The 132268-nt window shown below is 40.9% G+C and overlaps 3 protein-coding genes across 4 annotated transcripts; 1 reads left to right on the top strand and 2 right to left on the bottom strand.

Moving 5' to 3' along the window:
- Positions 1-4271: 4271 nt before the first annotated feature.
- On the bottom strand, positions 4272-10589 carry LOC117525291 (ankyrin repeat and SOCS box protein 9-like). Its single transcript, XM_034187128.1, has 7 exons — positions 10403-10589; positions 10201-10280; positions 9293-9400; positions 8807-8957; positions 7978-8112; positions 5810-6001; positions 4272-5707 (listed from the first exon to the last, which is right to left on the bottom strand). The coding sequence occupies exons 1-7, from the start codon at positions 10485-10487 to the stop codon at positions 5535-5537; spliced, it is 924 nt and encodes a 307-aa protein (XP_034043019.1). The 5' UTR covers positions 10488-10589; the 3' UTR covers positions 4272-5534.
- Positions 10590-28995: 18406 nt separating this feature from the next.
- On the top strand, positions 28996-57996 carry gpr143 (G protein-coupled receptor 143). Its single transcript, XM_034186147.1, has 9 exons — positions 28996-29384; positions 36216-36325; positions 37342-37436; positions 37628-37720; positions 50382-50491; positions 50570-50678; positions 54355-54472; positions 54560-54815; positions 56929-57996. The coding sequence occupies exons 1-9, from the start codon at positions 29129-29131 to the stop codon at positions 57030-57032; spliced, it is 1251 nt and encodes a 416-aa protein (XP_034042038.1). The 5' UTR covers positions 28996-29128; the 3' UTR covers positions 57033-57996.
- A 512-nt stretch (positions 57997-58508) lies between these two features.
- tbl1x (transducin beta like 1 X-linked) lies at positions 58509-131067 on the bottom strand. Of its 2 annotated transcripts, none has more exons than XM_034186144.1 (15): positions 130713-131067; positions 78894-78998; positions 72251-72396; positions 71904-72123; positions 69859-69991; positions 69598-69739; positions 69434-69497; positions 69217-69314; positions 68718-68778; positions 68506-68627; positions 68323-68397; positions 64581-64708; positions 63681-63846; positions 63475-63576; positions 58509-60996 (listed from the first exon to the last, which is right to left on the bottom strand). In XM_034186144.1, exons 2-15 carry the CDS (start codon positions 78949-78951, stop codon positions 60970-60972), a joined length of 1542 nt encoding a protein of 513 aa, XP_034042035.1. In that variant the 5' UTR covers positions 78952-78998; positions 130713-131067; the 3' UTR covers positions 58509-60969. The 2 variants fall into 2 exon arrangements, with proteins under 2 accessions (XP_034042035.1, XP_034042037.1); XM_034186146.1 differs by lacking the exon at positions 130713-131067 and adding an exon at positions 93967-94082.
- Between the last annotated feature and the right edge of the window lie 1201 nt (positions 131068-132268).

Here is a 132268-nt window from a genome sequence, read left to right as displayed (position 1 = left end):
CACAAGAAAGTGAGCTTATTTCCATTGTGGACCATTTAAAAAACAAATGACAAAAGAGAAGTAATAATTGTGTGTATATAATAACAACCTAGACAGTTTACAAATACATTAAAACAGTAAATTAACAAAAAATTATGTAATTAACAGGAAATAAAAGGGTGGAGTTATTCTTATACAAACTTTAGGTCTAAGGTTCTATAAACATTCTGGACTCACACACCATTCCAAGTTACTATAGAAACTTTGCACAATTTATTACCACCCTTGAAAAATGTCAGCTACCTATTTTATAAACACTACCCAATCTAGAGCCCGTGGATCCCCACAGAACTACATGCTAGTTACACCTTAACAACGTGCACTGCGTGGTGTTACACAGAGATGTTAATACAAGCAGAAAGACGCAGACAGATGTGCACGTGCATATATTTGCACCCAAGCCAAACATAAGGCACTCACTTGTAGACAAAGTCAACCGGACATTCAAAAAGACTTTATGTGAGGATGAAACACATGGGTGTGTTGCTGAAACCCAAAATGAGAGCAACTGAGAGAATGTTTACAAAAAACAAGTGCATAGTCTGCACTAACCCGCGGCGCCCTGGGCAGATTACCACGTTAAGATTACCACTGACAAGTGACGTGTTTCTGCAGAAGGTTTTTACAAAGTACAGTTTAGTGAATTTGACCTTTTAAGAATAATAAAGAAATGTTAATCCAGAACAAAACTGTTTTACCAAAGTGCTGAAACAGTAAATATTGCTTTTGTTCTTTTTTTTCTTTTTTTTTTTTTACAGCGAGAACAAGGAGCACAAGATGTTTATGCAAAATGACTGAAAGACACTTGCACAAGATATTTGACAGTTTTGACCCCAATATCAATAGGCTTCTTGGGGTCAATATTCCGGACACACATACTACGTTTGGTGACAATCCAGCAGTAAAAACGTTATCACGCCCACAAGACTTTTACACAGTGCATTCCAGTGACCTTGACCTTTGACTTTTTGACCACAGAATCAATAGACTTCTTGGGGTCATGTTGCATAATGCATTTAACAAGTCTGGTGACAATCAGGCAGTTATTGCTCTCACAACATTTGGACAAAGTACGTTCCAGTGACCTTTTGACCACTAAATCAATAGAGTTCTTGGGTTCACTATGTGTAATGTATTTAACCAGTTTGGTTACAATCGAGCCACTATAACGGAAGTAATCTTGCACGTAGTGACGTGTAGCTCGCTGCGTGCTCTGTGGAAAATAAGCTGCACACCTTTGAAAGAGCCGACTTCCAAGAGGAGCAGCTGTACAGGCGGCCAAAATCAGTTATTTGCGTGCACAAAGTAAAGACTTTAATCATTTTGGGTGCATATGTGTCTGCTGGAAACATGAGGTGGCTCACGTGATCATGTGCACATAAACTAATCAAACATGATAATTGTTTTGTGTGCATAATCTGCAAATATTTTTCTCTTTATCAGCCACAGACGGGCCAATCTGCAGCGCTGCATGCAGTACGTAGTTTGCACTGCGCTATGCAGATACAGGGCACGTCGTGCTCTGTGTTAATATTTGTGCTGTCCTTTTGATTCTGAATAATTTTTGTAAATTATTGCACCTGGAAAGAAAAAAAAATAGCCGCTCCATTCCCAGCAAGGATCAAAGGTGCTGTTCACCTGGAGGCAGAATGTAGGAAGTGTTAGAGAGTTTCATCACAAAGGCAGGCTCATCTGCATCATGTTCAAAGGAGAAAAAAAAATAAGGTTCAGCAGCAGAAACTGGATTAAAGCATACATCATTTGTGTTCACTGTTATGTGCACTATTTGCTAAATGTGCTTGTTTTAAGGACGCACTGATCTGATAGCTTGGCTCTTTATCAGAACTGATCTGTTTGGACCAGATGGGACAGAGACACATTAATGACAACCTGTTGTCTTTTAGAATTCAGGGTTTCTGCTGCCGGTGTGATCTTCAGTGCTGCATGTTCGCATTTACTTAAATGGAGAAAAAAGTGTTGCAAGTTTAAAAATCAAACATTTATGTGAAAATGTCATCCATCCTGGTGGGGGGGGAATCATTTCACATCAGCCCATGTTTGCATTTTTCAAAGTCGGGTCATAAACTGTCCTTGTCATGCTGCTGCCTTTCTGTTGATCTGTTACTGTTCCTGCCATCAGGATGTAACAGATCAATGGTTTCCCATCCTGTTACATCCCATCACATGATCCTGATCAACATTCAGTTCAACAAAGACCATTATTATATTTTTGCCTGTTTGTGAACAGCGTGGAGCCCACATTTTTTTTATAATATATTGTTAAGAATTTTTTACTTAAGATTTATATCCTGATGGGCAAAAACTGGTTCAATTTTCTACATCAGAGGGCAGAGTCAGGAAAAATCTGGGAAAATGGAAAAAATCCCTATCTTTAACACTGAGTGAATTTTCAAAAATTCATAACTCTGTCAAAGAAGATGAAATTTCTTTCATATTTGAGAGTGTTATGTAGGATGGTAATCTACATCGACTGACAAAGTCGAGAAAGTTGATCCGGATCTGATCCAGATTACAGATTTTAGGGCCATTTAAATTTAACATTGAAAACCCCATTTAATGTATATTTTACATTTTATTTTACTCAAACATGCCCTGATCACTCGCAAATTTGAAAGTGAGGTGCAGACTGGCACTCACTATCACCTGACAAAGTTTGATCCGGATCTGATCCGTATTGCGGATTTAGCGCATATTTCATTGTAACATTGAAAAGCCCATTTGATCTATATTTTGTGTTATACAACCCCTGGCAAAAATTATGGAATCACCGGCCTCAGAGGATGTTCATTCAGCTGTTTAATTTTGTAGAAAAAAAGCAGATCACAGACATGACACAAAACTAAAGTCATTTCAAATGGCAACTTTCTGACTTTAAGAAACACTATAAGAAATCAAGAAAAAAAGATTGTGGCAGTCAGTAACGGTTACTTTTTTAGACCAAGCAGAGGAAAAAAATATGGAATCACTCAATTCTGAGGAAAAAAATATGGAATCAAGCTGTAAATTTTTGTCCCCCACATTAACACCTGCATCAAATCAGATCTGCTCATTGACATTGACCCTATGCCATGACATTGACCCTATGTGTCTTTTTGCAAGGAATGTTTTTGCAGTTTTTGCTCTATGGCAAGATGCATTATCATCTTGAAAAATGATTTCATCATCCCCAAACATCCTTTCAATTGTCCAAAATATCAACATAACTTGTGCATTTATTGATGATGTAATGACAGCCGTCTCCCCAGTGCCTTTACCTGACATGCAGCCCCATATCATCAATGACTGTGGAAATTTACGTTCTCTTCAGGCAGTCATCTTTATAAATCTCATTGGAAAGGCACCAAACAAAAGTTCCAGTATCATCACCTTGCCCAATGCAGATTCGAGATTCATCACTGAATATGACTTTCATCCAGTCATCCACAGTCCACAATTGCTTTTCCTTAGCCCATTGTAACCTTGTTTTTTTCTGTTTAGGTGTTAATGATACCTTTCGTTTAGCTTTTCTGTATGTAAATCCCATTTCCTTTAGGCGGTTTCTTACAGTTCGGTCATAGACGTTGACTCCAGTTTCCTCCCATTCGTTCCTCATTTGTTTTGTTGTATATTTTTCGATTTTTGAGACATATTGCTTTAAGTTTTCTGTCTTAACGCTTTGATGTCTTCCTTGGTCTACCAGTATGTTTGCCTTTAACAACCTTCCCATGTTGTTTGTATTTGGTCCAGAGTTTAGACACAGCTGACTGTGAACAACCAACATCTTTTGCAACATTGCGTGATGATTTACTCTTTTAAGAGTTTGATAATCCTCTCCTTTGTTTCAATTGACATCTCTCGTGTTGGAGCCATGATTCATGTCAGTCCACTTGGTGCAACACCTCTCCAAGGTGTGATCACTCCTTTTTAGATGCAGAGTAACGAGCAGATCTGATATGATGCAGGTGTTAGTTTTGGGGATGAAAATTTACAGGGTGATTCCATAATTTTTTCCTCAGAATTGAGTGATTCCATATTTTTTTCCTCTGCTTGGTCTAAAAAAGTAACCGTTACTGACTGCCACAATCTTTTTTTTCTTGATTTCTTATAGTGTTTCTTAAAGCCAGAAAGTTGCCATTTGAAATGACTTTAGTTTTGTGTCATGTCTGTGATCTGCTTTTTTTCTACAAAATTAAACAACTGAATGAACATCCGCCGAGGCCGGTGATTGCATAATTTTTGCCAGGGGTTGTATTTAACTTCTAACAGGACTTTGACCTTGAAAATTTTTTCCAAGTGTTTTCCATTTTTATTTCCATTTCCATTATTATTTTTTATTATTATTGTTATTGTGAAATACAACCCATGCCATATTGTAGACTGTTAGGGTTAGTTTTGTGTCAATAAGGATGCGGTTGCTTTGTTAGGATATAATTTCCTGTAAACAACACACTTATTTGCCTGGTGGAACTCTGACCTTTGACCAAATGACCTTCCCCTAACTGAATGACCTTTGGCTGATCTTGCCAGAGGAATTCTAGAGTCCACTTACATATTATTCTGTCATGTTTAGCCCAAATCAAGATGAAAAATCTAATGTATTGATCTTGACATAAATGACCTTGACCTTTGAGAAAATGAACCCTGTAAGGGCGATTCCAGGCTGGACTTTCATCCACACGTAAAGTTTGGTAGAGACGAGACAAATGATATCTGTGGAGTAGAGGAGCAGACAGACAGACAGACACCTCGATGACCCCGATCACTGACCTTTGCCAAGTTTGACCTCTGCTGAGTAATTCTGGAACCCATCTATAGATTGTGTATCCTTTGACTCCAGTTACCTTGACCCCATTGATTGACCTTTAGCAACTTTGCCCTCATCTGGGTAATTTAGGAATCCACCTGCACCTGTGCACTATGTTTGGAAATAAATAAAAAAATCAAATTTGACCTTGGACCTGAATAACCTTGACCTTTGTCAAGGTTCATCCACATACCAAGTTTAATGGAAATTAATGGAAAGGAGTACAGAAACAAACACACAAACATTGCTAAAATTACAACATGAGTCCTATTATTGTTGTTGTCATTATTTATTATCTTTGTTTTATCTTTTATTGCTTTCCCTTCTGCAGTTCCTGTCTGTCTGCCCCCCCCCACCATTCCAGCAGATGGCCCCTCCATAGTGTCTGGCTCTGCTTGGAGTTTCTTCTTTTTAAAAGGGAGATTTGTTGTTGCCACGTCCACCTTGCATTTGCTTTTTGGGGAAACGTGTGTAAGAAAATAGATACAAGTAAAGTGTCTCGAGGTGACTCACTGTGCGATTTGGCACAATATAAATAAAACTGGTTTTATGTTTTCCCACATAACACCAGGATTTGCATGATTTGTTTCCAGAGGTGTGTCACAAAGAGAGAGCCCCACAAACAAGTCGTCCTCTCACTGCACCATTATGCAATTGCGCCCCTCGCTGACATGAAAGGGAAATGTAAGCGTTACGACTGAGTGGGATCAGTGCACGGGTTCACCGTCCGGACAGGATGTGATTGGTACAGCAGGTGTTGCTTCAGTTGTGTGGGGAGGTGAAGCTCATGAATTCGTCTGAGTCTGTCCTTGCCCAAAGTGTTCCTGATGCACAGCCGACACATCTGAATCAGAGGAGTCGCTCCTGGTCAGGAGTGACAGAAAGATGCCTCATTAACCACCGACCCAGTGAGAAGACCACAACAGGCTTCACCGTCAGCCTACATGGTTAGTTTGGAGTGAGTACCTCCTGACTGTCTCAACAGACGCTCCGCCAGGCTGTTAGGAGACGCCAGGTCCTGAGGCTGTTTGTCCTCAGAGTTCCTAAGGGAGCAATCGGCCCCGTGTTCGAGCAGGATGGACACCAAGTCCGGGTTGGACAGACGAGCAGCGATGTGGAGGGCCGAGTTGCCAGATACTCTGCTGTTCACACAAGCACCTGAAGGAGAGCACAACAACCTGTTCATTAGCATATGGAGAAAAATTTCATTAAAGCTACAGTGTGTAGGATTTAGTGCCATCTAGTGGTGAGGTTGCAGACTGCATTATGCAAGTAACCAAGTAACTGCAAGCTGGCCATGTTTAGGGAATACCCACGTCGACTGCTTGTCGCCCTTTGCCTTGGTCGCTTGCTGTAGCTAATGTGACCGTAGGGTAATCTAAAAGAGAAGTCGGTCTGATATCATTTACTCTGATTAAAGGGATCCTGGATACACACATTGTTAGTTGTGAGTGACCTGCAGGCTCGAGTTAACCACAAGTTGTCACAAACATGTCGGTGCCTGACAGTTGGAAATTTAAGCAACCAGTTTGCTGAAAATGTGTCCTTGTGCACCACCCACTCCACAAAACCAACCTCTAAGGTATGATGATGTAAGTTGTTTTATAATTATTTAAATTATTGTAAATGTCATTTTTCTTTTGACAACTTAGCAGATAAATACATGAACATGTCCAAGTCACTGATCATGTCTTGCAGTTCATTTTCATCAATCATTAAAACTGGACAAAGTGCAACTTTTGTCCTTTTGCAGCAGTTGTTGCAGAGCTTCATGGTGAAACAAAGGAGGAATTTGTTGAAAGAAAACTGATCAGACACAGGCTCCGGTCTCCCCGTGTGAAATTTCATGTTGCACTTTTTAAAGAAAAATTCTTCTCTGATCCACTCCTCTGTGACGCAGTGACGGTGTTCAGTCACGGTGAACTCATGTGGTGAACTCAGATCTGCAGCATTTTTTTTATATTTCAGACTCTTGTCCTACCTCACTGTTAGTATTTTATCTGCTCTGTAGTAGTACCTGTGAGTATTTAAACAGCAAGGCCTATGACAATCTGACATTTGACCCCAATGACCTTGACCTTCACCCAAATGACTGAACTCTGGCTGACTTTGCCAGAGCATAGAACGCACCTTAGTGTGCGTGCATCTGTCCATCTGTCCGTCTGTGCTCAACATAAGTCCAGTCCTTTTACTGCCAACATCTTCAAATTCACAGGGAACATTCCAGGGGAACAGGGGACATAGACCTTGATCAAGTTCAAAGATGGCTAACCTTCACCTATTTTAAGAAGTTAAAAAGTCACATTCTGTTTCATTCTGTTGCATTTGTGTTGAGGGGCGGGAGTGACAGCCAACTGTAGTAGAATGGCCCCGTGACGTCAGTGGTTGGTAGCTAGCTGCAAACTCCGTTTCGTTTGTATGTAAATATAACCTCTTTGTCATATGTTATGTAAACGCTAGCAAGAAAAAAAAAAACACTCCTAAAACTTAAAACGCTCTTTTTGGAACCTAGAACACTTCTGAAGTGATTTACAAGACATTTTGTGGACGCTGTTAAAATGTTAAAAAAAAAATAATGTTTATAATTGATTGATTGATAAATGGACATTATTGAACATGGACAAATTGTATGCAAGACAATAGGATCTTAATAATTAATGTAAATAACAAATTTGTGTGTGTGTGTGTGTGTGTGTGTGTGTGTATATATATATATATATATATATATATATATATATATATATATATACATATACACACACACACTTTGTACTGGGATACCAATTAAACAACTGCAAATTGTGAAACCATGCTCATGCGAGGGTACTTTAGCCTTGCTTTATTTTTATTCATGTTGTTTCCTTTTTAATAGTGATGAACAGTCGTAGCTATTCAAAGACGTACACATTCTTTAAATAAACTTAAACTTGAATAAATGTAACAAGAAAACTCAACATGAACTCACTTCAGCATTCAATATTTTGACTTTGGTAACGTATCAGATTCAGCACCAACACACTCTTGGATCAGCTCAGAGCCTGAGCCCGAATCTCCTGATGTGCACGTGGGGGTCTTCAACGCGCTGCAGTCTTTTTGAGATTGTTGGGTAAAAATAAGATGAGAAGTCATCTTACCGAGCTGCAGCAGTTTCCTCGCCGTGTCCACGTGTTGATTGGAGCATGCAATGTGCAGAGGCGAGCCCGACTGGTCGCTGTGCTGATCCACATCGGCACCGTGCTGAACAAGAAGCTCGATGCATTCTGGATGACCTGGACAGAGCGACCACAGGCAGCAGGAGAGGAAATGAAACCCCTTGTTTGAGCATATTTGGAAAAATGAAGATTCCGCTGCGGGTGCAGCTCACGCCGCTGTTTATGGCCCACATCTGTGCAAATACAGAGTTTTACAATATTTAGAGGTCAAGGGGCCTCAGAGAGCGCCGGCGGCCACCACTAGAGTGGAACTCATTATGGGAGTATTCCCATTAACTTCAAAATCAACTCTTCCTTGAACCAAAACCGATGTCTGGAACACATCCCACCAACAACCGTTTGTGTGTTTCTTTGTTATTTTAGCATTGCGTTTTGTGTGTGTGTGTGGGGGGGGGGGGGGGGGGGGTGTTTGTTTTACTGTAACATATTGCAAAAATATCCACCACAATTGTGCATCAGATTTATTATATTATTCACAAAATGTATGAAATCTGAAATAACCCCTCCCCCCACCAACCACCACACACACACCCAAGACTGAAGATGACAGTTGTTTTTTGTTGTTGTTTTTTGTTTTGTTTTGTTTTTGTTTGTTTGTTTTTTTTGTCAAATATAATTCTATTAATTAATATGCTTATACAGAAAAAAATTCTACCATTTGGATATTTTGCAATTTGACAGTGTTGTTTTGCAGTGACTTAGTAAAATGGATCAGTATGGATTATATACACTGCAGAATGTGACCTTTAACCTTCGCCTGCAGCCTGGTAGATTGGAGAACTGGACTGGCCGGTTCCCACAGGACAAGCTCCTTGCTGAAGGAGCATCGATGCACATGTCACATGACCCTGAGAGCAAGAGAGTGACAGTGGCGTCTTTCCATCCACAGTGGAACAGTTTACCTGGAAAAAAAAAAAATCAATCAATCCTGCAGAGATCACAGCCACTGCACCAGATATTCTACCAAACAATGTAGGAACCACAAACAGTTTAATGTGCACTATGTGTTATGCGCAGACTGCAGGATGAGCACATTACACCTGCAGACTTGTTAATGTGTCATAGTGTGTGAACAGGACTACGTGTGCATGCATGATCATTTTGTTTGTGCATTTCAGGTAATCTCTCACTAGCAGTTGCAAAATCCAATAATAACTGATAGGTTTCCATCTACAAGTACTACTTCAAAGTAGTGGACACCCTGTCCTAAACCAGATATTCGTTTACTCTCACTGACATTTGCCCCGTGTTCCACAAGAATCTTGGCACAGTCCACGTGGCCTTTCATGCACGCCGCGTGGAGGGGTGAGACCCAGTCCAGAGTGGCCAAATTCACACAGGTACCCTGTGAGCAGCAAACACAGAGTGTAGTTCTTAAGACACATTAAACATTGGCTTCTAACAAAGGGGAGACTGGGTACAGTTGTAACACATTCTGCTTCAGTGTGTTTAATTCAGTTTTTGTGTTACGCTTTAAAATCTGTTTATGAAGCAATTAGCAAACATTTGTTCACCACCATAATCCAAATTATGTCCCAAAAAGACACACACAGTTGATTATCAAAATTTGTGTATTTCTAATATCCAGAATGTTAACTTCTTAATCCTTTCTTATCCTGAATCTGTGCTATATGGTGTAGACCACTGGAGGTAGCAGACATAAACCGTTTTTTGTTCCAGGCTGTAAACATGATTATTTCTTCTCAAACTTTGGACAGTTTAACATGGGCTTCTATGGCAATCTGCTCAATTTTGGAGCCAGCCTTAAGTGGTCATTCAAGGAAGTGCAATTTTTTCTTATTCCGAGTGTGCCTCTGTTTTTGAAGGGTAAGGATGGGGCATGAAAATGCATCACCTTTAGCTCAAGACACTGTTGTTCAATGTCATACAAGTTTATTAATTTATACGCAAAATGTATCAGATTTATTTGATTAAAATGACATTTATAAACTGCTTATAAAGCCATGATAGCTGCACATAACCAATCAGGAAGCGGGTGGATGTTTACAAATAGGAGTCACATGACTCATCCTTGTCTCCGATTGGTGGAAAACGTGTGCGTGTGGTTAAAACTACCCCGGTCTCCCCCACAGTAGAGAAAATATTTAACTCTAAAATGCCAGGAGTTTTTTTTTTTTTTTTTACCTGAGCGATGAGTCGCTGCAAGGTGAGAACACGTCCGTTAAAAGCTGCATCGTGAATGGGAGACCAGTCCGACTCAACATCTTGAAGCAGATCCACAATTTAATCAGGATCACAAGTTAAAGCAGCATAAACGGTATCATGCGTTCCAGTGACAGGGTGAAGCTTTGTGTGTAAAAGCAGCACAAAGTTTGTTCCTACTCACCGCTCATCAGAGGGTTGGAGAAAAAAACAACATCCCCACTTTGACACGCACCATCTCGTGCAGCATGTTGTTGTTCCGCTGACATGGTTCACAGAGGAAGTTTAAAATCTGCTGACTGTCAACATGGGTTTCTGAAAAGGCACCGTGCCCTCATCTGTGGTCACAGCATATGAGGCAGGTTGGCCTGCAGCGCTTGTGATGTCACTTCCTTTCAGACATGGTGTGTGTGTGTGTGTGTGTGTGTGTGTGTGTGTGTGTGTGTGTGTGTGTGTGTGTGTGTGTGTGTGTGTGTGTGTGTGTGTGTGTGTGTGTGTGTGTGTGTGTGTGTGTGCAGCCGGATGCAGGCAGGGCCCGGGTCTCCACCAATGAAAGTGCAGAATGACAGAAAGAAGCCTGTGGAGCAGGTTTTTTGTAACCTGATTCTGTCTGTCCACACCCAAAAGTGGAAGAAGAAGAAGAAGAAGGAGCAGAATGAAGAGAACGTGAGATCAACCATCTGAACATCATTACTGCACGAGCCACAAAGCGGGAACGCTAAATGAACGCCACTAATTCTACTGGAAATAGGATGCTACTCAGTGGACTTTTGTTCTGTCTGTTTGTCCATGCATGTTGCTCCACTGGTCATACGGTCTTAAATAGGAGCTGAAATTGTGTGCATTGTACATATTTCTGTCTGCCTCTAATACAACCATTCCCAAACTTGCAGTGTATCCGGAAAGTATTCACAGCACTTCACTTTTTTCCCACATTTTATGTTGCAGCCTTATTCAAAAATTGATGAAATTCTTCCCCCCCCCCCCAAACTTCTACACACAATACCCCATAATGACAATGTGATTTTTTAAAGATTTTTGCAAATTTATTAAAAATAAAAAAAACTAAGATATCACATGTACATGTAGCGCTGTGAATACCTCCAGATGCACTGTACGAACACCGGGACCCACGTTTGCCCACCAGGGGGCCACAGCCCACACTTTGGAAATCACTGGTTAATTAAAACTGTCAAAACTGAAAAGTTATCATTGCGACACTCAAAAAACAACAACAACAAATGACCTTGCCACTCCTCAGATCTCAGTAACCACTCAATTAAGCAAATTTTTGATATTAATATGCAAATGTATGCACCGAAAATCCTAACATGAAAACAACACATCCTCCACATGGGATACCTATGGTGTCAGTATCAAGTGTGTATCAAATGTTGTTGATCAAAACACTACAATTTAAAAAGCACATCTACTCCCCAAAATGTATATACGCCCATCCCCCCGCCCCTTACCACCCAAACATTCAGAGCCCATCTACTCCGCACAACCTGATCTCATGCCAGTTTGTGGTACCATCACAAAAAGTGATTTAATATATTTGATTGTGATACCATCACAGAATGCATTACATTTCTGTGATGGTATCATGAAATTTGGGTTGACATGGGGGTGATGGTTAGGGTTACAAATAGTGAACTAAAGTTCAGCATGAGACTGGACTGTTCTGCAGGGAGTACACCTATGATGTCAGCATCAAGTAACTCCATTTATTAATAGTGATACTCCTTTTAGTTCACATTACTTTATGATTTGGATGATTTCATAATTCAGGTCGAAATAACTGTTGTTTGGGGGTGGCAAAAAATGCATGTACTTCACAAAAAACTGTTGAAATAACGAGTGCGAAAGCAACATGTAAGAACTAATTTGTCCTGATTAGTCCCGACCAGCAGATGGCAGCAGAGAGCAGACAGAAAGCCTGTGTTCCTGTGGCAGATCTTCATCCCTACTGTCATCAGAGTGTGAGGAGATTCCAGCACCACTGTGCATATCAGCTAATGTCCTCTCTGTGCTGCAGAATAAAGCTTTAGATGTTTTGTTTCCCACATAAATCTGATTTAAATGTGCACAGGTTTTCTCGGATCTCAGTCCAGAAAGCCGATGTGACCTCTCTCAAGCATTTACAGCTCCTACAAACACATTATCAGCATTGGAGTTATCGATTCATCTTTTATGTGAAAATCAATATAAACACTTTTTTTAAAATTGTGGCAGAAACACAGACAGAGACCCCCCCCCCCCCCCCCCCCCCCAAATAAAGGAGGCGTGACCAGCAGCAGCTCCTTTCCATTTAAAGTGACAGATACTGAAAGAGGTCACTCAATGAAGAGCTGAAAATCATTTGTTTTTAGATTTATGTGGTATGTGCAGTTATTTAAAGCACTCCTGGATGCTGCAATTCAGCAAATTCTGGCTTTTTAAAGGAGAACTCCAACATTTTTTAACAAAGGCTCTGTTTTAGATGCTTTGGGTGTCGTCTTTTCACTCAGGACAAAAATTAATGTGTCACATTATTGTCTTAAAACACCAAACACCATCACAAGCTAAATGGTGAATTAATGTTACTGGATGGGGCAATCAGAAACACTCAGCATCACCACTCACCAGGCAAAAAAAAAAAAGGTCATTAGAAGTGTCCGCTTGCACGGAGAGTTTCCTGTAGAGGAAAACATGGGCATGTTTATCTTTCAAACATTTTAAGATGACCAATTATAGAGTTAGCTGCTTACCTTAGCATCTCAGCCACCAACTGGTGCCTCTGTCTACTGAAGAGTTACAAACCAGTCACAGAGGAAGGACTTGTTCTGTAAGACCAGTCTCCACAGGCATCCTACGGGACACTTGTAGTGAGTGATGTTCTGGCCTATTTGTGCAGCAGATAACAGAATATTTACAGAGGAATCCTTCAAATCTAGAAAGAAGCACCAAAGTTGGCACAAATACTCCTTAGACATTAATCTTTTGAAAAAACTGAGTAGCCACTTGAATTTTCAGTAGGCGGCCAGGTAGGGGTCAATTAAAGAATTACACAGGGGTCAAAATTTAAAAATGTTTCAATCATATTGAAAGCTATACCACATTATTTGTTTGATCACAATGATACCAAAACTATCTGTGACTGAATGTTATGGAGTTATGGGGTATAAACAGCAAGAATGGTAACAAAGGTCAGCATTAGTTTGTACAGGGGTCAGATGTTAAAGTTGCTCTAAATATTGTAAAATGTGATGCAAATTATTGGTTGAGTTAATAGGGTTTTTGAAAGGAATATTTTGCACTATGTGGCATGCTTAGTTATCATAACATGTCACATGCCATAGAATCCAATGGACGTCGACATTGCTCTACCTTTACCTTGCAGACCAAGCATTCAACACAGTCAAAAGCATTTCATTTATTAATCCTATTAGTTCAACCAATACTTTGTACCACTTTTTACCAAAATTAGAGCAACTTTAACTTCTAACCCCTGTACAAACTGAAATTGACCTTTGTCACCATTCTTGTTGTTTTTAGCCCATAACTCCATAACATTCAGTCATAGATAGTCCAAACTATACCTTTTTGGTATCATTGAGAATTCTGGCTCACGCAAACCTGTTAGTTCTTCTTTAAGAAGCCCTCTTATTCTGCACTCTTTACCTGTATTAATTGCACCTGTTTGAACTTGTTACCTGTATAAAAGACACCTGTTCACACACTCAATCACACTCCAACCTGTCCACCATAGCCCAGACCAAAGAGCTGTCTAAGGACACCAGGGACAAAACTGTAGACCTGCACAAGGCTGTGATGGACTACAGGACAACAGGCAAGCAGCTTGGTAGAAGACAACAACTGTTATGATTATTTATTAGAAAATGGAAGAACACGAGATGACTGTCAATCTCCCTCAGTCTGGGATTCCATGCAAGATCTCACTTTGTGGGGTAAGGATGATTCTGAGAAAGCTCAGAACTACACAGGAGGACCTGGTCAATGACCTGAAGAGAGCTGGGACCACAGTCACAAAGATTACATTAGTAACACATGATGCTGTCATGGTTTAAAATCCTGCAGGGCAGCAAGGTCCCCCTGCTCAAGCCAGCACATGTCCAGGCCCGTTTGAAGTTCACCAGTGGCCATCTGGATGATCCAGAGGAGGCATGGGAGAAGGTCATGTGGTCAGATGAGACCAGAATAGAACTTTTTGGAATCAACTCCACTTACCATGTTTAGAGGATGAGAACAACCCCAAGAAAACCATCCCAACCGTGAAGCATGGGGGTGGAAACATCATACTCTGGGGGTGCTCTTCTGCAAAGGGGACAGGACGACTGCACCGTATTGAAGGGAGGATGGATGGGGTCATGCATTGTGAGATTTTGGCAAACAACCTCCTTCCCTCAGTAAGAGCATTGAAGATGGGTCATGGCTGGGTCTTCCAGCATGACAATGACCCCAAACACACAGCCAGGACAACTAGGGAGGGGCTCTGTAAGAAGCATTTCAAGGTCCTGGAGTGTCCTGGCCAGTCTCCAGACCTGAACTCAATAGAAAATCTTTGGAGGGAGCTGAAACTCCAAACCTGAAAGATCTAGAGAAGATCTGTATGGAGGAGTGGACCAAAATCCCTGCTGCAGTGTGTGAAAACCTGGTAAAAAAAACTACAGGAAACGTTTGACCTCTGTAATTGCAAACAAAGGCTACAGTACCAAATATTAACATTGATTTTCACAGGTGTTCAAATACTTATTTGCAGCAGCAACATACAAATACATTATTAAAAAAAAAATCATACATTGTGATTTCCAGATTTTTATTTTTTTTTATTTTTTTTTTAGATTATGTCTCTCACAGTGGACATGCACCTAAGATGAAATTTTCAGACCCCTCCATGATTTCTAAGAGGGAGAACTTGCAAAATTGCAGGGTGTTCAAATACTATTTTCCTCACTGTATATATATATATATATATATATATATATATATATATATATATATATATATATATATATATATATATATATATATATATATATATATACGAGGGCTGTCAATAAAGTAACGGTCCTTTTTATTTTTTTCAAAAACTATATGGATTTCATTCATATGTTTTTACGTCAGACATGCTTGAACCCTCGTGCGCATGCGTGAGTTTTTCCACGCCTGTCGGTGACGTCATTCGCCTGTGAGCACTCCTTGTGGGAGGAGTCGTCCAGCCCCTTGTCGGAATTCCTTTGTCTGAGAAGTTGCTGAGAGACTGGCGCTTTGTTTGATCAAAATTTTTTCTAAACCTGTGAGACACATCGAAGTGGACACGGTTCGAAAAATTCAGCTGGTTTTCAGTGAAAATTTTAACGGCTGATGAGAGATTTTGAGGTGATTCTGTCGCTTTAAGGACTTTTCACGGTGCGAGACGTCGTGCAGCGCTCTCAGGCGGCGTCATCAGCCTGTTTCAAGCTGAAAACCTCCACATTTCAGGCTCTATTGATCCAGGACGTCGTGAGAGAACAGAGAAGTTTCAGAAGAAGTCGGTTTCAGCATTTTATCCGGATATTCCACTGTTAAAGGAGATTTTTTTTAATGAAAGACGTGCGGACGGGTCCGCGCGTCGGGACGCAGCCGACGCTGTGCGGCGGCACAGGAAAAACACCTCCGTGTTGATAACCATTTGTAAAATCCAGGCGGCTTTTGATGGCTTTCAGTGGAGTGAGTATATGAGAAATTGTTTAACAGGCAGGACATGTTCCAACTTGTCCTTAAGGCTTTCAACAGAGGTGTTTTTCCTGTGGCGGAGCGTCACGGCGGCTGCATCCCGACGCGCGGACCCGTCCGCACGTCTTTCATTAAAAAAATCTCCTTTAACAGTGGAATATCCGGATAAAATGCTGAAACCGACTTCTTCTGAAACTTCTCTGTTCTCTCACGACGTCCTGGATCAATAGAGCCTGAAATGTGGAGGTTTTCAGCTTGAACAGGCTGATGACGCTGCCTGAGAGCGCTGCACGACGTCTCGCACCGTGGGAAGTCCTTAAAGCGACAGAATCACCTCAAAATCTCTCATCAGCCGTTAAAATTTTCACTGAAAACCAGCTTAATTTTTCGAACCGTGTCCACTTCGATGTGTCTCACAGGTTTAGAAAAAAATTTGATCAAACAACGCGCCAGTCTCTCAGCAACTTCTCAGACAAAGGAATTCCGACGAGGGGCTGGATGACTCCTCCCACAAGGAGTGCTCACAGGCGAATGACGTTACCGACAGGCGTGGAAAAACTCACGCATGCGCACGAGGGTTCAAGCATGTCTGACGTAAAAACATATGAATGAAATCCATATAGTTTTTGAAAAAAATAAAAAGGACCGTTACTTTATTGACAGACCTCGTATATATATATATATATATATATATATATATATATATATATATATATATATATATATATATATATATACACACATACATAAAGGGCTATGTCTGTCTCTCCGGGATAAATTCCCAATTTATAGCTTTTTTGAAACATGTTGCAGGCATCCATTTCAAATGAGCAAATATTTGCACAAAAACAATAAAGTTTATTAGTTTGAACATTATATATCTTGTCTTTGTGGTGTATTCAATTGAATATAGGTTGAAAAGGATTTTCAAATCATTGTATTCTGTTTTTAATTTACATTTTACACAACGTCCCAACTTCATTGGAATTGGGGTTGTACCTTCAACCAGAATCCAGACTCTCACTGGAAGCTATAGGAAGCGTTTAGAGGCTGTTATTTCTGCAAAAGGAGGATCTACTAAATATTGATGTATTTTTTTCTGTTGGGGTGCAGAAATTTATGCACCTGCCTAATTTTGTTTAAATAATTATTGCACACTTTCTGTAAATACTATAAACTTCATTTCTGATCCGAACAACTAATGATTTATAAAGGAAAATTTTGGCCCAAATTTTAACATGCAACTGTATGTAGAGTTACACACACATACACACACATTTTGTTAATTTTTTTTTTTCTGTGTGCAAAGTAAAATAATATAAACATCTAAAATAAAATTAGGATGTTTAGAAATGTGTCAAAAAATTTCTTGCTGTTTAAAAAGTACTTGGGAAAATTTTTGAAGGAAACATTAAATTTCATAGGGGCCTAATAATTTTGTTCTAATCTGTAAGTGATTAATGTGTGATTAATGTGGCTGATGGACAGATAGACACCAGACTGACATTTGAACAAATGTCCTCAAATGTAGATTACAGAAAAAGTGTGTTCCAGCAGTTTTCCAATTCTGTGTTAGTCTTTGAAAGTGGATTCTGATCATGTGTCTTAGTGTCTGTGTACGTGCTGTACAACTTGTTTCTTATTGTGTTGCAGACTTTTACACACATGACCATTTTTAAAACAATGAAAGCCGCACAAGTCCCAAGAACAGTGGTGCCAAAACTGCACATTTACAAGGACGTCAGATAAAAATGTAGAAACATCAAAACAAAAGCAGTCCCTTTTTACACAGCGGTACTTAAACCTGAGTCTGAAATATCCAAAAACAACAAAACATCACCCCCCCTTAAAAAAAAAACTAATTTAATAAAATCAAACACTTCAATTTCTTAAATGCCTTTACAGTCACACAACACACACTGGACTAAATAGCTCTACACAACAAGAACCAGTGAGGTCACAAGTCACTAGAGGCAGAAAGAAAATTAAAAAAAATAAACTGTAAAGCATTTAGACAGCAGTAACACTTGTTTTGATGTCGTCTTCCATTTAATTAGAGACACTGACGTCTTCATTACTTGTCAGATAAACTATCACAAAAACAACCTGCTTCAGCGAGTTTCAAAATACCAAAATCACTATTTATTTTTTGTGCAAAAGTGTAATTAATAATCTCAACATTATTTACCATCTACTTAAAGGCAAAAACACACAGAAAACATTTTTTTATATACAGCTATATAAATTCAGGCATTAAGGGGTTAAACTGTAAAAAATTAAGCCTCAATTACAGTTCTTTATCATAAGGGTTTGATAATGAAATGTTAGACATCATTGCATTATTTTATGCATGTACCAGCAGATATATCAGTATCGTAAATTTTTACTCCCCAATATCTGTATCCCCCCCCCCCCAAAAAAAATCTATATCAATCAGGCTCTACTAGAAACAATCCACGGTGTCAATGACCTGTGGGCTCTGTAATGTTGTCTTCAAAAAATTAGATAATAAAAAAAAAAAAACTGTCACAGACAGCTACGGTCCTGCCCATAAGTATTTAGACTGTGACAATTTTTGTAAATGTAACTCTATACGTCACCATAAAGTATTCAAAACAAAACAAGATGTTTAACAAAGATACAGTAGGGGGTCGCTGAGGGCCAAGGCTGGGAACTACAGTATGGTGGTGGAGACAGTGCTGGTCACGTACAGGGTGGCTGCCAGTGGAACCGGGTCACCAGGGGCTCCGAAGGATAACGACCCAAAATGTACTGCAAAAGCAGCCGAAGGGCTTCTTAAAAGCAAAGAAATCCAATATTCTCCATTGGCCAAGTCAGTCACCTGACCTCAAGAAGACCTTGTGTGTTTCACTCACTGAAGACAAAACTAAAGGCAGAAAGACCCACAAACAAAGAGCCACTGAAGGAGGCTGCAGTAAAGGCCCGGCAAAGCATCTCAAGGGAGGAGAAAAATAAAATAAAAATCAGCATGGGTTCCAAATTTCAAGTAGTTTTTGACTGCAATGAATTTTACTCAAAGTATTAACAGCAATCCTTATAATGTAAGTCTGTCCAATGCGCTTTGACCTCTGAAAATGGAGGAACTGGGTATAAAAATGTCTTTAATTCCTAAATGGTTAATGTGATATTGTTCTTAAAAGTCGACACTTCAATCACCTCATGATTGCTTCATCTCGGTTCCACTGTGGTGGCACAAAGACGCAAAATTACAAATATGGTGTCAATCCAAATGATTATGGATCCAACTAACTGTGCCTGTGACCTTTGACACGGTAAAGAAACCAGGTCAGACACAAGCTGACCGTCTGTGCTTGAGTTTGTCAATTAAATTGGTTTCCTAGACAAAAAAAAAATGCTTCTGTTAATAGAACTGGTATTTTTTTTTTTCTACCACCATACAGTAAGTCCACTCACTGGCCACTTTATTAGGTACACCTTGCTAATATCCAGTTGGACCCTGTTTTGCCTTCAGAACTGCCTTAATTCTTCATGGCATAGATTCAACAAGGTGTTAGAAACATTCCTCAGAGATGTTGGTCCATATCGACATGATGGCATCACACAGTCGCCCATTCCACCAGTCTGCCCGTTCACCTCTGACCTCTGACATCAACAAGGCATGTTAGTCCACACAACTGCCGCTCACTGGATAGTTTCTCTTTTTCCGACTTTTTCATTCTCTGAGATGGTTGTGTTTTAAAATCCCAGTAGATCAGCACTTTGTGAAACACTCAGACCAGCCCATCTGACACCAACAACCACACCACGTTCAAAGTCACTTAAATCCTTTCTTCCCCATTCTGATGCTCGGTTTGAACTTCAGCAACTTGTCTTCATTCACCAAGTCTAGAGGCCTAAATCCACTGAGTTGCTGCCATGTGATTTTCTGATTAGCTGTTTGTGTTAACATGCAATTGAACAGGTGTACCTAATAAAGTGGCTAGTGAGTGGATTATTTAAAATGATGAAAGTAATGTCTGAAATACTAAGACACATGGGATACGGACAGTCTTTGCTTTGTAAGGTTAAAAAGGTCCATGTTCAAGATCTGAATATGAAACTGTGAATTTGACTCATTTGGCACATTTTCAGCCAACCTTGACATTTGTATAATTTAAGAGAGGTGGACAGAATTTCCGGGGACATGCCAGTATGCTACACACTTTGAGTTTAGATAATATAAAACACACAAAATTCATTTTAATAATAATAACAACAACAACGATAAAAGAATGATAATAAAAAGAGTTGGTTCCACCACGTACAGGATGTGTTGTTACATGTGTTTTCTGTTGGTTAGCAGATCTAGTTCACGGTGCCGTCAGTCAAATCTGACCATTTTCTCTGAGCACATGAACTCTTCATATATCAGAATATCAGGTACTAACATCATCACACAAGTTTACAGTCACATTAATAAATAGAAAACATCAGTCAGGCCAGTCTGGAGGCGATTACGAAACAGAACACACGAGCCGCTCACGTACCGGAAAAAAATAAAAGAAACCTAGAAAGGCACAGCAGCAACTTTGCTGGCAGGAGAGAAAAGGAACCAAAAGAAAAAGCATTTTCATAGTTATAATAATAATAAATAAAAAAAAAACACACTTGGATAGAGAAGCCAAAAGCAGACTTTTTTTGTTTTGTTGTTGTCAAACTTAATAGCTGCTGTATAAAATGTGATGTCATCAACATACAAGTGTCACTTAACATGTTTTCGTTGAACATTTCCTTGAACATTAAGCAAAGACAAAAAGAAAAGACATGGCTAAGGAATGACAGCAAACGCGCACCAATGGACTGGTGAAGTTGTAAACCCAGTAAATACAAAAGAAAAAGACAGCCTGACACACTACTGCACATTGTGAGAAAAAACAGTCTTCAAGTAGATGAGGAAAAAACAGGCTTTAAAACCATCTGCATCAGCCTCAAATGTTGTGACACTTAAAAGTGTTCACCATATTTACGGTGTATAAGGGTAATTCTTTAACTACGGGCACTATTGGCCTTGTAAATGTCATTTCCACCACACCATTGCCTTACAATATAAAGCACCTTGGGGCAGCTGTTTGTTGTGATTTGGCGCTATATACATGTGCTCTGATGTCACTGTTTATCTCCATAGAAACTACCCAAACAATCTTTCATACAAACTGTTTAAATGGACATTACAGTGTTGTGGTGGAAATTACGGCAATAGTGTGGGACAACTACATTTTGTTTAAAAAAATCACAACAGTTGTATGACATTGAATACCCCAATTATGTTTTGATTATTTTACTGATATTTATTCAGAGATATTTAAAACATTAGAAAAACGTTAACTTACATTCATTTTTATCATTGAAGATCAAAAGTCTGGGTGTGGGACAAGCACAAAACAATATTTGCATATAATGATGCTGAAAATAGGTGAAAAAGTCATCATAGACTACTAGAACAAATTTCTTAACACACTTTCATTGTAAATATAACTATAAAAGTGTGAAATTTCCCCTTTTTTCAGTTTTTCATACAATATGATCAAAGGACATAATCAATCAATCAATCAATTTTTTTATATAGCGCCAAATCACAACAAACAGTTGCCCCAAGGCGCTTTAATATTGTAAGGCAAGGCCATACATAATTATGTAAAACCCCAACGGTCAAAACGACCCCCTGTGAGCAGCACTTGGCTACAGTGGGAAGGAAAAAACTCCCTTTTAACAGGAAGAAAACCTCCAGCAGAACCAGGCTCAGGGAGGGCAGTCTTCTGCTGGGACTGGTTGGGGCTGAGGGAGAGAACCAGGAAAAAGACATGCTGTGGAGGGGAGCAGAGATCAATCACTAATGATTAAAATGCAGAGTGGTGCATACAGAGCAAAAAGAGAAAGAAACAGTGCATCATGGGAACCCCCCAGCAGTCTACGTCTATAGCAGCATAACTAAGGGATGGTTCAGGGTCACCTGATCCAGCCCTAACTATAAGCTTTAGCAAAAAGGAAAGTTTTAAGCCTAATCTTAAAAGTAGAGAGGGTGTCTGTCTCCCTGATCTGAATTGGGAGCTGGGTTCCACAGGAGAGGAGCCTGAAAGCTGAAGGCTCTGCCTCCCATTCTACTCTTACAAACCCTAGGAACTACAAGTAAGCCTGCAGTCTGAGAGCGAAGCGCTCTATTGTGGGGTGATATGGTACTACGAGGTCCCTAAGATAAGATGGGACCTGATTATTCAAAACCTTATAAGTAAGAAGAAGAAGTTTAAATTCTATTCTAGAATTAACAGGAAGCCAATGAAGAGAGGCCAATATGGGTGAGATATGCTCTCTCCTTCTAGTCCCCGTCAGTACTCTAGCTGCAGCATTTGAATTAACTGAAGGCTTTTTAGGGAACTTTTAGGACAACCTGATAATAATGAATTACAATAGTCCAGCCTAGAGGAAATAATGCATGAATTAGTTTTTCAGCATCACTCTGAGACAAGACCTTTCTGATTGTAGAGATATTGCGTAAATGCAAAAAAGCAGTCCTACATATTTGTTTAATATGCGCTTTGAATGACATATCCTGATCAAAAATGACTCCAGATTTCTCACAGTATTACTAGAGGTCAGGGTAATGCCATCCAGAGTAAGGATCTGGTTAGACACCATGTTTCTAAGATTTGTGGGGCCAAGTACAATAACTTCAGTTTTATCTGAGTTTAAAAGCAGGAAATTAGAGGTCATCCATGTCTTTATGTCTGTAAGACAATCCTGCAGTTTAGCTAATTGGTGTGTGTCCTCTGGCTGCATGGATAGATAAAGCTGGGTATCATCTGCGTAACAATGAAAAGTTAAGCAATACCGTCTAATAATACTGCCTAAGGGAAGCATGTATAAAGTGAATAAAATTGGTCCTAGCACAGAACCTTGTGGAAACTCCATATTAACTTTAGTCTGTGAAGAAGATTCCCCATTTACATGAACAAATTGTAATCTATTAGACAAATATGATTCAAACCACCGCAGCGCAGTGCCTTTAATACCTATGGCATGCTCTAATATCTCTGCAATAAAAATTTATGGTCAACAGTATCAAAAGCAGCACTGAGGTCTAACAGAACAAGCACGAGATGAGTCCACTGTCCGAGGCCATAAGAAGATCATTTGTAACCTTCACTAATGCTGTTTCTGTACTATGATGAATTCTAAAACCTGACTGAAACTCTTCAAATAGACCATTCCTCTGCAGATGATCAGTTAGCTGTTTTACAACTACCCTTTCAAGAATTTTTGAGAGAAAAGGAAGGTTGGAGATTGGCCTATAATTAGCTAAGATAGCTGGGTCAAGTGATGGCTTTTTAAGTAATGGTTTAATTACTGCCACCTTAAAAGCCTGTGGTACATAGCCAACTAACAAAGATAGATTGATCATATTTAAGATCGAAGCATAAATAATGGTAGGGCTTCCTTGAGCAGCCTGGTAGGAATGGGGTCTAATAAACATGTTGATGGTTTGGATGAAGTAACTAATGAGAATAACTCAGACAGAACAATCGGAGAGAAAGAGTCTAACCAAATAACCGGCATCACTGAAAGCAGGCAAAGATAACGATAGCGTCTTTGGGATGGTTATGAGTAATTTTTTCTCTAATAGTTAAAATTTTGTTAGCAAAGAAAGTCATGAAGTCATTACTAGTTAAAGTTAATGGAATACTCAGCTCAATAGAGCTCTGACTCTTTGTCAGCCTGGCTACAGTGCTGAAAAGAAACCTGGGGTTGTTCTTATTTTCTTCAATTAGTGATGAGTAGAAAGATGTCCTAGCTTTACGGAGGGCTTTTTTATAGAGCAACAGACTCTTTTTTCCAGGCTAAGTGAAGATCTCTAAATTAGTGAGACGCCATTTCCTCTCCAACCTACGGGTTATCTGCTTTAAGCTACGAGTTTGTGAGTTATACCACGGAGTCAGACACTTCTGATTTAAAGCTCTCTTTTTCAGAGGAGCTACAGCATCCAAAGTTGTCTTCAATGAGGATGTAAAACTATTGACGAGATACTCTATCTCCCTTACAGAGTTTTAGGTAGCTACTCTGCACTGTGTTGGTATATGGCATTAGAGAACATAAAGAAGGAATCATATCCTTAAACCTAGTTACAGCGCTTTCTGAAAGACTTCTAGTGTAATGAAACTTATTCCCCACTGCTGGGTAGTCCATCAGAGTAAATGTAAATGTTATTAAGAAATGATCAGACAGAAGGGAGTTTTCAGGGAATACTGTTAAGTCTTCTATTTCCATACCATAAGTCAGAACAAGATCTAAGATATGATTAAAGTGGTGGGTGGACTCATTTACTTTTTGAGCAAAGCCGATAGAGTCTAATATAGATTAAATGCAGGTGTTGAGGCTGTCATTCTCAGCATCTGTGTGGATGTTAAAATCGCCCACTATAATTATCTTATCTGAGCTAAGCACTAAGTCAGACAAAAGGTCTGAAAATTCACAGAGAAACTCACAGTAACGACCAGGTGGACGATAGATAATAACAAATAAAACTGGTTTTTGGGACTTCCAATTTGGATGGACAAGACTAAGAGACAAGCTTTCAAATGAATTAAAGCTCTGTCTGGGTTTTGGATTAATTAATAAGCTGGAATGGAAGATTGCTGCTAATCCTCCGCCCTGGCCCGTGCTACGAGCGTTCTGACAGTTAGTGTGACTCGGGGGTGTTGACTCATTTAAACTAACATATTCATCCTGCTGTAACCAGGTTTCTGTTAGGCAGAATAAATCAATATGTTGATCAATTATTATATCATTTACCAACAGGGACTTAGAAGAGAGAGACCTAATGTTTAATAGACCACATTTAACTGTTTTAGTCTGGGTGCAGTTGAAGGTGCTATATTATTTTTTCTTTTTGAATTTTTATGCTTAAATAGATTTTTGCTGGTTATTGGTGGTCTGGGAGCAGGCACCGTCTCTACGGGGATGGGGTAATGAGGGGATGGCAGGGGGAGAGAAGCTGCAGAGAGGTGTGTAAGACTACAACTCTGCTTCCTGGTCCCAACCCTGGATAGTCATGGTTTGGAGGATTTAAGAAAATTGGCCAGATTTCTAGAAATGAGAGCTGCTCCATCCAAAGTGGGATGGATGCCGTCTCTCCTAACAAGACCAGGTTTTCCCCAGAAGCTTTGCCAATTATCTATGAAGCCCACCTCATTTTTGTGGACACCACTCAGACAGCCAGCAATTCAAGGAGAACATGCGGCTAAACATGTCACTCCCGGTCCGATTGGGGAGGGGTCCAGAGAAAACTACAGAGTCCGACATTGTTTTTGCAAAGTTACACACCGATTTAATGTTAATTTTAGTGACCTCCGATTGGCGTAACCGGGTGTCATTACTGCCGACGTGAATTACAATCTTACCAAATTTACGCTTAGCCTTAGCCAGCAGTTTCATAATAAGTGCCCGTAGTCTAAGAATCACCCATAAGCAGTGGTGGACACAGCTAACCAAAACGTTAGCTTTAGTTAGCCAGGATTTGAACAAGGAATAGTTTGCACCATGTGTCATGCTTAGTTATCATGTTACGGGGTAACACATGTCACATGTCATAGAATCCAATGGACGTCGACCTTGTTTGACTTTTACTTTGGAGACCAAACATTCAACACAGTTAGAACTATTCCATTTGTTAATCCTATTAGTTCAACCAATAATTTGCATCACGTTTTACCAAAACTGGAGCAACTTTAACTTTTGACCCCTGTACAAACTGAAACTGACCTTTGTCACCATTCTTGCTGTTTTTACACCTTTTTGGAATCATTATCATCAGACACATAATGTGGTATAGCTTTCAATATGATTGGAATATTTTTTTAATTTTGACCCTGTGCAATTCTTCAGTTGACCCCTACTTGGCCCTCTATTGAAAATTCAAATGGCTAATGTTATTTTTCTACAATATGTACCAAAAGGTATACACAGTCAAATTTTGGTGCTTGTAACCAGATTTGAACTCTTCCAGTTACCTCCTGTACTATGACCCAAGTGGGTTCAACTGGGCAAATTATTCTGTTTGTTCAGACAGAAATTATTTGAAACACACATCATCTTATAAGCATTTATAGAGAAAATTTGCATGTGTGTAAGTTGGTGAATGAGAGGCATCACTGTAAAGTGCTTTGAGCATCTGCATTCATTTAATTTTTTTTTCATTTGTATGGCACCAAATCACAACAAAGATGCCTCAAGGTGCTTCACACAAGTAAGGTCTAACCTTACTAACCCCCAGAGCAACAGTGGTAAGGAAAAACTCCCTCTGAGGAAGAAACCTCAAGCAGACCAGACTCAAAGGGGTGACCCTCTGCTTGGGCCATGATACAGACACAAATTACAAAACAATTCACAAAACGAACATACAGGAAATGTTGCTGGTGCACAGGACAGGAGGGTCACAGAAACAGACACCACACCATCTCTGGATGGAGCTGCACCTCAAACAGAGAGAAAAACAGAATCAGACATCAGAAAGACAACAAATACAGTATAATTTGTCAGCATTAAGCAACAAGAAAAACAGAAGAAATACTAAGGTGATTGCCAGCCACTAGCCCTAAGCTTCACTAAAAGACCCAGAATTTAGATAAAAGTTGAGGCTGCGCATTAGATGGAAAAGAACTTAAAAAAGGTTTATTTTATTTTTGCATCCACTAATCATCCAGCAGGTGGCAGCATGTCTACAGGATATTATATAGGCAAAATAAAGTTGGTCTTTTGATTGATCTTGTCCATCAAAGTTCACTTGATGCAGTGGAGTTTGTTCTCATACATTCAGTGTTTTCAAGTTATTGTTGACACAAGCTAATTGGGTTGGACTAACTCCTCCCTCGTCTCCATTTTGGCCTCTGGCAGGGCGGGGCATATCCATGCATTGATATCACTACAGGTGTCACCTTCACAAGGACGAACGCTTGTCCAAAAACGTCCACATCTGATAATGTAAAACTTCACTTTATCATCTGTATGTTAGTTGTGATTTATCCAAAGTGAATATGACATGATGCAGTATTTTTAAAGCAATAAATACTGCCACCTGGTAATGTGGCAGTGTTATGACAGCCAGTAAGGTTTTTTCTAGAGGTGGGCAATATCGGGAATTCTGGTATGATCCGATACCAAGTAAATACAGGCCCGGTATCGCCGATATCGATACTGATACCGATACTTTTTCATATTTAAGCTTCATAGATCCAAAGGATCCAAAAGACCTAGGATAGAATTACACCAAACATTGTACATGACAACAAAATACCTTATTATTACAATCAACATTTTTGTTTAAAAAAAATATCACTCAACACAACTTAAAACAAAATCTCCTGAGGTAGAGGGCTGGCAAACCACAATAAAAGGGTGCGCTGCTCTGTGTTGCACTGCTTTTACAGACAGAGAGCAGACTTTGATGAATCTGCATGTGCAGCAATCGGTGTGTGCGAGAGAGAAAAAAAACCTGAATATCGATCTTTTTACACGAGGATCGTTCAATATCAATACCAGCGTTGGTATCGATATTAGGATCGATCCACCCACCTCTAGTTTACTCCACTCATCTATAAAGTGTGGCTAAGCCACAGGCAGCGTGATCTACAGTGTGAGAGTGATGACAGAGTAACACTACAGGCACCAAAGTCTAACACACACTCCAACATCAACAGCCTGTTTCAAACTTAGAAGGTCACGACTTGCTCCCCGAAGGCAGAGCTACAGCTACACAGAGTAAGGCAAAGTTGGTTTAACGTCAAAACAACAGAGCAACAGTCGCACCAAACCATCCAAAGCCGTGATCTCAAAGCACAGTGGAACTGCCACCGAGCTTTTAGTGCCAACACTAAGCGGGCAGTTTTCCAAACGAGGCCTGTCTAAGGCTCTGCTCCACGACGGAAAGATGATGAACGTATGATGAACGTGTCGCCCGGTGAGACTTACACAGGTCAGTAAGTCAGCTTGTAACTTACACCAGATTTGCTGTGGTGGAGCTGGAATGTGAAAACAGCCAAATGCCATCAGAGCAGACAGCACACGGCCAGAGGGACGAACGCTGCCAACAGGAAGGAGGTGATTCTGTAGAGGTGGAGCGGAGAGAAGCTCACCACAGCCACGGCCAACGGCAACGGGAGGCAAGAAGCCACAGGCAGAGGCTTACTGAAAAAGGAACAAAAAACAGGTGACTGGATATAATAAGATAGAGAGGACCTCATCATATCTGACACTGACATGTGGGCGAGCTCCACCTACTTGTACCTGTGGCTGAGTTTTTCAGTGTTGCAGTTAATGAGCAGCACGTATACCAAGATGAGAGGCACCTTGTGTGGTCAGCACAGATCAGGATCCAGCTGGGTGGAGTACCTACGCAGAATCAGAGCCCAGATTAAAGCGGACGTCCACAGAGTAAGCTGTTCAACCACACTGACTGATGTGAGTGAAGATTCTAAGTCACCCAGGTGACACACATCTCCAAGTTTAATCAAAAGCAACTGCACACTGGTTGTCGCAGAAAAATTGTTGATCCCCAAAGTCTTTCATACTGGTCAGGGTCATCCATCACCTGCAGTTTTCAGTCCCTTGCTTAATGACAATTTGGCAGGATGGACCCACAGAGGTTTAATACTGTACCTCAGGTTGCGGATCCAATGGATGAAGGAGGGTGTGCTGAGCATGATGGGTAGAAAGAAGAGTGCAGACAAGCAGAGGTGCAGACGGAGGTCATCCTTCACCACCTGCACCGCACCTTCAGACAGCAGGGGGGCAGATTTATTCAACGTCTCTGCATCCAGTGCGCCATTCTCGTTTTCTTTGTGCCTCTGTGGGGCCTGGCAACATTATTTGTTTGAACATTTCACATGAAAAACCGTCATCCTTCTGTCGAACAATGGCTCTTTGTTTATTTGTGTGTGTGTGTGTGTGTGTGTGTGTGTGTGTGTGTGTGTGTGTGTGTGTGTGTGTGTGTGTGTGTGTGTGTGTGTGTGTGTGTGTGTGTGTGTGTGTGTGTGTGTCAGTTCTTATCTCGGACTTGAGGGATTAAATGGAAGCACATGATGGTTCTGCCCCGTGATTTGTCAGAGAGTTTGGTCACAGCAGTCATTCCCCTTCTTCTTCTTTTTCTTCTTCCTTTCTTCTCTTTCTCTCGGTACACTGGCTCATGGCTTCTCCTCGCCTGGAGACGTTCTGCTGTCCGAACCGGGACGCGGCCACAGACTTCGTGGTGAGTTTCCAGCCGGTTCTGTTCGGGATTCTGAGCGCCAGCAGTGCCGCCTTCAGTCTGGTCTGCGCCTTCATCCAGATCCTTCCCAAACGCAGGACTTACAGGAGACTGGGCCAGTACCCTCTGCCCAAACCCGCATCCTCCTCACGGATCCTCTTCATCATCAGTGTGTGTGACATGCTGGGATGCACAGGTACACAACAAAACCGTCCAAACCTGTGGATGGATGCAATTACACACGCATACATATTGAGTTTTAACCCCTTTTGCACCTGACTCACTACTCTGATTATATGTGATTTACTTGTTAGAAGCACAGTTTCTTTGTTGATGATTCAAAACTTTATTCTCTAAAATGTCAGAAAATCATTTTTTAAAAGTCAGTTTTCCCACAATGACACATCATACTTAAACTCTTCTGTTAAAATTAGTCTTGCAATACTTTTAGGTTCTAAGGTTCTAAGGTGGGGGCTCATGGAGCAATAGCCCCCCTCATAAATATCAGTAGCTCCTCAATAATCCTACAGTCACACTGGCTACAAATGGCAATGAGCAGTTGGTGTTGTCACTTGATAGGTGTTCCTGGGGCGTACACGCTAGCGTATCCCTGATATGTCTCGTAAATCACTTCAGAGGTGTTATATGAATGAATGAATTTGGCATACAAATTCAGCACACAAAACTTGACACACACACATAAAGATTTTACATGTGGCTGAAAGGGGGTAGGCAGAAGTAATACACCCACCCGTTTTAACATAAATTTTATATTCATACACACATATATATATGTGTGTGTGTGTGTGTATATATATACACAGAGGAAAATAAGTATTTGAACACCGTAAGTAAGTAACAGTAAGTTCTCCCACTTAGAAATCATGGAGGGGTCTGAAATTTTCATCTTAGGTACATGTCCACTGTGAGAGACATAATCTAAAAAAAAAAAAATCCAGAAATCACAATGTATGATTTTTTTTTTTATAATTTATTTGTATGTTACTGCTGCAAATAAGTATTTGAACACCTGTGAAAATCAATGTTAATATTTGGTACAGTAGCCTTGGTTTGCAATTACAGAGGTCAAACATTTCCTGTAGTTTTTCACCAGGTTTTCACACACTGCAGCAGTGATTTTGGTCCACTCCTCCATACAGATCTTCTCTAGATCTTTCAGGTTTGGAGTTTCAGCTCCCTCCAAAGATTTTCTATTGAGTTCAGGTCTGGAGACTGGCCAGGCCACTCCAGGACCTTGAAATGCTTCTTACAGAGCCCCTCCCTAGTTGCCCTGGCTGTGTGTTTGGGGTCATTGTCATGCTGGAAGACCCAGCCATGACCCATCTTCAATGCTCTTACTGAGTGAAGGAGGTTGTTTGCCAAAATCTCACAATACATGACCCCATCCATCCTCCCTTCAATACGGTGCAGTCGTCCTGTTCCCTTTGCAGAAGAGCACCCCCAGAGTATGATGTTTCCACCCCCATGCTTCACGGTTGGGATGGTTTTCTTGGGGTTGTTCTCATCCTGTAAACATGGTAAGTGGAGTTGATTCCAAAAAGCTCTATTCTGGTCTCATCTGACCACATGACCTTCTCCCATGCCTCCTCTGGATCATCCAGATGGTCACTGGTGAACTTCAAACGGGCCTGGACATGTGCTGGTTTGAGCAGGGGGATCTTGCTGGCCTGCAGGATTTTAAACCATACCAGCATCATGTGTTACTAATGTAATCTTTGTGACTGTGGTCCCAGCACTCTTCAGGTCATTGACCATGTCCTCCTGTGTAGTTCTGAGCTTTCTCAGAATCATCCTTACCCCACAAAGTGAGATCGTGCATGGAATCCCAGACCGAGGGAGATTGACAGTCATCTTGTGTTTCTTCCAATTTCTAATAAATAATCATAACAGTTGTTGTCTTCTCACCAAGCTGCTTGCCTCTTGTCCTGTAGTCCATCCCAGCCTTGTGCAGGTCTACAGTTTTGTCCCTGGTATCCTTAGACAGCTCTTTGGTCTTGGCTATGGTGGACAGGTTGGAGTGTGATTGATTGAGTGTGTGAACAGGTGTCTTTTATACAGATAACAAGTTCAAACAGGTGCAATTAATACAGGTAAAGAGTGCAGAATAAGAGGGCTTCTTAAAGAAGAACTAACAGGTCTGCGTGAGCCAGAATTCTTGCTGGTTGGTAGCAGGTCAAATACAAACACAAATAAATTATTAAAAAATCATACATTGTGATTTCCGAATTTCTTCACTATATATATATATATATATATATATATATATATATATATATATATATATATATATATATATATAAAACAGGATTTTTATATTTAGGAGTGTTTATTTCTCCCTAATTTTTTTCACGATATGAACATCATATTTGATTTATACAGAAATAGAGCTGTTTTGGAGTGTATTCTGCCATCGTTGATTACTTTGTTCGAGCAAAGTATTGGAAGTCGTTGTGTCACGTCGCTCATCATTTGGATAAAGTAAATTTCTAGTCTATTTTGGCCCCGCCTAGCTGGCGGTAGAGCGACCATTGTCTCTTACGGCTGCAGAACACCCACTTTGATTGAAAATAAATGTCAAGATATTGCTTTGCCTTTGCTGCTTGCTGTTGCCTATCACTAATGTGACCGTAGGTAAACCCACTGACATTATCACTTTGGTTTTTCAACACTGCTGCCATATTCTGACTGATCTCCTCTGATAGCGCCCCATTTTCTGGAGCTTTTATAAGATATTGTTTACTTATGTCTTTGTTTTGTTTCAGATCTGGAATTGCCAAAGGTAACTTTTGCAGTAATGTAAGAGAGAGCACACAGTAAGCTGGGCGTATAGTTTGCTCTTTGTCATGGGGGGGTTGGGGGTAGTGGTAAGGTGGGAGGGATAACATTTATGAGTCACAGATCGCCACTATTTTCACTATTATCTCAAATCTAAATGACATATTACAGGTGTTGTGCAGTTAATATTTAGTTTTTTAGGTTAGGTTACCAATATGTAAACCTGGGTTTGATTCCCACTTGCGTTACCTGTCTGTGTCCTTAGTTAAGACATTTCATCTGCATCGTTCCAGTCAACCCAGCTGTAAATGGGTACCAACCTTGGCTAGGGGAGTAACCTGCGCTAGACTGGGGTCCCGTTCAGGGGAAGACGTAGATTCTCGTCCACTTCACTGTACGGAAACCGTGAATACGCACCGGTACCAATGGGCCTCAGGATACACTTCCTTACATCACTGAACATGCTTGGACTTACTGAAAATTCAAGTGGCTCGTCGGTCTTTATTAAAAGAGTAATATCTAAGGTGTACTTCTGCCAAATTTGGTGCTTTTGTCACCATGTGAAGTATTGTTTCAGTTATTTGCTGCACTATCTGTCCTCTGTTTACATTTCCGGTCTGGCTGCAGTGCATATTTAGTACATGAGATTCCCGGAGCATGCACGTTTAGTACATGTGAGTCCTGCCCTGAGAAACCTTTGCCCCTCACTATACAGAGACAGTATGTACACTAGTCACTACATATACTGTATATTGGATTTTCTTTTTCCTTCAAGATGGCAGACAGCAGTGACTTTCCAAAGATGCTTTGAAACCTACACTCAGAGGGTAAAAATACCTCTGACCAAGAATGTGGTCAGGCTACAATCAACCTTCTTCTTTCCTGTTTACAGCTGTTCAAACTGTAAAAGGCTCTAACTGCTAATTCTGCTCTCAGCAAAGGAGGAGTGGCTGAGGAGGGCAGGTTTGTTTTGGTTGTGAAAAATGCAGCTATTGTGACATCTAGTGGTAGAAAAATCATTGCAGCTTTTAGGCAAATGCTTCTTCTATGGCATGTTTCTTAGCTTAATATATACAGTGAAACAGGCCTCAGAACTATCACACAATATTCCACATGATAAGCAGTTGTTGTTGTGTAAAATACGAAAATTAGAAAGATTTGTTGCCAAGCAACAGGCTATGTGTAAATAAAAATATAGACACCCTACAATGATGAATTTGCCATACTGTTCACACTGTATTCATCTGCAAAAAGATTAATTTCTTATTTAATATGCAAAAAAAAAAAAAAAAGCTCACATACATTCAAATTCTAAATATCATGTGTCAAAATAACATTTATAAATATCAGAAATAATCTGCTGCAGGACAAAAGCTGATTTCTGTATTCATTAAAATGAATTTTACTATGTGTGTCCTCTACACACATAGTAAAATTCATTTGAAATCAAGAAATAGGGTGATTATGGCAATTCTTGCAGCAGTGAATGTGTAACTGTGTGACTGTACTTTGAGACGGCTGACAGATTTAGAAATTTTCCTGCAGCACCTTTTCCACAGTTAATGTGCCACTGGGGATTCTTACAAAATCAAAGTGCACAGGCAGAATCATGTGTTGCAGATCAGGAATGTTAAGTCTCATGAGTGCATTCTCACCATCACAAGAGCTGCAGCTGCAAGAAGAAGAAGAAGAAAACAAGAATTACTAAGAAATTTAAAAAGATGTAGACTTTTTCATAAACACACTTGTAGTATAGGTCATCAATTGTGTTAAAAACAGATATTAAAGTTTGACACTAAAAATACCCAACAAAGATGGAGGTGATGTATCCAAATTAAAATCAGGATTACAGTGAGGCAAGTAAATATTTGATCCACTGTTGATTTTGCAAGTTTTCCCACCTACAAAGAATGTTGAGGTCTGTAATTTTTATTGTAGGTACACTTCAACTGTGAGAGACAGAATCTAAAAAAAGGAGAAAATCACATTGTATGATTTCTAAATAATTAATTTGCATTTTATTGCATGAAATAAGTATTTGATCACCTTCCAAACAGCAAGAATTCTGGCTCACACAGACCTGTTAATTTTTCTTTAAGAAGCCCTCTTATTCTGCACTCTTTACCTGTATTAATTGCACCTGTTTGAACTTGTTACCTGTATAAAAGACATCTGTTCACACACTCAATCAATCACACTCCAACCTGTCCACCATAGCCAAGACCAAAGAGCTGTCTAAGGACACCAGGGACAAAACTGTAGATCTGCACAAGGCTGGGATGGAGTACAGGACAACAGGCAAGCAGCTTGGTAGAAGACAACAACTGTTGGTGCAATTATTAGAAAATGGAAGAAACACAAGATAACTGTCAATCTTCCTTGGTCTGGGGCTCCAGGCAAGATCTCACCTAGTGGGGTAAGGATGATCACCAGTGACCATCTGGATGATCCATGTGGTCAGATGAGACCAAAATAGAGCTTTTTGGAATCAACTCCACTTACCATGTTTACAGGATGAGAACAACCCCAAGAAAACCATCATGTATTGGGGTCATGTATTGTGAGTTTTTGGCAAACAACCTCCTTCCCTCAGTAAGAGCATTGAAGATGAGTCGTGGCTGGGTCTTCCAGCATGACAATGACCCCAAACACACAGCCAGGGCAACTAAGGAGGGGCTCTGTAAGAAGCATTGCAAGGTCCTGGAGTGGACTGGCCAGTCTCCAGACCTGAACTCAATAGAAAATCTTTGGAGGGAGCTGAAACTCCAAACCTGAAAGATCTAGAGAAGATCTGTATGGAGGAGTGGACCAAAATCACTGCTGCAGTGTGCAAACTTGGTCGAGAACTACAGGAAACGTCTGACCTCTGTAACTGCAAACAAAGGTTTCTGTACCAAATATAAAGGTCTGTTTATCTACTTATTTCATGCAAAAAATGCAAATTAATTATTTAAAAATCATACAATGTGATTTTCTGGATTTCTTTTTTAAGATTCTGTTTCTCGCAGTTGAAGTGTAGCTATGATTAAAAATGACAGACCTCTCTATTCTTTGTAGGTGGGAAACTTGCAAAATCGACAGTGTATCAAATACCTATTTGCCTCACTGTTCTTCTTTTCCCCACTGTATGTTCTTGCTGAATTAACAGTTTAATCGTATTAATTATCTCACGTTTTAATGGATTGTGCAAAACCCCAATCACAGACTCTCAGAATGTGACATAAAAGCCGACTGTGACTGAGTTCTTGGGTGGGGTGAGGAACGACCCGGTTCACACTGTTAGAGGACTGGAGCGGCGTGTCAGGGTTTGGATTGCTGCACACCATCAAATCCAAGGTGACACTGGAAGTCTTCTTGCAGCACTTTTGCATGTGGTGAAGAGGAAAACACATTAAGTCGTCCACTTCGCTGTGAGAATGGTGCATCACTGTGAGTGAAGAGGTTTAATCGCACCCCGGACACTATTTAAAGACAAATACACAACAGAGTGTTAACATACTTCACATAAAATTCCTGGGAGAGCTCCACGAAGTTGGAGAGTTCCATGTAGGAAATGGAAAGACACTTAAAACTTCACACCTGGAGACATTTCATATTTCCATGAGGTATCCCAAACAATTAAAAGGATTCATGTTAATTAACACACTTAATGGATAAAAGGACTTGCACGTGTGTCGTAATGTAATTCAAACCACATTTATGGCACATCCCCCGTTAAACTCTTTGACTCCTTTGTTCAGATCCTCTTCCCATTGTGTCCAACAGTGGCAGCTTCAGAGCTTTTTTCATGGTGGGGCAACAGAATTTACAACAAATATGATTTTTTTTTAAGTGCAAAACAGGTGACAGTTGTTAGACTAACAACAAATAACCATCAGGAGTGAGGCTGTCATCCTCTCAGTTCTCCATTTCACCCTGTTGTAGTTCCTGGATTTTGTTATTTGATGAAGAAATATTCATTTTTAATCATGCTAGGATACCAAAGTGAAGGGCATAATTACAAAACACTGGGGGGAGATGTTGCTTTGCTGACTCTAGTGCAGTGCATCAGATATATCTCATGAGCATTATGGAAGCAGGGGGCGCTATAGGACTGGATCAGTTGGAAAGTGGTGGTGTTGAGAAATTTTGATTTTGAGGGCAATTGTCAATTTCCAGAGGCACCTATGGTGTCAACTGTCAGAGTGTGCTCTCTAAACACGCCCATGTTGTTGCTGCTGTTCACCTCTAGGTATCATCGTAAGGTCATCTGTCTGGCTTGTTCTGCCGAACATCACTGACCGCATCACAGAACCCAACAGCACGGATGTCTGGCCAGAAGTCTTCTGTGTTGGCAGCTCAGTACGTGTGGAGTTCTCATAGACCGTAAACAAAATGAACAATTTCTCTGTGATGTCGGTCATAGATTGAAGCTCAAGTGGGTTGGCTTTTGTTGTCACCATTTTGGCAGTGCCAGATTCCACCTAGCCCTCGGCCAATCTGACAACGGGTGCACTGCAGCGGTGGAATGTGGGAAAGACTGGCATGGTAGCTAAGGCTAACAGGCTAGGTGACCTGTTTTCCTTGATTAATTAACATAACTTTGGCTTGTGTGCTATGATTTGTGACCTCAACAACTGTGGAAACTATCAGTGTAGCCAACATTACCTGCTAATTAGTGCTAATGATGCTAACATTCAAATTAAATAATGCCAAAATTACATTCACCAAAAATACTGGAGCACCGACTTCTTACTCGCAGTGGTCTCTTAATACAATTCACCACACAGAAAGCCATGTTACCTCAAATATTTGTATTAAAATGCTCAAAAAGGTGCTAGCAGCCTGATAGCAGTTGGCCACCTGCACTGCAATTTACACCTAGCTATTGCTCAAAACTGGCCACACCCCAAATACTCATAACATTATGGCTTGAAATAGCTAAAACTATAGCTATAGTGGTTTAAACTCTTTTCTGTACCAGACTGCAAAAATATTTATATCTGCTGTAAAATTGGACAATTTATCATGAAGCCACCCCCAAGTGGCAATTTGAGGAACTCCGGCTTTTGACACTTCCATGTTGGGTTCATTATTCAGCATGAGGTTACCAGTTGGGTTCATACTGGCAAGAAATTACCTTCACTGACAAATAATCTGGAAAAATTGTAAGAGAGAAAACAAACAAACAGCTGGTCCAGATTTATGCTTAAAAACAGTCATAAAAAGGACTTTTTTTTCCTGCAATAAACAAAGCAGGCAGTTGTTACGGGCAAGAAAACATGTTATTGTGCATCAAATTTAGTATTTATTGTACAGATCTTAATGTGTATATTACAAAAATGTAGTGGTACATGTGTTCCTTATTTTTGTTCCAGATGTGGATCCAGCTGTTTTACAGTGCTTCTTTTTGGTGGACCTTTTGTTATGCTGTTGATGTCTTCCTTGTGGTAAAAACATCTGCAGGAATCAGGTGACTGATTCACCTTCACCCATGTCTGAAACTAACTAATGCATCAAGTCCTGTGAGGCTGCCAAGAATGACTCTTTTTGTGTTTTAAATGGATTAAAAGTTGTGCTTTTATGGATTTGCAGCGGAAAGCACATAATCGCCAGCTGCTCTGTGTGTGTGTCTGTAACTTTCTTTTTTTTTTTACCCATCAGCACCATTGTCCTGTACCACATGATTACGTGGGGTTTGACTCTGCTGCTGTGCATTGAAGGCGTGGCCATGCTCTACTACCCAACCATCTCTGAGTAAGAGCCTCTTTGATCATTTATTTGACTAATCAAGAGAGTATCTGAAGCATAAAAGTACATATTTAACAGATTTTCTATTGTAATAGAGAAATGTGATCTGAAAAATCCATAAAACCAACATGGCAACATGCAGGGACGTAGCGAAGTTTTGTAAGCCAGTGGGTGGGGGGTGGGGCATTTGGACAGCCAACCAAGTTTTAAGTTTTTTTTAATTCCTCTACATGAGGTTGGAGGAATAAGTCTAGAGCGGACATCAAGCTTTTATCTGCTTTTGTGGTTTTGTGACTGGTGGTTGGCTCTCACTGCGGTATTGGTATTGTAACAGACTTTCTGATGTCTTTGCTTTATTTATTTACTTTATTTACTGTGAAGCTGCACAGGGTTAATGTTGGCACTGTTGTGTTGCCGTAGGCGGAAGGCGAGGAGCGAGGGGCTCCCGCTTTTGGTGTGTGTGTACGGGAACGCGCACGAGAACGCGCAATAAAGAGGAGCCACGTTATGGCGCTCGAACGGTCCACAGTGGTCCCGTCTCCCTCTTTCTTTTAATACTGTCGAGAGCCCACAAAGGAGCCGCTACATTGGTGGCAGCGGTGGCCGCTTGTGCAGGTTGTTGCATGTGTTGGCGTTCGTGCTGAACAGTTATTTTGAGTTTTGACCCTGTTAGCTAGTGCCTCAGTTTAGCTAGCCTGCTAACGAGCTCAGTGCTTCTGCGACATGTGGTTTGGGGACGAGGACCCGTCGAAGCCTTATACGGCGTGGACCACCAGGAGCTCACTTGGTGGTGAAGTTAGAGTGGACCTGCCTGCTCCTTTCGCTGGTGATGGGAGCCAGAGCTTTCACAGCTGGGTGCGGCAGCTGGAGGTAGCCATCGGGGCGACATCTGTCAGCAGAGACTGTAATGATGAATTGGCGCGCATTCTGCCTACTCGCCTCTGCAAGTCGGCCTTTCTGCTGGGGGACAGTTTTCCTGACGTGGTGAAGAGAGATTATTCTGCTGTTAAAGATAAGCTCGGGTCAGCGTTTGGGCAGAGACAGCTCTTGGACCGCTTCAGAGACAGCCTTTCTGCTCGAGTGCGTGTTCCGGGGGAGAGCCTGGAGGTGTACGCAGCGGACGTGAGCCGTCTGGTAGCGGAAGCATTCCCAGACTACGGCAGCAACGCACGGCGAGAAGAGAAATTTCGGCGTTTCTTAGCCGGCCTAGATCCAGCGTTGAAAGCTAAGTGCCTGGAGCAGGGCGCAACAGACGTTGATGAGGCTCTGACTGTGGCCGAGCGCTGTGAGAATGCCAGGGCGGCACTACAGAGAGACAGTGGGAGTTCGAGCACAGGTGTTTACCTGGGTCAGAGTGCAGCTGTCCAGTCTGTGTCTGTGACGGATGGCCTTCAGAGGGCCGTGGAGAAGTTAAATGAGGACATGTGTGCAATGAGAATGGAAATGAGGGAGTTGTACGGGGAGAATCAGAGACTGAGAGCCAGAGATGCCAACAGGACAGATCGTGGTCCTCGCTCTTCATCTGGGGGGCGCTGTAGCTGTGCCTGTGGGGAGTCCGGATGTCAATCCAGAGGGTCTGAGGACAGACGCGTGGGGCGCTCTCCCAACCACCCGCCTCATGATTATCCTCGCGACAGAGTTTTTTCTCCAACAGCCAGGCCATCCTGGGGCAGGAGTCCCAGTCCTGGTTGGAGGTTTCGCAGAGAAGAGGAGCCAAAGAGACGCGGTGTGCGTTTCTTTCCACAACGAGCAGCTGTGAAAGGCGGTCACCAGGGAAACGGACAGTAGCTGGGGTTGAGGCCCGGACGCCAGCCGCTCAGACCGAGGGCCCTGTACGGCATGACATGACTGAGGACGTGACTGAGAGCACCACTACTGTGGACAGTTGTGATCATCCCACGTCCTACGTCAGGGGTGTGGTGGAGAGCTGCGAGATCCCTATTTTAGCCGACTCGGGAGCTAATGTCTCATTGATCAGTGCAGATTTTCGAATGTCGGTCCCCGCTTTGAGGAACCGGCCTTTGAAAAAGAACTATGTTAGTTCTCGGGCAGTTAATGGGCAGATGTTGGATACGCTGGGGTCTATTGAAGTGACATTCCGATTGGGTCCGACCTACTGGCAGCATAACGTTTATGTACTGAGGGAGCCGACTCAGAGTGTTCTACTGGGGCTTGATTTTTTGACTAGGAACCGTGCATTGCTGGACCTGGGGCAAGGGGTACTGCAATTAGGGGATGTCATGGTGCCACTGCTGCGAGGGGGGGAGCTCACCCCCAACTGTTGTAACGTGACAGTGGCGAATGTTGTGACTATACCCTCCTTAAGTGAGGCCCTAGTGCCAGTGACGATTGGTCCTCTTGGTGGGGCTATGTTGCCTGCTAAGGATTTTGAAGGGTATCTGGAACCCAATGCCCCAGAGTCGACAGAGCTTGTGGTAGCTCACTCTGTGAATAGTGTGAAAGATGGGGTCACAGTAGCACGTGTTCTCAATCCATCTGGGGGAGCTGTGGAAGTGAAGCGGGGGCTGCACCTGGGTCAGTTCCACTCGGTGGAGAGAGATGACCTGGTAGCCCTCCCCGATATTGCTAATGTTGGGGGCACCTCATCTCTGCTAATGGGCAGCACCTTCATCTTAGATGAGTCACCCATTACCATGCAGCAGAAGGAGGAGCTCTCAGGGCTCCTTCTGAGGTTTTCAGATGTTTTCAACCTGTCGGACAGGAACACAAGCAAGTGCAGATTGGTATCGCATCACATTAGAACCGGTGACCATTCCCCCATTAAACAGCGGCCCTATCGCACATCTCCCGAGAAAAGGGCTGAGATCGAGCGTCAAGTAGCTAGCCTGCTGGCAGACGGAGTGGTAGAGGAGAGTTGCAGTCCCTGGGCATCCCCGGTGGTGTTAGTGAGGAAGAAAGGGGGACAGTGGAGATTTTGTATCGATTACCGTTGCCTCAATGCGGTGACGATTAAAGATTCACACCCTCTACCACGTGTAGATGACAGCCTTGATTTGTTAGCAGGCTCGGCCTGGTTCAGCACACTTGACTTTTCTAATGGTTACTGGCAGGTTGAGGTAGCTGAGGAGGACCGGGAGAAGACAGCCTTTACAACCGGCAGGGGCCTCTACCAGTGGCAGGCCATGCCGATGGGTTTGTCAAACTCTCCGGCCACCTTCCAGCGGATGATGGAGCTTGTTCTGAGGGGTTTGCCCTGGCACATTTGCATAGTATATCTGGACGATATACTGATTTACAGCCGCTCCTTTGGTGATCATCTCCTCCACATCGAGGAGGTTCTATCCAGGATACAGGAGGCCGGGCTGAAATTGAATCCAAGCAAATGCCATTTCGCGAGGGATCATGTGGTTTTCTTGGGCCACGTGGTTTCTCGGCAGGGGCTCCAACCAGATCCCCGTAACACGGACAAGGTGAGGGCCTGGCCCACTCCATGTACCTCGGCGGAGGTGAGAGCATTTGTGGGCCTATGTTCGTATTACAGGAGGTTTGTGAAGGACTTCTCAAAACATGCGGCCCCGCTGAATTACCTGGTGGGTAAGAATGTGCCTTTTGAATGGACAACTGAGTGTGAGGAGGCCTTTTCCTACTTTAAGCAGGTCCTGACCTCCTCTCCTGTGGTAACACTGCCAAATTTCGCACTCCCCTTTAAAGTCTACACCGATGCCTCCAGTGAGGCAGTGGGTGCGGTGTTGGCACAGGATGGGGGGGGGGGTCGAGAGAGTAGTGGCATATGCCAGTCAGTCCCTCACAAAAACGCAGAGGAGGTGGTCCACTTTTGATAGAGAACTGTGGGCGGTCGTGTGGGCCGTGCGTGAGTTCAAACACTATGTGGGGCTTTCCACTTTCTCTATCATAACTGACCATCGTCCGCTGTTGGGCATCAGGAACATGGCTATGGACAGTGACCCAACGGGTCGTAGGAGTAGGTGGATTTTAGAGCTGGACCCGTTTAACTGGGTCATGATTCACAAGGCTGGTGTCCAGCACAACAACGCGGATGCACTGTCTCGCCGACCGGCTTCTTCCCCCCGAGGGCACCCAGATAGGCCGGCTGGGGAGCTCGCAGTCACCTCTGTGGCAGAGTCGGGCTGCTCATCGCCTCTCGGGGTGTCCAATTCAGGTCCGGAGGCTGCCTACTCCCTGTCGGGGAGTGACTCTGAGCTCCGGGCCCGGCAACAGGAGGACCCAGATATTAGCACCATAGTGGGGTTGTTGGAACGGAACGCGGCTAAACTGCCTCGTCGGCTAATCGAGGGGTCCTCTGCCAAACTGAGGAAACTTGGAACAGATTTCAGCCGCCTAGCAATGGTAGGTGGACTGCTGTGTCGGACTGTGCGGCCGACAGCATCTGGGGAGGACCAAATTCAGGTGGTGGTCCCCTCTTCTATGGTGCCGGAGCTCCTGCGACAATTACATGGGGAGCCTACGGCGGCCCACTTCTCGGCGGAGCGAGTGTGGGAGACAGCCCGGTGGTCTTACTATTGGCCCTTCATGTTGAGAGACATCAGACGCTGGTGCGAGCAGTGTGAGGCCTGCCAGACCCGCCGGTGCCCCGTTCCCAGACTGAGAGCACCTATGGGGGGGTCTCAGGCGGCCCGTCCACTACAGAGGGTGGTGGCGGACATTTTGGAGTTACCTTTGACCTCCAGGGGGAACAGATACGTTCTAGTGGTGGAGGATTACTTCTCCAAATTTGTCAATCTGTACGCCCTGCCAAATCAGACAGCGCAGACGGTGGCTCACTGCCTGTTTGAGGATTATGTGTTGGTGCATGGGGTCCCCGAAGTCCTTCACAGTGATCAGGGCCGCCAGTTTGAGGCAGAAGTGATTCAGAGCCTGTGTCAGAGGTTGGGCATGAAGAAAACACGCACCACAGCATACAACCCCAAATCTGATGGCATGGTGGAACGTCACAACAGGACTCTGATTGATCAACTGGCTAAAATGCTGCTGTCGCATGGGGGTGAATGGGACTCGCATGTGAAGCAAGTGGCTTTCGCCTACAACACTTCTAAGCATTCCAGTACCCAGTTCACCCCCTGCTTTCTCATGCACGGGCGTGAAGCGCGGGTTCCAGCCGACATGCATGTACCATCAGGTATTCGAGACCGCGGGGGTGCGGGGACGCAGGCGGAGTATGTGTCGTCTATGGCAGAGAAGTTGAAGTCCGCATTTGGCTTGGCTCGGCTCAATTTGGCAGAATCTCATGATTGGCAGAAACTGTACTACGACGAAAGTGGCTGTCACCGCGCCTATGGTGTGGGTGCACTGGTGTGGCTGAATAATCCCACTGAAAACCACACCAAGTTGGCGCCACACTGGAAAGGCCCCTATCAGATTGCGCAGGTGTTAGCTTCAGGTGGGGAAGATGCCCTGACATATCGCATTGTTAACCCTCTGGACTCGATGGAATGAGCCCAGGTTGTTCACCATGACAGACTCAAGCCATACACTCTGCCGCTGCTGACGCATACGCCTCCTGCTGCTCCTTTGGCCTGCGGTCCCATCCGGCCAATCGTCAAGGCCCTGGATGTGGAGGGTCAGTCTCAGGCTGCGAGTGGAGATTACGGACTCTGGGGGGATTTGGGAGCATCGGTGCCCACTCGGTCTCGTGGGGGAAGAGAGGTACGACCTCCGGCACACCTCAAAGACTTTATTAGGTTTTAAGTCCAGTGCAGCACATTTGTTATGATTTTACGGTGATTGGTGGATGCTAATTACATCCAATTATTCAGGAGTCTGTTATACTGTTTTTGTTTTTTTTTTTAGGTTATTGTTTATTATGATGTATGTGCTTTGTTTACAGTGGTACCAGAAACGAGGACGTTTCGTGTTGAGGGGGGGACGTGTGTAACAGACTTTCTGATGTCTTTGCTTTATTTATTTACTTTATTTACTGTGAAGCTGCACAGGGTTAATGTTGGCACTGTTGTGTTGCCGTAGGCGGAAGGCGAGGAGCGAGGGGCTCCCGCTTTTGGTGTGTGTGTACGGGAACGCGCACGAGAACGCGCAATAAAGAGGAGCCACATTATGGCGCTCGAATGGTCCACAGTGGTCCCGTCTCCCTTTTTCTTTTAATACTGTCGAGAGCCCACAAAGGAGCCGCTACAGTATCACTTCCTGTTCTGGAGCCCAGCGGTGTTTTGCTGTATCTGTTAGCTGTTTAATCTGCGCAGTTAGATTGATCTAGTTAACTAGATAACGATTTGTTTCACAGTGTAATCTTCACGTGCCTTAACTAAAGCACTCCATCTGCTGAATCACCTCTAAATTATTTACACATTATTCACTTTGTGTGTTTTTAGGAATCCGCTAGCTTAGTGCAGCTACTAGCTCTTAGCCGGTTTAGCATGGCGGCTTCTCCTGTCTCTCCTGCACTTTTCTGCTCTGGGTGTGAAATGTTTAGTTATTCCTCTGCCTCCTTTAGCAGTAATGGTACTTGTAATAAGTGTAGCTTATTCGTAGCTTTGGAGGCCAGGCTGGGCGAATTGGAGACTCGGCTCCGCACCGTGGAAAATCCTACAGCTAGCCAGGCCCCTGTAGTCGGTGCGGACCAAGGTAGCTTAGCCACCGTTAGTTCCCCTCCAGCAGATCCTGAGCAGCCGGGAAAGCAGGCCGACTGGGTGACTGTGAGGAGGAAGCGTAGTCCTAAACAGAAGCCCCCTGTACACCGCCAACCCGTTCACATCTCTAACCGTTTTTCCCCACTCGGCGACACACCCACCGAGGAACAAACTCTGGTTATTGGCGACTCTGTTTTGAGAAATGTGAAGTTAGCGACACCAGCAACCATAGTCAGTTGTCTTCCGGGGGCCAGAGCAGGCGACATTGAAGGAAATTTGAAACTGCTGGCTAAGGCTAAGCATAAATTTGGTAAGATTGTAATTCACGTCGGCAGTAATGACACCCGGTTACGCCAATCGGAGGTCACTAAAATTAACATTGAATCGGTGTGTAACTTTGCAAAAACAATGTCGGTCTCTGTAGTTTTCTCTGGGCCCCTCCCCAATTAGACCGGGAGTGACATGTTTAGCCGCATGTTCTCCCTGAATTGCTGGCTGTCTGAGTGGTGTCCAAAAAATGAGGTGGGCTTCATAGATAATTGGCAAAGCTTCTGGGGAAAACCTGGTCTTGTTAGGAGAGACCGCATCCATCACACTTTGGATGGAGCAGCTCTCATTTCTAGAAATCTGGCCAATTTTATTAAACCCTCCAAACTGTGACTATCCAGGGTTGGGACCAGGAAGCAGAGTTGTAGTCTTACACACCTCTCTGCAGCTTCTCTCCCCCTGCCATCCCCTCATTACCCCATCCCCGTAGAGACGGTGCCTGCTCCCAGACCACCAATAACCAGCAAAAATCTATTTAAGCATAAAAATACAAAAAGAAAAAATAATATAGCACCTTCAACTGCACCACAGACTAAAACAGTTAAATGTGATCTATTAAACATTAGATCTCTCTCTTCTAAGTCCCTGTTAGTAAATGATATAATAATTGATCAACATATTGATTTATTCTGCCTTACAGAAACCTGGTTACAGCAGGATGAATATGTTAGTTTAATTGAGTCAACACCCCCGAGTCACACTAACTGCCAGAACGCTCGTAGCACGGGCCGAGGGGGAGGATTAGCAGCAATCTTCCATTCCAGCTTATTAATTAATCAAAAACCCAGACAGAGCTTTAATTCATTTGAAAGCTTGACTCTTAGTCTTGTCCATCCAAATTGGTAGTCCCAAAAACCAGTTTTATTTGTTGTTATCTATCATCCACCTGGTCGTTACTGTGAGTTTCTCTGTGAATTTTCGGACCTTTTGTCTGACTTAGTGCTTAGCTCAGATAAGATAATTATAGTGGGCGATTTTAACATCCACACAGATGCTGAGAATGACAGCCTCAACACTGCATTTAATCTATTGTTAGACTCGATTGGCTTTGCTCAAAATGTAAATGTGTCCACCCACCACTTTAATCATACCTTAGATCTTGTTTTGACTTATGGTATGGAAATTGAAGACTTAACAGTATTCCCTGAAAACCCCCTTGTGTCTGATCATTTCTTAATAACATTTACATTTACTCTGATGGACTACCCAGCAGTGGGGAATACGTTTCATTACAGTAGAAGTCTTTCAGAAAGCGCTGTAACTAGGTTTAAGGATATGATTCCTTCTTTATGTTCTCCAATGCCATATACCAACACAGGGCAGAGTAGCTATCTAAACTCTGCAAGTGAGATAGATTATCTCGTCAATAGTTTTACCATTAATTAATGCTTCGATCTTAAATATGATCAATCTATCTTTATTAGTTGGCTATGTACCACAGGCTTTTAAGGTGGCAGTAATTAAACCATTACTTAAAAAGCCATCACTTGACCCAGCTATCTTAGCTAATTATAGGCCAATCTCCAACCTTCCTTTTCTCTCAGAAATTCTTGAAAGGGTAGCTGTAAAACAGCTAACTGATCATCTGCAGAGGAATGGTCTATTTGAAGAGTTTCAGTCAGGTTTTAGAATTCATCATAGTACAGAAACAGCATTAGTGAAGGTTACAAATGATCTTCTTATGGCCTCAGACAGTGGACTCATCTCTGTGCTTGTTCTGTTAGACCTCAGTGCTGCTTTTGATACCGTTGACCATAAAATGTTATTACAGAGATTAGAGCATGCCATAGGTATTAAAGGCACTGCACTGCAGTGGTTTGAATCATATTTATCTAATAGATTACAATTTGTTCATGTAAATGGGGAATCTTCTTCACAGACTAAGGTTAATTATGGAGTTCCACAAGGTTCTGTGCTAGGACCAATTTTATTCACTTTATACATGCTTCCCTTAGGCAGTATTATTAGACGGCATTGCTTAAATTTTCGTTGTTACGCAGATGATACCCAGCTTTATCTATCCATCAAGCCAGAGGACACACACCAATTAGCTAAACTGCAGGATTGTCTTACAGACATAAAGACATGGATGACCTCTAATTTCCTGCTTTTAAACTCAGATAAAACTGAAGTTATTGTACTTGGCCCCACAAGTATAATAACTTGTGGGTCCTTCATTGCGCATATTCAGCAAATATGTAGGACTGCTTTTTTACATTTGCACAATATCGCTAAAATTAGAAAGGTCTTGTCTCAGAGTGATGCTGAAAAACTAATTCATGCATTTATTTCCTCTAGGCTGGACTATTGTAATTCATTATTATCAGGTTGTCCTAAAAGTTCCCTGAAAAGCCTTCAGTTAATTCAAAATGCTGCAGCTAGAGTACTGACAGGGACTAGAAGGAGAGAGCATATCTCATCCATATTGGCCTCTCTTCATTGGCTTCCTGTTAATTCTAGAATAGAATTTAAAATTCTTCTTCTTACTTATAAGGTTTTGAATAATCAGGTCCCATCTTATCTTAGGGACCTCATAGTACCATATCACCCCAATAGAGTGCTTCGCTCTCAGACTGCAGGCTTACTTGTAGTTCCTAGGGTTTGTAAGAGTAGAACGTGAGGCAGAGCCTTCAGCTTTCAGGCTCCTCTCCTGTGGAACCAGCTACCAATTCAGATCAGGGAGACAGACACCCTCTCTACTTTTAAGATTAGGCTTAAAACTTTCCTTTTTGCTAAAGCTTATAGTTAGGGCTGGATCAGGTGACCCTGAACCATCCCTTAGTTATGCTGCTATAGACTTAGACTGCTGGGGGGTTCCCATGATGCACTGAGTGTTTCTTTCTCTTTTTGCTCTGTATGCACCACTCTGCATTTAATCATTCAATCAATCAATCAATCAATTTTTTTATATAGCGCCAAATCACAACAAACAGTTGCCCCAAGGCGCTTTATATTGTAAGGCAAGGCCATACAATAATTATGTAAAACCCCAACGGTCAAAACGACCCCCTGTGAGCAAGCACTTGGCTACAGTGGGAAGGAAAAACTCCCTTTTAACAGGAAGAAACCTCCAGCAGAACCAGGCTCAGGGAGGGGCAGTCTTCTGCTGGGACTGGTTGGGGCTGAGGGAGAGAACCAGGAAAAAGACATGCTGTGGAAGACAGCAGAGATCAATCACTAATGATTAAATGCAGAGTGGTGCATACAGAGCAAAAAGAGAAAGAAACACTCAGTGCATCATGGGAACCCCCCAGCAGTCTAAGTCTATAGCAGCATAACTAAGGGATGGTTCAGGGTCACCTGATCCAGCCCTAACTATAAGCTTTAGCAAAAAGGAACGTTTTAAGCCTAATCTTAAAAGTAGAGAGGGTTTCTGTCTCCCTGATCTGAATTGGGAGCTGGTTCCAGAGGAGAGGAGCCTGAAAGCTGAAGGCTCTGCCTCCCATTCTACTCTTAAAAACCCTAGGAACTACAAGTAAGCCTGCAGTCTGAGAACGAAGCGCTCTGTTGGGGTGATATGGTACTAAGAGGTCCCTAAGATAAGATGGGACCTGATTATTCAAAACCTTATAAGTAAGAAGAAGAATTTTAAATTCTATTCTAGAATTAACAGGAAGCCAATGAAGAGAGGCCAATATGCTCTCTCCTTCTAGTCCCCGTCAGTACTCTAGCTGCAGCATTTTGAATGAACTGAAGGCTTTTCAGGGAACTTTTAGGACAACCTGATAATAATGAATTACAATAGTCCAGCCTAGAGGAAATAAATGCATGAATTAGCTTTTCAGCATCACTTTGAGACAAGACCTTTCTAATTTTAGAGATATTGTGCAAATGTAAAAAAAAAGCAGTCCTACATATTTGCTGAATATGCGCATTGAAGGACATATCCTGATCAAAAATGACTCCAAGATTTCTCACAGTATTACTGGAGGTCAGGGTAATGCCATCCAGAGTAAGGATCTGGTTAGACACCATGTTTCTAACTTTTGTGGGGCCAAGTACAATAACTTCAGTTTTATCTGAATTTAAAAGCAGGAAATTAGAGGTCATCCATGTCTTTATGTCTGTAAGACATTCCTGCAGTTTAACTAATTGGTGTGTGTCCTCTGGCTTCATGGATAGATAAAGCTGGGTATCATCTGTGTAACAATGAAAATTTAAGCAATGTTTTCTAATAATACTGCCTAAGGGAAGCATGTATAAAGTGAATAAAATTGGTCCTAGCACAGAACCTTGTGGAACTCCATAATTAACCTTAGTCTGTGAAGAAGATTCCCCATTTACATGAACAAATTGTAATCTACTGGATAAATATGATTCAAACCACCGCAGCGCAGTGCCTTTAATACCTATGACATGCTCTAATCTCTGTAATAAAATTTTATGGACAACAGTATCAAAAGCAGCACTGAGGTCTAACAGAACAAGCACAGAGATGAGTCCACTGTCTGAGGCCATAAGAAGATCATTTGTAACCGTCACTAATGCTGTTTCTGTACTATGATGAATTCTAAAACCTGACTTGAAACTCTTCAAATAGACCATTCCTCTGCAGATGATCAGTTAGCTGTTTTACAATTACCCTTTCAAGAATTTTTGAGAGAAAAGGAAGGTTGGAGATTGGCCTATAATTAGCTAAGATAGCTGGGTCAAGTGATGGCTTTTTAAGTAATGGTTTAATTACTGCCACCTTAAAAGCCTGTGGTACATAGCCAACTAACAAAGATAGATTGATCATATTTAAGATCGAAGCATTAACTAATGGTAGGGCTTCCTTGAGCAGCCTGGTAGGAATGGGGTCTAATAGACATGTTGATGGTTTGGATGAAGTGACTAATGAAAATAACAGACAGAACAATCGGAGAGAAAGAGTCTAACCAAATACCGGCATCACTGAAAGCAGCCAAAGAGAACGATATGTCTTTGGGATGGTTATGAGTAATTTTTTCTCTAATAGTTAAAATTTTATTAACAAAGAAAGTCATGAAGTCATTACTAGTTAAAGTTAAAGGAATACTCGGCTCAATAGAGTAAAACCTCTTAAATCATTCTGAAGTCAGTTTTAAGCAGAATCAAAGCAGTTTTAAGCAGAAATGAGGCGATAATCAGTGAGTCGCTGATGCTTTGAAATGACAGAGTTGCAGTGAACGCAGCACCAGCAGCTCGTCCCGATGAGGCGCTCTGATCACTTCCTCCATCTTTTATGATTGTTGTACAAAAATTTCAGTATCTGTTGCTGATATACATGACTGGAGTGCAGTTTTAAGCAGAAACGATGTGATAAGCGGTGAACCGTGGCTGAAGCTCAGAAATGACGCATGCGCAGTGAAGGCAGGGTGGACTGATTTTTAGGGGGGGGGGGGGCGTTCGGTCGGCGATACCGGCTTTAAGCCAACATCACTCCTACTGCACACCTCATCGCTGTGACGCCGTCCTCACACATACCCTGCACCACCCTCACATCCTTCTCTGCAACTTCTAACGTCTTCATACAATAACACATCTCGTTTAACACACAATCATAAGCTTTCTCTAAATCCACAAGCACACACTGCACTTCCTTCTGGTCTTCTCCACTCCACAAACACTCCCAAGGCAAATGTTACATCTGTAGTGCTTTGTCCTTGCAGGAAACCCTGTTGCTGCAAACAGTAGTTGCAAACATCATTGTATTTTGTTGCTTGATTAGGTCTTTAATTTTCACACAGAGCTTTAGTCTTGTGAATTCCAGTGCTGTTTGTTCTGTTTTCATGCAGTTGTGAACACGGCTTGGAGCACGCCATCCCTCATTATGTCACCACGTACGCCCCCATGCTGCTGGTCCTCATTGCCAACCCCGTGTTCTTCAATCGGACCGTATCTGCAGGTCACTGGCCTGCAAACTTCTTACATATTTTTCTATTTTATGTGTGTAAATGTAATGTCAAGTCTATTCTACTATTAGTGACATCTTTACTGAAAGGAAGACAAGGAATCTACACGGAAAACGAGAGACGGCTAACCAACGAGATCAAAGTACGCTTCTTCAAAATAATGCTGGTGTTCTTCATCTGGTATGTCCAATTACATTTTTATTTTCTGTTTTATACAGATGCACATAAACACAAACATGGGCGTGGCCTGGAATATAAATGTGAGAGTAGATCTGGTCTGGATAAAACACACAACTGCCAGCATTTTTAAAGAATACTTTAGCAGATTTACTCAAACATTAATGAAAAGCACGTCATAAAATTTGTGAAAAAGTGTTATTTAGGCTTTGAAATTTGGGGAGCATATCTGAATAAATAAGCAAAACCAGAAATCCAACATTTTATAGCAGGATTAGTCAGTCACATTCATATGATAAACATTGTCCAAAAATCAGAATTGGTTAACTGAATAAATTTCTTTAAAACAAAGTTTATTTGGCAAAAATTACTCATACACACTGAGATGATGCATCCTAAAAAAATTAATGAATAAATTAGTGAAATAAAATTTCAGGTGTTTAAAAATAATCTATCTTTCTGCCTGTTTTTTCAAATGGAAAGTTATTGCTTGCCACGCCCCCTGCTAAAAGTTAGGTGGAGCCAGACTAATATAATAGCTGAGAAGTCTCACAGATCATGTGGGCGGTCACAGAGACCAAGGAGGAGTTTAGATGTGGATTTCTGTGACCTACAGCACATAGGTGCACAGCCAGACAACTGCGGGATTTGGGGGATGTTCATCTTTTAATGTAGAATATTGATAAAGAATTACACATAATACAACCCCTTTAAATTTACTGACAGATTTGGGGATTTTTTTTTAATTACCCAAGGCCATCAAATGTGGCCATTGGATATTGCGAAGACTTTGCGTCCGTCCATCTGTGCTCAGCATAAGTCCAGTCCTATTACTGCCAGGGTCTTCAAATTCACAGGGAACATTCTTGGGACACAGACCTTGGACAAGTTCAAAGATGGCTAACCTTGACCTATTTTAAGACGTATTTTAAGAGATTAAAAAGTCACATTCTGTTTCAATCTGTTCCAGATTTTTTTTTTTTTTGAGTGGCGAGGGTGACAGCTAATCAGAGTAGAGCTGCACTGTGATGTCAGTGGCAGCGCTCTGTAGAACTGCTTCATTTATGTGTTTATATAACATGTTTTTCATATATTCTGTAAAAGACAGTGAGAAGTAAACATTTCTAAAACTGAAAACAGTGTTTTTGGATACTAATAACACCTCTGAAGTGATTTGCAAGACATTTCAATCAATCAATCAATTTTATTTATATAGCGCCAAATCACAACAAACAGTTGCCCCAAGGCGCTTTATATTGTAAGGCAAGGCCATACAATAATTACGTAAAAACCCCAACAGTCAAAACGACCCCCTGTGAGCAAGCACTTGGCGACAGTGGGAAGGAAAAACTCCCTTTTAACAGGAAGAAACCTCCAGCAGAACCAGGCTCAGGGAGGGGCAGTCTTCTGCTGGAACTGGTTGGGGCTGAGGGAGAGAACCAGGAAAAAGACATGCTGTGGAGGGGAGCAGAGATCGATCACTAATGATTAAATGCAGAGTGGTGCATACAGAGCAAAAAGAGAAAGAAACAGTGCATCATGGGAACCCCCCAGCAGTCTACGTCTATAGCAGCATAACTAAGGGATGGTTCAGGGTCACCTGATCCAGCCCTAACTATAAGCTTTAGCAAAAAGGAAAGTTTTAAGCCTAATCTTAAAAGTAGAGAGGGTGTCTGTCTCCCTGATCTGAATTGGGAGCTGGTTCCACAGGAGAGGAGCCTGAAAGCTGAAGGCTCTGCCTCCCATTCTACTCTTACAAACCCTAGGAACTACAAGTAAGCCTGCAGTCTGAGAGCGAAGCACTCTATTGGGGTGATATGGTACTACGAGGTCCCTAAGATAAGATGGGACCTGATTATTCAAAACCTTATAAGAAGAAGAATTTTAAATTCTATTCTAGAATTAACAGGAAGCCAATGAAGAGGCCAATATGGGTGAGATATGCTCTCTCCTTCTAGTCCCCGTTAGTACTCTAGCTGCAGCATTTTGAATTAACTGAAGGCTTTTTAGGGAACTTTTAGGACAACCTGATAATAATGAATTACAATAGTCCAGCCTAGAGGAAATAAATGCATGAATTAGTTTTTCAGCATCACTCTGAGACAAGACCTTTCTAATTTTAGAGATATTGCGTAAATGCAAAAAAGCAGTCCTACATATTTGTTTAATATGCGCTTTGAATGACATATCCTGATCAAAAATGACTCCAAGATTTCTCACAGTATTACTAGAGGTCAGGGTAATGACATCCAGAGTAAGGATCTGGTTAGACACCACGTTTCTAAGATTTGTGGGGCCAAGTACGATAACTTCAGTTTTATCTGAGTTTAAAAGCAGGAAATTAGAGGTCATCCATGTCTTTATGTCTGTAAGACAATCCTGCAGTTTAGCTAATTGGTGTGTGTCCTCTGGCTTGATGGATAGATAAAGCTGGGTATCATCTGCATAACAATGAAAATTTAAGCAATGCTGTCTAATAATACTGCCTAAGGGAAGCATGTATAAAGTGAATAAAATTGGTCCTAGCACAGAACCTTGTGGAACTCCATAATTAACCTTAGTCTGTGATGAAGATTCCCCATTTACATGAACAAATTGTAATCTATTAGATAAATATGATTCAAACCACCGCAGCGCAGTGCCTTTAATACCTATGGCATGCTCTAATCTCTGTAATAACATTTCATGGACGTTAGCGTGGTGATGTCACAGGCTGGTACCTACCTGCAAACTCCATTTCATTTGTGTGTAAATGTAACCACGTTGTCGTATAGCAAGAAATAGACATGTCTAAAACTGAAAACGCTGCTTTTGTAACCTTATAATGCCTCTGGAGTGATTTACAATACATTTCGGGGACATTAGCGTGGTGAAATCACAGGCTGTTAGCTAGCTGCAAACTCTGTTTTGTTTGTGTGTAAATATAACCTCTTTGTCATATATTATGTAAACTGAAAACACTGTTTTTGTAACCTGATAAGGCCTCTGGAGTGATTTACAAGACATTTTGCGGACGTCATCGTGGTGATGTCACAGGGAGCTAGCTGCAAACTCAGTTTCATTTGTGTGTAAATATAACCTCTGTCATATATTATGTAAAAGCTAGCAAGAAATAAACACATCTAAAACTGAAAACGCTGTTTTTGTAAACTGATAACTTCTCTGGAGTGATTTACAAGACATTTCTTAGATGTCGGCATGCATGCTAACTTTCACTAACTCATAGCTAACTTCCGCTCTTGTCAAAAGCTCATAAACATAAATATTGTTTATGATTGATTGATAGAGGGGCTTTATTGAACATGTACAAATTGTAAGATAATAGGATCTTAATAACGTAAATTATATATATATATATTATAAAGAAGACAATGCTCATACAGCTGAGGGTATTTTCGCATTGCGTTATATTTTTAAGTAACTGAGGCGAGCTGGGGCATGTTGTTGAAGCTTACACTTTGTGCTCTCCTAGTCGACTCGTGCTGTGGTGTCTAATTGTTGCAGTAATGTGACTAACACAAGGCACAGTTATGACTCCTCACATGCTCGTCACTGTCCACTTGTTTTCCATTCAGTTGTTTCAGGATATTAGAGACAGACATCAGTTGCAGCACCTTATTTCTTCCAGCCAGAACACAGACTAATTTTTTTCATGTGACATTCTGCCGTTTCCTTTTAGCTGGATTCCAAACATCATCAACGAGAGCCTCCTCTTCTTCTTGGAGATGCAGATGGATGTCAGTGACGTCCGCTTCCACAACATCAGGAACGCGGCGCTGATCACGTGGTTCGTCATGGTGCGTCGCAAACCACAAACACACCTGTGTGCTGAACATGTCACTTTTATCTCAAACATGACTTTTTTTTTTTCCAATCTCTTCCAGAGTATCCTGAACCCCATGCAGGCTTTTCTCAACACTTTGGCTTTTCACGGCTGGACGGGTTTTGATTTGGACTTCAGCCTGCAGAGGAAGAGAGAGATATTCTGGGATTCACTTTCTACCTCAGCACCCAACACAACCAACCACAACCCCACAGCAGGACCCACTGTCCTCTACGAGGGACACGTCCAAGAAGCCAAGAAAAACAACCTCGGCAACGGACACCACACCTCCGACGCCAACAGTATCCTCTCAGAAGGTAATTGGCCTCGTTCGAGCTCACCGGTGTATCAGGGCTGGTGAAACCTTACACCAACACATGGTTCAGATGGTGCATCCTGATGGGACTGGAATACTTGATTATGAAAATGTCATAAACCTGGGGCATCGACCCACTCTGCTTCCCAGGGGCTACTTCTGGTGTAAGTAGTCTACCATGTATTGGTAATGAGTTATATTCACAAAAATATTGCTTTATCCTTCTTCCCATGCAAATATAAGCCCCAAACAACCACTAAATGTAATCGACCCATCAAACTCTCAGGCTACCTACTTATGGTGTAAGAAACTCATGTCATATACAGCAAACAATCATAAATCAACACCTTATCTACTGTATAATTATTATATATTATAATTATTACTGTGTAATTATCAAGTGTATTAAAATCTGATGGTAATCCTACCTATTCTGACAACCATGAGTAAAAATGACCTCCTTGATGGGGTTGTCCCCCCCCCCCCCCCCCCATCTCCTGTACAGTCTTGTCATAACCTCCGCCAACGAAGTTGGGTGGAGATTATGTTTTTGTTTTTTTTTTTATGAACAGCCTGGAACCCCCAATTTTTCATATATTAGTATGAAATTTTTACATAGGATTCATATCCTGATAGACAAGAACTGATTAAATTTCAAAGGTTAAAATCAGGAAAAATATTGGAAAAATGCCTATCCTTTAACATTGAACAAATATTCAAAAACTCATAACTCTGTCAAAGATCAAATTTCTTTCATATTTGAGAGTGTTGCGTAGGATGATATCCCTTATGGACAAAGTTTGATCTGGATCTGATCCGAATTACAGATTTTATGGCGATTTAAAATTAACATTGAAAACCCCATTTTATGTATATTTTAATCAAACTTGCCCCAATCACTCTCATATTTGAAAGCTGAGGTGCGGATTGGCACTCATTATCACCTGGCAAAGTTTGATCTGGATCTGGAGGTTTGCTCTCTATGGGCTTGCAGTTGGTTACTTAAGATGTTAATACTACCCCCCCCCCCAAAAAAAAGAGCTGCTATACTGACTGAAAAATACAAAATGCAGAACCGGGACAGTTATGCTGCTGTTTTCATGTGATGAAGAATGTCCATATTTATGATGTCAGTTCCACTGGAGACATGAATTGTATTTTGGGATGATTTAGTCAAGAATTTTGACATTTTTGTACCATTTTGCAGCTGTGATTATGTAAAAAACTGTTAATTGTTGTTGACGATGTCTTTACATGCCGGGTCTTTAGAGATAAAGTTCATAATTTTCAGCATTTGTGATTTTCACTCATTTGTGACTCATTTTTATCAAGGAAAATGCGTTTTCAGCACATTTATGTCAACTTCCCAAAATATATTTGTTGTTTGCTGAGGAGGAAATGTACTGCGCAAAAGTCTTAAACCTAATATTTATTAATGCTATTTTTATATATATATTTTACACATCAATATGGTAAGGGTCATTTTGTTGATCATCAACAAAAGATCAAATATAAACGTTCTGTATATAAACTTTCCAAAAGGAAAATAAATTGTCATCTTGTCCATTTTACTCAAGCAAACTGCATTAACTTATCGTCTTAAAGTAAGACCTTTACAGGGCTTACATTTTGTTAAATATAAAAATTTAAATTTTTAAACCAAAAATAATATAATGCATGATTCCAAAAAGACAACAAATGGGGTCATAATGAATAAATAATTGATCAAGATGATATTAATTTACAACCATTAAAAGCAATTGTCTCAAATTCCTAGGGTACCTATGGTGTAAGTGTCAACCATGTATTGTTAATGAATTCCAAGAATAATGTCTTTTTCCTCCTTAGTATGTTTATATATGTTCCAAACAACCATAAAATGTAACCAGTCCAATCTTTCAGGGTACCTATAGTGTGTTGTGTTCACAACAAAAATCACCGTGTTCATGAGTATAACCAAAACAATTCAGTTTTATATGTTAATGTTTCACCTCCCCTGCCACCCCTTTTTTTAAACCTCAGAGTTTTGACAGCTCATCATTTTTTTGTTAGTTGTTTGATAATTGGAACCTCTAATATTTATCCACTAATCTACTCCTATTTTGTCTTGCTAGGTTCAGAGTCTAGTACACTTGAAATCCACGTTTCCAATGAGCCACGCAACTATGATGATGTAGACTCTGACGGAGAATCCTTGGAGAACTCTGTGGGGTGCTAGCTGAGGTCACTGTCGACCCCCCCCCCCCCCCACACACACACCACCTACCCGCCTTTTCTTCGATACCATTACATTCTGGACAGCTTCCTCCTATCCTCCTTTTGAGTTTACCCCCAGACGGGTTTTGTGAGAATAACGGGAATGCTGGAGTAAGGTTTATATTACGAGACCATTTCTTATTTTTATTAAACTTTTAAATGGGTCTGCAAAACAATACGTATTCCTGACCCCCATCAACTGCAGCCAGAGTCTTACATTTCCTGCACAGTCTCTTGCAAAGAAATTTAACTAACTTTGTCTACATATGTGTCAGCACAACGTGTGCACATTGTGTGAACTGAGTATTTTCCGATTGTTGCTGTTTGAATGATTTTCCAGATTATTTCTGTTATCCTCCTCATGTCACAGCGATCTACACACATTCTGAATATAGAAAATGTTTTGGCTTGTCCCACTGTTGCTTGAAGTCAGATATAATGTATATCCACACCTACACGGGCATTTTGGAAAGTGTGGCTTTTGTCACTTCATTTACATACAAGCTGGGTTTTAGGTCTCTGAAAACTGTGCTTTTGTAAAACACTTCTTGTTTGATGATGCACTGTGCTTTCAGGTGGAAAGGATATTTTTAAAACAATGTCTGCTTGGATGGGATTTATAATTTTTTTTAACTAAGGCATAAAACCGCCATTTTCAAAAATACCTGTGTACGTGTGGACGTTGCCTCATTCTGAAGAAATGGCTGTAATATGCAGAAATATGCACTCAACCATAAACTGTAACCAGCTATTGTTAGCACAAGTGTGCCCAGGTGCATTGTACACATACTATTTACAGAGTAACAGGATATGTATTATTTGAGCAAAGGTATTGTATTTCCAGTTTACACAATTCCACCTATCAATTTTGTATTTTTGCACACTTCTGTTTTGTACAAAAAAAAAATTAAAACTGAACATTTAAGGTTTTTTGACTTTGGTTTCTTGATGTTTTGCAAAAATTACAGAATTCTGTAAACTGCACTTGAGCTGGATTCAAAGTCAGTGCAACAAAACCATTTACATGCACATTAAACCACGTCAGCCGAAACTTTCCTGGTCATATTAACTGAGTACACCAGCAACAAACAACTGGTTACCCCACAGTTCATGATTAAAAAAAAGGAAAAAAGTGGCATCCACCAATCACAGCAGTAGCAGTTTCAATTTAGGATTGTGGGTAGTGTAGTTGTTTTTGTTGATACTGCAAATAAAACATGCTTTTGTTAAAATAAGATTAATACCATACAGAACTGTGGCTTCTACAGGAGCACAAACCATCATTATTCAACATCATAGCTCTTCCTGAATCCATTTTCAGTGGTTCCAACTTTTAAGCCCATAATCTACATCCCTACGGAGAAGAAAAATGGGATTTTTTGAACCTTCCGGAACCACACTGTTGAGCTCTGAAATAATCCAAGACACACCAAGCTTGTTTCCAATATCAAAATAGAGCAATTTATTTGAAATACTGAATGACTTTGTTTTCCTCTTGGAAACGGGTGACCACACCCTGGATCAGGGTGCGAGCGATGGTCGCCGTCACAGCATTTACTCCATACTGGGAACCTCAGCACGCCAAGATGGCCGCCACTCCACAATCCATTTCTCAGTCTGACACAGACAATAATGGCTCTCAGCAAAGGGAAAATAAAAGTCCTAAAACAGTGAACCAACATCAGCATCCAATTAAGATGTTCACATATCACGAGAAGGGGGGGAGATAAAATCTTGACCGTTCACTTGCAGCAAAATCTGACCTGCTGAACTAATCCTGACAAACGCGCACGTTACATCACGCAGAGTTAGAAAGGAACCAGGAAAAAAAAACAAACATTGGAGACAAGTAGAGCAGAGAGTGATGTGTAGAGCATACCGTTAAAACTCACCTCACCATATAGTTCAAATCTGACCAGTTACAGTGTTTGCAGCTGAAATGTTCATCGTCTGACCAAAACGTGCACGGTATTTTCAGTAGACTGACAAATGTGCAGGTAGCAGGGAGGTGGGCTACTCAAATGTAGACCTGGGTTCAACATCTGGTCACATGACCTGTCCCCTACGTCAAACTTTATCTGCATTGTCTCAGTCCACCCAACTGGAAATCGGTACCGCTTCTGGCTGGGGAAGTGACCTGCGATGGACCAACGTCCCATCCAGGGGCAGTCATAGACTTGGATCCGCTTCACGCGACGGCCCGACATGCCAAAGAGAAACCCCACGAATGTTAAGACAGTAGTCTGTGACACAGCTCTGCGTGACTTTAACCCATGAGGTTATTATGATGTAGTTTGCACAAAAGAAGAAAATTAAAAGCAGCAAGCCAAGCAGTAGGCAGACTTGTTAGGGGGGTTGAAGGACACGTCGTCCCACCATATTCAATAATAGAAAAATGTTTTTACATGCATCATGATACTGAAAATTTCGACATGATACCTATTAAAAACGGGAAAAAATACAACTCAACTTCAATCGAACGCTCTGACACCAACGGTGAGACAACATGGCTGTGCACGTTTTTAAAGAAATGTACATTAAACTTCTAACATAATCCCAGAAAAAATAACAATAAATTGACAAGTTCTTGATGCAACTTTCCCGCACAGTACAGTCTGTAAAATGGAGGATCTAGAACATTACATGAATGATTTATTGTTGGAAGAACAACCTTCCATTTGAAGTCCAAAAGATTAAAGTCAATCCCACTAATGCTGGTTTTAATAATAATAATAAAAAATATCCGATTATGAATCTTGCATCAAATACCAAACAGGATTGTGAGCTGCATCGTTACACCTTTTTCACTATATTGTTGAGCCACTAAACGCTCGACTCGTGAACGGTAATCAAGTGAGGAAAGTGTCAGATCTGACTCAAAGCCATTATGAACAAAGCAACTTGATATTTTGGGTACAACTGGATGAGTTGAACAAAAAGTAAAAGAAACCGATGTTGCGTGCACACCTCACAGATTATGAGCAAAGATATGGCAGCTTTCGTGACGGAGCTTCTACACGACGGCAATAAAGTGTGCTGTATATAAACATAAATACACAGTATATAAGTCTGTGTATTTACCTAATTTACAACTTTACATTCTTTAAATTTACATCCACAAATGAGAAAGGTTTTTTTTGTCTCTAATCACACCTTTCACATTTTGTCAGAAAGAAAAGAAGAAAAAGCATTGCTTTTTTTTTTTTTAAGCGTACTGAACAGATCATTTTCGGACGTTGGGAGAATTATTTCTTCCACTTTTTAGACCAGACGTTAAGTGTGATTTAACAGCTATCAGGTAGCGGCACACTTGTCTTTGATTTGACGGAGTCCGTCCCACAAAACAAGAAGTGTAGTCTTGGAACTATCCTCCACAGAGGAGACTTTTGCCAGTGCTTCCGTCGCAGTGTTACATTCATCATGTCCCCTGTTTTTAATTTTGGCATGAAGTAACATTTGCACAGAGGAGTTTGAAAACCACAACCTGTCTTTCACAATCTCTTGCCCTTCACAGCCAAACACGTGTATCATTAACACTTTTTTCATCTCGGTGTTTCCACACTTACGCCCCAATAATAGCTTGAGGGATCGCAGCACTTCCTCATTAGGAACCTTTTAAAAAGGGAGTTGGATTCAGTCCAGTCTTGGGGATTTCTGAACTGACTTCCATCGTGGCCTCAAACGGGCATGTGCGTTTTTAAAAAAAAACACACGTCAACAAACACTTAAGGTGCGCCGAGTTCAGCCGCTGTTGCTCCTTGGAAACTGCCGCAGACACCTGGTTTTAATCCTGTGAGGTCTTTTTGTTTCACGCCATCTTACAGCAATCAGGGTGCTTGCTGATGAGAGAAGGCAGTTTCCAGCACATTCCGGGATTTGTCAAATCGGTCCCAAATCGACTATTTTCGGAGGTCAAGGACGCATACCTGGAAGATACAAAGGTCACAGGACTCATGTAAAAATATGCATCAAAAAAACTACGTTTTCCAAATTCTAGTCTTGATGGTTTTGGGTTCAGGTGCTTTCACATGTGACTACACTGATATGGTTCAAGCATTTTCCTGCTGAATAGTTTTATTTAATCCAATGTGAAGGTGAATTTTCAAACTTGAGTGTGAATGAAAAACAACAAAATCATGATGTTTGTTCAATTGCTAAAGTACTGTTAAAGCCATGAAGACACACCTGAATTAAATTTGGTCTCATCAAGGAATCAAGCTATCAGATTGAAAGGTAGCCATGGCAATACATTTACAACACATGCTGGATTTCTGCTGTTCCACAGAGACAAAGGGTTTTGCTGATCGGTATATGAAGCTAGAATGAGGCCAGAAGCCACCACAGCTGAAGGTTCTGGAAGGGTCAATCTGCATAATGAGAGTTGACTGTGGACGTTTCTGCAGGCTGTAAAGCTAAATGTGTGAACTACAGATGATAACCTGTGTGTGCTTACGAGTGGCGCTTGATCATTTTTATCTTGAGCTTGAGAATTAATTAAATTGGGAAATATCTACTAATATAAGTTGTGGTGTCCCAAAGCAGCCTGTACTCAAGGTTTTGAAATGGAGCAGTATTTCCAGGAGGTGATCATTTAGCATTAATGCAGGTACAATAGAGCCAAGAGTGCTAGTGTGTGCGTGTATATATTAGGGATGCAGCAAGCCACATTTTTTCCACTTTCGATCCCGATACCTGAATTTGGATATCCTTCGATACGATACTATTCTGATACCAGAGCTCTGTTTGCTTTAATATAATTATTATCATTACTGTTGATTTATATGAGAATATTTTGTATCACCAGTTATACAGCTTCATGATAAAGTGGTAAAGAGGAGGATTTTCTTCAAAACAAGACCTGAACGTTCAGCTACAATTTGCCAGAAGGCACATCTGAGATGCAAGCCGAGATTTGATGTTTTGGTGAAAGATTTATGTACTTTTATTTATTGCTGGGTTAGTGGCTGAAGTTTCATCTCTTGAACACCAGGTGGCACACCCGTCCCGTTTTCAGGATGGAGCCCATTTCCAAAATACAAGAAGAAACCACCATAAAATACATAAAAGTACTTAATTTATTCATATCTGGAGTCAGTCTGGGTAAATCGTCACACCCATCCTGCTGGCTGCTTTCATCTTTCTGGTCCCAGCTAAAAATAAAAAAAAAATCCTTCTGCTCTTTAATTTGGCACTTTTTCAAATGTTTGATTCAGTTTGCTGTATTGTAGGTCACGACGGAGCTTCCGCCTCTCAGTACAATGGCGTTGCAAACATTGCACATCACTGTCCTGCTTTGCGGTGTTTCAGTGGACATGTCAGTGACAGTACTTCTCAATGCTTGCCTGCTACTGCTGCAAACTGTGGAAGGGGCCTCCTGAATGGAGGAGTCTCATTGAGACACGCCTCTGTTCAGAACCCCCACCATCACCACCAACTCCGCAGCCAGCAACCACAGCAGCCCACAGCACTGGTGGAGACTTCTCAGCAGACACACATGCGGTTCCTGGATCGGAAAACTCCACAGGTTGTATCGGAAATATTCGATCCGTGAATTAGAAGCGGATTGGATCAGCCACATCCCTAATATATACATATAAGCATTTTAATGTTAATGCAGCAGCAGCCACACAGCTAAGGGGTTTCATGGCACCATGACGAGCCAACATTTGAAAGTTTATAAATCTCAGCTGACAACAAGAAAAGTTGTTTTGAAATGTTGCATGTCTGAAATACAGTCCATCCCAGACCTGGTCCTCTGGACCCAAAATACTGCACATTTTACATCTGTGCCTGAACGTCTTAGAGCAGATCAGCTCAGTCAGGTGTGTTCAGCTAATCGACAGCGGGCTGAACAGTGGAACACATCTGTACAGTCGTGGCAGAGAGAAAATGGAAAATGTGTAGTAGGACCCGGACTGGAACACACCACTGAAATAGATTATGCCGCACGTGACGAAAGCTGATCAAAGGAGTGTAACTGTAGAACTCCACAGTGCCAGCCGGGGGACGACAGGTAAATACAAATACTGATTATTTCTAAAATGTTTCAGAAAACTGTTTTTTGCTCCTGAGAACAGCTGTACATTATTGGTGGGACTGACCACTGTGGCAACAAGACAAGCCATGGGGAAACACTCGAAGTGAGTACAGCTACAAGGATTTTAGCAATTATTTTTTACTATTTTAGCAACCACATTATTTCACAGCAACTATTTAGACCAAGTTCAGATCTGACCTCATTTCATCAGAACAAATACTTCATCTGGACTGTCAGAATAAACATCACCGTATGATTTTAACCAAACTGCAGGTGTGAATGCACCCAAACAAAAACGAATTCATATAAAATACACATGTAAATAACTAGTCACAAAAGCTGCCTTTCAGTCATTTTAAGGCCTTACCGAGCCATCTGATGCACTTGCACCAACTTTGTCTCCAGTGCTGTTCCAGCACACCTCAAAGATACCTCCAGTCCCCCTGTAGCTGTGCACCAAGGCCCCGGTCTGAAAGAGTAACATACGGAATAAGTGACCAGCTCCATGAACAAATTACAATCAATGCGCTCCTCTGCTGTTTGGAGCAGTGCATCTACCAGTCAGACACGCACCGTGGTGTTCCAAATGTGGACACACTTATCAAAGGAGCCACTGGCCAGGTGTTTTCCATCAGGGCTGAAGGCCACGCTGTAGACGGGCTCCTGGTGTTTGGTCAGTGTGTGAATACAAATCCCCCGCTCCACGTCCCACAGTCGCACTGTCGAGTCGAAAGAAGCACTGCGAGTGTGCAAGACAACACGAGAGTGTAAAAATCAGACACAACAGCAGCACCACACACTGTCAATCATTTGAATATTCAACAGAAATGGAATTTTTCTGACTAAACTTCGAAAAACTCCAAAGGTGGGGCAGGAAATGTGGAAAAAAATAATGCATTTGTCGGCTTCAACACGACACAGTTTGACACCGTGCATTTAAAAAAGATCTTGCAAACTAACCTGTGCGTCTGCAAACCTAAACCTGAGATACTGTTAAAAGGCTGTTTTCAATTATCATGTCATCAACAAGACATTAATAGGCTGATCTGCTACTGTGCCTGAAAAAAAGACTTTACGGAAGAAGCAATTAAAACTGGATGGTGAATGCACAATGGTGCCATTTAGTTGAGATTACAAACTTTCTTACAAGCGGTGCCAATTGTGGCACTTTTCTATTCAGAGGCAGGCATGTGCGCTGGAGCGTCAGTAAGGGCTTTAAATTCCTGCAGTGTTTGAAGTAGTACGCTTACACATGCATGCACATCTGGGTCAGAGGGCAACACTGTGGCCCGCTAAGAATTAATAACACGGGGACTTTGCCCGAGACTTTTTAAATACTGCACTATGAGACGTGTCCGACCTCTGACCACATTTGGAAGCACTGTCCACTTTATAAGATGATTAGTGATCGTCTCAAAGCTGAGCACCGTAGATGGGAGTGCATCATGCGGTTGTGTGCGGATGATTTCCCACCTGGCGAGCATGATGTTGGAGTTGGGGTTGCTCGTGCCAGGCCCTGTGGGACTCCATTTGATGGTGTAGATTTCTTTACTGTGAGCCTGAAGATCATGGACACATGAATCCTGTTTCATACTCCAAATCTAGGTGGGGGGAGAGAGGGAACACACACGCAAACAAAACCATATTAGTAACAAAGGAAATTAAATTCTTATACAGGTGCTGGTCATATAATTAGAATACAATGAAAAAGTTGATTTATTTCAGTAATTCCATTCAAAAAGTGAAACTTGTATATTATATTCATTCATTACACACAGACTGATATATTTCAAATGTTTATTTTTTTTTTATATTTTAATGATTATAACTGTCAACTAATGAAAATCCCAAATTCAGTATCTCAAAAAATTAGAACATTGTGAATAGGTTCAATATTGAAGACACCTGGTGTCACACTCTAATCAGCTAATTAACTCAAAATACCTGCAAAGGCCATTAACTGGTCTCTCAGTCTACTTCTGTAGGCTACACAATCATGGGGAAGACTGCTGACTTGACGTCTTGCCTGGGCTAAAGACAAAAAGGACTGGACTGCTGCTGAGTGGTCCAAAGTTATGTTCTCTGATGAAAGTAAATTTTGCATTTTCTTTGGAAATCAAGGTCCCAGAGTCTGGAGGAAGAGAGGAGAGGCACAGAATCCACATTGCTTGAGGTCCAGTGTAAAATTTCCACAGTCAGTGATGGTTTGGGGCCATGTCATCTGCTGGTGTTGGTCCACTGTGTTTTCAGAGGTCCAAGGTCAACAGAGCCATCTACCAGGAAGTTGTAGAACACTTCATGCTTCCTGCTGCTGACCAACTTTATGGAGATGCAGATTTCATTTTCCAACAGGACTTGGCACTTGCACACACAGTGCCAAAGCTACCAGTACCTGGTTTAAGGACCATGGTATCCCTGTTCTTAATTGGCCAGCAAACTCGCCTGACCTTAACCCCATAGAAAATGTATGGGTTATTGTAAAGAGGAAGATGTGACACACCAGAACCAACAATGCAGAAGAGCTGAAGGCCACTATCAGAGCAACCTGGGCTCTCATACCACCTGAGTAGTGCCGCAGACTGATCAACTCCATGCCACGCCGCAGTGCTGCAGTAACTCAGGCAAAAGGATCCCTAACTATGTATTGAGTGCTGTACATGTTCATACTTTTCATGTTCATACTTTTCAGTTGGCCAACATTTCTAGAAATCCTTTTTTGTATTGGTTTTAAGTAATATTCTAATTTTCTGAGATAATGAATTTAGGATTTTCATTTCATTAGTTCATTAATATACAAGTTTAATTTTCTGGATGGAATTACTGAAATAAATCAACCTTTTCAAGATATTTTAATTATGTGACCAGCACGTGTATATGTACCAACATCCAAGAAGTCTGTTTCAATCAGGTTTGAAAATGAGCATGCAGTTAACATTTCTTATATGTAATTATAACCATCTCAGCAAACTATACACTCAACAAAGGTTAGAATTCAACACTTTTGTTTTCATTCCCATTTATCATTAATTGAAGTAACTAAAGTGCTCACTAATAAAATGTTTAACAAATTTCGAAACAAAACTGGGCAGAAATTAGCCTTTTGTCTGTTTCGAAGAAATCTTAGATGTTTCACTTCAATTTACAAAAACTGGGAAAATAAAAGCATTGCATTTGTACTTTAGTTGAGGGTGTATATGCTGAAGTCTTGTATTAAGTCTTGTATGAATCATTTTTGAATCATGGCCGTTTCAAATCATGGCCGTTGCTGTTTGTATGCAAATTAGCACCCTAAATTTCATAACATACAGTCTGAATGTACACATGGGGGGTCACTTTGTCATCAATAATTAACAAATATGTGCACCACACATCACTGAAATGTAATTTGTAACTGAAATGTAATTCTCTATTTGGTGTAAGTATCAAGTGTCTACCATAAACTGTTAATTACACTGGTCAACACAATTTTTCTTGCATGGAATTTTTCCAACAGATTTTGGGTCATTTCGGTCAGAATATGGTGTTGGTTTTTGCCAATCACATCATGTTTTTGAGATATGAAAATATATTTCTCGTCTCAAGCATTGAAGCAAACGCTGCAGTCTCGCACACCTCTTTGGCACCATAAATGATATTACGGCTCTTGTTCACACTTTGGTGACCCTGGTTTAAAACCTATGCTTTTGAAGCTACTTTTGTGCATGATTAGTGCTGTCAAACCCGTGAGTGAATGAGCAACGTTTGCGTAATCCGTCAACAGTGATGCCAGTAACGCGTTACTTAGTAGCGCATTACTCTTATCTGACCACTTTTTTTTTTTTTTACTAACGAGTAATCTAATGCGTTAATCTTTCCAAATCAGTAATCAGATTAAAGTTACTTCTCCAAGTCACTGTGCGTTACTATTATTTTTGCATTGTGGGTCGATAGCAGCATTAAACTTGGTCCGTGGGCAGGGGGTCGGAGTTCGACTGAACTGCCCACTTTAAGCGAGCTGTGAGCATTTCATCTGCGGGTTTTTGTAGCAGCTACGACTCATCCTCACCTCTTAAAGCGTGGTGACAACAGCACACCTGCACTGAGCTTTACAAAGACATTTTTATGCTTTTTTTTCTCCTTTATTTAGAATTCTGAGCTGAGCCGCTCCGTATCTGCTCGTTAAAAACAGCTGATCCTCCGCGACGCATCAACAACTAACACTATTTTCCACTCAAATGCACCTAAACTCTCTTTCTGAGGACCACATGATGTGAAACCACAATAAAATGTTCTTACCTGTAAATCTGGTCATGTTTTCTGCATAAATAAATGTTATCCATTCTTTGTGCTCAAACGCCAAAGCAGTGGCGAATCCAGATGGAATGGGGGTGTGGGGCAAGGATGCCCCCCCCCACAACACCCCTAGATTAAAGGTCCAGTTCTGAAGCCGTTTTTTACACTAATACTACTTAAAATAATAATAATTTCGACAAGTAAAATGTTTAGAGAGAATTTAAATGTTAGAAAAATGTTAGAAATAATTTAATAGTTACATTTATAAACAATGTAGGTTAGAAATTGCAAGTTTTACTGTTACAGTGCTGTCAACAGTTAAATATGAGGTCAAGAAAGAGGTCTTTATTTTACTTTTTATAAAACAAGTATTTATTTTCATTGAAGTCAAGAAAGGGTGACGATAAAGTGAGTTTTGGCAAAACAGGTATCACTGTCATGTTGAGGTGGCAGAGGGTTGTTGTCAGCAGCTGGGGAAAGTAACTAAAAAAGTAACTAGTAATCTAACTTAGTTACTTTTCCAATTGAGTAATCAGTAAAGTAACTAAGTTATTTTTTTCAAGGAGTAATCAGTAATTGGATTACTTTTTCAAAGTAACTGTGGCAACACTGTCCGTCAATATGGAACATGCAGATTGCAAAAAAAAAAAAAAAAAAAAAACATGATGCAATAGAGGAAATAGGAGCTCAGATTTGGATTCAGCACCACAAAATTGCCCTAAATCAGTTTCCATACTGACGCATGCAGGCGCAAGCATGATGAGTTATCAAGTTCTATACACCAGGTACACAGTGACTGGACTTAAAAACTAATGCCCTTCCTGACTTCCTGACACAGCTCTGCATTACATAGAGAATAGCCACTGCTGGTCTTGAGCCAGCAGCTTAGCATTTTGTAAGTAAGTGCATTGACCACACAGTCACCACCACAGACTCCTCTTACCTTTAAGGTCATGTCATCTGAGCAGGAGGCGAGCAGCATCCCTGACGGATCCCACTTAATGGCATTGACTTCATTCTGCAAAACAGAAATCTGATTAGCATGACTGAAGAGGAATTGCGAATGATAAGGTGGAAGGTCCAAAAAAAAAAAAAAAAAAAAGAAGCAGCAGGAAACACTGTTCACCGTGTGCCCCTGGAAGGTCTTGAGAGGCCGATCGCTGCCGAGGCGGCAGACGTGGATACACATGTCTGTGCTGCAGGAGGCAAAGGTGGTGTTGTTCTGCCAGTCCACATCCAGGGCCGGTGCTGTGGAATATTCAAACATTAATGGGCTGCCAATTTATCCACAACCTTCCTGACAGGTCTGGATACAAAAAAAAAATATACCGACTGTACCTGAGTGGAAGGGGAACTGCTGCTTGGCCTCACCCGTCTGTGCGTCCCAAATGATTGTCGTCTAGAAAATTTAATTTTGAAAGATGGTTGCACCATTTCTTTGCAAAATAGTGTCACATTAAATATATGTAATAAAAAACAAAAAGCAAACCTAAGAAGATTTGAAATTCAAACATGAATAAATAAAAATGAATGCGGGCAGATAGTGACCTCACATTACTTATCACATTGCTCGGTGATTATTCTAATTTTGGCACTGTGATAAATAAACAATCACTGGTAATAGAAAACAGCTAATCATCTAGTTGGTCAAAGTAACCAAGAATGTCAGAATGTTGAATTGCAAGTCATTACAGTGCCTATTTTTCTAGTCAGTGGCTGTATACAGACACTAGACTACTTAGTTTGTGCGTAGCAGGAAATAACATGCAAGATTTAAACATTACCTGGTGTTAAGAAAAAGTGGACATGAAGGAAAGAAGACTAGTTTATAAAATACCTTATCTACACCAGCACTGAGGATAGAGTTCCCCTTCTTGTTCCACTTCAGTGCAAATATGGGCCCTTTGTGCTGCCCCAAGGTGCTCGCCAGATTTCCTAATGGATAAGAACCAAATCCATTTCTTACATTAAAGAGGCTGCCTTATTCACCATAGCAACCACATAAAAGTAATAACTGAGGAAACGATACTCTCTTCCAGCAATAGAAGACATACCATCCTTTGTCCATATCCGGGCAAATCCATCATACGACCCCGTCGCCAGCAGAGTCCCGTCGCTCTGTCGGGCGCAGAGATAATAGAACTGTTACGTAACCATCAGCTAAAAATGCTGTTTGTCAAATGGAAAAACTAGACATGGACAGATGTTTGGAACCTACATTCCAGTCTAATGAGGTAACGTCTTTGTTGCTGGGGACGTCCTGACCACCTTCTCTGATGCAGTGGCGCAAAACCAGCTGGGTGGAGTTGGAGTTGTTGTTCTCATTTAGGTTCCAGATCCTGGCGGTGGAGTCTCCAGAACTGGACAAAACCAGCAGATCAGAGAGTGTCAAAGGCTTGTTGGACCATAAATTGCCAAATTAGCTTCTAATGAAAGCAAACGTGAACTGAGATGTCGTTCAGCAGAAACACACGCTCACCCTGAGGCCAGCAGGTCGCTGACGGGGTTCCAGGCACAGATGAACACTTCAGACTCGTGGCCTCGGAGAACTGTGGCTTTACTGGCGGGTATCTCCACGTCCACGTCCATCTCCATGGGCTCACTGTGGTTATCTGAGAACAAATTCCAAGGTGGCTGTTTTTACTATTGATCACTCAACAAAAAATGTTTGAAAAGGCCCAGGCAATGTTTGTATCTGAACAACACACTGCAAGCCAAAGATCTTAAAATGTAGGATAATATCAAACAGAAACTCGACTTGTGAATGATGTCATGTTCTCAAGGTGCACTGAAGGAGCCAACTGATAAAATACAAGATCTGCTGTACTTTAGAGGGCTTTACAGTGTCAAAGCAAGCGATCTCTATCACAGTGAAATGTTACTCACACCAAGCACTTGGATGTTGACACCCACAGTTTCATATTAAATTCCAGAGACAAACATCCCTTCCTTCCTGCTCCTGTTGTCTGGAGTTGCACCTGATCTACACCTCTCTGGTTTCACTTACAGAAGAACAGCTGAACAGCTGCTAATGATCTCACATTCCGTGAAAGCAGCACGGCAGTCAAGTGTCACACCTTCTCAGAACATTCTCCTGACAACAGGCTGAATTACAGGACCAAATGCCACTGATCCTGTTTATTTTCGCACCGACGCACCTTTATTCTGACTCCTTATGACAGCACAAAGCAAAATCACATCCTGTCCTATCACACATTTAGACATTTCACTGATGCCACATTTCCAAACGCTATGTTTACTTTCAGTCCGCTGCGTGTGTGATACATGTACAGAACCGACAGACACCACTTGAGTCAATGCTTCTTTTTCCTACTACTCTCAAGTCCTCGTTGCCGAGCTACGTCCTTCTGCGCATCAAATATGTAGGCGGCAGGTCCATTTTGAATGGACGTCAGAGCTGATATGCAAATGAATGGCCAATCAGATCCTCAGTAATCACACCATCATGTGCTGTCATTGTGAATATTAACAGCACAGCACACTCACTCATTGTAGGCAGGAGAAAAAATAAATAAAATAGAATAGCTGGGGCACAATGCAACACTGACTCAAACTGGTGCTCAAATAGCTGCTTCTTTATTTGACCCACATATTGATATATTACACAGCACTTTTTGTGCTCATAATCCTGGCTATACTCTTTTGCTCTTACTCCAAAAATCCTCAGTTTCTTTTTTTTTTTTTTAAGTTCTGTAAAAGTCTCTCTACAGATTCCCTGGCTGTTACTCAAATCTCTACTTACCCCTTCACCCACCCACACACACAAGATGAGACGGACACATGACGCATTACAAACGTAGTATGTGGAAATCCGGCCTGAGCAGCCCACATCACGGCCATGTGACTCACCATGGCAACAATGTGACAGAGTACAGTAACCCATATTTGTATCGGGCGGTTACGGACTGGATCATAGCAGTCGTTGTCATATGAGTGAAATAAATTCCGAACATCAAGTAGAGTTAAACACATCCAAATATTGCAGAGTTCCTGGTTGTGCCACAAACCAAGAGAAAGCTCAGGTCTCAAGTTCTGTTTACTACTATTTAGTGGAAATGTTTAAAGGAAGAGGTTGAAAAGTGCAACAAGGTCTGGTCTCCAAATCTGAAATTACCATTCTGTCACAGCAAATGGCTGTAGAAAGATTATACAATGATACAAGTTGTGATAACAGTGTATAAGTGTGCATATTAGCACATTACATTTTTGGGGGGGGTGGGTGCAAAACAGAGTTGAGAGAGGGCGTTAACGGTTACCGTTTTAGGCGGGGAAAACAAAGAACAACAACTCTGAAAAAGTTTGTCTTTAGCTTTAAAGTCATTCACTTAGTTTTATGTTCTAACTTTCATCGTAAATGCTACAGTAGAATCGAGCGCAAGGAAATCTTCAGTCTGCTATTTGGGACGACAGGGAGACGAGAGTCAGCAGATCTGCCTGGAGGGAGAATACCTAACCAGCAAATCTTCAACCCCACAGCAAAGCGATTTATTAAATTCTTCTTACTCATGTTGTGAGTGCCATTCTCCTCCCCGTTGACGGTGGCCTCGCCATTCTTTGGTGCACTGGCCTGGTTTCCAGACGCTGAAGGTGCCACGGTGCAGGCAGCCTGCTGCTGGGCTAACTTATCGCGGAAGGCCTGCTGCCGCATCTGCACTACATCTGGCATCACTGCGTCGATGAGCGACAGTGACTCAATAGGCCGACCATCGAAAACTGTGCCGTCCTGTCAGAGGAGGTGCAGAGGACAAAGCAGATCATGGGTACAACATAATGGTAGTGGGATTCGAACATTTTTCTCCAACACTTTATTTTATTCCAGTGTACAGATGACTGAAAAGCAGACTCCCCACCTCATTGATGCTGATTTCTGCCTCCACATACTGAAGGCCTTTCTGCAAGATGGAGATGAGGGCTGCAGGGGGCACTAGCGTTCCATTGATGTTGGACTGGCTGATGTGGCTTTCAATGCCAAAGGTGAATGCTGAGTGGGAGAAACCTAAAAACAAATACACCATTCCCCATTCAGTAACAGAGTGCCAAGCCTCAGATGCACACCAACACCAACATCTAGAGTGTTTCAAACAATGCTCCCAGTAACTGAATAAAAAAAAAAAAAGACATATCATTCCAAACAAGACATTTGAGGGTAAAACAAGGTATGCCCATGTCAACATGACGTCTCATAGCTACAGCAGCTTGTATACTGCCAGCTTCTTTCAAAGGCTGTGTGAAACTGTAACAAAATACAGCAGAGAGGGTTTCAATAATTCATCTGAGTCCTGACGAAGGGATTGGTGCGAATAATATGAAATACCAAGGAGATACTCGAAGAACCCACAGCGTATTCATATCAGAGAGATCGCTAATATTATTACTAACAGCATTTCATGATACTGACAAAAATTGTTTAAAAAATACAATAGATTTTTTAAGAAGAAAAATAACAGACACAAAATTACTTTTTTTTTGTGCCCAGCAATGATTCTATCAATTTTTAGTAGGTTCATATTTTGATGGGTCTATTATTATAAGCTACACTTTGTTTTAATTCTCCACTGTGAAGAGTCTGCCTTTACTGTCTTAAATTGTGTGATTTTTGCAACTGTTTGACACATTGTGCTTCAAATGTTACATCAAATAATAGCTTGCATCTTTAGTGATATGCCGCCAAATGTTTGAAATTTTCCCCACTTTATCTACTGTGTTACATCACACAAAACATCTAACTACCAAGTTTTGTAAATCACAATGATTTTCCTCAGCCATGGAAATGCCAAGTTACATATCCTATAAAATACAGTGGACTGGACTGATGGAGACAATTGCCTACTTTTTTTTTTTAACATTAACATGATAAATTCAAACATTAACTGCTATCTTCTCGTAAATCGCTAAATTAAAAAGGGCATACAACAAGGAGAAACTTTCAAATCTGGTAAAATCAATGCACCAGATCCATCCAAAATGCGACCTTGTTATGCCTATGTAATATCCCATAGACATGTCTGCCACCTGCTGGATGGTTAGTAGATACAGAATTGATTATGATTAGGAGCAGGTGTGATTGTCAGTGAGAGACACTTTATGCACAGAAATGAGACACAGAGAGAGAAGGAGAGAGAGAGAGAGACAGAGATGATTGACTATAGATCTAATTAACAGTGGTAACGTTCTGAAATTCCAATAACACGATCGGACGTCCACACAACCCAGCGGGAAGGATTATGACTGTAGCAAAAGCAGGCTTCTTCCTTTTTGTGTTTGAAAGATATGTGCGGTTTTGCAGTTACACGCAGCTTGAAAAGAGCTTGTTTGTCAGTTTCTTTAATTTCCAAAAGTCCAAACTCACCACTGCTTACCAGTCCAGTTTCCTTCAGCACTAACATCAACACAAAAACCAAAAATGATAATCATTATGTTGGATCACTTTGAAAACCACCACATTGGTTAAAGATGGGCCTGAAGCAGATAACTTTAGGCTACATCTTGTTTTATATGAGTAATACTGTGGTTACTTGACTTTGATCAGATGAGATGTTGATTTCAAGGAAAAAATTTTTTTGTCATTAAGCAGCATCAGTCTTCAGATCCTGAAACAATTTGATTCAACCCACTGTGCAAAGTCAAGTTAACAACAGCAGAGCAGCATAAAACTGTAAAAAATAAATAAAAATACAAACTGAATTCACCCACCCAGACAACGCCCCCCACCCCGCCCCCCAATTGCTCCAGTTCATAAACCACAGCTTGAGACAGATGCAAATGACACACTTTCCTGTCTATACCCTGAAATACACAGACACACACTATCAACTTTGAATTGAGCTTCTGTGGTCAGATGGTACCAGGTCAACAGTGACACCACTTCCTGTGTGAACTTACAGAAATCCTTTTTTCTTTCATTTTATTTTACGGCCTCCAACACCGGTCCCGTCCCCAGTAACGCTCACCAAACCACAGCTGATCTGCCTGGGCTGTGATGAGGGTTACTAACGACTAGTATGTATGACCGCTCCACTGAATGCCATGTGATGCGTACGGCAGTGTAGCGTCATTTATTCTACATTTGTTGCAACTAAAAACACAACATGCCAAAACAAAAAAACATCTCATCTGCTGTTGATCTAAATAGTAGGCATATTAGCGCAGCAGCTAAGAGAATATTTAGAGCAAAATCCTGCAAATGGTGATACAAGCATCAAAATACTCCTTAGACATTACTCTGTTGAAAAAACCAACTAGCCACTTGAATTTTCAATAGGTGGCCAGGTAGGGGTCAATTGAAGAATTACACAGGGGTCAAAATTAAAAATGCTCCAGTCAAATTGAAAACTACACTACATTATTTGTCTGATCATAACGATTCCAAAAAGGTATAGTTTGGACAGTGGTCAGTTTCAGTTTGTACAGGGGTCATTGTACATTTGCAGGATTGTTTCAGTTATTTGCTGCACTACAACCCCTGGCAAAAATTATGGAATCACCGGCCTCGGAGGATGTTCATTCAGTTGTTTAATTTTGTAGAAAAAAGCAGATCACAGACATGACACAAAACTAAAGTCATTTCAAATGGCAACTTTCTGGCTTTAAGAAACACTATAAGAAATCAAGAAAAAAGATTGTGGCAGTCAGTAATGGTTACTTTTTTAGACCAAGCAGAGGAAAAAAATATGGAATCACTCAATTCTGAGGAAAAAATTATGGAATCACCCTGTAAATTTTCATCCCCAAAACTAACACCTGTATCATATCAGATCTGCTCGTTAGTCTGCATCTAAAAAGGAGTGAACACACCTTGGAGAGCTGTTGCACCAAGTGGACTGACATGAATCATGGCTCCAACACAAGATATGTCAATTGAAACAAAAGAGAGGATTTTCAAACTCTTAAAAGACAGTAAATCATCATGCAATGTTGCAAAAGATGTTGGTTGTTCACAGTCAGCTGTGTCTAAACTCTGGACCAAATACAAACAACATGAGAAGGTTGTTAAAGGCAAACATACTGGTAGACCAAGGAAGACATCAAAGCGTCAAGACAGAAAACTTAAATATGTCTCAAAAATCGAAAAATGCACAACAAAACAAATGAGGAACGAATGGGAGGAAACTGGAGTCAATGTCTGTGACCGAACTGTAAGAAACCGCCTAATGGAAATGGGATTTACATACAGAAAAGCTAAACGAAAGCCATCATTAACACCTAAACAGGAAAAAAAACAAGGTTACAATGGGCTAAGGAAAAGCAATCGTGGACTGTGGATGACTGGATGAAAGTCATATTCAGTGATGAATCTCGAATCTGCATTGGGCAAGGTGATGATGCTGGAACTTTTGTTTGGTGCCGTTCCAATGAGATTTATAAAGATGACTGCCTGAAGAGAACATGTAAATTTCCACAGTCATTGATGATATGGGGCTGCATGTCAGGTAAAGGCACTGGGGAGATGGCTGTCATTACATCATCAATAAATGCACAAGTTTACATTGATATTTTGGACAATTGAAAGGATGTTTGGGGATGATGAAATCATTTTTCAAGATGATAATGCATCTTGCCATAGAGCAAAAACTGCGAAAACATTCCTTGCAAAAAGACACGTAGGGTCAATGTCATGGCACAGGGTCAATGTCAACGAGCAGATCTGATTTGATGCAGGTGTTAGTTTTGAGGATGAAACTTTACAGGGTGATTCCATAATTTTTTCCTCAGAATTGAGTGATTCCATATTTTTTCCTCTGCTTGGTCTAAAAAAGTAACCATTACTGACTGCCACAATCTTTTTTCTTGATTTCTTATAGTGTTTCTTAAAGCCAGAAAGTTGCCATTTGAAATGACTTTAGTTTTGTGTCATGTCTGTGATCTGCTTTTTTTCTACAAAATTAAACAACTGAATGAACATCCTCCGAGGCCGGTGATTCCATAATTTTTGCCAGGGGTTGTATATCTGGCCTGTGGATGGGAAGATGTGATCTGATTTTGGTTGGAATTAGTCAACAATCCCATTTCAGAGGTTAAGGTCGAATTTCCAGCCCCTCGCTAATATATAAAAAAACTGCAGGTTTTAGAGAAATGATTGTAAATGAATTTGCCTGTTTAAAAGCCTGTAACATTTTCTCTATGTCTGATACTTGTGGATGTGTCTGCACTGTACTCTGAAGACTTCTGATCTAGTTACCCTTGTGGCTGACCTCAAATCATCAGTGAGTTTGTTCCAGACACCAGGAACAAAGAGGTGAGATGACCTGAGAGCCTGATTGGACCATAATTGGTGAGCAGATGGTCAAAGTGTTAAGGCAAACTGAATATTTTTTATAATTGTGTGTGGGCTTTTTTCTGTGCAAGTGTTAGGACTAGAGCTGCTGCATTTGGAGGGTTTGGAGCCTTGTAAAAGTGTTAGTCATCCGAGCAAAGACAACAACAGAGAAAGCCAATCTGTTTGGAATGAAGTCGTCAATCTTCTGCCAGTCAGTCAGTCCAGGGGCGTAGGTTTGCATATGGACCATAGGGACAAGTCACAACCAATATTTTGGGATGGCAAAATAGTCCCTACCAATATTTAGCATTTTTGTTTATATAACAAAATCATTCACTATTTTTTTGCGAACTCGATACTATAATTTTAGTCGTCATGTTTTGTGTTTTCGACGTGCCAGAGTGACAGGGTTACCCATGTTGCAATTTCATTAGCTCACGTTCTTCTCACATGGACGTAAACAAAGTGCATCTCGTGGCAGGCAGTGCTTCATTTGTAAAGTGGGAGGTCCCGGAGCAGAGAGGATGGGTGGCTCCGGTGCAGTGTTGCCAAATGTACGATAATTATCGTATTTGTACGATAGTTGTGCCCTCTCTACGATGTATGATCAATAATGGGAAAAAATCCAATATGTACGATAATTTCAGTTGGTTGGCCAAACACACATCTCTCTGACACCCAAGAATCATTTTGCAGGCGTTGCACTCAGTCGGCATCAAAGACACACCACACACAGGGCTGCTGCTGCCTTTCGGCGACCGTCATTTGAAAGCCCGCCCCCTCTCATACAGAGTAATGAGTTCCATCCAATCTCTGCCGTGACAGGAAGATTCCCCAACCATCTTTTTTTTTTTGAAACTTTATTTCAACAAATGCAATAACAAACGAACAAAACACAAGAGCAAAGAGATATACAAGAAAAATAAAAAAAAAGTTCCAAGTTCCTAATGGAGGTGTCAACATTTTTTCTGTGTTCAACAAAATCTGCACAAGTGGCCATGGCATCGGATGACGACAGCGACCTCGAGGTTGAATTCGACTCTTTCTAGTCTGGTAATTAACACGTTTGTGTCCCTTCACAGAAAAAAAAATGTTTCTAGTCTGGTAGTGCATTTGCGTTGTTTTTGTGCCATAGTTTCCCCATTACTATAATTACTGTTTAAAAATGTGACATAAAATTCTTTGTAAATTAAAAAAAAAAAAAAACGCTAAAATAGCTACGTTGTATGCGTTTTGTTTGTGTACGATAATTTCTCCCAAAATACGATCATTTTGAGGTTTTGGTACGATAGTTTCATATTTCATATCTGGCAACACTGCTCCGGTGCAGAAAAACAAGAAGGGCGGGGTGGAGGGCTTGCGAACAATGCTGTGCGCCACACTTACAATAAACTGCACACCCACACAAACACGCACACACACCTTCACAAATGACACTAACATCCTGCCTTTTCCTCAAAAATTACTACATTTATGTTTGCTGTCTGTCTCTGTACTTTTCTGTCACTTTTGCGCTCTTTTTCATACTTTCCCTTGTTTCAAAAGTCACCGAACGCACTGTTGGAAAGAACGGGTTCTTGGCTTGCTGTCAAATTTTTCAGAGTGAGGGCTTATATGAGAACTTACGGTAATGAGAATCAGCGGTGCACTAGGTTTTTTTTTGTTTTTTTTTCTTTTCAGTGGCGCACTAGTGTGAAACTTCCGTGTTTTTCCTTTGCGTTATGACATCACAGGCTTACGTTTACCGTAATACACCATATATATCATTGGAAATCTTTTTTTTTTTTTTTTTTTGGCAAATTAGGTTGCCAGATACCTACAACTGCATTATTGATGAAGAGAATAGATTATACATCTTGGTTGCAAAAACTTTTTTTTTTTTTTTTGTTAGCTCCACAAGTATTTTTTTGTTGTCTTGTTCTCTCAGGTGTAGGCCTATAGAATAGATTAGTGATTTTGGGTGCAATTTTGTTATTTAAGCTATTTGTTTGTTTGCCTACACACTTAATAATGTAAATAAAGTGTTAAATTATTCAGCATTATGTCGTCATATGTTATGTATTATGCTGTACTTGTGCGTCTAATGGTATGAGTGGGTTAGGGGGTGGTGGTGGTGGGCAGGGGGGGGTATTGTCCCTACCAAAGCTGAGACCAAACCTACGCCCTTGAGTCAGTCACTGCATTCCAGTGATAATGGCCAGGTGTGAATACATTTGTGTATCTCAGGACAAACAAACCCGATTCCTGAAGATATCTGTAGACCAAGAAGTTCACTTCGTCGCTGGTAATACTCATCTTAGTCCAACAAAAGGGAAGAGGTATGTTGGAAGGCTCCGCTCACTCTGGAAACAGATTCACAAGCACAACATTAATTTTATAATTCAGTTCTCTGATCTCATGTATGACACTTTTACACAAACATTTATATTATCGCCATGGCACTGATTTGAAAAGGCCACTGTAACAAATGGCAACATTTTCATGTTTTTAATCAAATTACACATATGCTGCATTAATCTGCCACAGTATTTGGCTATTGTTGTTTGGATCCGTTTTGGTCAGCCAAGGACAAAGTGACTTGATTTCAAGTAAAACTGCTTAAAAGTAAAAAGTAACATGCTGAGGTCAAACTATATGCTCAACGCTTACAGAGTATGATATTTAGAATGCCTATTTTAAGAACAGATTAAAGACACTATTAAATCATGCATCACTTTCTATTGGTCACATGACCTTTAACCTTGGGTGACCCTGAAAGGACAAACTCAAGGTCATAACTGTTTAACTCAAACCGTTTGGAGCTAATACGGGTTAAAGATGGAGGAAAGGTTGTGTGTTGGTCAACATAAAGCGGATCAAGTTTGGACAGTATTAATCAAATGCCAAGCTCACAAGTAACGATGTGTTATGGGAACAATGAATCGCACAGAAATTGTTTGCATCAGTCGCTGTCAAACAAGGAAGACACAGGTGTTTCACTCGCCAAGTGCTCATTTTCGTTTACACGGACACACGCACATACGGCCAGCCTGACTTCTATTAGCATGCACCTGCTCTTATCTCGCGCCTGCTCGGTGTGCAGTTCCATCCTTTGACGCTCAGTGACTGGGACACTTAACCTGTGAATACATGTCTAGTAGTGAGAAGGTATTTGTAGCCTTATTTCTCAGCTTTAATAGGATCATCCATATCCATTTGGCTTCCCCACAGAGCTAAATGGTTTGACCCAGCCAAACAGAGCTGGAAAAAGTCAGGACATTAATGCTGAGGCTTATTATTCATACAATAAGTGTTTAGCTGAGCTAGAGTCAATGTATCAATTAAGAGAATTTCAAAACCAAAGGAAAATGATGGAACACACACACACACGCACACAAAGATTTACTTTTTCTCCAAATTTTTATTCACATATTGTACTGAATTTTAAGACAACCCTGTGGTGATGCCGAGGAATCAGGAACAAACAAACGCAAAAATAATTTTCTGAAGAGTGAACTTTTTTAAAAAAAAAAATCATGGTATTAAAGTACATTTTATAGTCAGTCCGTCATTTTTTTCAACAACATCCTGACACAGCCTTTCTAACAGCATTTTAAAAAAAGGTATTTTTGGGCTTACCATCTTCTTATATTACACTCTGTCACACTGTATTGTCTAGATGCTTGAATGTTGCTTGATGACCCTACTGCATTTAAGACCAAGACCAGCATTTTCATGAAAAAAAAAAAAAGAAGAAGAAGAAAAAAGATGCAGCACATGGGTTTTGTTTTTGACAACAAAACAATAAACCACTAGCCACAGCATTGGGCCATACACATTTAAGGGTACTCGGCACCACCGACTGCTGTGGATGTATTGACATGTAAAAAGATAGACCCTACATACACGGTGACCCAATTCTTTTAAATGCATTGGGGGGGGGGGTAAATCATTCATATTTGGAATAATATGGTAACTGTGTCCATCTAACAGCGACACAAATTCTACAACAATAATCAGCACTTCCATAAAGTACCTCATGCATTCACATGAGACTGACACAAATTAAAACATAGCTTTTGTGTACACACAATGAAATTAAACAAACAGCATTTTGAGTAAAAACATTAATAAATACATCTATAGAATGGGCTTTCAGGCAGGTCACTGAAATTACATGAAAAACTTAAAAAGGCATGAGTACATATCACAGCTATTTCCCCTTCTCCCTACTTGGGATAATGGGGCATTTGGATGAATACATTAATAGCTGGGACAGCATCAGGTATGAAGAGTGCATAGTTGTCCAACTTTCATTACAAACACATTCAAAGCCCACTCAAGTTTCCCTTCGGTAGCATAGCAACAAGACATCGGGCAAAACAGACAGAGAATGGTGTTGTCCCAATTACCAGTGGGCAAACTGCCAGAGGGGTTGAACATGTTACTCAACATGAATAATTCACTCCTTCACCTTGGGATATTCTTTCAAATGAACTCTGCCTTCACTGCACCACAGCACACATGCTAATGTCCTGGATTATTACCACCACTGAAGTTTTGACACTAAATTAAAAAAAAGTCAAAGATGTGGTATTACGTCCGAAATGAAATAAAATTTCTTATGACACAATTAACTCATTTCCTGCAGCCACAGCAACAAAAACATTCTGCAGTTTCACCTGAACAAATATTATGAACAAAAACGATTAGTTCCACATTGTTGGATGTCACTGAGGCAACATCAAACAAATAAACTGTACTTTTGACTTCCTTCTACAATTAAACTAAATACACAGAGGTATTCCAGGATTGCTCCTTCAAGACATGCAGGCTATGCAGTGATGTGCGGTCAGGTGAGGTCATCATGGAAAGAGAAAAATGTAGCTAAAATAATAATAATAAAAAAAAATTAAATGGTTATATTTATCCAGTGATTTGTACTACAAAGTTATTTTCCTTTTAACTTTAGATTATTTTTTATTCAAAATTGCTGAATTTTCACATTTGCCATTCAAATACTGAGAAGAGATGTGCGGTGAGGCAGCAGCCAGCTGTGCCTCACCGTGGATTGCGCAATCACTGGGTTAACTGCTGCCATGCTATGCAGTGAGACCGTCTCACTGTATGTCGCCATTAAAATGGTCAAACACTTTGGTTATATGAACTTAAATTCCCTTTAGCTGATGTACATAATGTACAATGTTTTTTGTCAACACCTGTATGTGTGTGTAACGTGTTTCGTGTGCTGAGCGATCATAAAACGGCTGCAAAAAGACACCAAGTGAGGCACGCAGTTCTCCTGCTTCATGTTACGAGGCACTAGTGATCTCAGGGATTCTTCTTGCAGTATCTCCTCAGCTGCAGAATAAGTGACAGCAAGCTACAATTTACAGTTAGCAAGTTAAGTGCCACGGTCCATTTATTTTACTTTCAGAATGGAGGATTACATATCCAAAGTGAAACAATTTTTTAAATTGGTCTTTCAATCGAAGCAGGAGGTCATAATTAAAGGAAGGGATGCAGCACAGAAGACCTGCTCTTTTCAAATGGAGTGAGGCACAGGTAAAGGTTGGCTGTGTGGACATCCAACAAGAAATGTCTTTTCTGCTGCCTTTTTTTTCCACCTTGCGACTGTCTGGAGTCAGATGAAATATTGTGACCTGAAGAATTTTCTCATCAAAGACAAGCGGTCGACCACTCACATTCAAAGCCAGAAAGGACGACTTTCTTCCTGGCAGTGATCTCCACTGAGACAGAGACTTTTAAAACTGAAGGAAGATAAGGAAAGTCATTGATGCTTTTGTTCAGAAGAAGCGGCACATGTGGACTTCATTTATAAGTAAAGGTAAGACCATAATAACGCTTTTTAAATTAAATGTGCTTTTTTTATGTGCTACAGTTTGTATGTGTAAACAATGCTGATATGAGGTTTTACACATAACCCGTTAACTGCTGCCAATCAAATGGTGAATAAGCTACTCTGTAAGGGTTCTTATGTTTCTAAATCTGATTGTGATGAAATCCTCACCAGCCATCAACCTCACTGTGTAGTACTTTTTGTCAAAAGTACTACACATGAAAAGCTGATTTAATCATTGCTCAAATATTCTGAACTAAGTAAAAAGAAGCACAAATCACTCTCTCATATCACTTATGCTTCTGAGTTTGTCAAAGAACAAGATAAAGAGGAATACACAGTAATAAGAATGGCTGTATAGTGGAACATAACATTTAAAAAACCATGACACGTAACGAAGTTGCCTGTGTCTGTACTGTAGGATGAAAAAGGTTTACCATGTACACTAGCTGAGATAGCACCAGCTGTGACATTACTGCCATGTTTTCCTGTATGAAATCCAACATGAAGATGCCTTCCTGCAGAGGACTCCAGCAAATGGACCAAGCCAAGGAAATGAAGGAGATGGCCATGAAACACCTGGTAGCAGCAGATGGAAGCTCCCAAACTTGACCTGACCAGCACACAAGTATTTTTTTCCCTCAATTGACACCAAAGACCACCCACAACAAATAACACAATTACTGTGTGACGCAAGATGACATATTGTTCTTGATTATGTTTCCAATTCCTATGCTTCAGAAACGAAGTACAGCAAAAAAAAGAAACATGCAACGTAAACTTGCTCTGCACTAACTCATGGCACCCTGGCCAAATGCTGATAAAACTTACCACTGAAAAGAGGAACTCACAAAGTACAGTTCAGTGATTTTGACTTTGAACTTTTGACCCAAAAATCAAAAGGCCTCTTGGGGCCACCATACTAAACACATATACCAAGCTCAGTGGCACTCAGGCAATTAGAAAATAAGTTATCGCGCTCACAAGATTTGTTATTGTTCAATCACTGACTTGGACCACAAAGTCAACAGGGTTCTTGACGTCACACACACACACACAAAATGTTTGGTGACAATCTGCAGTGAAAAAAACAAGTTATTGCGCTAACAAATACTTTACAAATTACACACACAAGCCTATTGATTTTTGGAGCCACTAAGGGCCCCTTCACACACAGTGCGAATAAAGTACAACTCAAGGCGACTAATGGCGAAACAGCTCATATGATCGAACCACAAAACATTGCGCCGACAGGCAGACATGCAAGATGCCGGTGTGACGGTTCAGGCATGCGGGAACACAGTGCCAGCAGCGGCACGACGTGGTTACATATATTGTACAGCTGCTGTGAAGAAAAAATAAAGAAAGAAAGCTATTCACAGCACCTGCATGATATAGTTATGCCACCCACGGGACTCAAACCCCCCCCTTACAAAAGCTCAGACTGCTAGTCAGAAACTTTACCAGAGCTACGATCGCTGTCTTGTGAACGCTGCGGGAAACTGCCAGATATGAAGAAGGAGACGGACATATTTAAAATGAAGTAAACCCACACACCATATAAAACCACCACATTTATCAAGCGGGTAATACAAATATGATCCATCTGTTCCTCTGTAGATGACCCATGGTCACAGACATACAGTCATGAAATGACATGAATGAGAAGCAGTTCGCTCTTCTCATGTCCATATCTGCTGGTCCAGTGCATCCAGCCGGCCCGCGCATGTTCTACCCAACACATGTCATGTGGACGGTGCGCCGCAGCACAGACAACGTGTCATGTGGAACAGAGCTCACGTGGGTGACATGACAGTCAGATCGCCCGCTGCATGTTATGATCTGATGGTCCGTTTCAACCTGGGGGCAGCCTGTCAATGTGCACGCGCTCACTCGCTGCAGCCCGTCCCAACAGCGATACAGATTTTGTTTTATGTCCATGTGATGACAGCAAGCAGACACACGCGCGTCACAGTGAGCAGTTGTTAGTCCACGTCCATCCAAACACAGCACGCGTAGTTCAGCTGGGATGTCCAGATCGACAGATCTCTACAGCTGCTTCTGTCAGCGCCGATGCCTCCTGTCAGTTCAGCGCACACACCAAAGCCACACTCGTGTGGCACTTACACAAATTTCACTGCCAGCACGACAGTGACTGTCTGCTAACTGTTGTCGTGTTAACAGTGCGAATGGCCACACGTTTTCTAAGTGCAAGCGGTGTTAAATGCTCATGCGTGTCAGCTGGAATTTGGCTGATACATGCCACGAGAGGGTTCAATGGGCTCTCACAGCGCACACTCTGTCTTTCAGCCGCTGGTGTGCACAAACAGTTGTAGCAACAGGTGTACAAGGCATTGGAAGCAGGTACAATTTTACGTGTTTTGCACACGATTCCTGCTTCATGCGCACTTTATGTTCAAATCGACCAAATTTGCACTATGTGTGAAGGGGCCCTAATGAACATACCAAGTTTGGTGACAGTCGGGCCAGTACAACTGAAACTCACTCGCTCACAAGTGAACTGTCACACGACTAAGATTTCTGGACATAAATAAATATAAACAAAATCTGTAGTTTTTGTCAAAAGCATTTCCTTTCAGGCAGCACGGGTGGTTTTATTGTATTATTATCATATTTTAAAGCCTCCCGTGGACAAATTTGGTAAATTAGCATTTCATGACAAGCACTAAATACAGTGTATCTGGTACTTGCACATAACGGTCCATTGCAGCTCCAATGTTACATGTTATGTCCACATCAAATAAATAAGTAAATAAATAAGTATCAATATATTATTTAAAGTCCTTTACAAATGCAGTGCTAAAAGTGGGCCATGGGAAAAAAAACTCAAATTTTTTGGGAAGGGCCAAAGACCCAAAGCCCCTAGTGGGGGGGAGTTCTCCCCCAGAAAAATTTGAGATCTCAGATGCATTCTGGTTCATTTTCTGGTCTATTTACCCACCAAAAAAAATTCCAAAAATTTTTATTTTTTTGTTGGGTCAGGTCAGTTTTTCCACCCCAGTCTTTTCACACAACTTGTATTGTGCTACCAGCCTTTAATCCAAAAAACATACACTGTGGTTCAGTAAGCTACACTACAATTCAAAGAACTCAAAAATAATAATGATTCTCAGTATCAATTCAAATGGAACAATAGGAGTATTTATGGCACATTATTGCATCAACTTGCATCAACTTGTTCAATCTTCACTCACTTATGAGTTTTCCTAGTTTTGGCAGGAGCTGTGGGGTTATCAATAATCTCCGTTTTCAAAGTCTTCAAATTCTAAAATAGCATGAAAAGTAATGTGTACATGTAGTAATGGTAGATCATTGGCTCAGCAAATGTTTGAATGTTTCTGATGTGTGACAAGAAATATATTTCTTAACAAACAAAACAAATATGAAACAACAGTTATTTTCTTGATTACTTGATAGTTTAAAAAAAATATATATATCTGTTATTTAAACTTGAGACTTTTCTTGTAGTTACGGCAGTAGCAAAAACTCTGTAGTTTTATTTGGTAAAAATAGTTTGAACACTCAGCTTGACAGTGACTGTTTCAACACCCTGCAGCTAAAAGCTAATTTAGATGATAAACTTCAGCAGAGCACTAACATCACTTATTTTCACTCACCTCAGACAAATTTTTGTCCGTTGCTCAAACTCATTGATCTTGTGGTTTTGACTTACAGACAGACTTAAACTCTCGTCTGAATTCTAACTGCATTCACATTTTTAGCAACTGGGAGCTTCACCCGTTAGCTTCACTTAATGCAAGATTACGGGAGGAAAAACGCAGCTCATAACTTTTAATGTCCACAACAAAGTAAACCATTAGGAAAACCACCGTATAGTCCCCAAAAATATGACTTAATATACGAGGTCTGTTAGAAAAGTATCCAACCTTTTTATTTTTTTCAAAAACCCGATGGATTTGAATCACGTGTGCTTGCATGAGCAAACCTTGAACCTTCGTGCGCATGCGTGAGTTTTTTCACGCCTGTCGATTGCATCATTTGTTTGTCAGCAGCCTTTGTGTGAGGATGGGTGGAGTCTCTCGTCGTTTTTTCTTTGCAAGGAAAATGGCAGAACAACTGGAGCAGCGCGACTGCATCAAATTCTGCCAGAAACTGGGCGACAGCCAGGTGGAAACCATTCGGATTATTCAGACGGCTTTCGGTGACGATCCTATGGACATCACACAGATTAAGGAGTGGTACAACCGGTTTAAAGATGTCTGCACAACGGTGGAGAGCGCGCCGCGCTCCGGTCGGCCATCAACATGCTGAAATGACCAGATCATTTCCAAAGTGAACACTGTGGTGATGTGGGACCATCTTGTGACTATCCGAGAAATTGCGGAAGAGGTGGACATCAGCACTTTTTCGGTACATTCCACTGCGACAGAAGATTTGGCCATGAAAAGGAGTAGTGGCGAATTTCATGCTGCTGCTGACGGAGCAAAAGCGCCACCGTGTTGAATTCTCACAGGACATGCTAGACTCTGAAAAATGATGCCCACCTCTTCCACCATTCGGAAGATTCAGACGTCTTTCGGTGGCTTTTCAGTCGTGTGACTATTCGAGAAATTGTGGAAGAGGTGGGCATGTCACAACATGTCCTGTGAGACTTCAACACGGTGGCGCTTTTGCTCCGGCATCAGCTTTGTCCTGAAGCTATCGGCATGAATTTCGCTGCAACTCTTTTCATGGCCCAATTTTCTGTCACAGTGGAATGTGCCGAAAAAGTGCTGATGTCCACCTCTTCCGCAATTTCTCGGATAGTCACACGACGGTCCCACATCACCACAGCGTTCACTTTGGAAATCATCTGGTCATTTCAGCATGTTGATGGCCGACCGGAGCGCGGCGCGCTCTCCACCGTTGTGCAGACGTCTTTAAACCGGTTGTACCACTCCTTAATCTGTGTGCTGCCCATAGGATCGTCACCAAAAGCCGTCTGAATAATCCGAATGGTTTCCACCTGGCTGTCGCCCAGTTTCTGGCAAAATGTGATGCAGTCGCACTGCTCCAGTCGTTCCGCCATTTTCCTTGCAAAGAAAAAGCGACGAGAGACTACACCCATCCTCACACAAAGGCTGCTTACAAGCAAATGACGCAATCGACAGGCGTGAAAAAAACTCATGCATGCGCATGAAGGTTCAAGGTTGGCTCATGCAAGCACACGTGATTCAAATCCATCAGGTTTTTGAAAAAAAATAAAAAGGTCGGATACTTTTCTAACAGACCTCGTACTTTCACAACCAAAATAAAAATAACCCTTCTTTGGAAATTACTGGCGGCTTGCAAACCAACACTGTGAATTACTGCCACCAACTGTTTGGGCATGGAACTGAAATGAACTGAATGAATAGATTCTGGCGTATGTTGTCAAAAATAACTGGGAAATATTCACCACGTGAGTAAAAACCCAGATTTCTGGAAAACTTTCATCACTGCAAATGAAACATTTTACTTTCTCAGAATAGATACATGCACTCTATTTTCACGAAAAAAAAACACTTATGAGCACAACACTGCTGAGGAAAAACAAAAACCTTAATGGAGCAGTGTCTGTGACCCCTGCGGTGGTCAGCAGGTTCACTCTGCAAGTTTAATGGAATTACACCACAATTCCAGCTCTTTACCCATCATCTGAGTGCAACACCGCCTGTAGCTGTGGTCGGATCTGTTTCACGTTTGACCAATTCAATGGCACAGCAGCACAGAGCATTAGGTAAGTCTCATCGTCTGCAATAAATAAGAGCCCATCTATGTGGATCCAGTTTTAAACCAGGTGAATGGTCTAAACAGGCTCAAAAGGTATGGCTATCAATATATGGATTATATGCGAATTAAACATTTATTTTTTAATCTGAAGCAGAAGCCATAAAATGTGATGAATAACCCAGGCCATATATATATATATATATATATATATATATATATATATATATATTTCTCAGGTACTGCAATAACTAACTTGTTTAAAAATATAATAATAAAAAAACTGGACTGGAAAAATGAACAACTTCACTTCTGAATGAGAAGTAAAGACGACATGGTGCGCGCTCACATAACACACATACAGCAAGGGACAACAGACACAGCGCATCACGTGGAAGCGTACAGATTTTCTACACTGAAATTATTGCCGGGAATATCCCCCACCCCCACCCTGCCGTATCATTAGCATGTTAATCCCCCAGCCATGAAATAATGATAAAGAATTAATGTCCCCATCACCGTGTTGCTCCCCTTATTAACACATTATTCTTCTCTGCCCTTCTTTCCCAGTGTTATAATGCAGAAGATTAATGACTTAACGCTGCCAAAATTAATGCAGGTCTGGACAGATTACCACCTTAACATCTGATCATTAACACACTAATTTTCCCAGCTGCTATAAGGAAAAATAAAGCACATCGCATCCAGAAGGCTGTCCACATCCGACCACTTCCCAAATCGAAACCTGATGCACAGTTTAGTCCTTGGTGCAGGTGTATGCTAACGCTGTTCGAGTTAGCCATGGGGATAACGTAAGCCACACTGACGAGTGGGTGAAGTTATATCACTTTAGAAGGCTTTAATTTGTTACCCGAGGTCAACATACAGCCATCGGGTATTGCGAAGACCTGGCGTCCGTCTGTCCATCTGTGTACACCACAAGTCCAGTTCTATTACTGCCACAGTCTTCAAATTCATAGGGAACATTATTGGGACACACACCTTGGACAAATTCAAACATGACTAACCTTGATGTATTTTAAGAGGTTTAAAAAGACCCATTCTGTTATAATCTGATCCGTTTTGTGCTTGAGTGACACAGGTGACAGCCAATTAGAGTAGAGCTGCACTGTGACGTCAGTTGCTGGTTTCTTCAAAACCGCTTCGTCTTGTGTGTTTATATACGTTTCTCATACATTATGTAAAAACTAGCGAGAAATAAGCACTTCTAAAACAGAAAACGCTGTTGTTGGAACCTATTAACACCACTGAACTTATTTATAAGACATTTTATGGATGTTAGCATGGTGACGTGACTTCCTAGTTTAGCGAGTTGCTAACTGCTTTGTTTGTGGTATATTATGTAAAAGCAAGCGAGAAATATCCATCCATCCATCCATCCATTTTCTTCCGCTTATCCTAGGTCGGGTCGCAGGGACAGCAGCTCAAGCAAAGCCGCCCAGACCTCCCAATCCACACACACCTCCCCCAGCTCCTCTGGGGGAACCCTGAGGCGTTCCCAAGCCAGCTGAGAGATGTAGTCCCTCCAGCGTGTCCTAGGTCTTCCCAGGGGCCTCCTCCCAATGGGACGTGCCCGGAACACCTCTCCAGCGAGGCATCCAGGGGACATCCGAAAAAGATGCCCGAGCCACCTCAGCTGGCTCCTTTTGATGTGGAGGAGCAGCGGCTCGACTCCGAGCTCCTCCTGAGTGACTGAGCTCCTCACCCTATCTCTACGGGAGCGCCCAGCCACCCTGCGGAGGAAACTCATCTTGGCCGCTTATACTCGCGATCTTGTTTTTTCGGCCATGAGCCAAATCTCATGACCATAAGCGAGGGTCGGAATGTAGATCGATCGGTAAATCGAGAGCTTTGCCCCCTACTCAGCTCTCTTCACCACGACGGTCCGATACAGTGACCGCATCACTGCAGACGCTGCACCGATCCGTCTATCGATCTCACGCTCCATCCGTCCCTCACTCGTGAACAAGACCCTGAGATACTTAAACTCCTCCACCTGAGGCAAGGACACCCCACCGACCTGAACAGGGCAAGGCACTTTTTTCCGGTCGAGAACCATGGCCTCAGATTTGGAGGTGCTGATCTTCATCCCGGACGCTTCACACTCGGCAAGCGGGAAACAAACACTTCTAAAACTGAAAACACTGTTCTTGTAACCAGATAACACCCCTGGTGTCATTTACAAGACTTTTTTTGGACATCAGCTTGCACGCTAACTTTCACTAACTCAAAGCTAACTTTCTATGGAGTTAAATTTGTCTCATTAATATTAATACGTGCAAATGCACAGAGGGTGATCTACAAATATTCCTTGATTTGCACAACATGAACAAATGATGAATTGATTTGAACATGTACAAATTGTACTTAAGACAATAGGATCATCATAATTAACTAAACAACTGCAAATTATTAATAACACAATGCTCAGAAGGACAAGGGTATTTTAGCATTACCTTATATTTTTATTTTATTGGGGGAGGGCAGCAGATTTCAAATTTGTTTGATAGGATAATGCAGTGTGACAGGAAAAGCAGGGAGATGAAGGATCACACATAACAACAACGTCCACAGCAGGGATTCAATCCACAATGTTACAATTACACCGACTGTGTCCTAAAGCCCGAAGCCACCAAAAAGCTCCAGAACTGGAAGCATTTTTAAGTGCAGATAAAACGGAGTGTTCCATTGGAGTGGCACTATTACAGTATTTTGTCAAAGACAAAACATGTTTACACTTTTATACTATCACAGACTTGTGATTAATTAAGGACTTTGGGGGGGGGGGGGGGGGGGGGGGGGCAAGAATACTTGAAGAAATTCATAGTCTTTAAATAGTGATTTTTTTTAATGACATAGAATGTACACTGGACAAAATGTTTGGAATTTAAATGAGCTCCACAAAAAAACAAACAAGACTCCGCTGTGCTCCAATGTCAGACCTGAATAAACACATTATGCGAAGATGAAGGTGAAGACAAGAGCACACTGTCTGAGAGCTCCAGAAATCCAATTATCAACAGCACTTTTACCAGCGCCAGCTAATATTTTGACTTCAGATGATATCATCAAGTGATGTCAATAACATCCGATGTCTGATACAACGTTTAGCCACAGGAGAGAAGTCATCACAGAAAACAATCACTATACAAATAATGGATGGTAAGGAGTCCAACAGAGAAATATTGGATGAAGAAAAGTTACAACTATGTATGTCCAATATATATATGTATATACACACACACACACACACACACACTTATACATATACTTTAACATGACGATTGTGACGATCCCACCCGCTGTATTCCCAGCTGGACGCCGTGCTTTGTTCCACTGGCTGCCATGCATTGTACTCTGAACACGGTGTATATAAAATAATTATTTCATAGTGGATTAATCATTTTCGCTGTGAGTTAGCTGTTGAAAATGGCTCTAAGCACTTCCTGAATCACAGAGGAACTCTCCAGCTGCAGCTGTTCTCTCGTGCGTGTACTGAATGATGGGGAGAAAATATTTGGCGCTGTCTAAAAAGGTAATTAACTGTCATGTTTACATTGTCATGGCTTGGTAAAACAGTTGCATGTTCTTTCCTTCTTGTGTGCAGCTGTAAAAGTATGTTTGCGATAGAGTTAACATCTCATTATAATCGTTTAGACGAGCTGCACTCTGATGCGGTGCGCTGATGCAATCACTCACACTGTTCACTTTTTCTTTACTCAACTTGAAGCGCTGCACGTAGTGTTGATGAGTACATTGTGCAAAATTGCACGACATTTATGCATAAAAGATTTTTTGAAGATTTCAAAATTCTCTTTGCGCAATTGCACGCGCCGGCATCCCTCTCACGTTCAGTCTACACCCATTAACAATGACTTTACTCTCCTGCATGAACAGGGTGTGCAGGTGCACGCATCAAAGTCGTGCAAGTGTCAGGAGGGCTAAAGAACGGCAAAAACTTTCATACATAAACAATAGTTTTTCAAAGATAATGTTCTATGGCCAGATAAAGGTGGAGCTCTTTAAGAATGCAGTGTATCAGTTGGTTTATAGGTGAAGTAAAGCCCATAAAGAAAGGAACAGCTGCAGTACAACATGGTGGAGGTTCTAGCATGTTGTGGACCTGTTTTACTGCCTTTGGTGCTGGAGCCTTTGAATGTATCAAAGGAATACTGTAATCAGATTACAAAGGCATTTTAGAGTTAAATATATTGTTCAGTGTCAGAACACCAAGTCTGAGGTGAAGGTTTTGGGTCTTTCTTCAGAACAATGACTCAAAGCACACATCCAATAACACAAAATGGCTGTAAAGGAAGGGATGGACTTTTTTTTTTTTTTTACTGGCCAGCAACAAACAAAGAAGCAAAAAAATACTCCTATAAATCTCAAAGAGCTTGAACACAGAATTGGAAGCATGGCAAAAACAAACATGTAAGAAGCTTCTAAGTGGCTATGAGAAATATTTAGAGGCTGTCCTTATTCTGCAACCAAACATTAGTTAAAGGTGCCAATAACAGGGTACATTTTGTGTTTGTATTTTCATTGGTGTAGCATTTTTTGCTAACGTGCTTGCTGATGGTAAGGTCTTCATGGTGGAGGGAAACAGAAAGACAAGAAGAAATAGTAGTTAGTCCTATATAGGCCATGAGGTCCACTGGTGCCGCAGCTTATCCCTAGATTCCATAGGGTGATGTGGATGGGAGTCTACAACTCTTCCTGGATGGGACACAGGTTACTTCCCTACCCATTTTTAGCTGGGTGGACTGGCACAATGCATGTGAAGTCTTGTCCAAGGACACAAGGGGGTAGTGTGAGTGGGAATCAAGCCTAGTCCAACTGCTTATTCCACTGAGTTACCTGCTCTACATTACATACAAGAAAACAGATCAAATCTAGGCTTGAGTTTTCCATGTGGCATCTGGCAAACTGTGGCTGAAATTTCATGTTTTCTTTTTAGGAAAACCCTTCTCTGTGCCACTCCACCATTAAACTGTACAATAAATGTGTTTTCTCAATTTTCCGACCCACAAAAATTTGTATTTTCTGAGCTTTGCAGACTGACAATACCCAAAAAAAAAAAAATAAGGTCTGTACTCTGTACAAGTTTTGATCCCAATTGTCGTTTATTTTAATACAAATTTCCAAGTGCTAGTGTAATAAACTATTCTTGGTGAACAAATGCACAAAATGTGTTTTCCATCAGTTGCACTTTACAGCAGAAGCAAAGCAAACACTAACATAATATGTACATGACAAGGCATATAACATTTCAGCTATGTGCATACATAAAATCGGCGGTTGAGATCAGCCATGCTTTGTGCACAGTGAAACAATTCTGTTGAATCACACACAATATTAACAGTAAACCACATTCAGGGCATTCCCCAGGTAAAGTACATATAACAGCTGAGGCTGAAAGTAAAGTGGCAGAGGATGTTATGAACAATGCACACACAAGTGCAAATCACAGGCAGATTGTTGAATTTAATGTTTTCAATAATCAATTAATAATCGAGAATTATTTGTATAGAAAAAAACTGTTTCAATACATTTCAAAGTGACCATATATTACACCATCACAGGAATAACAATAATAAAAAAAAGCTTTTTGAACACAAGTACTTCAACAGACAGACGCACACAAAAAACAACAAGAAGTGCACAAGAGGCTGTCTCCTGCACACACGATTTTAAACGAATGATGTTGAAAAACAGCATACCAGGGACCCCATTTTCTCGTGAACGGTCACCTCCTGACAGATGTGCAAACAAGACCTGGAAACAGCAGCCATTTTCTCTTGAACTGCTCTGCTGAGTAAAACCCGCCTTTGAAGCCTTTGGTCTGCAGTGTTTGGGGGTGGGGGTGGTGGGGGTGCCAGAGAGGGGGATGGGGAAAGGCAGCAGGATGATAAATAAAGATCCCCCACACAGGTAGTCACAACAACCATTTGTGCCGTATCCTTCGCCTTTCTCAATGAGTCACTTAACCACAGCTGAACTGTGGGTGATGGGAGGCTACAGTCACTTCTCCCACAATTCATTTGGGTCGAAACACCATCAGTGTATAGGCCCATTTGTTCTTTTAAGTGTTTTTTTTTTTTTTTTTGCAAAAGGGTCATCAGTGAAACACATTTCCTATCACAACCTGTAAGTCTATTTTTCTGTCATTCACAAGACAATAGATTCTGATCATGATACGATATGACCCAAAGCAATGTCCACTAAAGAATATATTTTTATACTAATCACTCAATGCAGAATTGTTATGTTATAATAGAAGATAAAATGTTCTGTTAAAGAAACCACTACCCACACAGTCTCAACTAGTGAGATGTAATGTTCCTGCAGCAGCCAAAGAAAAATATTTTTCAATTAGTCTCCATGCATTTTTCTCTTTTTAAGAGCTTGTTTGCTTTTCTTCTACTATATTACGGTGCAACCTCAACTGAAATCCCTGCAGTTCTGCCAAGCTCCAAACCCCAATCTTACAAATTTATGAACATCAGTTTTAAATTACATATTAACCCCCCCCCCCCCATCTCAATCAACCGCAAAATCCACCATATATTCTCGCTCAGTCCAAATACTTTCACTGCTTTGTGAAAACTGGCTCATTTAATTGTGCATAATCACATGAACAATCCAACAAAGGATAGAGAGGGGAAAAAAGTCATCTCTATGGTGTTAGTGAAAACAAAAGAGGGTTTAAAAAAAAGTTTCCTGCTGCCCTGCTAGGCTACGTCATTACCATTTTCTCCCAGCAGTCCACACGTGCTTCTCAGATGACAAGGTAAACCAACAGAGTTCATTTTAATGCATTACAAAAATACCTCCTGAATAGTGAAGCCAGGTTATACATATGCAGTCTTTACAATGATTACGTACTGAGGAGTACTCAGTTCAGCACAAGCTCCCACCAAGGTGCACCAGGAAATTAAGGCCTCATTCTTCTAAACCTTTCAACTACTCACAGACACTAGACATTAACTTTTTTTAATTCAAGAATCAAGCAAATCTAAAAGGCATGAATGTGGATGAAATCACCAAATCGCCATAGACGAAGCTTAACGCCTTGTCCACACAGAAACGTATACAATCTTTTTCTTTGTCATTAGTGTTTCATAAACACGGCACCAATTCAACAAATATCTGCATACACATGAAACATACAAAAAAAACCTGCTAACCAAGAGACAGGAGAGAAGTTGGTGGCGGTATACATGGAGTGTATACTCCAATGTGTTGTGAAAATTTATTGGGTCCCCTCAATCAATCACTCACTGGTTACTACTGCAGGTCACGCTTAACCCTGTCACCAAGCTTTGTGATAATTTTAGTAAATTTTTGTAAAATTTGCCACCAAACAAGTAAATGACCTAGGGCTGCATCACAATAGTAAGTTTTTTTGGCTTCTCCTTTGGCCACCACATCAGATCCAAAATGTTGATTGGCACCTTTTACACCAGATGCCCTTCCTGATGTAACTCTACATTACATGGAGAATGGACAGGGGTGGCCTTGAACCAGGAACCTTCTGTTCTGGAAACAAGTGCACTAATCGCTTGGTCACCACAAGACTGGACAAAATCCTGACATTGCAATATACGTTTTCTACAATATATACTGCAATATTTAAAAAAAAACAAAACAAAACAAAACAAAAAAAAAAACAGTTTTTCCACCAGATGACCTGAACAGTTCGTTGGAAAGAAGTAATCATTTCAGAATGTGTGTGATTTATTAAGTGAATGAATCTACATAGAAAGTAAAAAATGTTTATAATTGCTGAAGAATGACTTTTTAATCCGAGTGAAGGCAGTGTGGTGTATGCTGGTTGGTTGTTTATATTTATAGTTATTTACAATAAGTTTTTTTAAACTGTACAACAAGAAGTCTCATTTACATTTCTTTGTTGCAACAGTTTAATAAGAAAATGTTAGGAATCACTCCAATTTTTTCCATGTGCATATCAGCAGATATAGCTGTCAATTTTTTTTTGCTCTCCAAAATCTGTATAGTGTTAGCCCCCCCCCCCCCCCAAAAAAACCCCATACCGATTGGGCTCTACTCTGGAGACAAAGCAGAGTGCCTCACAAATACAACACAAAATGCCATACTCCTGTTGTGACCTTTCACAATACAATTCCTAAATATACACTGCTGAACTATCATCAAGTCAGAGCATTATATGAAGAGACAATTCAATAAAATAGCTTTCACTATTGTTTTGAGGCTGATTTTGCAGGCTGGTTGGCACACAAACTCACTCCAGAAACCTCTTTCTCTAGAATATACTACTACCAATCGGTACAGGAAAGCACAGGAAGATTGTGACAGTTTGTGGTTAACTTGCACCTGCAGGCTACTCACTAGCAACAAACTGTGTTTCCAAGAACATTTAAACCACAGTAAATTATCTTAAATCACACTGACTTCTCTTATAGAAATTAGTCACGGAAGACAGGTTAAAAAGAAAAAGTTGTAGATGTGTTTTATTTAATTTGCTTTACTTGGGCATCCTTCGGTGTGATAATTATGCATGCACATATCATGATGCTGCTGCTTAAAATGATATACCATGCAGTCCTAAAATGAAGAAATGAATTAAAAATAGCACGCAGATAATGAAATCCAGTTAAAAAAAATTTAAAATCTGGTGCAATAGTGTCCACAGAGTATGATCCCAGGAAGGATTACAATGAGCCAAATCCTTAATATACTGCTTGACAAGATTTGCAGTGAGGCCCAAAATTTCAATTCAGTTCAATTTATTTTCATTTATATAGCGCCAAATCACAACAGGTAAGGTCTGATAAAATGAAGATAAAATTCCAGTACTTTGTGTGTGGAGAATTTTTCTCACGCTATTATGGTCCATTCACATTCACTATGCTCAAACACAGGATTTCTGTCCCAGCGGACCAAATGGGGGGTGGGGGGTACAGACAGTGAGGACGACTGTAAGGATTTATTATGATGGTTTCTAATTTGAAGTGTGAGAACCTATGATCCACCCTCCAGAGGAAATTATTAACATCTAATAAAAACAACAACTCCCACTTGTCTACAGGCGCTATTTGGAAATCAAATGATCAACATGATGTTGCTTCAGGAAAAGAACTGATATCTTCCCAATTCAATTCAGACAATATGGAAATCACACACACACACACACACACACACACACACACACACACACACACACACACACACAAAAACAAAAAATACAGAAATTACACTATTGCAGTAAAAGGAGAGAAAATGCACAGTTTGTAACACAGAATAATGGTTAAACAAATCAGGAAAGTTGCAACATGCACCAAAATGAATTGGGGTTTGTTGGATTAAAATAAATAGATAAATTGGATAAGGCCTTAAGTTGGACTGAAATTACTCACACTAAATATATGAGCTATTCTTCATTTAGATACAGATGCTTTTCCTGATCGTGTTTTGACAACGTCTTCAGAGTGAACACATAACACTTTGCCAATACCCTCATGACCAGGCAAACTGTTCTGTTACAACCCAAACACTAACACTCAGGCCTGAAACACGCTGTCACTGTCATGTGAGCATCACGGTTGTGTTGATTTTCACTTTGGCAGCCATGTTAACAGATTAAATTAATTACTGGACAACGTCCATGGCATCACCCGTAGGTTGAGACTCAAAACACCCAATATGAAGCCCACATCTGGACATCGTGATGTTGGCAATACCAACTCTGGCTATGTCATGAAGCACCCATAAATGGATATAGAGGTGGCGCATGGGTGAGTCAGTTCTTTGATGAAAGAATTCTGAACATGCACCTATCTTTGAATCCAAAACAACTAAACGAAGAGGCTAACCTCGGTTTGGTTGTTTATTAAGTCATATTTTTGGGCAGTTTTTCATAACTCTTTGCTTTGGTGTGGACATGAAAAGTTATGAGCCACTTATTTTCTCACTAACCGCACATTGAAGGGACCAAATTGATCAATCTAACGACAGCTGCTAAGTGGGAACACTGTTAGCATAGAACACTTAAAAACACGAGAATTTCCCTCACCACAAATATTGTAGAAAAGATATCTTAAATGATTCCTTCAGACATTTACCACACAACAAGCAATATTACTCCAGGTGTTTGGTATAAAATGCTCAAAAAGACAGACACAGCCTTCCACAACAGCTAACAGCCACAGCAAATGGACACTAGGCTATGGATGCTATGAGAGTCAAAACTCATCCCAGCTGCTGTCACTCAAAGCAACCACACCCCTAATTATGCATAACTTTATGGCTTAAAACACCTTAAAGATGTTAAGAGGAAGAAAAAAAAAAATTCACCCCCGTACATTTGTCATGGAGGTGGAAACTATCTATAGAGACCAAAACCGTTTTTTATCCCAGGCTGCAAATATTTACTTTTTCTGAGCCCAACAAAGTTTACTGCTTGGTTGTATCACATGTATTGTGCCCCTTCTAGAGAACAGACCCCGGGCACCTATTTTTCTCCACGTTTGTGTAATCAAAGCTGCTAAATGGATGGAAAAATGATCTAATCTTGACATCAGGTTAGTGCGCTTGTTTCCACAGCAGAAGGTTCCTGGTTCAAGGTCACCCCAGCCCATTGTCCATGCACAAGTTTAACTCTGCACTGAAGCGACTCGTGCATCTGGGCACGTCTAATGGTGTTTTCGTCTGTTCAGTGGCAGCAAGAAGGATTTTACTATGAGTTGTTTTTGCCTCATACAATAACATTAATCAGCCCATTTGCTTCTGCTTATCACTGCAGTGTTTGCGTTATAAATTAATGATGCAATGATTAAATTCATTTTGCTTCTTCCTGCATGAAGTGGCTGCACCATGTTTCATTTTACTGACCGAAGCGACAAATACATTTTCCTTCTCTTCATGAGGCATTTTTTTTGACAGATGCCATTGGTGCGCCGGTGTGACATACAATGTGGAAAATACAGAATTTGGACAATGTTTAATAGCTTCAAAATGCTTCCGTATACACGAGTAGAAATGTCAAAATACACAAAAACATGTCTTGCAAGTAACAGGTCACTGTCAGCACTATGTCCTCTCAAGAAATTACACAAAGGCAACTCCCAACATCAAATAATTCATTCTCTCGTATTAGCAGACTCTCACAAACAATCCATGTTTCTTATGTAATCCAATTCCTGAAATACCAAGCACAGGAGAAAGTCTTATGAAGAAATCAGTAAATCAGAGTTTTTCCTTCAAACTTAGAATATGCTTTCTTAAATCAAATTGTAGGAACCAAATGATCTCAGTAGTGTAACAGTGATTAATCAGAGTAAGTTTAACAAATATTAAGAGCCAGACTTTTACGGGGTGGGGGGGCATCCAAACGCTTAACCACGTGAGTAAATGCATTTTCATTAAGTGTTTTACATGTCTCAGATGGGCAGAACCCTCTGGTGAAGCAACAGTATTTATGATGTTTAGGACACTGGCAAAACACACACATTCTCACCCTTTCTCAAGCAGTAATATCATTAATGCGCTTTACATTTTTTTTCATTTTTCCTGTGAGCTGACAGCCTGCCAAATGCACATTGCCATCTTCAGAAACAATACTCCACACCCCGTAGGGTCACTCACTGACACACGCTGCCTTGAAGTAACAATACAATGTTGGAAAGTCAGGTGTCCTCATGTGGTCGTGTGCAAAAAGTCAGTAGTGGTCACATCTGGACAATCTTTCAGGGAGTTTTTAAAGTGGAAATCCACTATAACAACAGCGTCTTTCCATCACATGTAACTGATAATTGTTTGGATTTGTCCTCCTAGTCGACAGCTTCCCATGGTGGAACACCAAATATCCGCCTTACTAACTCAATTAATTCAGCCGTTTTGTAGTTATTTGTCATGACAGTTCTTTCACTGAAATTCCAGCGAATATCTCTGAGCACCTGTCTCTGTGTCACTTACGAACAAAACTTAACAAAACTAACTTCAGTGCTTTTGGCCAACATTGAAACAACGCTGGCATGTTGTACATGCAGGCATCTCTAGAATGACACATTCAACGCGCTGTAACCCTAACCATGATGAATCCCATTCCATTTATTCCTATTATTCTCTCTCAATATCAATTTTTTTTAATTTATTGCAAAATTCAAATGTGTGCACATCTATTCTCTTACTGATTACTATAAAGAAGCAAGGCTGCAGGTTGCAGTATCAAACATTACCATAATTTAAAATACAGTAGCTGTTACTTTAAAACCGTACAGCATAGTGTAGGAGAGAAATCTGATTACTCATCAGCTGCATAGAAAAAAAAAAAGATTTTACAGTAACCAGGTTACTGCAGAGCTTTCTCTGATTTCCTGTCTTTCTTTTCTGTCTTTTCTCCTACTAACCAGGTTTCAGATGTGCATGTGAGACATAATAATGAAGGAAACTGTGGGACACAGAAAGCTGTTTTAACGTTCAGTGCAATAAAAATACCTAGAAAAGCATCGCCATGCAAATGCCCTTCAGAGAATATCGCAGAGAAACCGGCTTCATATGCGATTTGTAATTCAGCCTGAGACAATCTAAAAACCAATCAACACTATGACCTTCTATTAAATATCACTGTAAAATCAGTTTGCAGTACTAGAGTTATTTATAAACTAACTGAGGCGCAATTCAAGACAATGTCTTTTAAATATTTAATTTAGTGCTGTACAACAAAGTATGGGAAATGAAGCAGTTTAAAATGTAGGTCAATACAAGACAAAGACAGTTTTTGAGCGGCAAGATAAAACTCAAGTATTAAAGATGCATTTCTTTGTCAAAGGGGCATTCCGTGGTAAAAAAAAAAAAAAAGTATTTGCCAAGTAAAGCCCCAGATCACATTTTTGTATTCTAAACAAACCATTTTAAAAGATTAAATTAAAATTATGGCATTTTAAAAAATCTAATGAATTACAATAAATTTGCCAAACTATGAAGAAGGGTGATGTATCCGGAACATTTCTTCACAGCTGTTGTGTTTTAGCTGCTTTTTCAAAACTGCCCAGAAGTAGCGGACCTTATTGTGCCTTGCATATATGAATATAACAAGTTGCTTGTGGCATATATTTCAGCATAATGCGCCTTCTCTGTGACAGAAGAGGGTGAAGAAGATTTTCTGTTTCCTCAATAGCTGAAACAAATTACAAAATATTTTGAAAGCCTCTAAACTGAGGTTCAAAACACAAGCAGCAAAAATAAAATTGCACTGAATCTTCAACTTTCTGTAGCCTAATTTGTGCAAATTGACACAAAGAGGTGGAGGGAACAATATCTCACAGGAGGTGGCAAAATCTTGAAATATGAATTCAAAAACTAATGTTCAACGCTACTTCATTTTGTAAAAACACGTGACTCTTTTATAGTTCCTGAGGCAATGTGTTTTTTTTATTTGAGCCACATAATCTCTAATTGATTTATAGGCACCATAATAAAACAAACCGTTTTATTATGGTGCACACTCCACATGGAGTAAACTCATCAAAGCAATGAATTATGGTGCACAGCAAGGCTGACCATGCACTTACTTGACTTCCAATAATTTATGGCAACTCTATTTATCTGACTAAATTTTCCTTATCTGAAGGTGTTAAATTGCTCATGTTCAGTAGTAAATAAGAGTTTGATAATGATCTGCAACAGAACAAAAGTGTTACCTCCATGACACCATACACAAAACACTGACCTTCAGATAGAACAGAACAGAATATAAAAGAAAGCCTTCACCATCATTGTATAGCTCTGCACAAAATACAACTGGGATCACTGCTTCTGTCTGGTGCATTAAGACAACCAGTGACTAATTAAAGTATTGCACAGAAATGTACTGCTCAAGAGTAATAATAGTGTTCAATAATAAAAGGCCCTGTCACACCTTGGTGATTTAGCCAGCGTATGCTAACCGTATTAAAAAAAAACGGTGGCATAACTAATAAGTTAAATGTAGTTTGTTTTTTTTGGTTTTTTTTAATAAGTTAAGAGCACGCTGAATCTCGCTGATATACGTCCAAATACGCTGAGCTCCTTGAATAATTTTGGGCATGCTGAAAATTTTCAATGAGCGCCAGCATGTGGCACATATGTCCTGCACATGCGGGACATAAATTGTGGGTAAGTTATGTGATTGTTGGCCTACGTTTCTTGTGATTTAATCATAAGTATAAATATGTCCATCAATGCTGGCAACTGATTGGCTGAAACCTGCAGTCCTCCTGCAAACAGACTATTTCATCCACACACGGAATAAATATGACCTGTTCACTTCAGTCCAATCCATCATGTATCCACATAGAGCTCCTGATTTTGGAAAACGAAGTCTGAAAATACTTTACTGTTGTGGCTGGAAACGTAACATTTTAAAGCAAGTCCCTCGGTGGTTTTTCTGCTGCAGGTGCATTTCTCAGAGGATGCCGGTGTTGCGATGATTTAAACTTATAATGCGCCAGTCGACCGTGATCTGGTGTGATCAAATAAAGCACTGTAAACATTTAAAGCACCATCGCTGTTGGTGTGATCATCAGACCACCTGATCAGTCAAGTGTGATCAGAGCTGAATGAGGTGCTGTGACTCTTTAAAGTTTTAAAGCATCGTCGCTGTGATCTGTCGGTGGCACAAGATCACACAGCAACTAATTCAGGTCTGATCACACCTGATCGCGGTCGACTGGTGCTTTAAAAGTATAAATCATCACAGCATTTCATTCTTCAGGTCTGTGATGACCTGATCAGGTCCGCTCTGATCAGCGGACCTGATCAGAAAGCAAATGCTCGGTGCTTTGAAAGTTTAAAGGGTCACAGCACTCCATTCATTCACAGCAGTGTTTACCACAGCCAGTCGACTCATCTGCATTCTGTAAAACAGTGAAACTGGTACACCAAGATAAAATAATGTTAAATTACTCTGTTTCTGACCCGCACCCCATCGTGCAGTACTGACCCGAACCACTTGGCAGAAACGGGGCTATCGGCATACACTGGTTAATCATTAAGGTGTGACAGCTGCATTAATTTATTAGACATACACCAGCATTTTTAATACGGTCGTCATACGCAAGCTAAATTGTTAAGAGTGAGCACTGTAGATCATAACTGAGTGTAAATTATACTGAGATATACACCCGCGCACACAGGAACAATAAGAAAAGAAGGCAAAGACCAAAAATGTGACCAACAATATCATCCATCAGTACCTACACTTGACTTTTTTGAGCCTCTCTATGCTGGCCCACAAAAAAAATAAATAAAAAATTGTAAGTGTGTGAATGTTCAATAAACAAGTCCTCACACATAAAGGCACTTGGGCACTATTTTATTCTTTATAATGGTCTATACCAAACCTCTTAAAAATAACATTGACAACAAATTACGTAATTCAAAACAGCCTCTGTTACACAAGAACCTGAAGCACAGCCCACTTGGTAGATTGGATTATCACCGGTTTGGGGAATTCAATCCCCTCTACCCTTATATATCCAAATGTCCTTGATCAAGTCAGTGAACTCCAAATTGCTCCCACTGCAAATATCCGTATCGTGCTTGGAAATTTCTCACATCAGTATGTGAATTATGATTGGTAGATATGTTTAACTAATGGCTCACAAATATATCAATGTACTGAGTCCATATATCACACTGTACAGGTGCAACAACAAACCGGGGGGGCGGCGGCAATATTTTAGATGTACCAAACCATGACTTGTGTACCATTAAAAATAGAAAGAAAAAACAAAACAAAAAACGCACAACCCTTGACATCTGCAACATTGGCTACAAATCATAGTATTGCATTCTGATGATTGTTCAATGGGATTACACACAATGCAACTTAAAAAATTCAATGTGGAAATTGTACACTGTCACACCATTTGTTGAACATTTCAAGCAATATTACTCCATCTTTTTTATTTTGTGCAAATATTTTGTTCTGTACCTCTGAGACGAAACCTGTAATGCACAGTGATTTGAGTCACACCGTGACTTTGAAACTGTGATTTGTACCGAACCGTGAGGGAGGTGTACAACTGGTCCCCTAAATTGCTAGCACTAAGCAAAGATACTTAGATGATACAGAATGTTTTACTTTACTTAATTTTTTTTTATGTCCACATGAATTGAGATATTGCACAAGACACAATGCTGGAACTGATTTTCAGCCCTCTCAGCAAGATGAGAATTGCACAAATAACCTGTAAACACAGCAACACAGCAATGTGGGCAATGTTGCCATGGTGACCAGAAGATCCTGTTCTCTGTCAACAGCTGCTCATGGCACCCTAAACACCCCCCACTCTGCAGGAGCTTTACTTCCATCTGACATCAGGGTCAAACAAGCGAGGCAGACGAGGGAGCTAAAATACTCATCTTCATTCTGAGCCACCACGCGACTGAATGCAAAGGAGACACGTATCATCATACCAGTGCCACACGTAGGAAACAGTATTTCCTTTAACAGGGTATGTTCAGAACAATGCCTTCCATAAAGAACCAAGTATGCACATGTATTTTTCACTGAGGTTTTGCCCATCTGCATATAGATCAAGACTGTCGATGAAAAAACTAGTAAGATACAGTTACATGTGCCAGATTATTCTAAAAATGAAACCCAACGGATGTTTCGTTTTGGTTATTCGGTACTTTAACGCAGTGATTTTCAACCTTTTTTGAGCCGCGGCACCCTTTTTATATTTACAAAATCCTGCGGCACACCACCAACCAAAATAATATTATAATGCTATTACCTCTGGTTTTGCGCAAAACCCAATTATCGCAATAGAAATTCGATACAGAAAACACCGCATTTCGAAAATCCTCAAGCATTTTGCACTCTGATCTCAAATAGGGCTGTCACGATTAGGAATTTCTGGAGACGATTAATTGTCAGACAAATAATTGCGATTTTCTTTTTTCCCCTTCTTTATATTCTACTATTGTAGTATAATTACACAACTCTGGAAGAACGTTTGGCTTCTGTGAGTGGAGAAACTGGGAATGGTGCAGCATTTTTATTTTTATCTTCATTTTACATACAGTCCCAACTTTTTCTGATTTGTGGTTGTTTCTGTTGCATTTCTGAAATTGTTTCTCCTCATCAGTCACGTTTTGTGCTTAAACACTGCATTAAGCTCAAGATTGAACAAATAAATACCTTTGGAAAATAACAGCTGTTAAAGTTCAGAGTTCTCACCTGCTTTTTGTGATCTCTGCGTCTGAACATTGTTTTTGTTTTTTTTGTGGCTCAGTTCATTCATATATTCTCATTTTTTAAATATGTTTTTAAAGATATTTGACCGTTTATTTCATCTCATGAACTCATAAATTCAGCAAACGACGTGCACATGGTGTGAACAGGACGGTAACGGCAGAATCACACCTTTAGAGAAAGTTCAGAGAGAAGTAAAGGCAGCTTCACATTTCCGTTTTGTTAACGTTCACTCGGGTTAAAATCCTCTCTCTGCTCCGCGCTCGCTGCGCACTGAATGTGTTGCGCCTGCATTCAGGAATCCCCCCCCCCCCCCGCAGTCTGCAGCCTGTTAACTCCGCGCGCGCGCACACACACAGGCACAGACACACACACCGACAGCTCCGCATTTTAGACGGCTTTTGAAGGAGACGGCACTGTTTAAATCGGCCGTCAGCCTCCTTGTTATTGTCCCGCCTTAAGACGAGAGCGAGGCTGCAGCACGTTTGACATCAGATTCTGAGTCGTTTTATGCTTTGTGGATAAAATAAATAATTCACGGTAATCGCAAATATGAAAAATACCCACGGCACCCCTGACGCGGCACCCCGGTTGAGAATCACTGCTTTAACGTTTCCCATAATGCTCCTGGCAGCCCCCTGCGATACCCAGAATGCACTGCGGTGCCAGCAGGGTTCCAGTGTCTCACAGCGCATGTAAACAATAGCTGTGTTTACATGGACCAAAAGTAATCTGATTGAACAATCGGATCAAAATCACGCCATGTAAACAGCTCCATCTGATTAGAATAGCCCAATCCGATCGAAATTACGATCGGGTTAGAGGAGGTGGTGTAACCCTGTTTTTAACACGATCGCGTTCCATGTAAATGGCACGTCGGATTGTCCGCCTGTGAGGAGCCTTACTGCGCATGTCTGTTACGTCACATCACCACGTGATGCTTCCTGCTCTGTGTTCGTGGAAATGGCGACAGAAAAAACAGAGCTGGACTTTACAAGAAACAACACTCCTCAACGTTTTAAAAGAATTTAAAATAAGTGGAAAAGTTTGACGGACGTAAGTTGGCAGCACAGACTTGTTGTGTCCGGAGTTAGCAGGTCAGTAGAGCAAATTAAAAACCGCTGGGAAGCAACGAGCACTTTCTACAAGGAGAAGATAAACGAGCAGAAGCGGTGCGGCTCCAACCCGCTTCACTTATTATGAATTAATGGATAATAATCGGAGGACGACCCTCTCCAAGGAGCACACTGGAGTAGAAGACGGTTTTCCACCGGAGGAAAGTTCACCCGAGACACTGGAAAGTCTGGAGGTAAGTCCTGATAAAATCACGCTAACTCAACATTCCTTCTTTTTTTTTTCCCCAAGACGTACTTTGAGCCAAATGTGTGGCTTTAGTTCAAGTTAATGTTGGGGATTCATGTTATCCCATAAGTTTATTCGTGGATGAACATAGTCTGATCATCGAGTTAACCGACACTCTTTATGCTCGTTCACTTTAGTGCATCGCGTTAATTTCTGCTCTCATATATACAGATGATGATGCTGCTGCTGATGATGATGTAAACAGCACGTCGGAGGAGATTGATGACAGCAGCTTAACACAACCTGAAGACCACACAGAGGAGGCTCCAGACAAAAAAGTGATTTTTTTTTTTTTTTAAAGAGTAATATGCTGCAAAATAAGACCGCAGTGAGTTATTGAAATTTCCTGTAGAGCTTGTTGAAAAAAATAATGTTCAAGTCATTGCATATTTATTTATTTATTTGGAGTGCTTTATTTTTTTTAGAAATGATAATATTACAAACTTCCAGCAGAATATGACAGTTAATATCCTTTAGACAGTTGAGACACAAACATATTTTCATTTCAATTTTGTTTTCCTGTTTTGAGCTTTGTGAAGTCAAACGCCCTGTGGATGAGTACAAATTTGAATATAGAAGCAGGATGATTCTTTGGTATAATACATGACTGAGAGATCCACAAAGAGAAAAACATAAACCCTCTTTTTCTTTGCTAACTGAAATTCTACATTCTTTCTAGATCGAAAGCCATCATCTGGTGATGCCAAGCTCCTGGGTGATTGGTCAGCCCAGCAGAGATCTTTCCTGGACAACATGCAACAGCAGCATCAGAGGAATCTGGAAAGAGAAGAGAGGCTTCTTTCCAGGTTTATGGAAGAAAGTACCCGCTCAACTGAAAGCATTATAGGGCAACGGTTTGATGGTCTTCAGGCTCTCCTTTCTCAATCCTACTCATCAGCTCCACATTTACATGAACAAAGTTAGTCTGGGACCTCACTGAGACAAGCATGTAACAGCCCAAAAATGACCACTCGTCCCAAGTGTTACTTCAAATACAGCTGGATTTTCTAAACTGCAGCAGCTGTAGGTTTTCCAAGGTACTCGGTATGCTCAGAATGACCAGTACATGTTTAGAAGGGTCATAGAAGAGTGTAAAATTTCTCATTTTTATATTTTAAGAAAAAACATTAGGTCAAACGACCTACATACAGTCTGGAATCGCCACATATTTAGTATCTTAAACTTTCTGTTGTGGATGTTCCCTGATAATCTTTAAAACATTTAAGACCTCTAGATACTGCTGTTTGCCAAAGACACAAGGTTTGTTTTGTATTTTCCACTTTAAATGCATATTCCATTGATAACAGGACTGAAAATAAAAATTTCATATTTGGAAAATGTTCATTTTCTTTGGATGTGTGGTAATACGTTGACCCACTTATTTTAGCCATTTTCTCTTAAAATATCAAAATAGAAATTTTACAGTTTTCTTTGGCCCTCCCAAAGATGTACTGGTCATTTTCAACATGTTCAACACCTTGGAAAATCTCTAGATGCTGCTGTTTAGAAAATACATCTGTATTTGAAGTAACACTTGGGATGAAAAAGGGTGTGGGCATTTTGGGCTGTTTGTCCTGGATAGAGATTTTGGCACATATCCCAAGTTGTTCATTGGGGTCATATTAGTCTGGAACAGGTGAGTTAATCTCTCCTAAATGATGTGCAAGCATCTCACCTTGGTCCTCTACTAAGTCCACTGTTTCATCACCAATCACAGCAAGCCACCTGACCACCCAACCCAAGTTACCACCTGCCACTTCAGCACACGCAGAATAATCAAAATAACAGTGGAAACGTTGACTACAGCCTACACAACATGTAGAAATTGAATATAAGAAACTGGCCCTGATGTTTAGTTTCTTCAAATTTTTCCTGGTAGTATGTTATTTTGTTGACAAACAGCCGCCTTTAGGGTCTGGTTTTATGATCTGACATCACAGTAATGCCAGTTTAAGAAGTAATGCCAAGCTCTGATGTAAATGATTAAAAGTTTTTAGCACTATATTTTATTTTTAACCAAATTGTTGTGGTGCTGCCAGGTTTTTATTTTATATATGTGTATGGAAGAAAGTTGTGTTCACTTTAATAAAAAAAGAGAAAATGTGTTTGTGAGATTTGTTTGTTTTTTTTGTAAATGGAGATGACCATTTTGGAGAGGGAAGTGATTGAACATGTACTCCTTCAATGCCATCGTTGTCCTGCTCCCACTGGAATGGCTCTGCATCAAGACTTGTGGTCCAGGCTGAGGAAAGATGCCATCAAAGTGACCAGCGTTCTCCAACCAGTTGTTGCTTGCGTTGTTCCTCTCATTTTGACAGAAATTAGGAAGTGCACAGCAGGTTGCTATCACAGCTGGTGTAAAGGTGAAGTGAAAATCTCTTGTCTTCAGTAGCACCCTCCACCTCGACTTCAAAATCCCTAAAGTGTTTTCTACTGTTACACAGAGTGAGCTGAGGTTCACATTAACAAATTTCTCCTCTGGGTTCAGATGTGTAGAATTTATGCAGCCTTTCAGCAACCAGTCGAGGAGTGGATCTGCAAGGTCACCAATGATTTGTAGCCGTACGTCTTCGGCCTCAGTGTTTTTCACACACTAAAACAGAAAATGGTTATGTATTTTAAAATTCTGATGCTTAATGAGTCATTATATTCTTAAGAATAAATCAGGCGAACAAAGCACAGGGTGTAGTGGATATGACTTTTTTCCTCTTAAGTTTGAAAGGTATTTGGCAGTTGTTGAGCTCTCAAAGGTCTGAATGGCACAAAACATTGGAATCTTGGGCTTTTCCAGGCATTTTGCAACTGATGTTACAAAATCTCAAAGCAAACAACTTGTTTTAGTTGAGTAAAGTAAGTAGGAAATGTAAAAAGGCCTCACACACAAGGTTTGTTACATTTATTCATGAAACTGATCTATTGTCATATTTTGCAAATGTTCATTGTTTAAAATAAGTTTTGTGAGATTACATAGTGGACTCTACCTAAAAACCACAAAAAAAAGTTAGCTGAAATCATAAAAGTGGCAGCTGTGATGTTATTGATTGTGGGACAATGAAAACGACAGACGTTCAGAAATAACCTACCTGCATGTGTCTGTGAGTCCCGTCAGTTATTTGAGGAATATGATGCGTTTCCTCAAAGCTCCGTCTGATTTCCAAGGCTTCTTTTTCATTTGGCTCGTAAATCAGCTGTTTAATCCGTCGGTGTTTTCATTACGGCTTTCCGTGCTACATCACGTAAAAACACATTCCGCCGCGCTCGTTTCTTTCTGAACAAGTCCTGAAGAAGAAGCATGTTCCTCTGATGCTGCAGTTTCAAAAGAAACGCACAAAAAATAACAGTAATCTTGATTACGCCGGCTAACAAATCCATTGTTTATACGGGCGGGCTTCCGGGTACAACTCATTTGCGTATGTCACAAACGGCAGACGTCACAACGCAAAGCATTATGGGATTGCTCTACTGACTGAATCGGATCGTAACCACGGTGCATGTAAACACGCACAGCAAGCAGATCACTTTAGGGAACGTTCATGTAAACAGGACAATCTGATCCACCAATCGGATAGAATTCAATCAGATCAGAAATAAAGTGTCCATGTAAACGTAGCTACTGACTAACAAGGACGTGGATGGCATCGATCCAGCGAATTTACAGGTGATTATGATGATGGCACGTTCTCCCAAGTTGAGAGGGTTATCTAGAGGAGGTGTAGCACCTGTGATAAACCTCTGTCGTGCCCCGATGTTGTCTTGTTGTGCATACTTCATGACGTTTATTTACACTGTTCCCTGAACAGGTGTCATCGACCAAACGATCCCCCCCAAAAATTGGTCCACCCTGCCTTTACTGCGCCCGCGTCATTTCTATGCATCAGCCGCAGTTCACCAATTATCATCTCACTTCTGCTTAAAACTGCACTCCAGTCGTCATCTATCTCGGCGACAGATATCTGACGTTTTTGTACAACAATCATTTCCACATAAATTCAGCATTATTTCATAATAAAAGAGGGGGGAAGCGATCAGAGCGTAGCAGTCAGAGGGGCTACTGCTGCAGCCTTCACTGCGCCTCCGTCATTTCAAAGCATCAGTTGCGATTCACCAATTATCACCTCATTTCTGCTTAAAACTGACTTTAGAATGATTTAAGAGGTTTTACCTTGTCAACTGATAGTTAATAAATACATTATTCCCTTTGATCGCTTTGGGTGTAGAGACTCGGTTGCGGACGAGCTGCTGTGGTCCCAAATTACACATGCGGAGTGAGGGCAGGGCAGACCAATTTTTAGGGTAGGAACGTTCGGTCTGCGACACAGGAACTCTGCTGAAACTGACCTTGCGTGTGAGTCACAGGCCACGAGATTCACAAACTGCAAAACAACGAATGACTTCACTTCGCACTATCTATTTTAGAAACTGGGCTTTCATGTAGTAAACACACAATTAACTGGACCTGAGCAATAATTCGTGCATGCAAACAAAGCATCATTCATGACTGCAGCTTTTAATTATTAAATTCATCGTTTGATATGGATGTACATTTTTGAACTAGCCAGTAGGTGGCAGAACAGCACATGAGGTGTTTTTATTTTCAGATGGAGTCTGATCAATGTTCCAAGTATGGCTATTCCAAAGGTTTGAGTTTTCCATAAGTATAAGAGTGTTTTGAGTTTTGCATAGGTATAATTTGCAGTACTGACAGTTTTTGGTGACATCCCCGTTCACACTTTCTACCCAATGTTTAATTCTGGTTTTACTTTCCTGTTGAGTATTGCATTTCATTCCATATTTGGCAGCATAGTGGGCATTATGTTTCTTGTCAAGGTTGCTCACTTAAGTCATTAGCCTATGTCATAGTGAGTGCAGCTCCAGGAGGTGGCAGACGTGTCTACGGGGTTTTACGTAGGTAAAACAAAATTGCTTTTTGATTGATGTGCTGCAACAAAGGTCATCAGAGTTGAATGAGTTTGTTCTCATCAGATGCTTTTTAAGTAGGAGATGCAAAAGATAGACTTATTTGTTGGTTTTTGAGTTATAGTTTACAGAAGGTGGTTGTAATGGATAAACCATCCACTCACTCACCCACCCACCTACATTTTAACTGTCAGCTCAGTTTCATTTTTTTTCGTGCTCCCATCACGAAATTATTCAAATTTTCGTGACAGGATTTTTGAATCTCACAATTACTAACCCTACTCCTACCCCCAGCCCTAACCTTAACCATAACCTAACCGTACTCCTTCCCATACACCCCCCCACGCTTCACTTTTAATTACGTGCAGCCGCCACAAAATGTATTAGAATAAATTTGTGCTCCCATGACAAACATTTTGCACTTTTCGTGACAATATCACAAACCAATAGATTAATGTATATTTCCTGCTGCTGAATCATGACATGCCGTGAGACTGGGTTGTAACTGTATAGGACCAACTCTGTTACCAGTGCAGAGAGTATTTAGGACAGCGAAGCAACAGAAATTTCTCCGTTGGCATCTGTGATTCAAAAGCATTTATGCAAAATATGCATGTTTTGTTTAAAGTTCACCACCAACTGAGTCATACTGACACAAGAAGTAGGAAACACACTATGCAGCTAACCTGAAACTTGTGGCATTTTACACTCTGCCATTAAGTTTGCAGTGTGTTGCGTTCAAAGTGCAACTCAGAGGTTTCCTAAAAACAAGACATTTGGACCTTTCAACTCCACCAGCAGCCTGACCGCGTATAGATGAGTAACGTGTACAAGGATACTGAGAACAGCAAATGATAAAACCAAACCAATCAACAATTATTAACTATTATTTATTTAACGTTATGTAACCATGTGTGTGTGCATTCTAGAAAAGGTTAGCATTGGGTGGTGGGGGTTGGTAAGGTTAGGCATTGCCTGCGTGAAGCACTTTGAGGCAGCAATATTGTGATATGGCACTATACAAATACAATAAGTTGAAATTGAATAATCTGAATTCACATTTGCTTTCAATCAGTTGTCATACCTGGTTTTCATGTTGTTTGAAAAAACAGAAAGGATAAACATGGATGAACATCTTTACATGAACACAATCATAATGTCTGATTCAATTTAATTTAGTTTATATAGCACCAAATCACAACAAAGGTGCCTTAAGGCGCTTCACATAAGTAAGGTCTAATTTTACCAACCCTTAGATTAGAGCAAGCACACAGGCAACAGTGGTAAGGGAAAAACTCCCTCTGATGATACTGAGGAAGAAACCTCAAGCAGATCACACTCAAAGGGGTGACCCACTGCTTGGGCCACAACAAACAAGCCAGATCATCCACAAAAAAAGACAACGAGCAATATTTATATGAAGAGTGACAAGATTTAAAAACAAACCTTTTTTAAATACCATACAAGTGTAAAGACAACTATGCACAGTACAAATAAGATGTTCCAATAATTATAAACTTGCATAATAAACAGGGGTGTTCTGATCAGATTGAGTAAGACTGGAATCGGCACAATCAATGCATTTTCTGATCGACTGGTATTGGATAAATTTAATTTGATTTAAGCAAGGTGCCAGCAGACCAAACAGGCCATCATGGCTGCTACTGCTGCTTCAAGACAGAGGGGTGTGTAAATTTGAAAAGCACTTTGCATTAAATATGCAAAAAGCACATTTTATTTTATTCACTCAGATCATCAACAGTGCATATCAGTCTCACTCTATTTCATAAGCGTGGAGTGATAACAGGCAGCACACAATGCTGCCACTGTGCCAGTTTTAAAAACATATTTCACTCTCCTTTGCTTCAAATATGCACAGTCTGTTCACAAAAACTGAAGTTTTTCTCGTCATCATGACCGTTTTCCTCCTGAATCTATTTTTTTAACATCTAAAAGCAACCTTCAAACACTGAGTGTCCTAGTTTTACTACTACAATACTACACTTTTATTAATGTGAAATTGTATCTCTCTCTCTCCACACATACATCCATACATTACACACACACACACATATATATATATATATATATATATATATTATATATATATATATATATATATACACACACACACACACACACACATATATATATATATATATATACACACACCACACCACACACACACACACACACACACACACACACACCACACACACACACACACGAGGTCTCTCCATAAAGTATCCGACCTTATATTTTTTTCAAAACCATATGGATTTGAATCACGTGTGATTGCGTCAGACAAGCTTGCGTCATGCGCATGCATGAGTTTTTCCACGCCTGTCGGTTGCGTCATTCGCCTGTGAGCAGGCTTTGAGTGAGGAGTGGTCCAGCCCCCTTGTCGTTGTTTCATTGTCAGGAAATGGCGGAATGATTGGGCTTTTTTCCTCATCAGAATTTTTTTCAGAAACTGTTAGAGACTGGCAGCTGGAAACCATTAGAAAAATTTATCTGGCTTTCGGTGAAAATGTTACGGGCTTGGTAGAGAATAAGGAGTGTTACTGTCGCTTTAAGGACGGCCCCCAGCGGCTGTGGGGCGCGCCGCGCTCCGAAGCCTCCATCGACAGGCTGAACGACCATTTCATTTCTAAAACGGATGGCTGTCTGGATCCATGACCATCGTGTGCCATTTCTCTGGTTATCACAAGAGCTGGACATCAACCATTTTCCAGCAGATTTCACTTTTAACAAGAGATTTTGTCATGGAAAGCCGAGCGGAGGCTTTGCACATCACGATGGATTCGCTACTGGAGCGAGACAAAACCACCTCCGTTTTGGTCTCACAGGACGGCTTTGAGATGGCGTTCAGACAGCTGTCGGTGGTTTTTCCATCGAGTGATTATCCGAGAAATTGTAGATGTGCCTGGACATGCCAGAACATGTCCCGTGAGGCTTCATCACGGCGTTGCTTTGCGCCATGCGGCACCACCACGACGCGCAAAGCCTCCGCTCCTCTTTCCATGACAAAAACTCCTGTAACAGTGGAATGTGCATTCATTTCCAAACTGGACGCTGTGTTTTATCCAGGACATCGTCTGACTAGCACAGGAATTGTGAAAAGACGTGGACATCAGCACTTTTTCGGCACACTGAGACAGACATGCGGAGGAATTCCGCGCGTCGCGGCGGTGCCGCATGGCGCAAAGCAACGCCGTGATGAAGCCTCACGGGACATGTTCCGGTGCATGCGTGAGTTTTTTCACGCGTGTCGGTGACGTCATCCGCCTGTGGGCAGGCTTTGAGTGAGCACTGGTCCAGCCCTCTCGGCTGAAATCCTTTGTCTGAGACGCTGCTGGAGACGGCGTGCGTTGCTTTATCAAAATTTTTTCAGGGCCTGTGAAGGATATCTGAGTGGACACTGTTCGAGAAATTCTGCTGGTTTTCGGTGAAAAGTTTAACGGCTGATGAGAAGTTGTGGAGTTTCTTTCGCTTTAAGGACAGCTCACAAAGCGGATCGGCGCGGTCGGAGGTGGCGTCCGTCTGGCTGTTTCGAGCTGAAAACTTCCTAATTTAAGGCTCTGTTCACCCAGGACGTCGTCAGAGAACAGAGAAGTTTCAGAAGAAGTCGGCATGAGGAATTTATGCCGACATTCCACTGTTAAAGGAGATTTTGTAATGAAAGAACGTGCGGGCAAATTCGGCGAGTGGGTGAACAGAGCCTGGGTGAACAGAGCCTGAAATGTGGAAGTTTTCAGCTTGAAACAGCGAGACGCCGCCGCCTCGGAGCGCAGATCGCCGTCAGGTGCCGTGGGCCATCCTTAAAGCGACACTTACACACACTTACACACCAAAATCTCTCAGCCATTAAAATTTTTACCGAAAACCAGCTGAATTTATCGAATGGTGTCCACTCAGTTGTGCCTTACAGTTTTGAAAAAATTCTGATCAAACAAAGAGCAGTGCCTGAGCCACTCCTAAACAGTGAAAAAAAAAAGAAAAAAAAAATCGACGAGAGGGTGGGCCACTCCTCACTCAAAGACTGCCCACAGGCGAATGACGTAACCGACAGGCGTGAAAAACTCTCGCATGCCCACGAGGGTTCAAGCATGTCTGATGTAATCACACGTGATTCAAATCCATATGGTTTTTGAAAAAAATAATAAGGTCGGATACTTTTCTAATAGACCTCGTACATTGCAGGACCTCAAATTTTACAAGTTCTTGTTACACTTGCCATACACTCTGAATCTCGCGCCCTCTGACTTCTGACTTTTTCCCAAGCTGAAAGAACACCTAAAGGGACACAGTTACATTAATAATCCGGAGGCACAAGCAGCTGTGGGTCGCTGGTGCCAAGAGAAGATGCCAGATTTCTTCACAGACGGGATGCAAAAACTTGACATTGGCGTAAGTGTGTGGAAAGGAAACAACATGGAAAAGTAATGATGATGCCTGATAAAAACCATTCCAAGCTGTATGTGAGTATCATGCTTGTTATTTAAATAATCACAAAAGAGGAAGAACTTTTGAGTCAACCCTCGTCCCAGTGGATTGACTTTACTGTTTTTGATTGCTGTTCTGCGTAAGTGTAAACTCAACATTAAATTACTCAGTTCGAGGGCAAAAACACCTGATTGGGTAGTCCATAATATTAAAAAAAATAAATACATAAATTGTAATATCTGTTTGTCTCATTGCATTAAATGATGTTTGAGAAATAAACAGTAAAATATCACAAGAGTAAAGTAATATTAGGTATTCTGAGTCTGATGCTTGATTACAAATGTAATTATCTGGTCCCAGATGTTAATGAGATGTTTTGAAAATATAATAACTATTAGACAAGAGAAATTATGTCACAAGCACCCAATTTTTTTCCAATGCCAAACCAAATGCTCAAAAAATATATATCTGCCATGTCACCAGTACAGAGTCAAAGCTCAAAGGCCCAAATAATTGGGTCAGGGTGTTTGTTCTGGAGAACATTTATAGTGTTGGAGAGGTCACGGAGGGTGTCTTTGTTTAAAGCCCTGGTCCCACCAAATAATGAAGGATGAATAATGAGCCACAAAGCATGTTTTTTTGATACGAGTCCAGTTATTCAACAATCGTGGGAGAATAGTGGCTCTGAAAGACAGAATATTTGGCTAACGAGGATCATCCCTGAGCGTGGCACTAATTTCAAGAAGTTCAAAATTAAGCAACAACAGCATGGGGCAGTTTGTGCACGGGGTACTATGAGGACAAACAAGGATTTAGACACGTTTGTGGTGAAGACGAGGCTGTTAAGAGCCCATTATCCAAGCACTGGCAGCTACAAGGACCGGACAGGCTCAGCCCTCTTGCGCACTACAATCCCACCTGCTTTGTGCACCGGAAGCTGTAATTATTATTATAATAATAATTATTTAAAACACAGAGGACATTTGGAGCTTTTTTACTGTCTCTGTCTCGTGTGCTGAGGTGGAGAACGTATTTGGAACAGCTTAAAAGGTAAGTATTTGTAATGTTTTTATTGTAATAGTTTGGTAAAACAGTTTCATGTTCATTCCTTCTTATAAGCACCTGTAAAAGTATGTTTATGATGAGGGGCACTCTGAGCACGCTGACGCAATGACTAGCGCTCAAGACAAGCATTATGCAGAACGCCAGCTCACGAGAGTGATTTTGCAGTCAATAACGGACAAACACAAAGTTAAAAGTTGGATCACGGTGTCAAAATAACTGTGTGTTTGAAGCCATGGAAGAAATAAAGCCAGCGAAAAGAAGTGCAGAGGTGACTGTCCAGGAACGCAGAACGCCAGTGCGCAAAAGAGCGATTTTGCAGACATTAACGGATGAACACAAAAGTTAAAAGTTGGATCAGTGTCAAAATGACTGTAAGCCAAGGAAAAAAGAAAGCCACCACGAAGAAGAACAGAGGCGACTGTCTAGAAACCCATGGTTTGGTTCTAGCTTGTCTGGTGCATTTAATGACTCTGGAACACAAGTGAACCACAGCCTGGCGCACGAATGCGCACACCGGCCAGACTGTACTGGAGTGTCTATTTTTGGACTGCGTTTAAAAAAATGTGACAAAATCTTGAATGGATGCTGTGAACTGAAAACCCACACTTTAAAAGGGACCAAGTGTGGGAGGGCTACACGTGCACCAACGTCACATTACATGACACTACATGGATCATATCCCGCGACACGAGCCATTTGAGGCTGGACGGGGCTCAAATGACAGGTCGGTCATGATACCTGGCATATGTGAGGTACAGAGAGGCACCTTAGTAGCAGATACATGATAGCTTAAAATGTGGATCATTCTTCAAATAATCGGTGAAACACTCATGCGTGGCTCATTATTCGGTGGGGCCGAGGCTTAATTAGCTAAAATAAACACCAATGTAAACTCCCAAAGCAAATAATGATAATGATAAAGATAAATTCTGTTAACTACTGTGTCAAGCTGTTTTGTGAGGTACTGTGTAATGAACAAAACCTTTTAATAAAATGTCCCTTTATAGTTACCATATCAAAGCTGGCATCATGGGTTTGCTATCAGTACTGGCTACTAAAACTTTAGTATTGTGACATACTTTACATTATGATAAGGATACAATAACTGAATTGTCTAAGCCTTTGCTTTCGGACAACGCAAACATTTTCTCACCATTACTGACTTATAGCAAAATTCAAAGGCATCTGTGAGTCCACAACTGACTTCATTTTACCAAGAAATCAAATATCAACCCTGCATTCTTAGCTCATACCGCCTCGCTGTACTTCTTTTGTGAAAATATAAATAAAAATGATATTATGAAACACTATTCAGAGAGCACATATGCTTGCACAGCTGAAAGGCAGTGTAATTGAAAACAATATTCCTTTTTGCAGAAAAAGTACCAACTCTGACATGCATATGCTTGCACAACATCCTGAACAGTCATCCAGCAGCAGCAGCAGGAACAGCAGCAGTGACTCCTTCCTCAAAGCCTTGTTTAAAATTACAGGTCTATCTCCGAATCACATTGGAAAGCCAGCAAGAGCCACTCCAACAGCCACGAGCTTTGGAAAGAAATGTTTGTGAGTTTGGACTATCTCAGCACAAGCAGCCACACATGGGCATGAAAGAAAAGGTTAACATGTGAAAAAACTAAATACATTTCATATCTGAGAAGAACTGCAGCTTCAAACACTGAAAAATAGACACACTAATTAGCAACCAAAACAAAAACAGCTGGAAGTTAAACACACCCTGAAAAGCATGTGGCTTCCTCCCAGTGGCTTTTAAACATGCATAAGGACAGAGTGAACACACAATAATAAGAAGAGTCACCAGAAATCCAAAATAACTCCAAATAAATAACTATAGGCTTCCACAAGCGGGGACTTGTATGGGTGTTATTTTAGAGTAACCACTAGCCAGCCAGCCAATTGGCTGACAGCCCATCCACACTGCATGACTGTTGGGGAGAGAGGATGGCTAACCTCCCCCTACAACCCATCATAAATAAATACTGCAAGAGAAATATTTGGACAGCCAGATACAGAGCTCTACAGCAGCACAAAGCTGACACGGGCTTTCTCAGGGGACTTCCTTTCCTTGCCTGTGAGCCGGGAATGCATTCTGGTGTGCATGCAGACGGACTATCACAGTGTATCTTGGATTTACTGTTGTCTCATCAGTGCATCTGTCCAATGTGTCCAGAGCAGCTTGAATTGAATGACTGTTATAAGCTGTTTAAAGCAAAACAATCACTCGGTATAGGCCACTGGAAGACTGAGGACTAAATCTTCTCATAGTGGTTGTCAGCTCATTTTAGAGGCAACACTGAAGCCCCAGAGAGCAAGTTTCACTTCAGATCCTGTCAGTGAACAAGTGGCTGACAGACAAATAACCTGTGGGTCAACAGCATTATTGATTTATGCCCGCTGAGGACTCCATACAAAGGTAAATGTGCTCCCAATCTGTCCTTTAAAAAGACTATCACAATACATCATAAGCTGCTACAAAAACAAAGCAATTGCATTATTTTGATTATTCACTATGCTGTACCTGGAACATTTTAAAAGGTGTATGGCTTCTGGGTATTTTACGATTCAAGTCATAAAAAAATGCTTTGGCACCACTATAATTTTATTCTTGAGCATTTAAAGTGCATATCACTAGTAAATAAAATGTCAAATGAGCTGACTATTCTAAACAAATATTGGTGTCATGTGCCATGAGAAATTAGGTCAAACAATGGAAATTTCAGCCTGATTTCAGCTGCTGCTGATAAACGCTCAGAAATATGAAGCAGTGAGGAACGTGGACTTTGATGACATTATGTCATAACGCCCCTCAAGACCATCTATTGAAATAAACGGGGAAAACAGACTTTTTTTACAGTGTGAAATCAGTGTTTCTGTGTACTTTGAGGGTGAATATGTCAAAATGGTTAAAATGTGTGTTTCAGGAGGATGTAGTCACATGATTACTGATGTTTATTAGGCGGACAGAATTTCCAAAGATAATATTTTGAGGAGGAAAGCGGGAGGTTTTTTTTTATTATTTATTTATCTTTTATTGTTTGAGTGCCATCTGGGACAGACTGCAGAAGTGAAGCCCAGAACAGCATGAGAATGGTCTTCAAAACATGGACCTAACCACGAATTCCATTCATGGACTCAGGTACAGTGACTTTCAGACAGGTAATAGTCAGTGCTTGACATTACATCATGATTATGGATCAAAGTAGATGTCAATCTGTTACTTTTTTCAGACACACTCTGGCTTATTTTACTTTTATCAGCTTTATGAGGACTTGCAAAAGCTAAAGAGTTGGAAGTAATGATTTACAATCTTTATCTTTTTTTAAGATAGTGTTGCCTGGAGTGAGATATGCCCTTTAAATAAGGGAGTCATAGCATGATATTGCCAATATGATCAAAATTCACACTGTGCGGAAACAATTTAGAATGGGAAGAAATTCAAGCAATCCATGACCTACATTTTGTAGTGACATCACAGATCATGTGGGGGCTTCCCCGAATTAGCCCAACAACCGGCCCGGCTATGAATTGGGCAGGATACTGGCCTCCGTTTTGGCGTGAGATTTCCCACTCCTAAATGGCCAATAGGTGAGCAGCGCTGGAATTCCCTCTCCTAAACGACCAATAGGAGAGCAGCACTCGCGCCACATCAATGCGAGGCTGATGCATGGGCTGATGTCAGCGTCTCGGACACCAACCAATCACAAGCTAGGAAACAGAGGCCAGTATCCGGCCCAATTCAGGGCCGGTTGTCAGGCTATCCCCGAATCTGCATGAGGATGCTGGGAAGGATACGGTGACTACCAATCGGAGCAAAGAAAGACAGTGTGACATCAGCCGGCTGCTTGCTCGAACAAAATAAACCAAAATGGCAGAAAATGCTCCAAAACTGCTTATTTCTGTATAAATCTAATATGTTTTGCATATATTTTGTAAAGGTTAGTGACAAATAAACAGTTAAATCTAATAAAGTTGTTTTTGAAACCAGAAAACAATACAGTCAGTGCAGATTAATTTAGACACCCACTTATAAAACTATCAAATGTGGTGATTGGTCGACCAGCTTTCTCACCTTCCATGCCACAAGATGGAGTCTGCAAGGCATTGTGGGAGATGGTGCGAAGAAGTGAGACAACTAAAACTGGGGCACTCAGAGAGCCCATTCCTTCAGTAAGGTGATAATGGTCATCCATTATTACTGATGCCAATTGCCAGGTGAGAGTACTCAGATCTGTGATTTTATCTTCCAGCAGACCTTTGTAAGGTCATAAGGTAAGAAAGAGTGAGATAAAAAGAAAATCTATCTCGTCATGCTCAGGAAATTGAAGAGGTAAAAGAAAATGCCATCACTGCACAAAATAGCTTCATATTCTATAAACCATGTTTTGGCAGTTATCTTGACGATGTACTGTGCACAATTTGAAGCGTAGAGTGGAAGTGCATTTGTGGCATGTCCAAATCCACTTTACCATTTACCCAGTGCATAATCTGAGCACAAAGTAGGGTGCACTCACCATTTAAAACAAACAAACAAAGACACATGGACATGGAAGGAAAAATGACAACTGTGCCAGTTAGAAACAAGCAATAACACTTCCACAGCTTTTCACTGACTGGAAAAGTGCCTTTGAGTTTTATCATCCACAAACAGACAAACACACAGGGCAACCACATACCCATCTCACAGCTCTGCAGTCCACACAATTTTTTGTTTAAAACAAAACTAGAGCACTGCGGTCACAGAGCGCAAACCTCAGTCAACACTAGTTTCCAATTCCATAAATTTTTACCTTGGAAAAATTTTCAAGGTGAAAGTCCTGCTAGAAGTGGCTTTTCATAAGCTAAAATATAATACAAAATATAGATCAAAGGGGCTTTTCAATGTTAAAATGAAATATCTGCTAAATCTGCAGTACGGATCAGATGCAGGTCAAACTTAGTCTATTCATTGAGAGTGTCAGTTTGCACCTCATTGTCACAAATGAGAGTGATTAAGGCACTTTTGATTGAGATATAATGTAAAATGTACACCAAATGGGCTTTTCAATATTAAATTCAAATGTATACAAAATCCACAGTCTGCATCAGATCCGGATCAAACTTTGTCAGGTAATAGTGAGTGCCAGTCTACACCTCACCTTCAAATATGAGAGTGATTGGGGCACGTTTGACATATATTAGGGGTGAAATGATTAGTCGAGTAACTCGAACAGTTCGATTACAAAAAATGTTTGAGACAAATTCTGTACCTTGAAGCTTCATTTAATGTTGTAGTACATATACAAGGCCTGTGTGTGGTGTTGTAATGTCCCCAGAAAAGAAACAGAAGAAGACTAGAGCATGTGCACAAGCCGTGTAAGAGCTAATCTGTTGCACCAAAAGCGATTGCTTTCCAATGCGACACAAAACAGTAAAATAAAGCCTTTTAGGAGAAAGATGATCCTCACTGATCATCTGAAATAGCTTAATGCGCATTTAAAGCAAAGCACTGTGTTTGTTTGTTTTTTAAACACTGTTTCGTCCGCTGGCTGCTCTCCACTCTACGTGGGGAGTGACTATTCGTGTGGCAGCGGCTGGCTACTGCCTCTGTCCGGTGCGAGGGGCTCAGGGCTCCCCTCACACCGAGCGAGTCACAGCTCTGTCCCCGGCCACACTGACAAATAGTCTCTGAAAGAAGTCCACTCTTTCTTCTGTCTTTTGCTCAGACTCGCACTGAGTGTTTCGCTTTTTAATTTTCGCTTTTTTGGGCAACACACAACGCTTCTCAAACACGGTAACTTAAATCAAATAATAACAATAATAAAAAAAAAGTGACTGCAAGACTTGCATGTTCAACCTCCAGCTGAAACGCATCTGCTGAATCGCAGAAAAAGAGAAAGAAAAAAAATTCACGCAGGGACCCAGTCCACCAACCTATTAAAAAACAACAACAACAAAAAAAAACTTGGTTACATTTTACAACTTGGGGAAAAAACAAAAACAGAAAGCCACATCCCATCGCCATTTCAGCAAAATGTCAAGACTTTGGCTGAACTCCTGACACTGGGAAAGATCCAAAACTTGTAAAGATGTGAAAAAATAACTACCCAGGAAAACAGAAAGGGATACACTGAATTTGACAATTTGTGTGATGGTGCAGTGACATTGTGCCATTGCTTAGGAAGAGCCCTGGACCGTTGATGTTTAAAAACGCAAGAGTACTTTTTATCCGATTAATCACCAGAATAATCAATAGAAAACTCGATTACTAAAATAATCCATAACTGCAGCCGTATAACATATAAACTGGGTTTTCAATGTTAATTTCAAATGGCCACAAAATATGTAATCTGGGTTAGAAATGTTGTCAGTCCATAAAAGACTGTTTTTTGGTTATTTCTACTCAATTCTTTTTTCCTTGCTTTGGCTAGCCTTGCTAGTCTTTTTTGTGGTGTTTCTTTGTATTATGTTTATATGGTACATTTGGATTTATATGTGGGACTATACATGTGCTGATGGATGAATGTACTTGATTATTGGGGTATATTTATATGTATTAATGCATATATCATGTGTATAAGCTAATTATGTTATTTACTTAAGGACAACAGGTGGGAGTAAATAAGTTTTACTTCTTCTCACTCCTTTTCGAAAATCCATTGATTATAGTTTTCTTTATCGTTTATATTATTATTGTTGTTGTTTGTGCCTTGATATTTGAAATAAACATTTCAATCAATCAATACCATCCTACATAACACTCTCAAATATGAAAAAAATTTGATTAGTATTTTTTTGACAGAGTTATGAATTTTTTTTTAATTCATTCAATGTTAAAGGGTAGGGATTTTTCCAGTTTTCCAAGATCTTTCCAGACTTTGACCTTTGACCCAGAAAATGGTAAAAAAAAAAAAAAAAAAAAAAAAAAGAATTAGTTCTTGCCTATCAGGATATGAATCCTCTGTGTAAAAAAAAAAAAACATTCATAACAGTATATGAAAAATTGTGAGTTACAGGCTGTTCACAAACAAGCATTTATTACCTCTGTTGGCAGGAGGTAATAAATAAAACAAACAGTAACGCTAAGCACAAGGGTTTTTTTGTGTTAAAATTTTTTCAAAGAAAGTAAAGATGAAACACAAGACACTGTTTGTCCAATAATCATCAGCACATGATGAGGGGGAAAAAAAAAACAGCTAGGAGGCAAAACGTAAACACCTCAACAGACCTTCACCAGCTGCATGCTAAATTCCATTTTGAGGTGATGCACAAACATTTTGACATGCTGTGACTGATACCCTCCACTCACTGCAACTTTCCGAGCCCACTGTGGGGGTGTTTGGGGAGTGCAAACCCAAACCACCATAAAAACAAAACTAACAAAATGTCATCAAGGTCATTCAAAGGTCACAATTTCAAGTAGAAATTACTTTCGACACTTCAGAGTAATAAATTTCAGGATCCAAAAATAGAAAATGTAAAGCTGTTAGAGACAAGCAGTTAAGGCACAAAAGCTCCTTGTTCTCTTAAGTGAGGCATTAAACCATTACTGTTTGGACTGTTTACTGCACAGAGTAGAACAAGAAGGCTGGTAAACAACCCAGTCAGATTATTGTTAAAGTCTTCATTTTCAAACCCTACGTGATCAACAGTCTGTGGTATTACAGTTTCTGTCATGATGCAAATGAAGTGAGTACATGATGTCCAGCTTATGACCAACAACACATGCACCAGTCAACTCCCAAACAAAATTTTATGTTATGTAGGCACGGCCTTTTCTTCATGGTGTTGTACAGTGTAATTTGTTTAAAATGCCTCTGCCTCATTTCAGGATTTAAAATACAATGGTCTTTTTTAAACAGGCTTTCCAAAGCTTTTAGACCGTTGGCACCACAACGTTTTTATTTTTGGATTGTGATATTTTATCTTGTAAAGCACTTTGTGACCTTTGTCTGTGAAAAGCGCTATATAAATAAAATTGACTTATATAAATAAAGGTTTACTACACTAGGATCAAAAACAAAGAACACACAACAGCTTCAATGCCGAAAACAAAATACCAGCATCCCTTTGGCAGTGATCATTCAGACCATTGACCAAACAAGTTAAATCAGGTTGGTGCAGTATTGCAACAGCAGTGACATTTGTAGCATTCTACTGGCAATGCCCTTCTGGTGTTGTTGAAGTAGGAACCAGGAATAGCTTGATTGAGCTCCCAGGCTAGGCTTTTGAAGTGTGTTTATGCATATTCTGTACGGTCACTCAGTAAATTATCACCAACATAAGGATACAGAGATTAAACTCCATTACATTAAGATAGGGTGCTGATTGAGCCATGAAACTAATCTGACAATGAATGTGAACGGTACAGAGAAAACTCAAATATACGGTGCTACATCTGACCTATGTAGGCTAGGCTCTGATGCCTATTGATGTTGGTGCTTATTAAAAATCCGCTACTAAAAACATTTTAATTGTAAAGAAGTGCATCGATTTGGCGAGATGGCATTTCCCTCATCCCTCTCTATTAGCAAACTTTAAAGCTTTAACAGTGGAATATCTCTGAGGGTATTCCAGACAAACACTCAGATGTTAAAAGTGTCTCTTCTGTGTTAAAAAAATGATGTAACAATGATGAGGAAATGGGGATATTGATAACTTTTTGAGAATCACTCAAGTAAGAAAGTGTCATCATTTTAAAATAAGTGCACTATGACCAATAAAAGCACCAATCTTACTTTATACAAATAATGAATGTTTATGAGTTCAATGGTACGAATATTTCATTCGGTGAAAGATGGAACATACTGTTCAACGAGGCAAATATTCGATCCATTGAAAAAAATGACAAAAACATTCATTATTTGTTTTATATAACACCTATAATAGATCCTCGTCATTTGACATTTTATTAATTTATAAACAATAGAAAGGGACTTACATTTTGGTGTGTGTCACTGGTGCTTTGGCATCAACAGTCCAACGCAAACTTTAAATAGGAGTCTAAAATTGCTCTCAACCAACTTGCAAAAAACAATTCTGATGATGGAGTCCATGATGCCGTGTACTGACTTCATGAACAGACTGCCGTCTGCTTTCCTCACTCCAGTGAAAAATTGCGTCCAAAATTTCTCCAGCTCTTCATCCTAACAGCTCTTCATGCCTTCAGACAGCTTACAGTGCAGTGGATGTTTTTTTTTTTTTTGGTGTTAGAAGAATTAGCACCGTCAATTAGCTCCTTCAAATTGTTGTCTCTCAGCAAAACAAACTCCACCATGTTTAGCTAAATGCCGCCCCCACGAGTGAGCGGTGGTCGCAGCATGCAGTAATACAAAACTTATGGAACCAAATTTGCACGCTAAATGCAAAGCAACACAAATGGGACAAATAATCCATGTCACGTGACGTACAAAGCACCAATCAAATGACAAGGATCTACTCAGCCGTTATATAAATTGCAATAATGAAAAGCCAACAATGATCAGCATGACTAAAAAATAAATGTGACCCCAAACTACAACAGAGACCACAGCAATTGGGCGGAGTTATAGGACTGTCACTAAAGATACTAGTCTACTAGCTAAATACAATCCATAGCCAGTAGGAAAAAAAATAAAGTGTCATTGAGGAAAAGCAGGGACATGTGGTTCACTGGAGGTATTTCAACGCATCAAATTCTCACAATTGTGTGAGAACTGCATACCAGACCTTTCTCCTATTGTCAGGTGACAGCTTTTGGTCCATTATTGCCATCACTTCATCTAAGTGATCTGTTGCATCTTAAGTTGGGAAATGAACCCTCCTAACAAAATCTGGAGGGAAAAGTACAAATAGTTCCCGCAACAGTCTGGATTCATCCCATTATGCATTCTGACTGCTCATATATAATTCTATTTACATTTTTAAATTAAAATAAAGCAGTGTGAATGTTTATACCTTTCGTCGCATGAATCCCCCTATTGTAAGCAGAGTCCCATTTTGAAAATCATTCACATTACACACTATTGCTATGAGACAGGCAGACCACTGGGGAAAAGGAAGCAAAGAAGGCCAAAGACCACTTGGCTCAGAACTGTCACAACTGATCTGAGGAGATGGGCCTCTCACAGGGGGGAAACCCAGTCTGCAGCCAAGGAGAAAAGGACCATGGCTGACCATAGCCTTTGGTCCCATTTGGGATCCAGAAGACACAGTATTATCCACCCTTTCACCACGTGAATACAAACACCAGGCGTCAGATAGCTAAAACCACTCAAAAACAGCTTTCAATAAAAATAAAACAGAAAAGCTTTACGCATTTATGTCTCTCTAGCAGCCATCCACATCATTTCAGAAATTGCATGACATGCACCAAAGGAAAGGGTTCAAATGCAGTGATCGCACCCATTCACGCTAGCCGCCACTGTCCCTGTGCGTTTCTGTGCTTATTGCTTTAAAGGGAAAGGAGCTGCTGCTTGCCACGCCCCTCTTCCTTCAGAAAAATGGCTTCTTCCCCTTTATCGCTCACATGATTGTCCAGCTCTTCTTCTCTAACTCTGCCCCTCTGAAAACAAGGTCCAGATCCACTCACATTCATCAATCATGATGCAGTGATGGAGTAATTCAATCCTGAAGTTGAACATAGTGCGCTGATGGCTGATAGCTCCAATATCATCATCACAACTGAGTGGTTGCACAAGCATGTTACAATATAAAAACTATACTATTAAAAACAAAACTCCAATGCTTACAGCTTTACGTAGAGCATTTGTAATGCCGTAACTGTGTCACGCATCACAGCGCCCTCTGATGGTCATAATCAAAAGTCAGGTTTGTCACCAGACTGTTGTGCCTGACTCCCGTGAAGGAGGTCTCACAGGGGTAATTCTACCGTAACAGAATTACAATCGGAACAAATTTTTTAAATGGCAAGCTAAAATTCAATTCAATTCATTTATATAGCATCAAATCACAACATAAGTCGCCTCAAGGCACTTCATATGGGCAAGGTCTAACTTCACCAACCCAAATATGAGCCAGATTTTGCTGTCATTGTAATTCAGTTACCGTAGAATTGCCCACAGACAGAGGGCTCGTCTACAGCCATGCTGCGTTCCAGACATGTCCGCAAGTTGGAAATTACAACTCCAACTGGGATAAAATTTTTGAAAGCACAGTCTTTTGGATTTTTTAGCTCAAAAATGATGTCAGCATGATGTCACTACAACTATAATCATGTCATCTTACATCAGGAGTATTTTGACTGTAATATCGCAAATGTAATTTAATCACTTCTAACAAATCACTTGCTTTTCAGGACCACCCTGCTTAACTTCTGGGATCTGACGGAATCTGGCATACACACAGCAGAGCAGCTGCTCTATGTGTATACTCAAGTATGGTGCGAAAATTCCTCCTCTGCAAAGGCAGACTTTTTAAAAATGGTTTCTGATGTATATTTGTACAGTTCCACATCCCCTCAGATGCCGCTGCCATTTTCATGTATGCCTGATCTCTACACATCTCTGAATTCTGGTAGTTCCTGCTTTGGCCACAAGGAGGCTGGCTGTCATTGTAATGTACTAATAACACATTGCACGACAGGGGTGTCAGGATGTCATTGCAGTATTATAATGTCTTCATACTGCAAGCCGGGGCCAGATATGACCAGAAACTTAACATTTTTAATCTAGGTGACTAAATGTACCAGCAATCAACCTGTACTGCCATTTGGTCGTTATTCCTATTTTATGCATGCCCATTTGGTTACCTCTGATGCTCTTTGTAATGTTGTTCAATGGTTGTTTATGTACCTCCAAAGGGCAACGCCCTAGAGTCTATGGTTAATGCCATAGGTTATGTCTTCTTTGTAAATGCCCTATTCTTCCTGAATATGTATACTATCTTCTTTTAGGTATCAAAATCCAACCCCTCATCTTTGTTGTGACACCTGGATAATGGCTTAAGTAGGGGATTGCCTCTTCGGGTGATATACAGTGGGGACATTGTGTGTCCCGTGGCTGCTATGGTAGCCATGAAGGCCCAACAGGAACCCTGAACACAAGACATATAGTGGGACTCTAGTGAAACAAGAAGTCCTCAACGGTGGATCACATGGAGGAGGTGATGGCTTGTAACTCAATTCACTGTTTCAGAGTTGTGAATCTCGGACTGTTTCGTGGTCCGTGACTCATGCGAGAGGTCAGTTTCAGCAGAGTTCCGGTTCAGGGCACAATGTAAACAAACCTCATGAAGTATGGACAACAAGACAACATCGGAAGTCCATCACAGGTGCTACACCTCCTCTAGATAACCCTCTCAACTTGGAAGAACGTGTCATCATCATAATCGTCCATGAACTCGCTGGATCAACACCATCAACATCCTTGCTAGCCATTGCTTACATGCACTGTGAGACTGGTGCCATGGTGCATTCTGGGAAGCGCAGGGGGCCACCAGGGGGATTATGGGAAACGCTAAAGTAGCAAAGGCGGATGAAGGGTGCATCAAGTCCTCACACCCTGATAGTCTGGAATTTCCCAGCCATCAGACCAGGCTAAAGATCTGTCATGGAGGGTGTGTTTGTTGCCATGCAACAACATGCCCACATTTAATCTCTAGATCAACCCTGGATGTAGACATCCCATCCGGGAATCGACCAACAGACAATCCTCCTCATCAATGACGGACTGCCAAGATGAAGAAGACCATCTTCTTCTTTTATAGTAGACTTGCACACATGTAGCGACAGACCACAGACCAGGTCAGTGGGTGTGTCTAACAGAGCAATCAGGACTCTCCACCTATGGCCTTTTGTGACATGTCAATGAAATACAAAACAAGCTGTCCCAAGCCCTAAATTTGAGGTTATAAAAGAGGAGTTCTATACAAGCGCAAACAATGTGGGATTCTGAGGATGTTTATCCTGAGATGCCAGCCATTCTGAAGTCTAAAAAGGCAGGCAAAAATTATTTTTAACACAATGTGACCCTTTTAAGATAGCCAACAAGCCAACAGAGCTCAGCAGTGTTACAGTAACACAAAAACTGGTGGCAACAGCTCATACAGTAGAATCCTCCCCTCCCCCACTCATGTGCTTTTCAAATCTACATGGCAAAATAAATGGATTATTCTGACACCAGTTTAAACAAAGTGATTACGACTGAATGAGTGCAACCCATTCCATTTGTGCCAAAAAAAAAAAAAAAACACAACTAACTAAAATCGGCAAAACAGCTTAGAGCCTCTAAAAACTTATATTGTGTATATTATGATTCAAGTATAATTTTAAAGAGCGTCAAAGAAAGAAACGAACACAGCGAGATGTCCGGATAAGTGGCAAAGAATAAAAGAGAAATTGCAACACACGTGTGGAGTGAGGGAGTGACGAATGTACGTGCCGGTATAACGTTTATACGAGCTAAAGTAACACATGGGTGCGAGCAGCTCGAATAAAGCAGAATAACACCGGCTTACCTTTTCTTCTTTTTTTTTTTTTCTTTTTTGTAAGTGAACTCGTGGTGTCCGCCACCTCTTCCTCTTCCACAAGGAGGGGAAAAAAAAAAAAAAAAAGCTCCAACTTCACTAAGCTAGTAGCGACGACTTTCCTCCCATTTCGCTAATTATCATATCGCAAGTTCCGACCGCAGCTTTATGACTCACAGTCGGCCAATGTGGCGTGCGCAAAAAAACAAACAAACAAAAAAAAAACACACACACAGACACACAAGCGTGTGTACGCACACAGCTGACAGTAAAGTTGGAAGGAACCCGAGTTTTTGTGGCTGAAGCTGCAGGCTACTCTGTGTGGAGCTGAGTTTCAGTGTTCTGAGAAAAAGGGACGGCAGCGGCGGTAGAGCGACGTAGACGGAGAATGGAGGAGAGAGAGAGAGAGAGCGCGCGCGCGAGAGCTAAAGGTTGACCTCAAACCAGCTAACCGATGTTGTGTTTTAATCGTAACTCACTTATCGAGGGTGAGAAAGCCATTCTAAAATGTTGAAAGATATTTTTTGGCGTTTCTGTACATTTTAACGTCTTTAGATTTTAGAGTGTTTAAAGGGGACAAACACCATTTTAGCTAGCTTGCAACCTGAGCTTTATGTTTAAGAAGCGGGTATTAATACGATACCGTTTTCCTTATTCTCGTACGTCGTCCAGTAACAAACAGTTGTGATGTATGACATCCAATAACAAACCTTTGTGGTCGTTGGGTATCCAATAAGAAACCACTGTAAACGTATGCCATCCAATAACAAACCGCTGTGATCATACGACATCCAATCACAAACCACTGTGATCGTACAACATCCAATAACAAACTGTTGTGATCATTGGGCATCCAAAAAGAAACCACTGTAATTGTACGACATCCAATAACAAACCACTGTGATTGTACAACATCCAATAACAAACCACTGTGATTGTACGACATCCAATAACAAACCACTGTGATTGTACGACATCCAATAACAAACCACTGTGATCCTACAGCATCCCAAAACAAGCCATTGTGATCGTACTACATCCGATAACAAACTGTGGTGATCGTACGACATCCAATAACAAACCACTGTGATCAAACGACATCCAGAAACAAGCCCTTGTGATCGTACTACATCCAATAACAAACCGTTGTGATCGTACTACATCCGATAACAAACCGCTGTGATCGTATGACATCCGATAACAATCTGCTGTGATCCTACAACATCCCAAAACAAGCCATTGTGATCGTACTACATCAAATACCAAACCCTTGTGATTGTACAACATCTAATAAATTATTATGATTGTAGGGCATCCAGTAACAAACTGCGGTGATCGTACGACATCTGATAACAAACCACGGTGATTGTACGACATCCGATAACAAACCGCGGTGATCGTATGACATCCAATAACAAACTGTTGTGATCGTACGACATCCGATAACAAACTGTTGTGATCGTACGACATCCGATAACAATCTGCTGTGATACTACGACATCCCAAAACAAGCCATTGTGATCGTACTACATCAAATACCAAACCCT

The sequence above is a fragment of the Thalassophryne amazonica genome, chromosome 14, assembly GCF_902500255.1.
Source record: "Thalassophryne amazonica chromosome 14, fThaAma1.1, whole genome shotgun sequence".
Taxonomy (NCBI): Eukaryota; Metazoa; Chordata; class Actinopteri; order Batrachoidiformes; family Batrachoididae; genus Thalassophryne; species Thalassophryne amazonica.
This window is presented reverse-complemented; position numbering and strand designations above follow the sequence as displayed.

What these genes read in the sequence shown, in the direction of transcription:
- LOC117525291 (XM_034187128.1), bottom strand. Translation starts at nt 10,487, where the DNA reads ATGTCAGCGGAACAACAACATGCTGCACGAGATGGTGCGTGTCAAAGT. An exon ending in TTGTGGAACACGGGGCAAAT is followed by an intron (nt 8,958 to 9,292) that starts GTCAGTGAGAGT and finishes TTTTTTTTCCAG; the next exon opens with GTAAACTGTTCCACTGTGGA. An exon ending in CTACCAGGCTGCAGGCGAAG is followed by an intron (nt 8,113 to 8,806) that starts GTTAAAGGTCAC and finishes CGCTCTGTCCAG; the next exon opens with GTCATCCAGAATGCATCGAG.
- gpr143 (XM_034186147.1), top strand. Translation starts at nt 29,129, where the DNA reads ATGGCTTCTCCTCGCCTGGAGACGTTCTGCTGTCCGAACCGGGACGCG. An exon ending in TGACATGCTGGGATGCACAG is followed by an intron (nt 29,385 to 36,215) that starts GTACACAACAAA and finishes GTTCACCTCTAG; the next exon opens with GTATCATCGTAAGGTCATCT. An exon ending in AAAACATCTGCAGGAATCAG is followed by an intron (nt 37,437 to 37,627) that starts GTGACTGATTCA and finishes TTTACCCATCAG; the next exon opens with CACCATTGTCCTGTACCACA.
- tbl1x (XM_034186144.1), bottom strand. Translation starts at nt 78,951, where the DNA reads ATGAGTATTACCAGCGACGAAGTGAACTTCTTGGTCTACAGATATCTT. An exon ending in CAGAAATCAGCATCAATGAG is followed by an intron (nt 72,124 to 72,250) that starts GTGGGGAGTCTG and finishes CTCCTCTGACAG; the next exon opens with GACGGCACAGTTTTCGATGG. An exon ending in CCGGATATGGACAAAGGATG is followed by an intron (nt 69,315 to 69,433) that starts GTATGTCTTCTA and finishes CTTATCCATTAG; the next exon opens with GAAATCTGGCGAGCACCTTG.